Genomic DNA, 144,179 nt, shown 5'->3' on the forward strand with positions numbered 1-144,179 from the left:
TCGTCCAATACCACACTTACAAAAGCAAGATTCAAACCCAGATCTTTTGACTTGAGAGTAAATGAGATAAAACTTGTAAAGCACTTAGAATAATGCTTACAAGACAGATACAACAGCTCAGATCTTGGACTCTTTCCATGGTGTCTTTTGTCCACACAAAATCTCAAGAAATAAAATGTGATCTTTCCAATGGAACCAGGCACAGCTGGCTCTGTGGCCCTTGAAGAGAGTGGCCAGCTTTGGCCAGCACTGAAGGACAAAACCAAGTTGTCGCAATATCTTGACTGGACAGAGCAGCACAGGGAGATCAGGAAACCTGGCTTTGAGGCTCTGCTGTGAGTCAGCCACACAGTGTTGGTCAAGTCATAGCTATTCTCTGGGCCTCAGTTTCTCTATCTGTGAATTAAAGATAAGAATGTCTGTCCTATCCACTGGACAGGGGTGCTATATAGGAGAAGTAAATAAATGTGTGAATGCTGCATTTTGAAAAATGTCTAGAGGGTATAACTCTAAGTTTTAAGGGAAACTCAGTTGCTAGACTTGTAGTAATCTATGTTTAAGGTGCTGTGTTAGTGGAAGGTACAATAAGGTGCTGTCCAAGCATTGTAGGGTGCATCGAAGCACTGTACTAGTACTGTATGATATTACGAGGAATTCTACTAGGGTATTCCTCCCCATCTGGACCACCAGCCTGCATACCAGACTTGGGACTTGGGCTTTCCCTGAATCCAGGCATCAGATGAGAGGGGGCTGAGTGTGGACAAAAAGTCCCCCCTCTACTGATGGTTTCTGACATCATCCACTCCCCTATCATCCCCTTGCCCACAGGTCACCTCACCCCATAGCTGCTGTCATCCCTATTAAAATGTCAACTTCTTGAGGGCAGGAACTGTCTCTTCGTTTGTGAATATTTCTATTTTCTGCATGTTACATGTTCATGGACCATTGGCCCATGGTAAGCATTTAATAAAGATTATTTTTCTTCATTCCTCAAATGCAAGTTCTAACTAAGAATCATCTAGCCATCGTTCCAAAAAACCGAGGCACCATGATGGCATTCTAGAATATGACAAGTTCTACTCAGTTATCATTTCAAGAGACAAAAAAGAGCCGGGCTGAGTTGTCAGTAAGGCAAGGGCTGTATTTGTCTCATAAGGCACATGATGGTGATCTATGTTAAAGACTGTTGTGCATGGGAGCACTCTAAATTATCTTCACCTGGTGAACTTGAGCACCAGAGTCTTGTTTTACTAAGTGCCATGGGAGTAGGAGTGGATTAGAGACCAGGGAGGTATTTACGCACTGGCATTTGGTTCAGTAAATGGAGACCTTGGAGACCTTGGTGTAAAGGAAGAACTTGTCTTCCTTGTCTCCCATCCCACCAGAGCTCCCCTGGGGAAGACTGAAGGGAGTCCAGAAACGGACTCAACATATGATGTCCAAACTGGGACTCAACAGATCTACAAATGCGAAGAGTGCCGTGTAAGTGTGGGAAGGTGGGTAAGTGTGGGAAGGGCTTCACAAGGGCTATACAGACACTTCCAAATAGGAAAGTGCTATCCTGGAATTAGGAATGGATACAGGAGTTTCCACAGGGCCAGTATTTCTATACACACACACACACACACACACACACACACACATGCACCCTCTCACTTGCATGCTCACACAAACTCACACTCACACATACACACACACATGCACACATACTCATGCAAACTCATGTACATATACTCACATGCATGTGTACACACTCATACTCACATGCTCGTGTTTGCACACTCATACACACTCATACACACACACACACACACACACACCCTATTGGCCCCCTGTAGACAGACCAGGACCAGACAAGAATAACAGAATGTGTCAGTTCCCAGTCTTGGTTGCCCGTTGAAGGGTACCCAGTCAGTTGGATGACTCTCCAGGTGTTAGTTTTTCTTCCTTCCAGTCTTTGAATGGAAATGCGCTCATATGTGCCCATACAATGGATCACTAGGGTCCACATCCTGTTGGGGTTTTTGTTTGCTTTGTCTTTTGGGAACAATGGGATTAAGTCATTTGCCCAAAGCCAATCAACTAGTAAGTATCAAGTAGCTGAGGTCAAATTTGAACCCAGGTCCCCCTGGCTCCAGGGTCAGTGAGCTATCCACTGGTCACCTATCTGCCTAGTTCATATCCTCTGAGGACACCCTATTGGATTTCCTAGCACTGATGGAGCCAAATAGGAACATACTTCCAAGCTACCATGACATTCAAGCTGAGAGTTCAGGGAGATGTTCCCTGGCCCATGGAGGTTGCAGAGTCTGTCCAGACTCAGCCAACACTACGCAATGCCCACTTCCCAAAGGCCCAGACATCAGAAAGGAGAGGGAGAGGAGCACATTCTGGCCCCATTAACCCAAGGCAGAGAACATGCAGCCAAGACTGGCCTTGCCTTTCTAGCCAATGATGATGGGACTTGTTTTAAGTGTCCTCTTGCCTCTGAGAGGGACCAGAGCAGAGTCTGAGGGAATCCACAGGGCCCAAAAATGTCAAAGAAAATGGAGCTCGCCACTTTGGGGAATGCTGAAAGCCGCGTGTAGCTTGGCTCCCAGGGATCACCCAGCTAATGAAGAAGAATGCTGTCAGGGACAGAAAGAGAGTCTAAATAAATTAGCCGTGTCCAGAAGCCGATGGAACATGGGATTAGGCCTCACAAAGGCCAGGGCTGTATTCAGCCGCCCTTATCGGAATGCCTAATAGCCTCCATCGGCTCTGCTCACCTCAGGCCAAGAGGCCCCAAACTCCCTCCACTGAATGGGCTCCGGTACGGCCCCCATTGCCGACAGTATGCCGAGGATTTGGTATAAACTGGAGTCCAAAGCAGCCTGGGCCAGGGGAGATGGGGAGGGGAGTGAGGGAGCTGGGACACGGCTGAGCCAAATAGAGGCAGAGCCGGCCAGCTCAGGCTCCAGAACATAAGCTTGGCAGCCAACTAGCTAGAAACCAAAGGGTTCCTCGATTAGGATTAGGGAGAGGGAGAATAATGGCCAGGCTAGCTCATTTCACATAGCTAGAAATAGAATGGCAATGGAATGATCACCAGGTTTACAGTGGAGGACCTGAATTCAAATCCTACCTCTGGGAAGTACCACTTGTGTGACCAGGAGCAAGTTACTCAACCTCAAGGATCTTCAGTTTGTCATCTGTGAAATGGGGGCAACAGGGAAGGGTTTGTACACTTAGATGCCCTCTGAGTTCTCTGATCCTACTACCATTTGCTGCTCACTACCCTGAGAGGCAGAAGGTGTTAGTAGTATCTTCCCTGTTGTGCAAATGAAGAAACCAAGGAGATCATAGAGTCAGAGATCAATGACAAGAAGGGCCCAGGGAGACAGCGAACCTTGACTTCTATAGAAGAGGAAGAAGCCAAAAGAGGGGTCACAGCAAAGAAAAAGTAGAGCCAGACCCTCTCATTCTTCAGTGACCCAGGCCTGAGGAAGGGCTCAGGCTAATTCTTATGGCCTGCTGACCAATATACCCCAGGGAAGGATTTCATTGGTGTTCTCTTTCCGTGACTAGAAGGATCTTCACAAGCATTCATGGAGTTTGACTGAGATGAGTATCATCCCAAAAGATCTACAGCTGACCCCAAACCAACATGGGGAAGGAGCTAGCGTTCCCTGCTCCCGCCGGCTCTCCTGGGCCCATGGGAGCAGCCTGAGGATCGGCAGAGACGCTCTCCTGTATCCCAGCTCCAACACTGACTAAGCTGCCCAAGTCCCCATGCAAGCTAACCAGCCTGCTATGGACCAAGAACTTTGTTAAGCGCAGAGACACAAAAAAGGCAAAAGCAGGTTCTGCCCCCTAGGAGCTCGGTCCTAATTGGGGGGAGAGCCTGAACCTATCACAACATTGGTGCCACAAAACCCTGAGAGGGTAGATACTTGCCCAATTTCCCTCTCTGTTGAGGGAGAATGGGAAGAACAACACTTTCGCTGCATCCTCCACAGGTTGTGGGGAAACAAGTGCTCCTGAAGCGTTACTTGGTTGTGGGGGGATCGTGGGGGACTCTCTAGGTCCAGAGAGGTTGGAGTTTCCATCTTACCTCTGACACTGCCTAACTGAGGTCCCTTCCAGAGCCATAATCCTATCATCCCATGATTGACATTCAAGGCCCTTCATGATGCAGATCCAACCACCTTCTCCAGACTGGGTTCTTTGTCTCAGTTTTCCCTCCCTCCCCATTCTCATCCTGCCCTCACTCACTCTGCCACCCCCCAGTCTGGAATGGACTCTCCTCTGTTCAGATCTCACCACTACTGTCTACTGGCTATGTGACCCTGGGCAAGTCATTTCTCCCTGAGCCTCAACTGTCTCATCTGTAAAATTTTTTACCTAACTTGTCAAAGATTGTTGATGAGGAGGAAAACAAATTCGGAGCTTCCTGATCTTCTTGGGGAAGGAGAGAGGAGAGAGGTGTATCCCAAGGAGACAAGGAGATAAGGTGAGGTAGGCATATGATTTTCTCCACCCATTTTTTATTTTGATTCTCAATCCTTCCTTCTTACATGAAAAACTCTTAAAAATAAGAATGTTTTTAGTCCTGCAGCCAGATAGCCTTCCCAGCTCCCAGAGAGGACAAACCCACTTTGAAAGAGTTAGTAGGCTAAGGTTTATCTGGGCTGGACCTGAATGGGACCACCTCGGACCGATCCGGGGCCTTGGAGAGGCCTGCTGCCAGGACCATGTCCTTGGGCGGCAAAGAGGCCAAGAATAGCATAAAGGAATTCACAGGCCTGGGAGCCTTTTCTTCCTTAGCAGAAAGGAGGGAGAGGGTTGGGAGGGGGGAGTTGGGAGAGACACTTGCAGCAGAGAGCTCTGGGGAGGAAGTGATGGGGCCATAAGTCTAAAGAGGAATGGCAGGATACTGGAGAGAGACACAAATGGGGCTTTTGGGGGGGAAGGCAATGACTTCATGATATAAAGGGACATTGATCTCAGCCTCCCAAATGAAGGGGCAGAGGCAGGCTTCTCTGCAGAAGGGAGAGCAGGGCTGCCGGGTCCTACCAGTCCATGGTCGATGGTGCCAGCCAGGAGAAAGGCAGGGGGGATGTGAGCAGCTACATCCCCCTACTCCAAAGAGCCCATGCTCCAGAAATAGTGCTTGAGAAGAAATGGCTTCTTCAGGACAGACCTTGAGCAAGCCTTTTCCCCTCCCTAAGACCTCAGTTGACTTCAATGAGATTAGATGGGTTCTGAGGTCCATGTTACCCTGATGATCCTTGATCAGTAATTTGGAATCACTCCATGAGGGAATTTGGATAGGCCACTTCCTTCTCGGCCTCAGTTTCCAATTCTGTCACATGAGGTAGTAGATCTAGGTGAGATGTAAGATCGCTGTACTCCCTGATTTGTCACCCTTCCTGGGAAGACCCTCAGCCCTTCTCCACTATAGGTCTGTTTCCGCCCTGGAGCATGAAGGGGTCTGACAACATAATTCCTAAGGGTCAAGCTTGAAGGTCCTAGAACTGATTTCCAAGGTCACCTGAGCAGAGGAGCAATAAACCTGTAGGACCAATCTTGGATTTGGAGGCAGAAGGGACAGACTCAAAAACTTCAGCTCACAAGTCCCCAACTTAGCAAAATATAGTTGACAGAAAACTAAAAATGGAACCCAGGAGGACCTCGGTTCAAATCTCATCTCTGACAGTTACCAGCTGTGTATGTCACTTCTCTGAGCCTCAAGTTCCTCATCTGGAAAATGGGGGAAACACCGAGAGCTCCTATTTCCCAGAGATACAAATGAGCATTTTCTAAACCCAAAAGTCACATTCCGCCATTCCTCTGTAATTACCTGTGTGACCTTGGTCAAGTCATTTTCATCAAATTACAGATTTAGAGTTGGAAGGGACCTTGGGGTTCAGCTGATCCTTCATTTTGCAGCTATAAGCTAAAAACCATGGTACGTTAATGACTGCCTGGTCCTGACTTTCCATAGCTCTCAGTAGGAAGAGCAGACATAGGTCATCCCAGGAGAGAGGGAGTCCTTGGAGGTCAAAAGGAAGCTCATAGCCATGGTCTCCTAGCCTCCCCTGCAGACATCCTCCGAGCTATTCTGAGCTCCTTCCATGCAGATGTATCCTGGAGGTGTGCTCAGTCCACGACATCCTGGAGAAACCCTGCCCCACACCCACTCACTTCCAGCTCCCCCTGGGGCCGGCCCTCTTCAGTGACCCTCCTCAGAAGCCCCTGCCTAGGCAGAACAAGCAAGAACACAACACCAGCGAGCATTCCTCATTTCGTAGAGCAAAACCCTCCCATAAGCTATGGCTCCTTTGGGCATCACAATGATGCTCTGAGATTGGCAAAGCAAAGTAGACAGGTATGATCACCCTCCTCCTACATACAAGGAAAGAGAAACTGAGGAAGAGCCTAAGATTCTAGATTTAAAATTGTCAAGTCTCTCAGAAGAACCTCGTCTAATTCCTTCATTGTCCAAATAAGTAAACAGAGTTCAGGGTATATGACTTACCCATTCATTCATGTAGCAATAGACAGAGGTGGGATTTGAACCCAGGTCCAGACTCAAGTTTCAGAGTCAAGCCTCTTGCCACTTTCCTAAGGTCACAAAGCTAGGAATGACAGAATTCAAAAGAGGACTCCAGGCCTTTTGACTGGCAGCTCGAGACCTGGAGTCCTCTTTTTGGCCACAAAGGGCTCATGCTGCCCACTGTCAGATAATTCTCATTCACTAAGATGAAACAGGATGGACCCTGTCCTCCAGGGAGTTGAAGACTTTGGAATGGCCATTGCTGGCAACAATCCAACTATGACCACATCCACTCTTGTGGGTGACAACTCTCCTCTAAGCGTGCCTGAGAGTGGGGGCTGCCCACCTGCTAACTCACTTGTTCTCACATTTCTGAAAAGCAAGTCACTTGAAATGAGCAGTCAATGAGGCTTTGCCCAGTGGGTCCCCACTGCAGGGAATGGCCCCCATTCTATGGCTGGCAGAGCAATTGGCCTGCAGAAGGTCGAGGGGACAGTGGTTCTCACTGTTAGGAAATGAGCTTATTGAGTCATAATCAAGAGACAATGAGATGTGTGGGCCTTCCGGCTCACAAAAACCTCTTTGGGGTTTTTGTATTCTGAGATTTGTTTCTGCTGAGGGAGGGGAAGGAGAGGGAGCAGAAAAGGAAACTAGGGATTAAGATAAATCCTGAAAGGTCAGCCCTTCGCCTCTCAGCCAGCCCTGCCTCAGGAGATTTCCTGTTTCCAAAGGTCTGGGCTCCTTGGGGCTATCTAAGCCAAGCAACAGCTCTGATTGTTCCTCACCCCCCAATTAGGCAGGGCCTTTGATCTGAGTGCAAGTGCTTCCAAAGAAAGGTGAAAAGAGATTGTATGGGAGCTGATCGTCATTGTTTGTGGGCTTCCTCCTCTGCCACTTTCTCTCCAGTCCTATCCCCATCCTACCTCAAGGGTGGGATCCTAACTCTGGAGACCTCTGAGGCCCTCTTACCTACCCTTCACTTTTTGAAGATAAGGAAACTGAGGCTCCAAGAGGTTGAGTCCAAGATCACATAGGCAATAAGTAACAGAGATGGAATTTCTACCTAGTTCCTCTGATTCCAAGATCTTTGCCAAGCACACCATAAAAAGGGGTGATGGAGAGTCAGATGTGACTGAAAAAACAAATTCTACCTCCAGTCTCATTACCTACCACCTGGACCAGAGCATTCATCTTAGGCTTGGTCTCTGTGTCTTTCTGTCTGTAGATCTCTGTCTCCATTTCCAACTTTGCCTCTGTCTCTCTCTCTACCTCTGTCTCTTTTCTCTCTCTCATCTCACCGTCCTCTCCCCTTTCTCTTCTCTATTTTACTCAAATGGCCTTTCTTCAAAAGGGTTCAGGGCTGGGACCTTTAGTGACCACGGACTCCCACAATGCAGGGCTGGGGCAAATGGAAAAGCAAAGGAAGGGAGAGGACAGCCAGGTGAGGAAAGGACCTCTACAAGGCTTTGCCTCCCATCTTACCCCAGGAAGATGCAAACTTCAGAGGGATCTTGACCTTGAAAAGGCCAAGGAACTCACAGAGGAGATTCTCCAGGGGCAGTCAGTCCACAACAGGAGAGTATCAACTCAATGAGCATTTATTAAACACCAGCTGTGCTCTTTTGCTTGGAGACAAAAACCAAAACAATCCCTGGCCTCCAGGAGTTTACAGGTCATGCATATAAGTCAGTATAAAATGTATGCAAATACTACCTGGGTGAGGTATGATAGATCTCTTACCCTCTCTGTGCCTCTGTTTCTTTCTTTTTTTTTGAAAGATTTTATTTATTTTGAATTTTACAATTCCCCCCCATTCTTGCTTCCATCCCCCACCCCCACACAAGGCAGTCTGATAGTCTTTACATTATTTCCATGTTGTACATTGATCTCAGTTGAGTGTGATGAGAGAGAAATCAGATCCTTAAGGAAGAAAAATAAAGTAGAAGATATAGCAGAATTATATAATAAGAGAACTTTTTTTTTCTAAATTAAAGGTAACAGTCCTTGAATCAAACTCCTCAATTCTTTCACTGGGTACAGATGGCATTCTCCATCGCAGACAGCCCCAAATTGTCCCTGGTTGTTGCAATGAAGGGATGAGCGAGTCCATCAAGGTTGATCATCACCTCCATGTTGCTGTTAGGGTGGTCAATGTAAAATGAAAGATGCTAAATGCTACATGCTAAATCTATGATCTTAGCACTAGGTCGTTTCAGAATGGCAAAACAGAAATAACCAGGGGCCAGGAAGTCAAGGAGAAGGTGACACCGAAGCTAAGCCTAGAAGGGAGCCAGTGGTGTTAGGAAACAGAGAAGAGTGAGGGCATCCTAGACATGAGGGAGAGAGAATGTGTGCAAAGGCATGGAGGCAAGAGGGAGCTGCATCACGTTGGATGATTTGGAATTTCAATGGATTCAGTATGAAAAATGAGACTGGAACCAAGAAGCAAAGGCTCGGAAAAGTCAGTGGAGTTTGTACTAAAGGATGAAATCTGAAGGCAGAAAGAGAAAATTTCAGGGCCTGGGAAAGGGAAGGTTGTCCAAAGAGGTTGATGCAGACGCCTAGGGAGCTCACTGAGCAGCTTAGTTCTTTTTCACAATAGGTAAAGAAGATGGAAGAAAGAACAGAAAGAATGGAAGATGAATGTACTGTAAAAGAGTAGGGTGTCATCATAGAGAAAGAACTGGCCCCAGATGCCCAAAGACCTGGTTTCGAATCATGCCTCTGACACAAACTGGCTTGTATGATTACAAAAGACATTTCAGGTCTTAGTGGCATAAGCAATTTTTTCTAAGAGCTGAGCTGCATCAGACATTTCCTCACCTGGGAGCCCCCAATATCAAAGGGGTCATGGTTCCAGTTTCTATCCTATGGTCTTCTGAGAAGACTCTCAGGAGTGTTAATGGTCTGTCTAAGCTAGAGTGGGGGAAGGAAGGGAGGAAGGGAGGAAGGAAGGAAGGAAGGAAGGAAGGAAGGAAGGAAGGAAGGAAGGAAGGAAGGAAGGAAGGAAGGAAGGAAGGAAGGATGGAAGGGAGGGAGGGAGGAAGGAAGGAAGGAAGGAAGGAAGGAAGGAAGGAAGGAAGGAAGGATGGAAGGGAGGGAGGGAGGGAGGGAGGGAGGGAGGAAGGAAGGAAGGAAGGAAGGAAGGAAGGAAGGAAGGAAGGAAGGAAGGAAGGAAGGAAGGAAGGATGGGAGGGAAGGAGGAAGGAAAGGTGGGAGGGAGGCAGGGAGGAAGACAGAAAAGAAGGAAGGAGGAAATGAAGGATGGAAGGAGGAAGGAAAGAAAGGAGAGAAAGAAAGAAGGAAAAAGGAAGGAAGGGAGGAGGGAGGGAGGGAGGAAGGAAGGAAGGAAGAGGAGGGAAGAAGGAAAGAGAGAGGGAGAAAGAAACAAAAGTTAAACTCTTTGTCAAGAGTGACTGAAGTGATGCTAATACATGATGAAGAAAGAGCAGAATCATTCTTCCCTTTGATTCTGTTTTCTTCACCACAGAGAATGACCTTTGGACTAGAAATCACAGGGAGAAAATATCTAACAGGGAGACAAAACACATGATAAGAAGGAAGAGGGTAAGAAAGAACCTCTAGCTACCCTAAAGGAATTCAAGTCATCTGGGCCAGATGGAACACATCCTCCAAGATTGAACAGATCAGACAGATGTGCCTGCTGAGTCACCTCCACTGATCTTTAAAGGAAAAGACAAGAGGCCCTGTTGTTGTCTCTTTTTCTGAAGAGGAAGGAGGATGAATCTGAACAATGCAAGTCAGAGATCTGGACAGCAATTCCCATCCAAATTCTAGAATGTACTTAGAGCATTAGTCAAATTCTGGAAAAGGAAGTGAGCAATGGCCAAAAGCCACCACGGCCTCAGCCAGGACAGCTCATGACCAGGGAAACCCACACCCTTTTCTAATAGGGCTACTAGTTTGGTAGATCAGCCGGATCAAAGCTGGAGCCACAGTAGAACTGGGTTTTAGGAAATCGTCTGCTAAAGGGCCAGATAGCTACATGTGGGTTTGACAATAATTGTGCCATTCTTTAGGCAGATTCAGATGGAATGGAATGGCCACAATGGCCCGAGCCAAAGAGGTAACAGTACTTTGTCAACTTAAAAGAGCTCCTGGTGGAGACCTCCCAAGGGATTGTGCTTCTTCCTTCCTTATTAAGGAGCTAGGTGAAGGGCAAGTCAGAAAACTGGGGAAGATGACTAACACACCAGATGACAGAGTCAGGAGTCAATATGGTCAAACTGAAAGCTGGGGAGGGGAACCTGGAGAATGAACTGGGATATTTGACTAAATTAAAATTAATCTCAAAAGGGGGGAGGGGAATGTCAGTGGACTTGAAGCTCAGTGAATCAGTAGTGGAATGGGGAAGACAATCCATCAGTCAATCACTGAGCATTAAACACTTACTGTGTACTAGTGCTAGATGTTAAAGGTAGAATACACAGACAAAAGCTAAAGACTTCCTGCCCTCAAAGAGCTTACATTCTACCTTCATTAACCAAGAAGAAAATGCTCTCCTGGTCTACACTAAAAAAGACAAAGTCTGAGGCCCTAGAATATTAGAGCCATACCATCCTCAGCTTAGGTCAGAGTACATGGTCAGTTCTGAGCACACCATTTTTTTTTACAAAATCTTTATATTCTTCTGAACTTGCCAGATATCCACAAACACGAATAGCTTTACATATTAAGAACAAAAAATGAGGATTGTCCATGAAGGCACCATGACTCTTGATAGGTTTCTAAAAAGTCTATTATTACAAATACATCCCTGTAGAGTTCTAGCTTGTTTAGAAGGCTCCTCTAACATCACTCTGTTCTCTTTTGTGATTTTGATGCCATTTTTATAAATATGCTTGATGAGCTGGATATCATCCAGAGTGGTGAAGGGCCCTCAAAGTTACATTCTCCATTCTTAATTATCTGCCAAGCCAATGTCCACTAGAGAGGTGGGTCATTACATGGTCACCAGAGAGATAGGTCACTGTGTGGCCACCAGAGAAGTAGGTCATTGCAAGGCCACCAGAGAGGTATGTCATTTTGTAGTCACCAAAGGGGTAGGTCATTGAGTGGCCATCAGAGAGGTGGGTCATTACGTGGTCACTAGAGAGGCAGATCATTGCATAACTACCTGAGTGGTGGGTTATTGTATAGCCACCAGAGGGGTGGGTCACTGCAAGTTCAACAGAGAAGTGGGCTGAGAATTCCCTGAGAATGGGAGCTGGCTCTTTCTGAGCCCATCCTCTTGTAGCCCACACCCCTGGATGGTGAACCTTATTCATACTCAGACAACACTGGGAACTTCCTTGTGATCCCAGCACCTATTCAGAGCAGTTCTTTGGTCCGCAGGCATTGTTGATGATGTGATAAGTTAATTGTCATATTGAGGCATTCATTCAAATATTAGTGCTCAGCGCTGTTCTAGGTCATGGGATTATAAAGGCAAAGACAAAACAATCCCTGCCCTCAAAAAGTGTAGAGGTAACCTGAATCTTTTTTAAGTACCTAAATGATGGCACAGCTGTTCTATAGAGGCAGCTAGGAAATGCCATAGAGGATAGATCACAGGGCCTGGAGAAAAGAAGACTGGAGTTCAAATCTGGCATCAGAGATTACTAGCTTTGGGATCCTGGGCAAGAATCTTTGTCTCAGTTTCCTCATCTATAAAATAGGAATCATAAAAGACCCTACTTCCCAAGGCTGTTGTGAAGATCATAAGAGAGAATAATAAGTCCCATCTATTTAAATGCTAGCTAAAATAATATCACTGTTTCTTAGTATTTTCAACTAGGTGGATACTGTTTAGCTTTCCCAAACTATCACATCCCACCCAAACAGCAAAGTAGTCACACTATTAAATCCATCGATTGTGAAAAGAGATGAGAATTCATCTCTGTTCTTTTCGTGTTCTTTTGTGTTTTTGAAGGTGGGGAAAGAGATGTGTAAACTATATAAAATGTCTCTGGGATTTTTTGTCTTTTTTTATTCTGTGGGGCAAGGGAGGGATATATTGGGGGAAAGTAGGTGACACAAAGGCAGAATGTATTAATTTTTGCAACTGGTTAGATGGCTAAACTCCAAGAATAGTTATTAAAGGTCCAATGTGAATGTGGCAAGAGGTCTCCAGTGGAGTGCCCCAGTGATTTGTATTTGATCCTGTAACATGGTTTTTTAGATTTTGCAAGGCAATGGGGTTAAGCAACTTGCCCAAGGCCACACAGCTAGGTCATTATTAAATGTCTGAGGCCAGATTTGAACTCAGGGACTCCTGACTCCAGGGCCAGTGCTCCATCCACTGTACCACCTAGCTGCCCCAGGTCCTGTAACATATAACATTTTTTACCAGTGACTTGAAAAAAGGTAAAAATGGCACACTTACCAGAACTGACATATCACCCAAGGCTAGTAAGAAGAACTAACTTGCTGGATGAAACATGCTGAGGTTTATGAAAATGGAGTCAATACCAGTCCTCGAGTCAGGAGGACCTGGGTTCAAATCTGACCTCAAACACTTGATACTAACTTGGGCAAGTCACTTCACCGTATTGCCTTGCAAAAACTGAAAAGAAGAAAGAAAAGAAGATGAAACCAAATAGGGATGAATGCAGTATCTTACACTTGGTTTCAAAAATCACCTTCACAAGTTTAAAATGGAAAGGCATAGTAGATAGCAATTTTTTCTTAAAAAAAAAAAGATTGAGGATGGGGGTGGTTTTAGTTAATCACGAGATCAATATGAGACATCATTGTAGTGAGCTAATGCGATCTCGGACTTCCTTAAGAGAACCAGGCATTCAGAAATAAGGAGGTGATGGAGACTCTAGATACTGGTCAAGTCAGGTCAACAAGAATTTATTAAGCACCTACTGGGTGTCAAGTATCAGGCCAGTATTGGGGTCCAGAAAAAGGGAGGGAAGTCAACCTGAAGGAGTTCACAGCCAAAGGGAGGAGAGAACACTCAAGCCCCTATGTAGAGATAAGGTATATACTGAATAGGGTGGCCATACTCTACAGAGGGAGGGCTCCAGAATTAAGAGGGGGTGAGAAAAGTTTCCTGTAGAAGGTGGGATTTTAGCAGAGACTTGAAGGAAGCCAGGGAAGCTGGGAGGTAGAAATGAGAAGGGAGAGCATTCCAGACAAAGGGAGAACACAGACAGAGAAAACACCTAGAGCCAAGAAAAGGGAGATCTTTGTAAGTAGAATAGCCAGGAGGCTGATGACCAGGATCACAAGAAATGTGGTTGGAGATAGGTGGGAGAAGACTGTAAAGGGGGGGAAGGGACAACTTGAGGAGGACTGTGAAAGCCCAAGCTGTCACTTCTTACCTGAGTACTCTTGTCATCATTTAAGAAAAATGTTAATAAGGCAGAGTTTCCAGGGAAGGTTTCTAGGAGAGAGAAGTTCAGAATATGGAGGATTGGTTAAAAGGACTGGAGAAGAAAAAATTCATAAGAAGCAAGCAAACTGTTCTCAGTTATATAAAGAATCTACCTGTTCTCTTCGGCCCCAGAGAGAAAAACCAGGAATAACCAGTGGGTAGAAGGTTTAGATTTGAAATTAGAAAATATTTTTAATGATCAAAGCTACTGAAAAAGGAAAAGGGCTGCTCCATGAGGCAGTGAGCCTTCTCCTGTGAGATTTTCCATAAGAGGTTTGACACACCTTTGTTGCATAGAAATTTTTGACACGTTTAGGCTGACCCAGACAGCCAATGAGGTCTTCCCACTCTCTAATTCTGTGATTCTATAATGGGCTGCGAATTCCCTGAGGAATGTGGTTGGAGATAGGAGCTATCAACTGGCTTCAAATGAATTTTGCTTTTTCAATCCATCACAAGCAGCAAACATTTCTTAAATGCCCATTATGTGCTCCAGGCTCTGGAGCTATAGAGACAAAAAACCGAAATGGTGTTTGGCCTTCAAAGAGCTTATGTTCTGGAGGTTGGAAGGGAGAGGGAAGGGCTGCATCAGTTTCTCTAGATGATGATAAATCTCAATACATCTGTGCATGAAGTATGCTATTTATTCAGTCTGCAGAAGGGACGTTGGATTATTCATGACTTTGCCTCTGACTTCCCAGACCCTGTGCAATTCCTCTGACTGGCCCCTATGTCTCCAAGCATTGGTCAGCAGGATGTTATTGCCCCCCAAATCCCTTCCCAAATTCCCAATCTCATCCAACTCAAAAGGCTTTTTTAAGTGTGCCCCACAGGACACAGAACAGAAAAGGTTCCTATGAAACATGCATCCTTTTGTACTATATACTTCATCCTTACCATGAAGTCCCATGGAAAGAGACACTTGCAAGATTTGGAGGTGGGGATCTGAGTTTAAATCCTGGCCTTGCCTATATGACCTTGAGTAAGTCTCTTTCTCTTTTCTGGGCTTCAAGGTCCTCCTTTATAAAATGAGAGGGTTGGACCAGGCAAATGATCTCAGGCTAGCCCAGAGCAGGGTACCTGACCCTGAAGAATGGCAGTTCCCTGAGGGCAGGACCATCTTTGAATCTCCAATGCTCAGTACTTGGCAGGTGTTCACGAATTCTTGATGATGAATCATCTCTGCCACCTCAGAGGAATATGGTAGGGAGTGAGAATTGTGTGGACTAGATCTGTGATTCCTCCACAAAAGAAACTGAGGTAAATGGAGCCGCCTGCTCCCAAGGCTCATAAAGGGTCATTAAGAACTCCAAGACCCAGCTTAAGGAAGATGTGAGTATGAGAGACCAACCATAGTCCTCATGTAGGCATCTACCTCAGTGGGAATGATGAAGATCCCTAGCCTTGGTCTCAGGAGAACTGGGTGTGAATCTCAGTTCTGCCATTTGTGAGCATCTCAATTTCCTCAGATGTAAAATGGGGGTAGAAATAACACCTCTTAGAGAGTTACGAGGGACATGGAGACATTCAGTGACTTAGCTAGGACCAAATGGTCAAAATGTGATGGGGGCAGGATTTGAACCCAAACTGGAATTCCAGAATCCTAGAATGAGAGAGCTAGAGGGGTCCCAGTAGCCTATGGTACCCCAACAGAAGTCCCCTGAACACATGCTCTAGGAATGACCAACCAGCCTTGGAAGGAGAAGCTGCTCACTCCATCTCTGGACAGCTCCGGCACAGGGCTTCCCTACTCTGATTGCATCTAACACATAGCCCTGTTTTTCAATGAGTCATAATGATGACATAACAAAAGCTCGCCATCTTTGGTAGACTTAAAGATGAAAAATCCTCATCCTCCAGTCAAAGTATCTTTGATAATTTAGCCAGGAAAATGATTGAACCATGGAATTCTCACAGCAAAAACTGTAATGCCCAGACAGAAGGATAATCCCCAAATAATTATGATCATTTTTCTCAATGTTTCTCAATATTAGCACACCAAAGTCACATGATCTTCAGGTAGTATGAAATGAGAAACTTTCCAAAGATAGAGATCAGTAGAAATCAAAATCAAAATCTCTGCAAAGTGAGGATGATGTTTGAAGTTTCCAACCAAATAACCAAAAGCAATCATTTTTATTAGCCCATGGGATGGTTCTCTGAAATATTCAACAGAGGGGGCTGATAACTTGTCCCAAGGCCATTTCTATCTGAATGATGTTGAAAAGAATGGGAGAAACAAGATCAACAGCAAAAATAATAAATGAACAGTCCTATGAGCCTTATATTGGTGTAGTGGGGAGGGCAAGGAGTCAAGAGAAACTGAGCAAAAGGATTGTCTCTGATATTTTTTATATGCATGACCTCTGACAAGTCCCTTAACCAATCAATCTGTGTCTATCAAAACTGAGGGTGTATATTATCTTCAAAGCCAATCTATGATCCTAATAAAGGAATCCAGACTTGTTGGGGTAGAAGAATATATAGATATATATTCCATAGGTATAAGAATCAGAAAAGAGTGCTGGAGTGTCTAAGTCCTCTTCCTTTCCTCCATCTGAGCCTCAGTTTCCTCTTCTGTCAAATGGGAGGGGGGGATTGGCAGTCTCTTCTGGCTCTAATTCTTTGATCCTGTGACCAAGGACACAATACTCCTTGTGCTCCTGGTCTGATGGGTGGCTCCAAGGAAAGCATTTTGCCAATCTGAAAGCTCCTGGAAATGGGAACTATGGGTCTTATCAGAAACTTGACCCCAGCCCAAAGAAAGCAGGGCCTTGCACTTGACACCCGCCTCAGCCCCCAGGGTGCCTGGGCTGACCCGCCCTCTCTCCAAGGCGGTGACAAGGACACATTCAGCTCTGACAAGAGAGCGGAAGCCCCAGAGCCCTTTGATCTCCTCTGGGACCGGCCCCTGTGCCAACCTGGGGCATTGCAATTCATTAGATCACTTCCTAAAAGCCTTTGTTCTTGGCCCAAGGTGGCAGACAGAGGCCCTGGAGCTCCAGGCCAGACCCTTCCTCCTGAACAAGGGTTCTCCTCACTTGGATCATTATCAGGGGCCCGTGGTGGCTAAGTGAAGCCCAGGTTTCTTCCACAGAGCCCTGAATGCCAGGTCGTAGGGACGCTATTGTGTCCATTTCAATGAATGGGTTCACCGAGGCCACTGGAGCTCATCAGCAGCCAGAACAATCTGTCCCTGGGTTTGGAGTCAGGCCATCTGGATTTGAACCCTGACCCTGACCTCTTTCCAGCTAGGTGACCTTGGACTGCCTCCACATACCTCCCCCTCTGACAAATGAGGATGGCCATGCTCCTGGGGAAATGCTGACAAGGTCCATCTCCCCCCCCCCCCCCCAGGCTGCACTTGTCCTGCTCCTCCTCTGCTCCCTGCCCGTCACTGGACTGATAAGAAGTAATTGGCTTCCCAGTTCAGTCATTAGCTCAGTAATCAAGGCTTCCTGCACCATCAAACAGCCTCAATCACAGAGAATCTCCGCACACCCCGGAGAGATAGGCATCGCCACCCCCCATAATTCACAGGCCAGAGTGGTCTCCCTGCCTGGAGGCCCATTAATCAGACCTGGGCTTCATCCTGTTCTCCAACTCCAGATCTGAGCCATCCATCATCACTTACTCCCCCCCCCCCCCTTCTCCCAAGCTCTCCCCACAAGGATTCAGAAAGTCTACAAGACCTAAAAGAAAATACAAATTTGTGAACAAGTCATTTACTTCTAGCGGTGGCTCTCTCTGGGCCTCAGTTTCCTCCTCTATAAAGGGGGAAGGGGAGAGGAGTGGATGAGATGACCTCTAAGCTTCTTTCCTTTCATAAATCTATGATCTTCTGAGTTACCAATATAATTATGTGTCCATTTTAGAACAATTCCCATGAGTTGGGGGAGTGAGTCGGAGGGCAGATAGCTTGGTGGACTATGGAAATTTCAAGCCAAGTCTGGAAGGAAGCCGCAGACACGGATGGTCAAAGAGGAGGGGAGAGTGGAAGTGGCTAATAAGAACTGGAGGGTGATGGAGAACAAAAGAGCTGGACAGGGGTACAAAGAAGGATGGGGTTGGAGAGGTCTGAGACCTTGAATGCCAATTTAAAAATTGGACTTTGGTGATGTGCTGATGGACAGGTGTCTTCTCAGGGGAAGAAGGACTTGAAGCCCCTGCATGGCCCTTCCCACTCTGGCCTCCACCCACTTTTCCAGGCTTAAGGCATGATATTCCCTTAGAGTTTTCACTGCGCCAGCCAAAGTGACCTCCTCGCTGCTTCTCAGACTTTTGCTCTGGCCTGGAAGACTCTCCATCCTCACTGAGACCTCTTCTGTCCCCTGGCTTCTTTCAAGAAAGCTCCTACCCAAGGCCTCTCCTGGTCCCCGACTCCCACCCCCAATTAGATGAGTTCTCTCTCTAACCTGAAGTCACTTTAAGTCTTTTTTGTAGTATATCCAGGTCCATAGTAGGCATTTAATAAACAATTTTATTGTTTATTGTATTTTTATTGTAATTTTATTGTTTATTGTAAATTAAATTAAACACTTATTAAATGAACTTCGAATGCTAGAAAGAGCCTGACTCTGTTGAGGAGCGCGGACTGGAAGAGTGTGGGCCATGGCCACTTCATTGTGATGGGTGGGGGTTAGACCACTGGGCTGCTGAACACTAGTAGCTTTGATTCGGCAGCTTGTGTGGACACAGCTCAAGACTGGAGAAAATAGAAGTCACTGAATAGTAGGAAAGAGTGGACCCAGCCCCAGGCGGATTGCTGGTCCGACCACAGGACCAGAGGCAGCGGACAGGGAGGGGGTGGGGACGGGGAGGTGCAGGGAGGCAAGTGGCTGTCCATTCTTAGGCTCAAGGGTCTCCTATTGGGAGCACACAGGGTCAAAGCCACAACAGGGGCCACCAGCTAGGAAGACTGTGGGAAACTCTCCCCCATGGAGCACTTTCAGGTTGATGACACTAGAAGAGGAGGGGCATTGCTGAATGTCAGAGCTGGGACATCAGAGCTGGGAGGGACCTTAGAACATGAGAGTCAGAGTTGGGAGAGAACTTAGAACATGGAACTGAGAGGGACCTTGGAACATGGAACTGGGAGTCCAAGCTGGGAAGGACCTTACTACATGGGATATCAGAGCCTTTGAGATTTATAACCTAAGCCTCTCATTTTAGAGATGAGGAAAGAGATCCAGAAAAAGCAAATGACCTTCCCAAGGTCATTCATCTGATAAAAGATGGAGCCTGAACTAGACCAGTCTGGAGATCTTTCCGGCCCCAGACTAGAGTCCCTCATGGTGCAATCCCTCCAAGGGAGTCACACAAACAAATCTAATTCAAATTGGGAGCAAAAGCAGAAATAAGAGAATCTCCTTGCTTTCTAAGGAAAGCAGCCAGGGGACTCTCAGGTTGGGTAAGAAGTGCCTGGAGCCCCAGGGGCAGGAGGAGCTGAGCACCCAGACTTCCCTTCCCAGCCCCCCAACCTGCCATTGTCTGACCAGGTAGGCACCAGGGCACCTCCCCATGAAGCAGGGCTCCCAGTCTCCCTTCCTGCCTCTTTCCCCACACTGGGGCTTCCCTTGGGGTCATGGATCTGGAACCAGGAGTCAGATCTCACCTAATCCAATGGCCTCATTTGACAGATGAGGAAACTGAGACCCACAGAGGTTCTGTAACTTGCCCAAGTGGCCTTCTCAAGCCAGAATATTCCTCCACAAGGTCAGTACTTGGAGGATTATCTGCCGCATTTGAAAACTGCTTCCTTTCCTCCTTCCTCCCTTCCTGTCTCCCTTACCTCAGGTAAACAGCCAGGCAACAACCTTTTGGTCAGGCCTCGGGGCACCAACCTTTATAAGAAGCGTTGTGATTTGAACCCAGGGCTCCCAACCAAACTGTTCCAGCTATCTATTCCAACCCCCCCATTTCACAGATGGGAGACATGAGGCCCAGAGGGAAGGGGGGAGGGGGAAATCCCCAAGGCCTCCCAACGTGTCAGTAGTCTTGCTAGGCCTGAACCCAGGAAGGCTGAGTTCTTCCCCAGTGGCAGTCCTGGTCCAGGAGAAGCCAAGGTCAAGGAGGGAAGGGGATGGAGGCAGGGGTCCTGAAGTCTGCCCTGGGAATGGTCAGGAGCCAGGGCCTTGGGGCACCCACTGAGGAGCCCAGCTCCCCCCTCCCCAGAGCAGGAATGGCAGGCGTTAGCATTCTGGACACATGGTTGGGCAGGCAATGGGAAAGGGGTCCTGGTGCCCAGTGGAGCCCGAGGAGCTGGCGCCAGAGAGAACGGAGCCCGGCCCAGGAAAGCAAGATTTACAGTGAGGGGGAGGAACTGGGTCCTGAATGTGGAGCCCCATGGGTGGGGGGGAGGGGGCTGAGGCAGCCCACTGAGCATGGCCTTTCCCAGCAGGCCCCGGGAAGCCTGGCACAACAGCTGCAAAGCTGGCCCTGCCCAGGGAGACAAAGGGTGCCCGGCCAAGAGGGAGCAGCCAGGGTGGAGCTAGCCCTGGGAATAGCGGAGGTGCCAGGCCAGGGGGAGAAGAGGAGAAGGCTGGTGGTGGGGAGACAGAAGGAGACAGAGAGAACAAGGGAGAGAGACAAAGAGACAGGGAGACAGAGACAGAGACAGAGAGTGAAAGGGGGGACACCAAGAAATGAAGAGAAGAGACGAGAGAGAAGAGGGAAGGAGAGGGGAGAAAAAGAGCAGGAGGAGAAGAGGAGAGACAGAGACAGAGAAAGAGAGAGAGAGAGAGAAAGTGAGAGAGAGACAGAGACAGACACAGACAGAGACAGACATAAAGAGAGAGACAGAGAGAGAAAAAGAGAGAGGGAGAGAGACGAGAGAGAGCCGAGGTTTCGAAGAGCAGGCAAGACAGACAGAGAGGGACAGAGGGGGAGGAAAGAGGGGAGGGGGGAGGATCTGAAAAGACTTCCTCCATCCGGCTGCTCTGGGAGGGGGAGAAAATCCCGGGGCTGTGGTTGCTGCCAAGCTGAATTAGTCCATCATCTCATCTGAATCTGCTGGGGACCCAGACTGGGCCCCATTGTCTGAGGAGGCCCATTAATGAGGCGAGTCCCAGGAGTCTGGGTGAAGCCTGGTCTGGCCTGAGCCCCCAGGACCGGCCGCTTGGCTTTCACATCCTCCCCCCCCCATTTCTCTGGACCAGATAGAAGTTGGGACCTTCTCCCCGGGGTCTGCGGGACCCCTGCCAGCCGCAACTCCCCTCCCTCCAGAGGCAAGAATAGCCAGGGACCCTCAGGTAGCTCCTGGAGCGGCCAGAGGCCTCCCTTCCGGCTCTGATGCCCGATGCCCTGCGGAGACAAACAAGGCCAGGGCTTGGCCCTTCATCCCCTTCCCTTCTCTGTCTCCCTTCCCATTGCTGCTTCATTCATAGATCCAGTTTGGGAAAGGACCTCGCAGACAATTCCCCTTCACCGACAGACAAGGAAACTGAGGCCTATTAGGGTAGCGAGGCCATAGAGGATAAACAGAGATAGATTTGAACCCAGAGTCAGTGTTCTCCTTCAATAGGTATCTATTAAGTGTCTACTGTATACCAGTCCCTAGGACAGCACCGCCAGCCTTCCCTGGTGAACCTTTCCTCAGTATGGCCTTCAATACCCCTGATGAGAGGTCAGAACTGTGCAGAATACATCTGAGCCCAGTCAGGTTCCTCCTGGTATCAGTGCCCCCCTCCCCCGGCAGCTCTGGGCATCTGTGTGGGCCCTACCTGGTAGATGCCAGGCTGCCAAGGCCCCCAGGGAAGAAGACAGGAGAGGACTGAGGAGAATGGAGGCTGGCAAGGGTACAGCCCTCAGTGGGTCAGTCGGTCAACATGCCCTGGGAATGCCAGGCCCTGCGGAGCCCCACTGGCCAAAGAGAAGGCAGGAAGACAGGGCTCGCAGCAAGGCCCACGTGCTGACCCAGGAGGCCAGGCTGGGGGGCAGGAGCCCGGGGCAGCTGGGAGCTAGAAGCCCAGATACTGGTGTGGAGAAGTCTCCATCTAGGGGCCAAATCTCTCCAGAAACCTCTTTGGGGCTGCTGGCCTCTCCCTGTTCTTGCTCCAGTGGGGTCTGAACTCCCACAGACTCCTTCCGGCCCCCTGCCCCTCCGCTTGTTGGTCTGAGGAAGTTCAGGGGCCAGCGGGACCAGGGGTAGGGGACCCAAGTGGGCTCACTATGGAGCCCTATCCCAGCAGGGGCTCTCCGAGGTGGGCCTCTGCTGGGCCAAGGGATCAGAGTTCTCAGCACTGTCCTCCGGAACCTCTTTCCCATGCCCATGGGCAGTAATCTGGTCATCCCTGGACCAACTGGATATTTCTGTGGCAAAACATGCCAACAGTTGGGCCATAGAGGAGAGATGGAAGAGCTCATCCTCTAGAAACTGAGAAACTGAGGGGAGGGCAACTGCCAGAAGCCTGTGGAAAGAGCCTGGCCCTGGAGACTGAGGACCAGGGTTCAAATCTCACCTCTGATCTATTGCCTCCATTTGCCTCAGTTTCTGCAGCTGTAGAAGCAGGAATGATAGCATCTCTCCCCACCTTGCAGGGTTGTTGTGAGGAGCAAATAGGATAATATTTGGCCCATAGTAGGCAGTATATAAACGCTTATTCTCTTCCCTGAGGCAGCACCCGCACCCCCCCCCCCGAGCCTCAGCTTCCTCCTCTGTAAAACAGGTCACGGGAGTAGACAATAACCGAGACATCAATATGACAAAAATAAGCAACATTCTTTCCTGGTCTCACCTTGCCTTAGGGATGGCCCAAGTCCCTGAGGCTGGGGGGGATGTGGATGGGATGATGGTCCAACTACTCAACACCATGGTCCCCATACTTATGGCCCTACCAGCCCCTGCCCCTGCAAAGCAGATGGAGGATGGCTCCATGGGTCTACGTGTGGATAGAGCCCACCACATCGGTGGTGAGCCATGGGGTCTTTATATACAGTATGGGAATACCGGAAGGAGGTCCCCACTGCCCATAGCTCCACTCTGCCTCCCCCCAGAGCTATCAGGATGTTCAGAGCATCACACTGGAAAAAATCTCTAGCTGAGGACCAGCCCAAAGCCCCATAGGAAGGGGTAGAACCAAGGTTCGGCACCTGGGGGTTGATTTCTAGTCCCCTCGGCCGCCCAGCTCCCCTTTCACTGGAAGAGTCAGAAGACATGGAGGCGTCTGCTCCAAGGACTTCATTTGATGGAGAAGGGAGGCTTTGGGATCTGCCTAGATTCCAACCCAGGTCTCTGGCTCTGACCAGACACTGGTGCCTTACTCTTAAATTCCCTCTGGGCCTCAGTTTTAGCCCCTGCAAGATTAACTGGCCCCTTTCACCATGTGCCCTGGTCTGAAATGAAAGGGTTCCCAGGGGCCCCTGCAGCTAGCTGGTCCGGCTCTTTGTCCCTCTCTCTTCCTCCGGATGACTGGGGCTGTAGTGAACTAAGGTTTGCCCGGTTCTTTCCTGGAGGCAGTGCCATCCAACCCTTATTCCCGCTGGCTGCCTTGCCCAAAGCTGCCCTTTGCCCTCACTCTCTGTGTTCTCAGTTCGCCGGCCCATGAGCTGGGGAGATCCATGCAAAGGTTGCCCTTGTGAGACACCACTTTAATTTTTCAAATAGCAATGCAATTACCGAGCAAATTGGCACATGGACCTGGTTACACAGGGACTTGGCAGCGACCACGGGCGCTCTGAGCTCCCACTCTCCCTGCTGGCAATGATAAATGTGCTCCCCTCAGCCCTCCTCCTCAAGCCGATGCCAGTGACCACAGAAGGAGCGGGCCTGGCAGCTGCCCACTCCGGGTGCCAAGAGGCACATCACATTTGTGCTAGCAGCAGGATCTGGGGCTGGATGGGCTTCCTGGCCAGGCCTTTGTTGGACACAGTGCCCAGCCTGCCCCCTGTCATGAGTGGCCAAAACTCTAGAGAGGCCCATGGGCTGCTAGGAAGTGAGGTAAGGGGTGGTGAAGACTCAGTCAAGGGTTAAATTATCTTTAAGGCTCCTTATCTTTCTGTTTTTACCCCGGGGTCAAGGGGACCCTTCTGCAGCAGGGGTTGGGTCCAGGAGTGTTTGGTCAACAAAGACCACCTAGGAAGGAGTCTTCTTGAAGACCATGGAAAGAGGAGGGATGAGGATTCCCTACCCTTCAGGGGAAAAAAAAACCCTCATTCTGTTTCTTTCAAGGTGTTTGGCCTTAAGACAAGATATCAGAAGTTGGAAGCAAAGAGAATGTCAAAGTTGATCAGGAACTTAGGACTTTGGACAAGAAGGCTTCTGGGAGAAGTGGGAGGGACTTTGTACCCTAAGATACTGGACATCAGGAAGAGTAGGAATGTCAGCACCTGGAGGGATGTTGGGATATTCAATGTCAGAGACGCATGGGACCTTCAGACTTAGAATATTGCCTCTCAGAGAGAAGAGACAGCTTCGAACCCCAAACTTGAGGCATCGGAGTTGGAAGAGACCTTTAGAAAGCAAAAACATTGGATGTGAGAGCCGGAAGGCTCTTGGCCTAAACTAAGACTGTCAGACCTGGGAGGGAGCTAGAAATAGAAAAAGTCCCACCTGGGGAGACTGGTGAGTCCAGCCTCTTCCATCAGGTGGGGAAATTAAGGACATGAACAAGATGGAAAGTGCCTAGATGGGGCAATGGTAGCCAAGATGGCAAAGGGATTTGAGACCATGACATAGAGAACCAGTTGAAGGAACAAAGGAAGTGAAGACTCAGGAGATACAGGGATATAGTGATTGTATTCAAGTCTTTGAAGAGCTGCATTTAAGGGGGAGAGGTCAAGCAGGAGCTGAAAGGCCACTTGCTGGGTGGTCATGATGAAATGCAATGAGAACTAGATGCCACAAAGGCCCCATCTAGGGAAGGATTCAGAGATGTAGATGAAAGGAGCAATTGGAGTAATGGAAAGGACCCAAAAATTGATTCATAAGACCCAGGTTCAAATTTAGCTCTGCTACTTACCAGGGTAACCTTAGCTAGGTCCCTATCTTGGTCTTAAGACCAGCATCAATAAAAGGAGGACTGTGGACCAGATGACCCTAACCCTAAATCCCAGCGGTTCCTAAAGGAATGTGAAGACAAGTGGCAAAAGGGAGGAAGGAAGGAATGGATCTCCAGGCACTGGAATCTTGCTTCAGGAATCATTCCGAGACTGGAGATGAAGGAATGTGATAGAAGCTTTAGGAAGGAGGAAGACTAAAGGAGGACTGGTTTATCATTTGCTTGGGAAGAAAAATGTAGATAAAAATGGCTATTGGATGAATTTTGTGGGAATTGAGCTCAGTAGGCCAAGCATAAGCGTGTTTTCCAGGTCATTTAGAAATGCTCTGGTCACTCTGAGAGAGTTGTTTTTGATGCCATTAGGATGCTTTGAAGGGCAGAGACATATTTGGTGAGCTGAAAGGGGCTTCATCTGATCCAGTCTCCCCATTTCATATGGGGAAAGCCTGGACCAGGAAGATGATGGAATAAGTCTAAAATAACAGTCAGGAGGAGAATCCAGGACTTCGGAAGCTAAATGGAGTCCATTCCACTCTACCTTGATACCTCACTCAATAGTGTCCTGAGGTCGATGAGGAAGAAAGGTGCCAGGGAAATCCAGATTGGGGTGGAGAAAGCTTCAAGGGAGGCAACATCACCTGAAGGGGTGTGGAGAACAGGAACAGATGGCACACGCCTACTGTGCTCTGGGCTAACTCAGAGGCACCATTGGGTGCTGGGTCAAGTCTGACCTCAGGCACTTGCTAGCTATGGGACCCTGGACAAGTCACTTCTGCCTGCCTCAGTTTCTTCAACTATAAAATTGGGACAATGGCAGCCCGCACATCCCAAGGTTACTATGAAGATAAAATGAGATACTATTTGTAAAGGGCAGAGCACAGCACCTGGTCCTTGCATGGTAAATCCTTGTTTCCTTTCTTCTTTCCTTCTTTCTTCCCTCTTTCCTTCTTCAGGACCACGGGGAAGAAAAGCTGCCCAAACTCAGGGAGGACTACCACTTTTTTAAAAAAATTTATTTATGGCATTGGGGTTAAGTGATTTGTCCAAGGTCACACAGCTAGGTAATTACTGTCTGAGGCCGGATTTGAACTCAGGGACTCCTGACTCCAGGATCAGTGCTGTATCCACTGCGCCACCTAGCTGCCCTGAGGACTAGCACTTTGGGTTCATTATCTGAAAAGGTCTCCCTTGTTACCTTCAGCTCTTATAAGGGAAAACTTGTTCTCTCTCAGAAATAGCCCAAAGTAGTCTGAGCTGCCTTAAAGGGTAGTGAGCTCCCTGTCCCTGGAGATCTCCAAGCAGAGACCCACTCATTGGACGGTGCTATAGAGGTAGGAGTTCTTGTTCAGGTGAGAGTTGGGTGAGGAGCCCCTAAGCCCCACACCTACTCTGAGATCTTGTTCTCACAATAACTCACAATGGAGAGGCTGCTGGTTCTTGTCCCCATTTCACAGACTGAACATTCACCAGTGTTATTCAAGGCCTGCTGTGGGATGGGCACTGGAGACAGGAGGATCAGAATTGGTCCTTGCCTGGAGGGGGAGCATCTTCCAGAGAAGTCTCCAGGACAGAATGCCTTCCTTCTCCCCAGACTCCTAGAATAACAACCAAATGACATTTCCTCTCTTCTCCACAGCTGGCCAGCTGTTAAGTGGTCAATGAACCTTCCCTCATACAATTCAGCTGTCAATCCACATTGCAGCAGAAGAAGTTTCCTCTAGAAAACCCTTGGGAAGCCAGCCTCCATCTGTATTGTCCACTTCTCAAGATTAGAGCCAATCGGGATGTTAGGGAAGATCTTAACCAACTTCCTCATTTTACAGCAGAGGAAACTGAGGCAGAGTGACTTGCCCATGGTCAGATAGCTAGTTTGACCAGAGTGTCCTGTCCATTATTCATACTGTCTTCCTCACCGCCAGCTTTTAACCCCTGAACCCCTGATTGTCCTGCCTTCCTAGATGCTTGAGTTCAAGTGTTTTTCCTCTGAGATTTTCTCCTTATACCGTCTCTGGGTGTGAGAATGTATCATGTTTGCATGTTGTCTCTCCCACTAGACTGGTAATCCTTGAGGACAGGGATGGAGGAGGGATTTCTCCCTTTCTTTGGATCCCCAGAACTTGGCCACCATGGTAGGTGTGCTTGTGGATGACCTTGATTAAACAAGGAGCTAGAGGGGTGGTTTGTCCTTCATTCTCAAAGAAGCCCAAGACTTCAGGGAGGGGATGCCAGGACATGCAAGAGAACTGGATTTGAGTTTTTGGGGGTGCTAAGTCACCAGGCTCACTTTCTCCTCTGGAGCCATTGGGATCTAATGGCCAGATATGGATCAGGATGCCTGGAGGCGGCCCTGGGTGCAGTGGGAGGCATCGGCCTTTTTAAACTAAGGTAGATGCAGCAACTGGCCATCCATCTACTGTGGGCCAGGCTCCGGAGATAGAGTCAAAAATGGAACAGTCCTTGTTCTCAAAAAGTCTACATCCTTAGTAGATACAGTGTAGACTCAGCTCAGCGACTAGAAAGGGGCACCCCATCCATCAGACTTGACTCCTTCCTGCCCTGGAGAGGAGAGGGAGAGAGAAGCCAGGCGGGCAAACTCCCCAGTTGGGAACTTGAGAGTCTCCAAAGGAAGGTGATCGACGGGGCCACGAGTAGCCATGAGATTGGCAGTGGTGAGAGAAGAGGGTCCAGGGTGGAGCTCAGGTGGTGGCACAGGGGAGAGGGGCGAGGGGGAGGAGATGGCGAACCAGGAGAGAACAGCACCAGGGGAACAGAGGATGGGAGAGCACTGTGGTCCAGACCCACAGAGAGGTCACTTGCCTATCCTGCTGTCTGAAGGAATCTAAGAAATCTGGCTGGGGTCCTTCAGTCCAAGGCCAGGGAGGGCGGCTTTGGGGTAGACATTGTGATGAACAAGGGAGATGCAGAGAGAAAAAGGGGGGATCTGCTTGTCTCTAACAGAAAAAAATATAAAAAGAAAAACTTTCCTCCTGATGTGAATGTCACCTGTCAGCAGAGAGGGGAGCAAAGCCCCAGTGGATGCCAAGTCATCTGAAGGGCACAATCCTAACGGGAGATCAGGGAGGGCTCCAAAGAGGAGGAGGCACTTGGAGTAAAAGGAGCTGGGAACCCTCCCTTCCTTACTTTCTTCCTTACCTCCCTTACCTCCTTCCTCCCCTCCTTCCTTTCTCCTTTCCTTCCTCCTTTTCCTTTCCTTCCTTCTTTTCTTTCCCTTCCTTCTTTCCCTTCTTTCTAATCCTTCCTCCTTTGTCTTCTTTTTCCTTCCTCCTTTCTTTTCTTCCTTTCCTCCCTCAGTCCTTTCCTCCTCCCTTCCTCCTTCTTTCCTTTCCTTCCTTTCTTCCTTCCCTCATTCCTTCCCTTCTTTCTCTCCTTTCTCTTTCCCTTCTTCCTTCCTCCTTTCTTGTCTTCCTTTCTTCCCTCATTCTTCCCTGCTCCGTTCTTTCCTTTCTCCTTTCCATTTTTCTTCCTCCTTTGCCTTCTTCCTTCCTTCCTTTCTCCTTGCCCTTCCTTCCTTTTCACTTTCCTCCTTTCCTTCCTTCTTTCCATTCTCCTTTCCCTCCCTCCTTCCTTCTCCCTCATCTTCCTCTCTGGGACGCTGGGCCCCAGAGTCTCCCCAGCCCCCAGGCCTTTGGCCAGCTCTGTGTTTGGGCTGCTCTCAATTTTCCTTTGTTTGTCATCCCATTCTCCAGTCACTTTCTCCTTCCTCCCTCTCTTTCTCTGGGCTCATTCCAGTTTCTCTGGGGGTCCCCAGCAACCCTTCCTGTGAGGCCAGGGCGGCCGGCAGGCCGGAGCTCTCCCTGCTGAAAGGTCTCCCCTGCTTTTCCCCGGGCTGCCGGCTTGGTATTCAGCCCCTTCCTCTCTGCCTGCACCAACATTCCTGTGCTCCCTCCTTCCAGGCCTGGGCTGATTGGGCTCATATTGTTTCCATCCTTCCGGGCTTTTTGTAGCCTCTCCCCCCGATCCCGGACATCCTGGCCGGGGCGCTGGGCTGCTCCTGTTTTCATCATCTCTCTCCCTCCTGCCTTGGCCTCATCCGGCTGAAGAGGAAGTTGAGTCAGCGCTCAATGCAGGGCCTTCCCGGCCTCGCCAGTGCTCCCAGTTCAATCCGTTCTTTCACAGCATAGGATCTGGGAAGTTCTACTTTGTATTCCGAGTTCAACAGACTTTGCTGCAAAGAGAAGGCTATGGGGCCCTGTGGAGGGCCTGCTCTCCAGCAGGTGGATGGAGACGGGCAGGACCTAGGAGTCAGAGCTCCAAATCCAGTCCTCATTCCTTCCCTCCTTCTGTCCTTCCTCTTTCCTTTCTTCCTTAACTCCTTCTTTCCCTGGGAGCGCCTGGGCAAGGCCCCACCTCTCATCTAGAAAATGAGGACCTTAGTTGCTGAGGTCCCGACCTCAGGGGTCCTCATGAGGCTTCAGGGAGATGACTTATAGAAACCACTGAGTCAAGAGGACAGGGCTGGAGGAAGGCCAGTGGGAGTCGCTAACATTCATGGTTTACTGTTGTTTTGCAGGAATAAAATCCACCCCCAGAACTCACCTCTTCCTGTGGGGGCTCCTGGGCACTTTCTCTCATTTGAACAGATCAAAGATCTTTCCAGGGCATCCCTAAGGTCCACTGTGGGAGATGGGAGGAAAGAAGGCAGGGAAAGGAGGATTATTCCCATTTCACAAAGAAGGAAACTGAGGCTGATACCAGGAAAAGGGGACTTGGGCAATCACAAATGGAAGAAGCAGGATTTGAACTCGGGTCTTGAGATTCCAAGGACAGATTGTCTTTCTGCTGGATTCCAATCCCCGACCAGCCACTTGCATTAGGAACCTGAGTGTGTCATCACACTTGTCTCTGGGTTTCAATTTCCCTATTGGTAAGAGGAAGGGCTCAGAATCGATGGTCTTTAGTCAATGCCAGAGCCATACTGGATAGAAGGAGGACCCTGAGGTAGAGTCCTGCCTCTGATACAGGTAGCAGCACCTATGGGAAGTCAGGCTGATATAACTGGTCATCACTGTCCTGGGCAGCTTTCTGACCCTCTCTGTAAGACAGCATATGCTGATCTCTCTTGGGGGAGGTACGATCCGACCTGGAAGTTCCCCACACTGAAGAAACCCAGGTTTGGACGCCCAAATGATGCAGGCACTCAGCGTTGCCAAGGACCGAACCGTCTCTCCCTGGGGCCCCGGGGCCCCCTGGCTGTCAAGGTCGGGAGGAGACATGGCACAAGGAGGAAGATGAGAATCCCCTGCCCTGGAGGAGTACCCAGCCTCAGGGGGCTGCAGGAAGCCAGGATGGGCTCGAGGCCTTGAATACAGAAGCAAAAGCCCCCCCAAAAGCTTCCAGCCTCTGCCCTCCAAGGGCTTCCAGTGGAAATGACTTGAATGACTTTGTACCAAATAAAGGCAGAGAATCTGGGAAGTGCTAACAGAGCTAACTTCTTATCGGATCCTCACAGTGCTTGGGGGCGGAGACTCTCCGAGTGACCTTTACAGATGAGGAAACTGAGGCCCACAGAGGGGTCTTCAATGACCGCGAGACCCTAAACGAGCAGAGCTCATCTCCCTGCTGAGGGGCAGTCTGGAGGCTCGGGGAAGGGAAGAGGAGGGGCAGAGCCAGGAGGGGGCCCTGGAAGGGGGAGCCGGGGAAACATGACTTCACCACTATGCCCAGGGACTGCCCCCTGGGCAGAGGAGAGCCCAGGACCCACTGCTGCTGCCAGGCAGCATCACGTGAAGCCGAGGTGCCAGGCCAGGGAGCGGTCCCCTGGCAGGCCTTGGCACGGGGCCCCTACAGCAAGGCCTCCTCGGCTGGGGCCAGCAGTCTCCTGAAGCTGTCATGTGCCCGGGCTGAAGAGAGCTCCGGAGCTGTGTCCTCCAGGCCCCGTTCTCCTTGACACACCTCTGATTCAGAGGAATGTGTGTGTGTGAGCTGTTATTCCCCAGACAAGGGGCGGGGGGAAGGCCTGGACCTAAATTCTCCCAGAGACCCCGGGCAGAGGGGCAGGAAGTTTTGGCCCCTGGCTCTGGAGGGCTGGCTCCACTCTCCCTCTCCAAAAGACCTGGACCTGAGTGGGAGCCCCCCCTCACCCAGGACCAGGGATACTCCCACTTCCATTCTCCAGCCCTCAACTTTCCGGGCCTCTAAGAGGACGCTGAAATGGGCCCTTCCCTTGAGCCCTGCCAGTGACCCACAGATGTTTGAGATGGATGAAAGTGGGAGAGGCTTTCCAGTCCACCTCTGCAGTAATGATTCCGGATGGGTCAATATTCCATTTGAAGTGACTTCCAAGGGGAGGAGCCATCAGCAGGACTTGACAAGGACCAGTGGGGAGGGGGACGGAGGGCAGAGTGAGCCAGGGACCCAGGGGCCCAAAGGCCAGATCTCCAGAGGGAGAGGAGCCAGGCTTCCAGATAAGAAGGCATCTGTCCAAGGTCACGGACGTAGGCTCCATCTCCGGCTAGGGAGGACCTCCGCTGCCTCACTTGACTGGGACAGAAACCTGAGGCCTGGGGAGGATGAGGGACCACCCCAAGGTCACCAAGGTAACAAGTGGCCCAGCTGGAATCTTAAATCAGAGCCTCCACCTCCAAACTCAGTGACCAGAGCCCCCCACCCCCCCACCCCTTGTCCTATGGATCCTAATGAGGGAGAGAACGCCCTGCAGAAGGCTGGAGTCAAACTCAGCTTCCTCCCCACCCCCTTTTGCCCCTTGCCAGCCCCACCCTCTGCTTGAACCCTGTCTCTGTGATCTTAGGGCCTGAGCGCCATCTGCCAGCCCCCTCCCCCCCAGGGCAGGTGATAGCCAGCCCTCTCCTTGGAGACCTCAAGAGCAGGCAGGGGCGTGTCTGGAGCCCATCTGGTGCTTTCTCCACCTGACACTGGGCCCGGGCAGAGCTCCGGGAGGACTCCACCTGGGAGCCCTGGTCCCAACCCAAGAAATCACTTCAAATCCGGTCGGACCATCCAGGTCCCAGGTCTGAAACAGACTGCAGACCTGTCCTCGGGCTGAAAGGTTCAACCAGGGGAACCTTGGAGATGATCAGGTCCTTGCGCTCTTCCCTCCCCCTTCCTCACGCCTCAGTTTCCTCAGCTCTAAAACGAAAGGGTTGATCGCTGATTCAATTCAACAAATATTAAGCAGGCACGGGGGGAGGCCATGAGGATATAGAGACTATTAGCCGGGCATGGTGCCACCCACCTGTGGCACCTTCTGCTACCCGGAAGGATCTTTGGAGCACAGGAGTTCGGAGAGGCAATGGACTAAGGGGCCCATATCACCACACCAAGTTTAGTGTTGATATGGTGACACCCCAGAAACTAGGCAGGGAGGAGGGTGTGGGCATCAGGTCCCTAAGGAAGGGCAAACCAGCCTAGGGCAGGAAAAAAAAAGCAGGTCAAAACTCTTGTGCCAGTGAGGAGTGAGATCAAGCCCTGAGATACCCTTGCACTTTCAACCCAGAAGGAAATAGGGACACCTAGGCTTCACACACACACACACACACACACACACACACACACACACAGATACACACATACACACATACACAAACATACACACAGATACACACATACACACAGATACACACACATACACACATACACACATATACACACACACACATATACACACATACACACATACACACAGATACACACATACACACATACACATACACACACATACACACAGATACACACACACACACACACACACACACACACACACACACACACACACACCCCACCCCTCATTCTCAAGGATGCGTCCATCTAAAGAGATACAACTCACACAAAGATAAGTAAATATATGGGGCGGCTAGGTGGCGCAGTGGATAAAGCACCGGCCCTGGAGTCAGGAGTACCTGAGTTCAAATCCGGTCTCAGACACTTAATAATGACCTAGCTGTGTGGCCTTGGGCAAGCTACTTAACCCCATTTGCCTTGCAAAAAAAAGCTAAAAAAAAAAAGCTAAATAAACATAAAGCTTATGTAAAATAATGCACATTTCAAGAGGAAAAGGTGCTTGCCCACTTCAAAGTTCTAATTTCACATTTAGGGAAACTGAGTCTAGGAGAGGGGAAGTGACTTGTCCAAGGTCACACAGTGACAGCATGAGAACCCAGATCTCCAGACTAGGGGGGCAGATTCTTTTCCAATACCATGGGGGCACAGGCCCATCCAGCCTCAGGAGCCTCAGGTCCAGGATCTGATCCTTTTTCTCTCTCCCAGTGATTCCCACCCTCACTTTGGTTCATCATTAGAGGGCATTTGGGGCATGCCAGTCTCTACTTCCTCAGAGGGGAGTTTGGTCTTTCTTAGCCCAAGTCAAGCCAAGGGTTTAACCCAAACACCAGGCCCCTGGCCCAGCGGAAATCTGGGCTTCAGTGAAAGGGTGGACTAGCCCATGTGGCTGCTCCAGGAGGGAATGGGGTGCAAATCTTGTGCTGCTGAATGACCTTGGGGAGGTCAGCCAACTTGGCTGGGGTCTCTTCACTTAAAACGTTTGATTCAACTAGATAAAAATCACTTGAGTTCACTTTTAAAACCTAGAACTTAAGCCAGCCTCGGTCACTAATAATTGCTTGTGTGACCTTGGGCAAGTCACTTAACTCCATTACTTTAAATAAATAAAATTTACATATATATAATATATATATATATATATGAAACCTAGCACTTTTCTTCCCCCTAACATACCACTTGAACTAAGGAAAATGAGATCTTTTCCACTTTTCTCCTCATTCATTCAGCATCTTGGTCTCTGATAGTGCTCCAGCTGCTTAGAGGAAAGGGACTCAACCTGGCATTCGAGGCTTTTTATGAAGAAGAAACCCTGTGATTCTCAGTTCATTTTCCAGTGCACGCCTGCCTCCAGAAAGGCAGCATAGAATTACAGCTAGAGACCATAAAGTCCAATCCCCTCATTTTTCAGGGCAGGAAACTGAGGCCTGGAGAGGTTGAGCTGCCAAAGCCAAAGAGCTGGAATTTGAACCCAGGTGTCCTTAGTTTCCATAACTGGGAGCTCTTCAGTTCATCTCCCCATTCAGTCCTTTGCTTCTTCTGTCCAAAGCCCTGGCTTAGATTCTATGGCAAAGACACAGCGATGGACAAGATGCAGCCTTCCCCGGAGGAGAGTGATGGTCCTTGTACCTTCTCCCCAGGAAGATTCTGGGGGACAAGGAGCATCTAGGGAAGGGCCAGCACCAGATGGAAGCTTGCATCACCTCTGTGGAGGGGAGGGTTGCCATCTTGAGGGGAGAGGCCAAGGCAAAGGGGACCCCTTCTGTGGGACTTGGGATGGATCTAAAATCTCCAAGTCAGATGGTGAAGCACCCAACCCCCACCCTCCATCAGTATGCAGGAATTGACCCTGACTGGGTGTTTGGTATGCAGTAGGTGCTTAACAAAGGCATACTGGTTGATTGATGGACCTGCCTTTCCTTCCCAGGAGTCCTCAGGAGGATTTGAGTCCCACCAAACCAAATCAGATCCTCTTTAACGTGAGATGATGCTCCCTAGGATAGCTTTCGAGATCTTGCCAACATGGTGGAAATATCAGCTCTCTTTACAGAATCCAGCCTGCTCATTTTGCAGAGTAGACTTCAAACTTGGGTCCAGGGAGTGAGAGTGGGGGGCTGGGGCAGGCTGGGGTTCATGGAGCAGGGATGGGGGGGTTGATCCTTTCTTCAGACAAGGAAATGGTAAGAGAATGGTATAGATCACCTCTGCCATCTTCTGATTGTGTAACCTTAGACAAGTCACTTCACCTCCCTAGGTCTCTGTTTTCATATCTGAAAAGTGACCAACCATTCCAGATCTGTCTTCAAATTCTGCCTTAGCACGGTCATTCCTGCTCCCTGGACCTCAGGTTCCCCATCTGGGTAAGATGGGGTTGGATTTTCTGGATATGATTATTCTCCAACATCGTTTGCCACCTCCCTCTCACTGGCCCCCACCCCAGGTCTGTGTTCTACATGCAGAAGGAGTTTTGTTTTTTTTTTTTGGAGAAGAATAGCAATGACCTGAACCCCAGAAACTCTGCGTGGAAGGGAGCCCAGAAACATGCAGATGGGCTTGCTGACTGCAGTCCCATGCCTTGTCCTGAACCTGATACCTCGAGGACAGGATTGGAATGTCACACTTGGCAAACGGTTAATAATCAACCAACTGCCCCAATCCAAAAGAAATAGAATTAATAGGGCTATAAAATTTGTTTAAAAAAAAAGTCTGTCCCTTTCACTCAGAGCAGATATGACAACAAAGAGGAAAAGACTCCAGCTTTCTCCTCTTTGTGACCTTGTCCCACCAAGGAGACGACTTGGCGGAGCGGGGCGGGGGGAGCCCTCCCCAACTCTGTCCATGGCTGTGCTCCCCAGGACCACTTCCACCAAGCCACCCCCATCTGGGCATGGCCCTGCTCCCCTCCTACCTTATCTCAGGCCTCTCTCCTTACTAACATAGCTGAGCAAATAAAATACCTTTCCCCTGGTTATCTTTCTCAGGGTGGCTAGCATTTTTCCCCTTGGCCACTGGCAGGAGCAGGGTTCCCTTACCTGGGTCCAGGCCCAGTGTTGGCCAGGTAAGAGCTTGGCGATGGGCTGTGATAACCTGTCTGACTCACACAGCTCTGGACGTCCAGGCATCATGGGCACGCCTGGCTAACTCAAGCTAGCAATGGTTAGGAGACTGGCTCCAGCCAATTTCTATGCTAATGGAAGAAGTGATTCACCCCCATGAGTGAAAGCAAAGCTGGGGAATGTTTCAAAGGTCTGCCCAGGCTATGCCATGAGCGGGCACTCAGACAGCCTCCAGGAGATTGGGGAGGGGGCACGGGGGCAGGGAGACACCTTCGCCTAAGCCAGGCTCACGTGCTCCAGCAGCTGACTGGCCAAAAGAAAATTCCTTTCAAGTCAAAAGCCTCCCTCGTGCCCATCTTGACCCTGAGCCCGCTGCCTTTTGGACTGACCTAGAGAATGGGGAGACCACAGCCTGGCATTTCTGGGATGCCCGAGAGCATTCCTCAGGAGAAAAATCCTACCTATTTAAAATGTATGCTCACAAAATAGCACAAAAGAGAATTCACAAACTTCATCGGTTACTTTAAAAACAAGAAATTCCGATTTACTTCTTGGAGAAGGCCCCAAAGCAGCAATCATAACCGACAGGTGGGGAGGCCCTCGGGACCCAAACGGACCTCCCCTCCAGGTCTGGTCTCACCCTCTGTGAATGATGGGGGAAGAGAGGTACAAAGCCAGCTCCAGAATGCCAACTCATACAAGAAGCTGATTCGAATCCAAAGCCCTGGACTCCCCGTCCATCTCCGTGTGAACCAGCCAGACCATCTCACGTCCTCAACTTCAGTTTCCTTCTCTCTCAAATGAGGAGGGTCAGACTCAATGGCCTCTGAGGTCCTGTGACTTGGCTGGTGATGAAGAAGACGGATCTGAACGGGGGCCCTACTAGAAGGAAAAGATCTTTAGATGAAGACATAGAGCTGGGAGGGACCTTTGAGATCCTCTTCCTGAAGCTGCTCATTTCACACAAACTAAGCCCCCGAAAGGAGACGGGACATGAAGAAGAAGGGTAACAACGAAACAACAATAACATTTCGATGAAACTTTTGAAAAAGATGATCCCATTTGATCCTTACAACAAACCGGGGAGGCAGATATTCATGCTCTCCCCATCTTATAGATAAGGAAACTGAGGCAGACAAAGGTTATGTGACTTTCCCAGGATCACCTCTGAGATCAGATTCAAACTCAGGTCTCCTTGACTCCAGGTCCTAGAGCTCCATCCATCACCCCATCTACTGTAAAACAAGGGTTTGTATTGGGTGACCAAGATGGTCCCTTCTGGTTTGAGGCGCTATATCACCCCACTCTGGGCTGGTGGGAGGGCACATTCACGGCAGGCAGGGACAGAGCGAATGGCTTAGAGAAGCCCCTCAGGAGGTGGGCCATTTTCTAGCCATTGCTGCGGAGCTGGAAGGTTTCCCTGGGCCCTGGGAAAGACCCTCCTGGCTCAGCCTCATGCTGGGTTTCCCCCAAAATTCCAAGCAGGAGCTCTTGCCAGTAACAAAATGTGTGTTCCCCACCCCCCCACCCCCAGTGGAAATCTTTTTCTGGCATCAAAAAGATGTATTAAGTTTGAGTTGACTAAGCCAATTCAACAAACATTATTTCCTTTGTGGTAGGCATACTGGATGAGATTCTGAAGCTACAAGGATAGAATAAGAAGAATAAATGAAATGGCTCCTGCCCTCAAGGAGTGGACATTGTACCAGGGGGCTGAGATCAATGAGCCATCAAGCAAGGATTAAGCACCTACTGTATGCTAGACAGACACAGAACCAAGATGGTCCTGCCCTCCAGGAGTCTCCTTTCATTCATTTGCTCTAATGGAGGAAGCCAAGGGCATCGAGTGCCAGACTCTTCATCCTAAAGTCCCTGATTGGAAGATCCTTGAGGGCAGAGACTGACTATTGCCTCTTTTTTGGATCTCCAGTATCTCTAAAAAAATCCATGTTTCCTGATCAATTTGGTTGATCTTTTGGGACAGTAACACCAGTCGGACTAAGGATCCTGTGTGGGTTGGAGACCTTGTCAAAGAAGGGATCCGTTTCTCCCACTTTGCTTTGCTTCCCATGTTTGGGGGCCCAGGCCCCTCCAGACAATGGATGATAGGGTCACTCCACCTCCAGGCTACAACAGGGGAAAGCAGAAAGGCCCATAGAAGCCATAGGGTCCAGAGGTCATTTGTGGAAGGATGTTCTGGGGAGCAGGTAGTTCCCATTTTGGCCCAGGGAAAGTCTCATTTCTGGGATGGCCTCCCCTTGAGGGGTCCTAGGATGGCATCAGGTGGAGCCTGGCCAATTTCCCCTGTTTCCAGACATATGCTTCATGTCATCAACTGAGGATGAGAATTCCTAGTGGTTTGACAGTTAATGACCAGGGAGATGTAGAGCCTCATACCCACGATCTCAGCTACCATGGGGCTATTAGAAGCCAGAGAAACACACACGACCCTGCAATTGGGTAAACCAGGGGAGCAGTCAACTCCTTTTCAGGGTTAAAAGGAAAAGAAACTTTGGAAACTACATGGGCATTCAAGGTGAGAGCCCAGGGGTGTGCCAGGGAGCTGCTTCTAAGCTCCGCAGTGGCTGCCAAGGGATGGCCCTGGGCTGTGTTCTCAAGGGATGATCAAAGGCTTGGGAGGAAGCATTTCCCTGAAGATTCAACAGGGGAATGTTGAACCAGGAGGAATACGTCTCCAATATGGAGAGTCTCTAACAAAGGGAGAAAAGATTTCATTAGTAATAGTCATTTTTTTCTGAGTTTATGATTTAATCCTCCCAGGGTGGAGCAACCCCCACTGGGAGGTTGTGGCTCCTCCATCACCATAAAACTGTGATGTGTCAGAGGCAGGATTTGAACCCAGCTTTTCCTGGTTCAGAGGCCAGCTCTCTATCGACTGTGCCATGCCATGCTGCCTCTCTCATTATTATTAATATAGCCCCTAAATGGGCAGGCAGTTATTTCCAGCCAACACAGGGAGACTGATGTGGTTGCGTCATTGCCTTTCATCCTGGAAGGGAACCCCAAGGACACCATCACGTTGGGGTCTAGGTGCGGCGTGTCCAACTGTGGCTGCTCAGACAGATACGAGCTCAGAAGGTTCTACCATAGAGTGGGCACCAAGAGGCCAAAGCAACTCCCTTACACAGGCCTGACTCCAACACGCCCTCCTATGCAGGATCAGAAAAGATACCCAAGGTGAAAACCAGCCACATCACGGTTAACCAGCTGGTCCCCAGCAAGTCAGCCTTGATTTCTCTATTTGTGAAATGAGGAGGTTGGACTAGATGAATGCTGAGGGCCCTTCCTGCTCTCAGGAAGCCCCAAATCCCACTAGGACTGCCGAGGTATTCACACCCATCATTCTCCCAGATGCTGGGGGCCAGTCCCAGGGTTCCATCAAGGCTCCACTCTGTCGCCACTTCCTAGGAGCAGCTTTTCCTGAATCATTCATTCATTTGTGCACTAATTAAGCCCCTACTGCATTCTAGAAGCAATAACGCAAAGCCAAAAATGAAGCCACACACACACACGCACACACACACACACACACACACACACACTCACCCAAGCACACACGTCACCCCCTTAACCTTAGTTACCTGATCTATAAAATGAAGTCAATCATCGCTATGGTGCTTGTCCCTCGGGACCAGGAAAGTCACGTCATTTCTTGATGTGATCCTCTCCCTGCCCTGACTATAAGCACCTTGAGGGTAGGGGCGACTCGGGCTCTGTGCTATCCCCAGAGCAAGGGTGATATTTGGTCCCCAATAAGGACTCAAGAAATCCATGCGGTTCTTTTTTTTACATTGAGTTCAATGAACACTAAGCTATTCCCACAGAGCTCTCCCCCTCCCTCCTCCTCCCCTGGCCCGGCCATTTCATTGGGTGGGGGAGCTCGGACTGTCTCTTGGGCTCAGCCCTTTTCTGATGTTTTCCCAATTCATGTCAGAACCACTCTATCCTCAGGAAGCTATTCCGACCCAGAAATGATGGCCCTGGGCAACATCAAAAGATGCCATTTTGCTCCTTGACAGGGCTTGCAATGGTTATGTTGCCCCAGAGCCGGACACTCCAGGCGGTGGCCAGACCCAACCACAGTTCAGAGGAGGGGGGAGAGGGGAGAGGAGAGTTGAGACCCAGTCAGAGGATCAAGAGGGAATCCTGCCTCGGTCAGAAGGTCAGGAACCAAGAAGAATGGGCCCGGAGACCCCCAGACTCCCTTCAGAAGAGTGGGTCAAAGAGCCAGACAGACTCAAGGCAGCCCTAAAGGGACTCGCCAGCAGCCCACCCCTCCTCCCTAGATGTCCCCAGGGCCACCAGGGCGACTGGGCCATTGGGTTTTGCCTATGAATCTTGTCGAACTGGAAACGGAAAGGAGAGCACACCGTGCATCCATCTACCCGGGCAAACTGGAAGGACTTCAAAGCACCCATCACGAGCAGGAGCCAGGCTGCCCATTCACACGGCCACCGCCAAGCCCGGGGCTCGGCCCACAGTCACTCCCAAGATCAGGCTCTGCCGGAACGGGGGAGGTCGCTCTGTCCCCTCCGCACCCTCAGTGGCTCCAAACACACACACACACACACACACACACACACACACACACACACACGCACGCACACACACACAGCCTCTCCATCCCCAAGATATTAATCAAAGGGTCCTGATCATGATCAATGATGGGGACTTGGCAGCCCCTCCCTGGCCAGCCTCCAAATTTACCTTCAGACGACAGGAACGATGCGGACAAGTGCATGTGATCTTTGGCAAAGCCAAGGATATTGTCTCCTTGCTGTGGGAAAATACTTAATGGGCAAACATTTCCTTCAAAGGAGCGTACAAGGAAACGTTCGAGGTCGCCACACTGAAGAGAATCAGCCTCATTTACTAAATGGGGGTGGGGAGGCCAAAACCCACTTCCAGCCTCGATTTGGAGGCCCAGGCAAGGGTTTGGGGTGCCCCGGGTCTGCTGATGGAGGAGACCCCCAAAACGAGCTCTTGAGGGGTTTGGCTCAACTCAGGTTCCTTGGGAAAGTTGCCCTACTAGCTGGTGGTAGTTTTCTGACTTGCCTCAACCCCCAATTAAAATGACAATGGGGGAATGAGGGCCTTAAGCTGTGCCAAGGGCCCCCCCTTTTACAGGGGTCTGAGACCAAGGAGGGAAACTGAGCCCTGGGGCCCACCCGTCAGATGGCAGAGGCTGCCACCGAAGAATGTGGAGATTTGGCATCGGTCCTGGCCGACATGCCATATGTCTCCGGGGCCCGCTCTGCTCCAGTTTGCCCCAGACCGCTAGCAACCGAAAAGTCCTGGGGCTGAGCCTGCCTGGGCCTTCCCAACCCAGCCTGGGTGAGGGGGAGGCGCCCCACAGGACCATTTTTCAATGCATTTCTCTGGGCATTTTTCTTGAGGGCTTGCCCTTTCAGAGTTTGATTTGGTCCCCAGCCAGACAGGAAAGTCTGGGGGCCCTTGGCAAGAGGATGCCATCCCAGGAGATCAAAAGTTTCTTTCTTGGAGTACACTGCTTATCTGTGTGAGGTGAAGGGGGCTGCCAGGTCACAGCCGCCTGCTTCACACACACCGGAGGAGGGCACATGGGCATACGGGCAGATGGAGACTGGCACACAACAGAAGGGAAGGATCCGACCCAGGACATCACAGGTGTGCCTCCCTCCAGTGGGAAATCTGGGGCTCACTCGCACCCCAAGTGGATCCTTGCTCGGGACCAGCCCTCCTGGTGGGCAGGGTCCTCCGAAGCAGCTCTGCCCTGTTCTAGGGCCATGTTTGTTTAGTGATCAGGAGCTGTTTCTCAGAGAGGCCAGGGCAAGGAAACTTCCAGCTCCAGTGTTAGGACCTCTGCCAGTGGGCAGGAGAACACACAGCTCTCTGAAGTCAGTCTCGGAGCCGAGGGGAACCTCAGGCTAGCCCCCCAAACTATGTTTCACCCCATATTTCAAGGAGGGGAGTGACCTAAAGAAGAATTCTAACTTGGATTTCTACAAAGTTTCAAAAGAATGCGTTCATTTTCCCATTTTACAGATGGGAAAACTGAGGCAAATAGAGGTTCAGTGTCTTGTCCAAGGCTACACAGTGTGTGAGATTAGATTCGATCCCAAGTCTTTAGACTTTAGGTCCAGTGCTCTAGAAATAATGAGATCTTGCGGAGGGGAGTGGAAGCCAGGGAAGGGAAGGTGCCCAGCAGAGGGGGGACGGTGAGGACACCAGCAGAGCGTCAGGGCAGAAAATAGCAGAAGAGGGGTGGGGGGAAGGTGACATTGCAGGATCCCAGGTCATATGTTAGCCTGGGATGACATCTGGGACTGCATCAGGAGGGGAAAAGCTTCTAGGGAGTGGGGGGTGAGAGACCCCTGGACATCCCCTGAACACTTAGAGGAGGGTCTTCATTTCTGGGGTCTCAGTTTAAGAAGGGCATAAACTGAGGGGTGTCCAGAGGAGATTGGCCAGACAGGGAAGGGCTAAGGGAGCCGAATCAAAGGAAGCTGAAGAGAAGACCCAGGGCATCCGGATGGCTTCTCCAAGTATCTCGAGGTTGTCTGAGAGGAAAGGGGATGAGAATGGTCCTTTGGGATCTGAGGAGTCAAGCATGGGGGCTGCGAAGAGGCAGAGGCAGGCTTGACACCGAGAAAACCTTCTCCATTGGGATTGTCCCAGTGTGGAACGGGCTAACTCTGGATAAGGCGAGTTCCCCCTTCTGGGAGGGCTACAAACAGCTGGATGGCATCTGGACAAGACTGTTGTGGAGGAGGTCCTGCTCAGATACGTTGCTTCTGTTCCAGCTCTGAGACTCTGAGTTCTGGGTTCTACTCCAGCTCCCAGATTCTGAATTCTGTTCCAGCTCTAAGATTCTGGGCTCTGGGTTCTACTCCATTTCTGAGATTCTGGGCTCTGGGTTCTACTCCATTTCTGAGATTCTGGGCTCTGGGTTCTACTCCATTTCTGAGATTCTGGGCTCTGGTTCTACTCCATTTCTGAGATTCTGGGCTCTGGGTTCTACTCCATTTCTGAGATTCTGGGCTCTGGGTTCTACTCCATTTCTGAGATTCTGGGCTCTGGGTTCTACTCCAGCTCTCAGATTCTGAGCTCTGGGTTCTATTCAATCTTTGAGATTCTGAATTCTGTTTCAGCTCTAAGATTCTGAGCCCTGGGTTCTACTCCAAATTTGAGATTCTGAGGTCTGAGCTCTGCGTTCCGTTCCAGCCCTAAAATCCTGTCATTCAAGGCCCTCTCCAGCCACGCTTCCACTGACCATTGCAGCACAGCTCATACTCTCACCCTTCGTGAATTCTGCATTCTGACAGACCAGGCTGCTCACGGTTCTGCATCTCCACCCGCCATCTCCCACCTTCAGCTTTTGCACCGGCCATCCCCCATTCCTGGAGCACCCTCCTTCCTTATCTTCACTCTTAGGGGCCTTGATTTCCTTCCAGTTGACCTCGGGTGTCAGATCTTGCATGCCAGGCCCCCAGTCTTCTGGCTCATTAGCCGCTCCACCATCCCTCTCTGCTTTGGTCTGTTTATCCAGACACTTCCCGATGGATGTCAGCTCTTTGAAGGAAACAGGCCCTACTTTTTTTGTCTGTGTGTCCCCCACACCCAGAGCCTCTTCAACTATGAAATAAGGGTTTAGCCCAGTGCCTTCTGAGGGTCCTTCCGGCTCTCCATATGGGATGTGGTGATGGCCCCTTGAGTTTTCCACCTTTGCTTGGGCCTTCATGGCTCTCCATCTGGGCAAGCCCCTTAACCCCAAGAGATGGGCCTTCACCTTAATGAAACAAGGGAGTTGGTGTTCATCCTGGGCCACCTCGGCTCCAGCAGCTGCAGGGTCAGGAGTTCTGTCCTGTGAGTTGACCCAGATGGCATTGACCCCCGGGGAGTAGACAAAGTCTCAAGAAATGGGATCATGGCGCAAGATTCTCAACTCCACCACAGAGAACACGGAGGCCAACATCAGTCTTCTCTCCCCTGCCTCCCATCTTACAGAGGGGGAAATTTGGGTCCCAAGAGGAAAAGAAGTCACTCAGGGTCACATAGCTTGTAAACACCATAGTGTAGAATTTGAACCCAGGGCTTCCCTAATGGTGAGAACTCTGCCTAGTCTGATGCTGTGGGCAGATCCATGCCAAGATACAATTCCTACTGAGGAGGCTGCTTGGAATCAAAACAAGGGAAGGCAGTTATTTGTACAGCGGTCCAGGCATGGGGAGCTGGGGGGGGGCACCTTCTCCTTTGTCTTTCACAAGCTAGATGGGGGTGCACAAACCATCTTGGCCAAACTCAGCATGATCCAGTAGTTATCTACAACCCACTGGATCAAGTCAGTCAGCCTCCACTTCCCCATTCCCTTTCGCTTCCTCCCCTTGGCAGCTCCTCCCCTCCCCTTTACTCCTGTCTGCCCACCAGAGTCAAGAAGACTGAGACTAGTCCCTTTTCTGGAGGCCTTCCAGTCCCTTCCAGACACACGGGCAGGGCAGCCTCCTGGCCAGAGTTAGAGACCAGGGGGTTGAAGTATAGAGTTGTACAAATAGCATTATCTCCATTTTAAAGATAAGAGGACTGGAAAGGGCAGGTGACTTGCCCAGCCAGCATCACCCAGTCAGGATGGGCTCAAACCCTGTCACCAGAACTAGTTCTCTTTTCACTGAACCATGATGCTTGTCCAGTTGGCTCTCTGCTACCACACCAAGGAAGTGGGATTGTTCCCATAGTCATAGAGAGTCACTTAGGTCAAATTGCCCCCTCCCAAGATTGGGGTGGGGAAAGATCTGGAGAAGGTCTCAGAGCTCAAGGTGACATCGTGTGGGGTATGCAGAGATGCCAGGACAAGTTGGCAAAGCTGCTGGCAGAGGAGCCACCTCCAGGAACCAGGGCAAGGTTTATCTGGGAGGAAAAGGGGCTTCTGCAAACTTCCTATTTAGATGCATTACTCTTACTGATTGGGTGATGACTCAATTGTTTTTATACTATTGAAAGGGAATAAATCAGAAGCTTCTACATTTCAGCTCCCTGAGGCAAAGCCCCATCACCATGCCTTAGTTACTTCCTACATAGAGCACATTCATTGTTCTATTGCCCAGTGAGACCCTGAAGCCTTCTCAGAGGCTTTCAGATGTTTTGTCTCCCCAGCCAGGCAGGACTCTCACCCCAGAAAGAAAATGTCTCTCCTCCTTCTCCTGCCTCTCAGCACACATCATGAGCATCCGACTGGTGTGTGGATAGATGGGCAGAACCTGCATCGTCCAGATAGAATGAACACCACCTACTAAACCTATTGACTGGAATCCTCAGATCAAGCCAGCCCCTTTCTGGGCTCAGGGAGTTCTGACTCTGAAGCGTTCTGAGGCCTCGGAGCAGAGAGGGCTGCCTCCCACTCAGGAGGGGCCAGAATGGAGGCTTTAGAGTCTTCTCCAAGACATCTGATAGGCCCAAAGGGCACTGCGTCCCAACCTTGCTGGCAGGGAGCCCTCCGCAGCTGTCCAGGGAAATCACAGAATTAGGGTGGGGGTGTCCTCCAAGGAGGTCAAGAAAGACCCTGTGGGCGGCCAACTATTCAGAGCAGCCCTTTCCATGGGAGCGAAGAGCTGAAGAAATAAGAAGAAAAAGAGCTAAGATTTCCAGAGCACACTAAAATTTCCTCAAACCTATGAAGGCAGAACCATAGTGGTTTTCAGGCCCTTTTGATAGAAATAAGAACAGAGAAAAGTTCCCTAAGTGTCACAGACAAGATTTGAACCCAGGTCATCCTGAATTTATTCTAGTATTTTGTTCACTCTTCTTTCTCTTTCTCTGTCTCTCTGTCTCTCTCTCTCTCTTTCTCTCTGTCTCTCTCTGTATCTCCTTTCTCTTTCTCTGTCTCTCTGTCTCTCTGTCTCTCTCTGTCTCTGTCTCTGTCTCTCTCTCTCTCTCTCTCACACACACACACACACACACACACACACACACACACTTCCCTCCTACTTCTCTGACTGCTCATTATACCAATGAACTATCTTGCATTTACCCCCAAACTCTCTCCTGGACCCTCTTCTTTCTCATTTGGTGGTTCCATCTGCTCCAATGAGTTCAATGACCATCTCCAGGCAGGTGGCAGCCAGATCTCTACACTGGCCTCAGTCTCTCTCACATTACAAGCTGCCCAGCAGACATTTCAAACTGGATTTCTCCCAGACATCTCAAACCTGGCATGTCCCCCATAGAATTCATTCTCTGTCCCCCCAACCTGAAAGAATGAATGAAAAGTCATTTACCAAATGCTTGCTAAACACTACACTGAGCTTTGGGGACACACACACACACACACACACACACACACACACAAACACACACACACAGTTTCTGCCCTCCAGGAGCTTACATTCTACTTATAAAGCATCTCCTATAGGGGAATGGTGTCTCAGGAAGGGAATCTGGAGTATTCAGTAGCCAAAGCATGGTTGGTTGTTCTATCCTTGCGGAAACAATGGAATAATTGCAGAGAAAGAGGGAGACAGTGGGGGAGAGGGTGGCACCAAAGTGGTGAACAGGCATCTGTCAAGATATCCAGGGAGCATCTTGACTGGGATAGCCCGAAACCTGGGCTCTAAGACCATGGAGAAAATAAACTCCTTGAAGGCAGGGTTTATATATATTTTATATGTAACCCAACATGCCACACAGTGCCTGCCTGGCCCATGGAGGGTTTGATAATCACTTATTGAATCCAAATTGGCAGTATAAACTCCATTTGGTATATTTGTATGGAGCATCTGGGTTGGGGCAGTTGGGTAGTGCAGTGGATAGAGCACTGGCCTTGGAGTCAGGAGGACTGGAGTCCACATCCAGCCTCAGGCACTTGACTCTTCCGAGCTATGTGATCTTGGAGATGTCACTCCACCCTGACTGCCTCCCACCCAGGGCTATCTCCAGTCATCCTGATCCACTTCTGGCCACGAGACTCTGGAGATGACTCTGGAGGAGACAGAGAGGCAGTGACTTAGCACAGCCCCCCTCACTCAAACCCAATTCACATGCTTGTCAAGTCATCACCTCCCCGCTGATGTCACGGGCTTCTAGAGTGAAGGACAAATATCACCAGTGTAGAATAAATAGACCAGCCTCTATATTCCAACACCAGGCTCTGATACCAAAAGCTTTGACATGCCCTGACGGGAGATCTCACCAAAGCCCAGGTCAGAGCCTAGAAGACACTTGTGCCACCTGAGAACTTCGAGGCTCTTTGAGACATGATGCCAGCATCCTGGGTGGGATGACTATGTGACTGGGAGTCTGAGGAAAAAACCAGGAGAGAAACTATAACTCAGGTAGATAGAGGAAAGACTTTCATCTCTACCCTCCTTGATGATCTCCAATCTCTCCCCATCAGTCAGAGGGCACCGTGGCACCAGGATTGGCCATAGGGCTCCAGCCAAGATGAAGACAATTTTCTAACTTAGCAATGCCCTCCTGGGCTCCAAAGCTCCTTCTAGGGACTTCCCAAAGGACCCTCTTGGTTAGAACTGGGTGGAACCTTAGAAAGAAGGAATCCAAATGGAATGGCAGGTACTCTGTCTCCATTCAATGACAGCGTGTTTGCCACTGTTCAAGGCTGGAGAGATTGCAGTCCCCAGAGAGAGGGCTAGCTGGTCATTCAGAGCCAAGTTGGATAATCCATTCTGATCATCCATCCTGCCTCTGCCACTATTTATCAGTCTGACCCTTGACATGTGTCTCTGGGACTCAGCTTCCTCCTCTAAACCCTCTGAGATCCCTTCCTCCCTTTGGGAGCTCACACCTGTGTCAAATACATTCAACTTTTTTCTCCCAGACACTAGAAGCGTAATAGAGACTTTACCAGCCAGGACAATTCAATCGTGGCTGGGGAGTGGGGTAGAATACAATCCAGTGGGAGGAGAGAGACCCTGAAACATAGGGAGTCAATGCAGGGAAATGGAGGCTAGACATGAATGTGCTCACCTGGGCCATGGAGCTGCGCAGAAGGCTGGCAAGTCTTTTCAGCATCCTATACCTTTCTGTGCCCTGGGGTAATAGTCTCATTGCCCCACCCTAGTTCTGGCTCCACTAAAGATCCCTGGCTTAGGCAGATAGTGATAATGAATGTGCTCCCCCTGAGCCATAGCAACTGCTTCTGGGGATGAAGAGGGAGGCAAGGGGAGCTGAATTTAGATTCCAAATTGTCCCTGCCTAATCCAGGTGAAAATAACTGGGAGGTGACTGTTTTCTGTAAATATTTACAAACTAGAGGCAAAGGATCCTTCAAGGCCTGGAGATCACCCCTGAGCCATCCCTCCCTGCCTCAAAGTAGAACGAAGACATCCAAGCAGAACTGAAGGCATGCATGGCTTCACCTGGCTGCAAGAAGGCCCGAGCACACTTGGAAATCCAGAGATGAGGGCCCGGCCACCCAGGGGACCTTGCGTCACTGGAACCTGCTCTCCAGGAGAGGGAGGCATATTCTGTGTTGTCTGTGCAAGAAGCAAAGGGACTAAAGAAGAAAAAAATAAGATGATCTGGGGTCAGTGGGGGCTGGCCAGCAGTGACTTAGATGAGGGAGCCCCCTCCCCTCAGGTCAGAACCGGATCTCCTCCAGTTTTTCCAGCTGGGTGACCAACAGGCAAGGTGACCTCTCCAGAGAGTGGACACAGCGGCCACAGAGCCGACCTTGAAAGCTGATATAAAAGGCCTGACCAAACTTAGATTGCTATAGGCCCATCAGTTGTCATCGCCACCCCCATCCTCCTCATCCTCAGCCTTAGCGGGGCCCAGGAAAGCTTGAAACTCTCCCAGTCACTGCTTTATGAAACTAGACTGAGATGATTTATGTCAATGAGAAAAATGGGGTGTCTTGATCATCTGTCGGAAAATATAGAGCTACAGAGCAAAGGCCTCCCCTTTCCCCCACCCCTCTGCCCCTCTTCCCCTCCCCCAGATCTCCTTCCTCTCCCCACATCAACCCACTCCCCCTCCCTCCCATCACCCCCACCCTCCTGCATCTTTTCCCCCACTTGGCTTTTCTTGTACCCTTTCATGATAATAGTCGTGGGAGAAGAGAAGCAGACCGGGAATCAGGAGAGCCTCAGTTTCGAACTCTGCTAAAAGGGTGACGAGCAGTGGATCCCATGATCCCCAAGGTGGCTATCTCTGTGACCTTGGGCAAATCACACCCCCTCCACCTCCTCCTGGGTAAAATTACAGAACTGGACGAGATCCCTGAGGTGCTTTGGAATCACTCTTATTCATACTGGCAACTTGAATTTCAATCTAAATGGGGCCTTGGAGGCCATCTGAGTTCTTTCTTTTACAGAGAGGGAAACTGAGACCCAGAAAGGAGAAAGGCCTTCACAGAGGTGCTATAGAAGGTGAGGAGAGCTGGATTTGAACCCAGGTCCTCTACTTCAAAGCCAACCTACTTCCCACTGCACCACACTACCCAAGCCTATGGCCTTGGACTGGAGCTGAGAGTGAACTCCCACTCCCATCCATCAGCCTCCAGCACACTCCAATGAAGACCCCCTACTCCCCTCACTCAGGCAGCAGGCCTGCGTTGGTCATTGGGCAAGGATGGCACTTTGCTGCCATCTCCTGGCCACCACTGAATACTGCCGGCCAGCTTCTCGGCCTTTCCAAACTTTCCATTTCAGGGAAATGTTACTCCCTCCCTCCAAAGATTCAGGAATGGGATGGGATGGGATGGGATGGGATGGGATGGGATGGGATGGGATGGGATGGGATGGGATGGGATGGATTGGATGAGATGGGATAGAATAGGATATGAAGGTGACGGGGTAGGATGGGATAGAATGGAACAAGCCAAAATGGAAAAGAGTGACAAGGGATGTTGGAACTTTGTCTCACCTGTAAGCCAATGCTTCCCACTGAAGTATCCCTGGTCAGGCAATATTTAGTCCCAAGCTTTAGATTTACACTTATTCACAAATCTTTGCCAGTCAGGCTTCTGATCCTGGCAGTCTTTCTTCCACCCAATTGTGAACCAGAGCTCTGATTCAAGAATGTTGATCTCAAGTATTCTAGACACCCTAACCCCACCCCCATCTTTTGGTGCTTTCTCCAAGTCCCTCAGAAAACCCAACTTTGCAGGATCTCTGAGTTGAAGGGTCTTCAGTATGATCCAGTGCCACTCAGAGCTGAAGAAGAGTTCCTTCCGGCCAGTTGTCATTTTTAGAAATTTTGTCCTGATGTTTAAACATTCCTCTCCACCTATTGCTCCTAGTTTGGCCCTCTGAGGTCAAAAAGAAATAGCTAATCCCTTCCCAAGACATCCCTTCAAATACTTGAAGATAACCATCATGGCCCTATATGCCCATGCACACAAACATGCTCATACATGCATACCCACCCTCTTCTCCAGGCTAAATAAGCCTTGTTCCTTCAACACATCCTCACATGACATGGACTGACTATCCTCGCCCTTCAGTTGTCTTCTGGATGTTCTCAATGGCCTTCCTAAAATGCCCAGACCTTGACACAGTAGTCCATATATAGTCTGAATAGGGTCAAAGACAGAGGGAGTAGCACCTCCTTATTCTTAAAGGTTCAGCCCCTCTTTAATGCAGGCTTCAGTGAATTGCCTTAAGGTCGTAGTCCATTCAGACCCTCAGATCTTTCTTAAACAAACTACTATCTAACCAGTCTCCTCCAAATTATATTTATGAACATCTGGAGCCCAAGCCCAAGACTTAGTTAACATTTTGGAATTTCATCCTAATAAGTATTATTAGTACGGATGATTAATATTGAGCTACTAATAACTATTATTAGCCAGGAGAGCTCTTTGCAATCACTAGATGTTCACCAACCATCTCTTGAATTCTATTCTAGAATTCTCCCATTTATTATAGTCAAGCTGACTTGCCTAAAGCTTGCAGATTCCATTCTCGTCCCTTTTCAGAAAACTGAGGCGATATTTGCTTTTCTCCTCTCAGGTTCTCTGGGATCTTCCAAATATTGCTGGTGGTGATTCAGCAATCATATTCCGTCTTTTTTCTTTTCAAACTTAAGGGCATAATTCATCTGGATTCAGTGATTTGAATTGCTCAAGGTGCTTTCATTGTCTCCTTACTCATTTATCTTGAGTATGAACTCCCATGAGCCATTTTGATTGTATTCTCTCTGCAGGTCATTTTTCTTGTCAGAGAAAGCAAAATCCATACTGAGCATTTCCTCAGTTATTGTCACTCCTTCCATCTCAAGACAAGGCACCACCCAATCCAATTCCTTCTTTTCCTTAATAGACTCCTTTTTGTGGTCTTTTCATCACCTTACAGCTGTGGTTGGTCCTTCTGAAATTCTTCTACAATTATCAGAACACAATTTGCATTCATCCCATTCCCTTCCCTTACTTCTCTCTTCTATACATGTCTTTGTCTTGTACATGACTTTCTTTTAAGATTTTTTTTTTGCAAGGCAAATGGGGTTAAGTGGCTTGCCCAAGGTCACACTGCTAGACAATTATTAAGTGTCTGAGGTCGGATTTGAACTCAGGTACTCCTGACCCCAGGGCCAGTGCTCTATCCACTGTACCACCTAGCTGCCCTGTACATGACTTTAATATATTTATTTATTTATTTATTTATTTATTTATTTATTTAAGACAATGGGGTTAAGTGACTTGCCCAAGGTCATACAACTAGGCAGCACATGTCTTTTTAAAAGCTTGGCTGATTGGTGAGTTCCCCATAAAGCCAGCTCAATCTCTTCAAACTCCCATTTTGTTCCTCACTGGAATTGTTTTCCTCAGGGTCTTCAAAATTTGATTATTTGTTTTCCATTCTTCCTCAGCTGCCTTCTCCTGTAGAATGTTAATTCTTACTTCCTCCAAATCATCTGAAGTATCCTTTCCTAAAATCTAGGGCATGGATGGAGTCTGGCTTTCCTGTTCTCCATCACAAACTCTAGGAAGGAACGCTCATTCACCCCTACACTTCTCCCAAGTAATTCTTTCCTTGTTTGGTGGTAAGCAGATCCAGAAGAGAATCTTCTTGAAATTCCTCTAATAATATGAAATTACCATAAAAACATGGCAAGAGATCGTTGTTGTTCTGCTTTTTTTCCTCCAGAAAGCTCTAAAAATGTCCACATAAGTGAAATCTTCCACAACTACAGCCTGCTAATGTTTCAGGATGTGATAGAATGAGGAAAGAAAGAAAGAAAGAAAGAAAGAAAGAAAGAAAGAAAGAAAGAAAGAAAGAAAGAAAGAAAGAAAGAAAGAAAGAAAGAAAAGGAGGAGGAGTATTTATAGAGTATTTTAAGGTTGTGAAGCACTTTACAGACATCTCACTTGATCCTCACAATAATCCTGGAAGGTAGGCGTTATTATTATCATTCTCATCCTACGATGAGAAATGAGATAAATAGGAATTAAGTGACTTACCCACTGTTGCACAGCTAGTAAGTGTCTGAATAAGGATTTGAACTCAGATCTTCCTGTCTCTGGCGCTCGAGCCATTGAACTCTGCCTCTCTTTCCTCTTTCCATCCAGGTGGTCTAGTGTATATGCTGATGACAACATTGTTTCCGTGTCCCCCTACTGAACTTCACTCAGATGTTCCAAACCTTTGCCTTGGAAGTTCCTGGCTTGCCCGCCTTCTCAGTAGGAAGAGCCAACCCACCCACTCCTTTCACTGTTCCTCATGCCATCCCAGGACAATATTCCAGGCCAGGGGCACATTCTTCTCGGGCTCATAATGCTTTTGAGCATAATCAGCCTTCCAGACTTGGGACCTCTTGCTTCTTGCCTAAGCTTTGCAAAATTCTAGAGGGACATTTGAAGCCAAACATTCTCCTACTGGCTCCCTTCTTGGATTTTGTCTTTGTAGGCTCCTGGGTATCCCAGTGGCCATTCTTCCTTTCAAAGGGCCTTTCACTCTCCTCTTCAATGCTCAAGGATCCCTCTGCAACTACCTTCAGTTAACTCTATAGGTTTCTTGTTTGTGTATTGATGGTTTGCAAAGTGTCTCCCCAATTAGAATGTAAACTTTTTGAGGGCAGGGACTGTGCTTTTTTTTCCTTTTCTGTATATCTCCAAAGCTTACACATAGTAAGCATGCAAAAAATTTTTATTCATTGATTATATCTATCCTCAGTGCTTGGAGCAGACTCTTGGTAAGCAGCTAATAAATATTTGTTGACTTTGAGTAATTGTAACTTCTCTCTATGGTATCCTCTCTAACTCTTCTGTATATTTTTGTATTCTTGGCTTTCACTTGAAAAGACTGTCTTCCAGGCTTACTTTGACTGGGTTGGGATGCAAGACATTGTTTTTAAGGTATTTTTTGTCTCTGAAAAACTATAGAGAAGTGTTCCTTGAGCTCCTTTACCTTCTTTTCTAAGATAGAGACTCTCCTAGGCTTCAAGCATAAATCCTGGTCACTTGACCATTGCTCTGATTCCAGCTATCCACATACCCCTGTCGGTATGTTTACTTTTACTAGTCTGCCAGAGGACACAATGAGTTCAAAACAAAGGCATTTGGTGAAATAGTAGAGGTCTCATATGTACAAAAATATTTCTAGAAGCTCTGTTTTCAGTGGGAAAGAATTGGAAATTAAAGGAGGTACCTATTATTTGGGGAATGACTGAATAAATTATGATACATCACTGTGGTAGACTACTATCATGTATAGAAAGTGTTAAAGGGAACAGTTTCAGAGAAACCTGAGAAGACTTGTATGAACTGATTCAGAAAGAAGTGAATTGAACTACAGTGATAATGAAAGTAAGAAGATAAACAACTTTGAAAGACTTAGATAACCAGATAAAATTCCACAAGACTCTTGATCAAACATGACCCCCATTTCCTGACAGAGAGGTAAAAGATTCAGAGAGCAGATTGAAATTTTTCAGGGGTGAACATGACCAAAGAATATGTCTTGCTTGACTATACTTGTGTAGAACAAATTTTTTTTTGTCTAGTGGGGGGGGGGGGTTGTATTTTAGACAGAGAGATCTTTCATTTGGGAAAAAATATTTTCATCAAAAAATAACCTAGTACTGTGTGGCCTTGGGCAAGCCACTTAACCCCGTTTGCCTTACAAAAAAAAAAAAAACTAAAAAAATAACCTAGTAGGGGGCAGCTAGGTGGCAGTGGATAGAGCACTGGCCCTGGAGTCAGGAGTACCTGAGTTCAAATCCGGCCTCAGATACTTAATAATTACCTAGCTGTGTGGCCTTGGGTGAGCCACTTAACCCCATTTGCCTTGCAAAAACCTAAAAAAAAAAAAATAGCCTATTTCTGACCATATCACTTACCCAGCTCACAAAATTCCAGCAGTTTCCTTTTGTATATAAGATAAAATAAGGCCCCATGCTCTCTAGTATTAAACACCTTTATAACTTAATAAAGCCTGTATTTCCAAAACCATTATGTATTCCCCCCCCCACCTACTCTAGACATCCTCCACACCTATCTGTTTGCTGATCTTTAAACACAATTTTCTGTCTCTTTTGCTCCATAACTTCTGTCTTCCATTGGAGTACTCAGTCAAGATGCTCACTCTTACCCTAAAGGGGAGAATGGCCTCTACTATTTCTTTCTTAGCTGAGACTTCAGTTGTTTTAGTGAGAGATACGGGTCCTTTGTCTTCCTAATCCATGACTGGGGAGAAATCTTTTTTATTATTATTTTTATTTTTATTGAGTTTTACAATTTTCCCCCAATCTCTCTTCCCTCCCCCCACCCCCCACAGAAGGCAGTCTGCTAGTGTTTCCATGTTGTACATTGATCTAAGTTGAATGTGATGAGAGAGAAATCAGATCCTTAAGGAAGAAACATAAAGTATAAGAGACAGCAAAATTACATAATAAGATAACTTTTTTTTGATTAAAGGTAATAGTCTTTGGTCTTTGTTTAAACTCCACAATTCTTTCTCTGTATACAGATGACATTCTCCATCACAGATACCCTAAAATTGTCGCTGATTATTGCATTGAGGAAATGAGCAAGTCCATTAAGATTGATCATCACCCCATGTTGCTATTAAGGTGGACAATGTTTTTTCTGGTTCTTCTCATCTCACTCAGTATCAGTTCATTTAAATCCTTTCAGGTTTCCCTGAATTCCTGTCCCTCCTGGTTTCTAGTAGAACCATAGTGTTCCATGACATACATAGACCACAGTTTTCTAAGCCATTCCCCAACTGATGGACATTCACTCAATTTCCAATTCTTTGCCACCACAAAGGTGCTGTGAATATTTTTGTACAAGTGATGTTTTTACCCTTTTTCATGATCTCTTCAGGCTACAGACCCAGTAGTTGTATTGCTGGATCAAAGGGGATTCACATTTTTATTGCCCTTTGGGCATAATTCCAAATTGCTCTCCAGAAAGGTTGAATGGGTTCACAGCTCCACCAACAATGCATTAGTGTTAGGGGAAAATCTTTAGCCATTTTTCTCTTCATAAGAAATCTGACAATCCTAGAGTCTTAGCTATGTATGACTTTTTTTTCACCCAAAAGAGATTTGGGGAGTACTGATTTCAAAAGGTTTTGAGAACCCTGAGGTTCTCTTCAAATACAGCACAGAAAGTCAGCTAAGCTGGAATCAGATAACTGACCTGTCTTTTAACCTCCTGAGTCTGGGACTAAATTACAGTCCAAAGAAAGAAAAAACGAATGAATGAATGAATGAATGAATGAAATATTTATTAAGAATGTATCATGTACAAACCAGGATAGAACTAGAAAATAAGGCAATGCCTGCCTTCAAGGGCCTCCCCTTCTAATGGGAAGAAATTACATAGGGAACATTTCAGCTACGCATCAGATGGAAGAGTCCCATGGTCTTTAGGAGGCAACAGCAAAGCAGATGGTCAGGTCTCTTATTTAAGGTCATTTCCACTGATTAAGTCACATTAACTCCTGATATTGAACCATGGGAAAGGGTTCAGGACTTGAGTACACAGAACCTTCCTTTCTGGGTCTTCAGTTGCAGGTTCAGGTGGTAACTTTCTGAGTAAAGGGAAGATTTGAACTGAGCCTTAAAGGAATTCAGGAAAGCTAAAAAGTAGAGGAGAGACATCTGAACATTCTTAACATGAAGAATGGCTCATGGAGATGGGAGATAAGAGTATATGTTTGAAGAGCTAGGATCAGAGTTGTAAGATTGTACAGTCATTGTGTAGGGAAAGAGTTGGAAGGAGACAGATTATCAAGAGTTTTAGATACCAAACCAAAGACTTTATATTTGAACATAGAAGTTATAAGAAGTCATTGGAGCTAACTGAGCAAAGGAGTAACATGGTCAGACCCACACTTAAGGAAAGTCACCACAGGATTTAGACATGAAGGATGACATCATAGATAAATTAATAGATCAAAAAATACTCTATCAGATCTATGGAAAGGGGATAAATTTATGACCAAACAAGAAAGAGAGCACATTATAAACTGAAAAATGAATTATTTTGACTATATTAAATTAAAAAGATTTAGCACTTATAAAATCAATGCTGTCAAAATTAGAAGGAAAAACAGAAAGCTGGGAAATAATCTTCACAACTAGGAGTTCTGATAAGTCTCATTTCTAAAATATATAGAGAATTGCAAAAATTTGTAAGGTAACAAGTCATTCCTCAATTGATAAATGGTCAAAGGATATGGAATAGACAATTTTTAAATGAAGAAATTAAAGCTATATATAATCATATAAAAAAATCCCAAATTATTATTAATTAAAGAAATGCATACTGAAACAACAATGAGGGATCACCTCATATCTATCAGATTAGCCAAGATGAGAAAAAGGGAAAATGATCAATGTTGGAAGGTTGTGGGAGGATTGGGACACTGATGCATTGCTGGTGGAGTTGTGAAGGGATCCAACCTTTCTGGAGAGCAATAGGGAACTGTGTCCAAAGAGCAATAAAACTGTTCATACCCTTTGACCCAGCAATTCCAATTCTAGGTCTATATCCAGAAGAAATTATAAAAAAAATGGGAAAAGTCCCACATGTTCCAAAATATTCATAGCAGCTCTTTTTTGTAGGGGCAAAGAATTGGAAGTTGAGGGGATGCCCATCCATTGGGAAAAGGCTAAACAAGTTATAGTACATGAATACTATGGAACCATAAATGGTTGGACTCTGGAGAAGCATGGAATGACTTGCAGTATCTGATGCTGAGTGAAAGGAGCAGAATCAACAGAACAGTGTACACATTAACAACAACATTGTGAGATAATCAATTTTTCTTTCTTTCTTTCTTTCATTTATTTATTTATTTGGTCATCTATTTATTTATTTATTTTGTTTGTTTGTTTGTTTTTATGGCAATGAGGTTAAGTGACTTGCCCAAGATCACACCGCTAGGCAATTATGAAGCATCTGGGGTCAGATTTGAACTCAGGTCCTCCTGACTCCAGGGCTAGTGCTCTATCTACTGCACCACCTAGCTGCCCTCCAGATGATCAGCCTTAAAGGAAGCAGCTCCTTTCAGCAGTTCAGAGAGCTAAGACAACCCTATTAGACTGCCTATGGACAATGTTATTCCCATCTAAAGAAAGAAAAAAAATCAAAATAAAACAAAAAAAAAGAAAGGAAACCCAACCCTTCAGAATCTGATGACCACTTTATAAAAATTGTCTCTTATGTATCTCTCTCCCTTAATAGTAATTCCTCATACCAAAAATGACTAATCTGTAAACATGTTTATACAAAATATGTATGTACCTGACCATTTGCTGCTGAGGGAAGGGGGAGGGGAAGGTGAAGGAAATTTTTTAACTTAAAAATGTACATGGAGGGCAGCTAGGTGGCATAGTGGATAGAGCACTCTGGAGTCAGGAGGACCTGAGTTCAAATCTGACCCCAGATGCTTCATAATTGCCTAGCTGTGTGACCTTGGACAAGTCACTTCACCCCACTGCCTAAAATAAAAAAAAATTTAAATACACATGTGCATATGGATGAAAACAAATAAATTTAGAAATTTTTTTTAAAAAAGAAAAGTCACCTTGTCAGCTAGCTAGACGATGGTTTGGGAGAGAGTGACTTGATACAGGAGACTGGTTAGGAGAGGTGATGGTGTGTCAAGGGTCTGGATGATGGTTGTGGCTGTGGGATGTAGAGGATGAAAACAAGACTTGCTATGAAGATATGAATGAAAGGTTTGGGAATACATTAGATGCATGAGGTGAGTGAGAGCAAGGATGGCTTGAAAATGCTGAGTCTGAGTGAGTAGAAAGCTGGTGGTGCCTTTGACAGTGATAGGAAAATTGGGAAGGAGAGAGAGTTTGGGAGGAAATAGATAATGAGCACCATTTCCAATGCCCTATGTTTGAGAGGTCTATGAGACATCCAGTCCAAGATGTCTAAAAATCAATTGATGACATGGGACTAGTGCTCAAGAGAAAGACTAGAGTTGGGTAGTTGGATCTGGGAATCATCTACATAGAATCCACAGGAGTTGAGGAAATCAGCAAGTGAAATAATTTAGAAGGAAAAGAGAAAAGGGCCCAGGATAGAGCCTTGGGGACACCAAGAACATGTGGCCCAGATGACTGGGAAGGACCATTAAGACACAAAAGAAGAGAAAAAAGGAGAGAACAGAATCACAAAAAAGCCCAGAGAGGAGAGTATGTCCAGAAGGAGGTGATCAATAGATCACCTTGGAGAATGCTTCCAAGGCCAAGAAAGATAAGGGCTGAGAAAAGGTCATCACATTTGCACTGGGCTGCTGAATGATGTAGTAAAAAACCAGTTTGCAGAGGGTTTAGGTTCTTTTCTCTCTAGAAAAGAAATCAGAGGAATCAAGTGCAGAAAGGGCTTCTTAAGGAGTCTAGTCAACCAAGACAGAATCTACAACAATGGCAAGTGGAGGTGGTATGCTCAAGGGAGGCTCTTTTAAGGATGAGGGAAGAAGTATGGCCGTCTTTGTGGCCAGAAAATAGAGGAAGATAGAAGATAAGAGAAAAACAGAGATAAGTTCCTGGAGAAGTCAGAAGTCTGCTCATCATCTTTCTCTTAGACCTTTAGTTTCAGAACTTTTCAATCCAAAAATGATTTCCACTTGGCAGTTTATAGAATAGAGCCAAGATAAATGAGCAGCTGTTTTAGAATCCTCCAGCCATAGTGTCTCATCTTCCATGGCCACTGGTCCTAGCTCTTCTTGGATCCTCCTCTTTTTCACAGTAGTCAAAAAAGCAAAGGAAGAAAAGACTTTCTTCAACATATTCAACTCATCCTTCACTTTAACAATTTCAAAAGAATGTAAGTTCTGTGGACAGGGACCATTGCAGTTTTGGTTTTTATATCTCTAGTTTTATATCTGATATATTCAGGTTTTATATCTTTAGTTTGTTGGTCAATCCTACTGGCCTTTTCTAACACAAGGCTTCTCTGTCCCCTCCTCCTTCCCCACTGTCTTTTCCCTAGTCTGATTCTTCTGGAAAATGGTTGCACTTTGAAAGCCACATTCCAGGAATGGATATTCACTCCACCAAATATCAATGATACCTCTGAGGTCAAATTTGCTTGCTTATGTTAAGACCTCTGGTTTACTTTGCTTATTTGCCTTATTGATTTTTATGTTTGTTTTTTTTTCTTTGTCCAAATCTGCGATTTATTTTTAAAATAAATTTTGTTTTCAATTAGCCAAAATTTGTCTTCTCTTTCTCTGAGCTCTCTCATATGAGAAAAAAAAAAAAAGAACTTGTTTCAAACTTTTAATCAAGCAAAACAAATTCCTTAGTCTATGTCCACAAAAGAAAAATATGTCTTGGGGTGCACTTTGAATCCTTCACCTCTCTATCAAGAGGTAGGTAATATGTCTTCATTAGTCCTCTGGAATCACAGCAAATCATTGATTTCCTAATTCTTTCAAGGTTGTTTATCTTTATCATATTGTTTTCACTGTATAAATTTTTTTTTTCCTGCATCTACTCACTTCCCTCTGCATCAGTCCATACAAGTTTCCCCAGGTTTCTCTGAAATCATCTCCTTCATCAATTTTTCCCCCTTCATCATTAGTATTCCATTAAAGCACATTTATACCATTCCCCAATTTTTTACTTTTACTCCTTTGCCACTTCAAAAAGCTGCTATAAAATTTTGTACATCCTTAGGTAAGTGTGCTTTATTAATCCCCTTCTTAACATACCCTGCTTCTTATTCTCTTCTCTCTTCTCTTTTTTTCTATTCTGTGTGTCCTGTTTAGTGAAATGTAATTATATATATTCAACTATTTATGTGTGTATTTTACCCTCCTTTGATCAATTTTTTCTTAGAAGAAATTTTGATTTACTATAATGAGAATTAGGTTCAACTGTCATCCACTCCCACAACCCCTTCCTCCTTGTATGTATAGGCTTCTATTTCCACATCCTGATTCTGTGAGATGATTTTTCCCATTTTTCTCTTTTTTGTTCTTTTCTATTTTTGTTCTTTCTATTCTTCTTTAAGATAATCAAGACATAACAAAAACACTCCCAGACCCTCTCATTAAACTCCTTCTATGACCCATGATGATGATAGAATCTTGTGGAGTCACATGTATTATCTCCCCATATTAGAATAGCTTATTCTTGTTTCGTCACTTTGGGGTTCACATGTGTTTAGCTTTACATGTTTCTCTAGACTCTGAAATTTGTACTTCAAAGTTACAAAAAAGTTCTGGTCTTCTTACTAAGAAAGCTTGGAAGTTTTCCATTTCATCAAATATCCATTTTTCCCCCTTGCAGGATTATATTCAGATTCACTAAGTAAGTTATTCTTGGTCAATCAATAAATTATCATTCAAGAAGCACCTATGATGTGTCTGGCCCTGGGCTAAGGAATGATTGTAGGTTATATTTTTGACCTTCTAAAATCTCATATTCCAGTCTTTCCATTCATTTATAGTGATGGCTGCTAAAACATGTGTGATCCTGACTGTTGTTCCTCTATTCTTTCTTTCTCGATGCTTGCAGTACTTTTTCTTTGCCTTAGAAATTCTGGATTTGGGTTATAAAGTTCCTGGGAATTTTCAAATTAGTGTTTCTTTCAGGAAGTGAGGGTCAATTCCATTTTCACTTTACCCTCTAATTCTAAAAGATCTGGACAATTTTCTTTTAGGATTTTTTGAAATATATTGACTAGGTTCTTTTTTTTTTTTTAATCCTGGCTTTCAGGTATTCTTAAAGTGTTTCTCTTCAAAGATTTTTCAAGATCAGTTGTTTTTTGCTATATCTTAACATTCTATTTTTTTAGTTTGTCATTTTTTAATATTTCCATTTATCTCATGGAACAATTATCTTCTATTTGGTATATTATAATTCATAGTAATTTATTCTTTGGGCAAGGTTTTATATCTACTGTGTCAAATTGTTAGTTCCCTTTCCCATTCTTTATTCAATAACTTTTATTTCTTCTCTCTCCCTTTCCCTTTTTTTGGCTCTAACATTCCAATTCCATTTTTTATTTTAATTTAAACTTTTAATTTATCAAGGATCTCATAGGAGATTTGTAACCTATAACCTTAGAAGATTTCTTAAAACGTTGAAAGGTTAAAACCCAGCAAGTCAGAAGTCAGGCTTCACCTGTCAGATCTTCCTGGCTCCAGGACCAGTTCTCTATCCAATAAATCATGGAACTCTCACTCTGAAAATCAGTCAACAAACATTTTTTGAGTATTAACTATATGCCAGCTCCTTTACTAGACACTAAGATATTTAAGAAATGTTTAATTGAATTGTAAAGGATAATAAAAATGCATTATTTTATGAGCTAGCATTGTTATGCATCAGGATGAAACTGGTACTCAGAGGAAGACAGGTCCATCACCAGCTATGAAGGTGAGGAAGTGAGTTACTCCCCATCCTTGCTGACCCTCAACTTCCTCAATTTCAGTGGAAATCTTTAAAAGCCTTCATGTCAGCCCCAGTCATCTACCTGATGTGAACTCCATCTCCTCTGGGACCTGGGGACCTGCCAACAAATGTTTGATCTTTCTGAATGAGCACAGATCAATGTCAATGCTCATGTCAAGGGGCAGGGACACCGTTGGTGTTTATAGACACACACAGTCCAGCGAAGGGCCAACTGCCCTACAGAGTAAACAAGATGTATGCCCAGGATTTCTGGATATGGCTGGAGAGAGAAAAGGAAAAGCCTGACAAGGTCAGAGAAAACTGTGGGAGTGGAGAGCATGGTGCATTGCCAATCCATACACACATGCTCACATATGAACATATAACTTCACATCCTTGTGCATACATACACATAGCAGCATAGAAATTTTCCATCCTTCCTTTCTTCCTTTTTCCTTCTTTTTTTTCCCTTCCTTCCCCAGATTCTTGCCTTTTTAAGGTCAGCAGACATGGGCTATCCCCCTCCAATACCCACCTTGTTCTGCTACTAAATGGAACATAATTTTTTCTTTTTTTTTTGTCTTAACATGTTTCAAGAACAAGATTACTCAACATAGTATATAGTTCATCAATAAGAATGTATTCTAGCCATATGTCACATTCTTCCCCTTTTTATTCTCCATCAAAACCAAGCTTACCAACTAAATTTCATTAGTAGGAATTTCCAATCTTGACATCCTCCATTGGACTCTTCCAGTAGAATGGAAGTTCCTTGAGGGGAGAGAGTATTTTGTCTTATTTTCTTTTCCTCAGTCCCTTGCACAATGACTGGCTCTTCATAAATGTTTCCTGAACTATAAGTCATTTGGTCTCCCTGGGCCTACTTCCTTCTCTAAAAGGAAGAGTTGAGAGTAAGACCCCTTTAAATTCTAAACTTCTCCTCCTGAAATCTTATGAAATGAAGGGAATTCCATGACCTGAGATTTTGTACAAACTATCCCTCAAGTCTGAAATGCATTGTGGAATTAGGATCTGGAAGCTTCATCAAAGCTTGTTGATTGGTCAACTGATTGAAAACTTGATCTCTTAGCAAAGGACCATGGAGAAGACCGACATTTCCCAGACTTAAACTGTGAAGGCCTATGGGAACTATCCTTTCCCACTGGAAACTTTGCAGGATGGAAATCCCACCGCTAATTTGCAGTGCTCATTACCAGAATATTTGATCTCAGCCTCAAGGACTCACTGGCAATGGCTTCACCAGTCTCCTACATTTGTAGTTTCCTCTCTCAACCTACTATCCCTCATTCATCTCCTAAATTTATCATCCTTCTCTTAATAGTTCTGTACACTCAACAGGAGGGGATGACTACAGCCCCCATGAGTTTATATATGAACCAGTTCTTCCCTTGTAACAACAAGTAATGAAAGTGATATAGCTAAATCAGAAAATTCAAAATACTTGGTCAGTTCCTCAACTGAAAACCATCCTCACCTCTGCTTTTCATATTCTCATCTTTCTTGAAACTTCAGCTCAAGGAAACTTCCCTTCTTCCCCCCAAACTGCAGAGAAACTTTGAAGTGAAAACTTGGGAATCAGAAAAACCCATAAAAAGATAAACATACAGGAACAATCAGAAGCAATTAATCAAGGGTTAAAGTTTATATTATTACATGATATGTGTGACTCCCTCAGTCCTCTCATGGGTCAGAAGGAAAGTCTAACAAACCTTACATTAACACACACACACACAAACACACACACACACACACACACACACATACACACACACACACACACATACACACACTAGCCCATGATCCCCATAATCAGATTTCAAAGACAAGTTTCCCAAAGGTCATATGGGTACAGATTATCTCAAATTTACTACCAGGAATGTGAGGACAAATACAAATGAGGTGGAGTTGGGGAAGAGAGATAGCAAAAGGTAAGCAAATAAAAGGTCTTCTCTAAAACACTATTGCATATCAAAAAAAGTTGACCTGGAAAACAGATCAAGGAGAGATAATGTAAGTATTATAGAAAGATCTATCTATTAAATCTAAGATAAAAAAAATCATTTTCTGGATATCATTTTCTAGGCATCATTAAAGAAAATTGTCCCAGAATATTAGAACAAGAGGCCAAATCTTCCTGAGTCTCAGTTTCTTAAACTGTAGGATGAGATTTGATGGCCTCTGTGGTCCCTTCTACCCCTGGAGTTCATATACATAAATGTTTGTGTGTGTGTGTGTGTGTGTGTGTGTGTGTGTGTACCTAATATACACCCATACATATGTCTATATACAAGCATATGTATCTGTGATTTGGTGCTAAAGAAATAATTATCCCTATTTTGCATATGAAGGAACAGAGGGTGACTGATCCAGGACCATTTAGTCAGTAGGCTCTACAAAGGAAGCAAAAATTCAGGTCACCTGAGTCCAGGTCCAAGACCCTATCAGCTCTCCCATACTGTCTCTCACTAGATCAATGCAGGGATAAAAATACTTGCCCAAAATAAAACAATTAATAAATATCCAAGTACTGAGGTCCTTACTCCAGAGCCAGGGGGTCCTTCCCAGTGTCCCACAACACTCCTGTCCTCAATTTGTGATTAATTTTAAAAAGAGTCAACAATGTGGTTTCCCTCCACACTATCTGTGAAGGGAGAGAAGCTGGGTTGTGGAGCTATCTCAAAGTCAAGCTGAAGAATGTGTATTCTTTCCTGGAAACAATTAAGGGAAAGTTCATTAAGCAGGGGAATGACTTGGTCAGACCCAAAGAGTAGAAAGATAACTTTGGTGCTCACTTTGGCAGCACATATACTAAAATTGGAATGATACAGAGAAGATTAGCGTGGCCTCTGTGCAAGGATGACACACAAATTTGTGAAGAAAGATAACTGGTAGATGATTTAAGCATGGACTCTTGACTGGTAGGGGAAGCCCTCCTCAGAAATATGTTTTGACCTGCATAAAATATAGACAGTGCATCCCATAGAAAAGCAAATCCATGGAAATGGAGTGATCCAAATGTTTAAGAAGCAAAGTCATCAACCCCTGGATTAGAAAGGACTAGATATAGGAAAACCACCAAGAAGGCTGTTTTCTGCTAAGTGGAAAGGAAAGGAGCAATCCCAGAGAGAAGGCAAAGAAGCTGTATAGGGAAGACTTGGAAACCCACTGGAAGGGGGTTGAGGAAGATGAAGGTATTCAAGCTCTCTCTGCAAGTCCCCAGGCTGGTCCATAACTGTCCACATCACCAAGAATAAATGACTTCATTTGAGAAATGTTGGTGGTAAAATGGTGCCCACACAGCAAAATCCTTCAGCTGGTGGGCAAAGCCATCCATATGACCAGAAGCCATCCCCCAAGCTCTTCCACCCACCCCTCACCCAAAGGCACCATCTTGGCTATTGGCTGCCAAAGACAACAACTGATGAGTCACTGAAAACAGCCATTGTTGGGTATGTTCCTGCCAAGGTTTGCATGTAAGCCTCCAGACCACCAGGTGGCCATTCCCTAAGCCCAAGGTGGGCCCCAATTGTGGGACAATGAGGGGCAGAGGGGGTCAGGGGAATCAAAAGATAAGGGCCTTCTCTCCATGGGCCCTGGCCTTTCCCCCAGGATCCTACCAGACACGGGAGCAGAGAAACTGTTAGATAATGGGACTTTGGGGAGCGTTGTTGAGTCAAATGTCACAAGTGGCCAGAGCGCGGACAGCATCATTCAGTGAATAGTTTGGAATAACAGTAGGACAACCCATTCAAAGAGCATAGAGGACCTCAGAAGTCACTGAGAACAAAGTCCTTCTTGTAAGGAAGGAAACTGAGGCACAGGGAGGAAAGGTCATGCAAGTAAGAAGTATCAGAGGAAGGTTTCCCCCAGGCTGGCTTCAGAGCCAATGGTCCCCCCACACCTCACTGTCTCCCATCTCAAGCTATCCTTATAGGTCTTTTCATCTATGACTTACAATGTTAACAAAAGGGCAATTTGCTGCCTTCTTCAGTTCCGTAACTGGAGTCAAATTTGTCTCCCTAAGAATGTCTCTCTTATCATGGCAGAAATCATTCCCTATGACCAATCTTTCCATAGTCATTTCTTAAGCCCTTCCTCTATTGTCAGGCCCTGTTCCTAGAAAACAATACACAGAAAATGACTTTCCAAGGCACTCAGCACCTGCTGCCTTGCCTCTGTGTTTGGGTGTCTGTGGATGGGGGGGGTGAGCCTCAGTGGTCACCTTGGGCAGCAAAGTTGAATTCAACAATGCAGGCACCCTCAACACACTGAAGAGTCTCGGAGCTCCAACCCCAGGCCCCCCCAAGGGGCAGAACGTCTCCCCCCAGGATGCAGTGGGAGACACAGGACAGCGGGCCTGTCCGGAGAGCCCAGGGCCTGGCTTGTGTCTCCAGGGCCAACATGAAAGAAGGACTCCGGGCCTCTGACAAAGAATGTCAGCTCTGGGAAGGAGCCTTGGAGCAGAGAATGTCAGAGATGGGAAGGGACCTTAGAACAAAGAACATCAAAACTAGAAGGGCCCTTGGAGCAGAGAATATCAGAGATGGGAAGGGACCCTAGAACAGAGAATGTCAGAGATGGGAAGGGATCTTAGAAAGAGAATGTCAGAGCCAGAAGGAGCCTTGGAACAGAGAATATCAAAGCTGGGGAGGAATCTTAGCCCAAAGAACACAGAATGCTGGGTCTCAGGGGTTTTAGAACAGAGCATGTCAGAGGTCTCCTTTTTCAGAGAGGTAGCAGGGCCTATTCAGGATGGGAGGAACAAGGCATCATCAGAGACCCCTGCCTCTCCTGAATCCATCCTCAGCCACCGCCCAACCACAATCCCAAGCCAGATGCTTCTGGGCTGGCTCTTCCATCCCCATGCCAGTCTTTGCTCACCACGGCCACTTTCTTTTGCTCATGATTTTTTTTTTTCCCTTTAAGACAAGCCCGCAGTATCAGTCCCACTTGAGATGGCAATAAAGTGACAAGCTCACCTGGTTGACAGGTGTTGCTGGGGCCTGGCCGAGCCTTGGATTAGCCAACTGCTGCCGGAACCTGAGCATTCCACCAACAGCAGAGCTCGGCTGGCAGGTGTGCTCATCCCCACCCTGCCCAGGGCCCCCTGATCGAATTTCCTGCCGACAGAAGAGCCCCATTTTCTTGAAATCTGATGAGGGAGAGAGCGAGTGAGGTGGTACATCCCAGAAGGTGGCCAAGCACAGAGGCCAATCTGCCGGGCGGCTGGACCGTCTGGTGGCCACTTTGATCTGAGGGCCATTGTCTGAGACACACACCTCCGCCTTTCAGTCCTGAGTTCTGTGGCTTGGGCTTTTCTTCCCATGCCCCCCAACCCCCTTTTCATTTTTTCAGCCTGGGATTGTTCTAGTCTCTTACTGGAACCAATAATTATCATCCATGAAGGAAACCAAATACAGGTGAAAGAGAAGATTATTCTCGGCTGCATCCGAAGGGTCACAGGCCACATGAAAGACTCCTAATGACCTCCTGGAGCCAGGACGGAGACCACCACCACCAGCTGGGTGCCAACAGCTGGGCTGAACGAAGGACAGAGGTTCAGACCACCCTGAGGCCAGCCCTGGGAGCTAGCCTTGGTCCTGTGATGACCCACAGCCCTCAAAAAAACCCACCCCTGCCAGGACCCCTGGAGGCTGCTTCTAGTTCTTGGAGAACACCGGAGATTCCGGAAGACCAAGGGGGACAGCCTAGGCCCACTCTCCATGACTGTCATCCCCCCATCATCCTGGAGATTTCCCTCCCCAACAGCCAGGGAGTAGAGCTCCCTTCAGGGTACCCATCCCAGGGCTGGCATTTCCCTCTTGGGAAAGGGAGCATATTATCTCAGTTAAAAGGCTCCCCAAAACTCCTCTCCCTGACCCAAAGCCAATCTCCCTCCTCAGAAGAGGGGGTTGAAAGAGAAGGCCCAGGGGGCAGCTAGGTGGTGCAGTGGATAAAGCACCGGCCCTGGAGTCAGGAATACCTGGGTTCAAATCCAGTCTCAGACACTTGATAATGACCTAGCTGTGTGGCCTTGGGCAAGCCACTTAACCCTGTTTGCCTTGCAAAAACCTAAAAAAGAAAGAGAAGGCCCAGAAATGTCCCCAAAGGGAAGCTTTAAATTGTTCCGGCATATCTAGTGACAGGAAGTTAGGGTCTATTTAGACTTGAAACTTAGCCCACCTCTTCCTTCCTCTTTATTGTTCATAAAACCCTTTACAAATATTCTCTTCTATTGTCATTATGTCCCTGAGAAGCCGGTGCTATTATCTCCATGGCATTGATGAAGAAATTGAGGCAGACAGAGGCAATGACTTCCCCAGAGTCACCCAAATGTCTGAGGCAGGATTTGAACTCGGATCTCCCTGATTTCAGGACTGTTGGATGGATGGATGGATGGATTAGACTGTCTCAATGGGACCTTCCATCTCTGATACCATGAACTTAGAAGTCATTTCACCCCCTTTGGGTTTCAACTTCCTCATGTGGAAAAGAAAGTAGCTGAATAAAATTTGAGGGTTTTTTTTTAACATTTTTCTGGGTCCTGAATAAGTCTGGTGAAACCAGGGTTTCCTTCTCAGAATCATGTTTTTAAAAAGAAGCCGGATTCTTCTGACGGCCAATTACCAGAATTTTTTTTTAAATCATGGACCCATCCAAATCTGAGGCTGGGACTCTGTACATGCCTTCATTGGCCTGGGAGTTGAAGCCGAGTGGTCAGTGGGATCTGACAAGGGTTCCAGGCTTGGAGGTCCCCTTGCTGCTGTTGGCCAGACTGGATGTGGGGGTGAAGAGATGGCATGGTCTTGGACTGGCTCAGATCTGATCCACAGATAGTGAAGCCACCTCAGAGAGTCGAGTGCAGTCCCAGGTATCTCTTAGAACCTACCGGGGGGGCAGCTAGGTGATAAATGCAGTCAGGCCCTGGAGTCAGGAGGACCTGAATTCAAATGTGACCTCAGACTCCTAATAATGACCTAGCTGTGTGACCTTGGCCAAGTCACTTAACCCCGTTGCCTTCCAAAAACTAAAAAAAAAAAAAAAAAGCCTGCCAGGGCTCCAGGCTCTTATTTCTACAGTTTCCCAAGAGGGTCAGAATAACCCAGACTCCCAGACCAAGCAGAGCAAGACACAGGCCAGCAAAACTCCAAAGATATTGGGACCCAGGTGGGGAGCAGGATGCAGAGGAATCACACATCAAGGTTTCCAATTGTGGAGGGAATAAAAAGTAGGAGAAAGGCCAGGCTTGCAGTTCAAATCCAGTCTCAGCCACATGAGCCACATGAGCCAGGATAGGTCTCATGAACCATACAGCACCAGATGACCCATACAAAGGGTCAGTAAACCTTAAAGTGACATATAAATGGGAGCCATTGGCATGTTGTTGCTGAGGGGAGTCTGGCTCCACCTGACCTAGACCCAAGGCCCTCCAGGTCCCTTCCAGCTCAGAGATCCTGGGTCTCTGGGGGAAGGGGACTTCAACTCAAAGCCCCAGGTTATTTTCAGCTTTGAAAATTGAGGCAGAAGATAAAGAGAAGTTGCACCCCCCTGCCCCAGCCTGCTCCCCACAACTGGGCTTGCTGGGCTCAGAGGGAAGGAGCTGCCTCCTCTTCCCATTTCATCTGTTAGCACTAAGTAGACTGCTTGTCTGGCTGGGTTGGCCACCAGAGGGACAAGGAGATGCCAGAGGCCTGGACACCATCCCTACCCTCCAGGAGTTTCAAGGGCATCGTCCAAAGCAGCCAGGACACCCCAGGACCACTGCCCAACAGCCCCAGGACCACTGCCCAACAGCCCAAACTCTAACTGAGCACACCCACCAAGGACATAGTCAACCAATCTCTCTCTCTCTCTCTCTCTCTCTCCTCTAGAAAAGACAATATGGACAATGAGCTGAGCCCAGAATTAAGTAGCAGAGGAGACTGGACCACAGAATCACAGACATTTGAGTATTATTTTTTCCCATTTAATCAAAATGGACGCAGTTCAACATTGAGGGTTCTAGGTGGGAGACATGGTCCACATTGGGTTTGTTAGGATTTGTGGTGAATGTTGGAATGTTGATTCTCTTTTATATCCTTTTTTAAAAATCCATGTCAAGTCTCTGTCCCCCAGGGAGCAGTTTGAAAGTGGGGGTGGTCCCTTTGACACGACGAGAAGCCCCCCACCTGCTGCAGAGGAGTGGACAAATGCTGAGGTGAAGAGCCGGGGACCTCATACCAGCAATGACTCAATTCCCTTATAGATTTGCTCCCTGATGACTTCTCCTTCTACCCTCCACCATCATTCTCCCCTCCCTCTCTTCTACTTCCTCCCTGCTGCTGCCACTACCCAACACTCAACATTCCTCAGGTCACATAAAGGAGAACGGCTGGGGTCACAGAGAAATAAAAGCACAACAGGTTTGACACCAAAAGAACTCAAATGCATCCGGCTCCTCCACCTGCATTTTGCTGAGGAGGCGAGGGGCTACGGATGCTGAATGGGAGGCACCAGGGAACAAAATGACCACACTAACTGATTTCCCTTAAGTGTTCTTCCTTGTTACAAAGGCGTGTTTGCTGGGGACGAGGGGGCATTGCCAAGAGGCAGAAGGAATGGGTGGCCCCTTTTGAGTGGCAGGAGGGAGGGTTTCCAAAGCAGATAATGACCACTTTTCCCTTTCTTTTCTTTCTCATGATTTTTTTCCCTTAGATCTAATTCTTCTTTCACAATATGACTAATATGGAAATATCTTAACCACGATTGTGTCCAGATTGTTTGCTACCATGGGGGTAGGGAGGGAGGAAGAAAAACGTGGTCAAAAACTGGGGAAAGGGTGCATGGCATTGAAAAAATAAAATAAAATGGAGCAGGGGAAAGGATATGGCTCCATGGGGACAAGGAAGGAATGGTTTTCCTATGAGTCCTTCACTAGAGGTGTTTAACTCCTGCCCCTTCAGGTCCTAGGAGCCAAGGGGCCAAGGATCTCTGGGTTCCTCACACCTCCCAACCCCATGGATTGTTTCCAAGAAGGAAAAAGGCTCAGGACAGACAGGGAGGGGTCCATAAGAGCCACCCGAGAAAACACAACCAACACATCAGACTTACTTTGACATCAGATTTGATCTCACTTAGCACACAGTAGGGCAGGAAAGCAAGGGGAGGGAAGAGCATCAATTCCAATCCATGGTCACATTGACCCATGTGGAATCCCCATGAAATTCCCTGCTGCCATCTAGGATGCCAAGTAGCTAATCAGCACAGGCAGGGCCATGCCCAGCTCCCAAGCACAGCTACCATGGCAGCAAGCTAAGGAGAGATGTGGAAGAAGCCTTCCATGGGAGGGTCCAAGAGAGAAACCCCCGCCAACATGTCCCCAGAGTCCCCATCCTTTGACTGGCCCTTTCCTCGAGTCACCATTGTTTTAAAATAGGCACAACATGACTGGCATCATCATTCAGGTTAAAAAAAAATCTGGTTCATCTGCATAGAAAATGCCCAGGACCCCCCCAGAGCCCCCCAAGGCACTGTCAAAGATCACCCATGGATGCAGCATCTCCCCCATTGCACTCCTAAAGGCTTGAGAAGTAAAAAACAACAGGGTTATCTTAATGGCCTAGACACCCACCAGCAGCAGAGGACATGGGGCTCCTGGTCAATGGGCATCCAGAGCCAAAGTCCACACAAACGTTATGTTGTCAGCAGTCTGAGCAGCACAGGGCAGTGATTCCTCCTTCCACAGATGGGCGCGAGTGGTTTGCGAAATGAAGATAATTCTAATGTAGAGAACCCTGTCCTCTTTCTCCTTCCCAAGACCCCACAGAAGGCATCAGAGACCATGACGCCCCTCCACAGGTCATCCGGTAGGTCCATACCCGGGCTGAGGACGTGGGCAGGGGACACCTCTGTCACCTGCAGAGGTGGAGGTGGGGATGCTGTATCAACTTCTCCACCAACTCTTCTTCCGTTGGCTCTTCCAAGACATCCCTGCAGAAGAGACAGCGAGAGATAGACACCGGTCCCCAGAAGGCAAGGCCATCTGCAAGATGGAGAACCAGTCGAGCCATCATCAAATGATCCCGGCCTGGGTTGGGGGCTGGGACTAGAGAGACATCAGGGTGATGGTTCCTAACCCCAAAGAGTTCTTCAACAGACTGTTGGGCAAGTTTGGCCCAAGGGTCCCCACAGAAGAACCTCTGGCTGCAGATGAGCAGGGAGAGACTGAGTTACTCAATAATCCCATGGAAGCTAAGCCCCCTGAGGGCCGGCTCTAGAAGAGGGGTTTCTGCCACCCCAGAGACCTTGACCGATCATTCTCCAATGCCCAGCACATAGTAGGCATTTTATAAATGTTGAATGATCCCCTGGCCAGCCAAAGGGAAGGACAATTCCCACTTTCCCTCAGAACAAGCTAGTTCTTGAGCTTCCTCTACCCTTGCACTCTTGACTCCAAAGGAGATCAGAGTCAGAGGCAAAGAAAGATGGTAAGTTCAGTGGTCAGAGACCCACCAGGTTTGTGGTGAGAGACTTTCCATTTGGGTGCCCACCACCCAAAGAAAGGCATCTCTCCCTACCCCACAGGTGTGTGTTGGCTGCCTGATCTCTTGGCTTTCCAAAGAGATCAGGCAGCCAACACACAAGCCCCCACCCCCCCCAGTCCCCATCCCACCTACCTAAACATAAGCTCCACCGTCATCTGGTATGAAGTCTGGCTTGCCCCGGCGACAGGCTGCTGCTGGCCTCGGCGGTCCCACTTGTGAATGAAATTCTACAGGAGGGGAGAGAAGGAGGAGGGGTCTATACCTGACCCAAGGTGAACAGGGACCAGCCTTCCTGTCTGACTCATCCTCCCACACCGCCCTTCAGGACTACTGACTTTCACCCTGGCTGGTGAAAAGGAGCTGCAGATGTCCATTTGGAATTGGAAAAGACTGAAAGGTCTTCTAGTCTAACCGTCCTCCCCCCATTACAGATGAGGAAACTGAGGCCCTTTCTTCCCCTTCTCTCCCAGGTGTTATCCTAAGGCTCCCGCTTGGGCTTGGAGGAAGCAGATGGAAGACCCAGTGAGGGGTTTTCCCTCCCCCCATCCTCCACCTGGCAACAGCCAGCATAGATTCATGTCATACGTCACGCCTCTGTCCCCCTCCCCAAGATTCTTCCAAGCCTCAGACTGCAGGGACTCACTTGAAACTGTGAAAGGGTTTCCCAGGGTCACAAAGCTCAAATATGTCAGAGGCAGGATTGGAACCCAGAGCTCTGGATGCCAATGCAAAACCATGTGCACAAAACCATGCCATTACATACATGTACAAGTGTGCCCATAGACACATGAAAAAATATGGGTTTTTTAACATTTCTTTTCATTCCTTTATTGTCCCAGCTCTTCTCCATTCCCCATTTTGATTGTTCCCCGATCATTACTACGAGGCAGTTTGGGGGATACTGAAGGGGAGACGGGGGGCCAATATTGGGTTCAAAACAGTAAATAGCAAGGGGAGAGCACCAGCAGAGTACTGAGTTTAAGGGGCCATGGTGTGGTAAGGAAAAGTGCAAAATGTATAGAGCTGAGGGAAGCAGGGCAGCGCAGTGGGCAGAGCTGCCCCAGGTTTTGGACATCTTCTGGTGAGGAGGCCCTGGCTGGTCCCTTCACTTCTCAGTGCCCTGTCAGAGATTCTCTAAGGTGAGTTATCTCCAGGGAGGGGTTCCTCCACAGAAACTCCCCACTCCAAGGCAATCCCAGGACAGATGCTCCCAAGAAGGACCTTGAGGCACACTGAGAATCAGTAATGGTGGGTTACAAGGGTCAGACATGGAGGAAAGAGAGTGCTCGGAGTGATCGGTAACAAGGGTGAAGTGGGAATCAGAGGTGGCTGTCACCGCCCCTACCTCCAGAATCAGAGCCACAAAGAGGTTCATCCAGATGACCGAGGACACCAGCCACCAGGCCACGAAGTAAAGCTTCGACCACCTGTGGGTAAGAGGATGCCACACTTGCTGGGACCCCACCCACAATCTCACAAGCACAGACCGGTCACCCTTCACCCGGCAGCATGTCCATGTCCTCAGTCATGCCCCTGCCTCCGCAGAGTCAATTCTAGCCTAGATGTCCTGACTCCAGGCTAGCAGGGTCCTCTGGGATGTTGGGTCCATCCCCTACCTCCAGAGACAGGGAGCTCACCACCTGCTCTGAGGATCGAGAGTTCTTCCAGTTTCCACACCTCTTCTTGACTATCATTCCCCACCCCACCCCACCCCTGTTAGGAGCTAAGCAGAACAAAGCTAATCCCCCACCCAGGTCCCTCTGGGGGGTCCACAGTCCCCTCCTCCAGTCTCATTTCCTTCTGCTCACTCTGACAGTCCCTGGTCCCCTTCCCCATCTCAGGATCCCTTCCAACTTGCCATCTTTCCCCAAATATGGCCTCCAGACTGCTCTGATGGGGTTCAAATCCAACTCTAACACCAAGCTCCCTCTTTAAAAAGATGACAAGGAAGAAAATGGGCCAAGTGGGAACTCAAACCAAGGGGGGGAACAGGGAGCAGCATGGGTGGCCCCTCCCTTGCCTCTTCCCCAAGCCCCGAACCCTCCACTTACGGGCTGGAGTACCGCGTGTACGCGTCCAAGAAGACCTGCCAGTTGTTGACGACCATCACATCCCAGAGAGTGACCAGAGCAGCCTAGGGACAGATGGTGGCAGGGGCGGTGAAGAGGAGGATGGGGGGGCAGGGCACAAGGGGACGGGGCGGGGCGGGATGGGACTCACCGCAAAGTCATCAAAGTTATTGGGCCAGTACTCCAGCTGCTCAAAGGAACCACATGGCATGGTGCTGTTGGGATAGGCGAGGCTGAGGAAACACAGACAGTGAACACCAAGACCAGCGTGGAGTTCAGGGGGTATCACCAGGAGCAAGAAAGACCTGGATTCAAATTCTGCCCCTGGTCCTTGCCGACTGTGTGACCTGGCCCACAGACTCATCACAGTCCTAACTCGCAGCGTCTGCGCCTCCTTTCAAGGGCTGTCAAAGTCATTGTTGAGCTTGTGGACCCCTGAGGTCCGTCTCTGCCAGAAATGCTTCACAAGCTCCAGGCCGCCTCCCCTCCCCGAGGCCACTGCAGACTGCTGGACCAGCCTGGGTCCTGGTTCTCCTCTGGGGTCAAAGGGAACAAGGCCAACAGGCTAGCCCGTCAGGTACCTCAAAGAGAAGGGTCAGGCCTCACCCCAGCTCCTCACTTCCCCAAGGACGTCAACCCTTCCATGACAGAATGAACCGGCTGCTCTGCTCCAGAGCCCTCCCAGGTGATCTGGGGGTCCTCAGGCCCTGGACTACACCCTCTGCAGGATGCTTTCCTACTACCTTTCCCTCCCATGACACTACACATTTGCCATGTTGTTTCCTTCATGAGAATGGAAGCCATCTCAGAAGGGCAGCAGCCAGCACATGCGCAGGAAACAGAACGCTGGACCATCACCTCCTAGGCGGGAGAAGATCTCCCCCAAGGCAGCCCCAAGATCAAGTGCAAAACGGTGGAGGCCACAAATGGCCAAGGGGGATGTGAAAGCGCCAAGAAAGGCCCAGCACCAGGGACAGGGACAAGTGCAGAGGCCAGGGTGAACACACACACACACACACACACACACACACACACATACACACACCCCATATACACACAATACATATACACACACTACACACAGACACACACTACACACACATACTCACAGTAAACACACACTATACACACAGATACACTCACACACACATGAAATCACACACACATACCCACACACCCACACACACACGCATGCACACACACCATACACACACTACATATACACACTACACACAGACACATACTACACACATACTCACAGTAAACACACACTATACACACAGATACACTCACACACACATGAAATCACACACATACCCACACCCCCCACACACACCATAACACACTACATATACACACACTACACACAGACACATACTACACACACATACTCACAGTAAACACACACTATACACACAGATACACTCACACACACATGAAATCACACACATACCCACACCCCCCACACACACCATAACACACTACATATACACACACTACACACAGACACATACTACACACACATACTCACAGTAAACACACACTATACACACAGATACACTCACACACACATGAAATCACACACACATACCCACACCCTACATACACACACGCGCACGCACACACACACACACACACACACACACACACACACACACACCAAATCCCCAAACCCTCCCCCTCCCTCCCCATGGTGGGCTAACCTGTTGTTTCCTGGGGGAGCTCTAATGGCTCCTTGGAACAGGCCGATCCCAATAATGGCAAAGACATAGTAAACCACCTAGATGGGAAAACGCCAGAAGGGTTTTCAGGCAGCTTTTACAGAAATACATTTTAAAGAGGACAGTGATCAGAGGCTCAGAGCTGACAGGGGCCTTTTCCAACCCTGACTTTTTATCGACTGGGAAACTGAGACCCTGGGATATTAAGAGGGTCCAAGGACAGGTTTTCTGACTCCAAAGTCAGGGCAGCCCTTGAATAGATGAGTTTTCTGCCCAGTTGATTTTATCCCTGCCCAAGAGTTAAATATGAGGCACAGATTTAGGGAAGGCTGCTGGGCTCTGTGGTGGAAGGGAGGGGATGAGGAAAGTCTCAAGCTTTCGCTCCACGTTGGATCCCAGGACATCCCATGTCCCTCCAGAAAGGGAACTTTGCTCATCCTGATTGAGCCTTTCAGTCAGTGGCCACCAGGTGGCATCAGATGAGAGACAAAAGAGGCCTGAGCCAGGGGGAGCCCAAGCTGCCCCTGGCCCCACCGTCTCTTCCAGGCCCACCCACTGCAACACCAGGAGCCACTGTTTCATCAGTATAAAAATGTCTCCATCTCTGAGATGCCTATAATGTGGGGAAAGGAGTCAGGATCTGGGTTCAAATCTCATCTCTGTGTAACCCGGGGCAAAGTACTTGAAATGGGCCTCAGTTTCCTCCTTTGAAAGAGTAAATACTGGTCTGAAGAGTCTCTGAGGTCCCTTCCCAGTCTGGAACAATGAACCTATGATCTCGAGATGGCAGTCGTAAATGCCCCCCCAAAATGGCCATGACCTGGGAGTGTTTAGACCAAAGTGGGCTTCCATCATTGGATTTTTTAAAAATGAAACAAGTGCTGCCAAAGGAGCAAAGTCAAAAGGAGTCCTAGAGGGCTAGGCTGGAGGAAGGCAGATCCTCCCCCATTCAGCCAGTTGACCTTCCTTGGAGCCTGCAAAGGAGCCGATGTGGTTTCTGTCCCGGCTTTGAAACATCCCCCACACGTACCCCCCCATGCCCCCAGGGAGCCTCTCCACAACCAAAGTCACGGACACCCAGGGGACAAGCTCAAGGGAACAGGAAGGGCCTGACTCACCACCAGGATCCCCGCAAAGGCTCTCATGTTTCTGACCAAGTCCAAGAGAGTCCCGGCCACCAAGGACATCAGCTAAAAAAAGAGAACCCAGTCCATTTGCCTTCAGAGACACAGCCGCCTCCTCTGAGCTGCAACAGCTAGGAAGGCTGGAGCCTGTCGCTGCTGAGCAGGAGGGCCCTGCTGGCCTTGGGATCTGGCCTGTCTGTTCAGCAGCCCCCACAGCACCTGCCCACCTGCCCTCAGGGGAGGGTCCCCCTCGGCCAGGGGCTTTCTGTGCCCTGGGACTATGGGACCTGGCATCCCCAGGGAGACAGGGCTGGGGCAACTGGTCTTTCTTAACTGTTTTTCTTTCTCACAAAAGAAGTTGGATGGGGGGGGGGGGGGGATAGAGAAGCCAAAAACGAGATATGAAAATGATTGCTATTCACAGCAAAGGACGCTGATGACACCTTCACAAAAACTACTAATGGCAGCGCCCCTCCTTGACAGCTCTCCCCAAGTATAAGATGAACGAAGGCTGAATTGGACAGGGTCCCCTCAAGAGGCCGAGGCTGGGCTAGCCGAGGGGGTTCCCATGAGCCTTCAGGGCCCGTTTCTAGAATCAATCCAACTTCATGTCCGTGCTCCTCCCAGTATGTCTACTTAACCCAGGGATACCCCATGAGTCAGCCCAGCCCAGGGACACTACCATTAGTCTGCCTGGCCCCGGACAGGGCTCCCCATGTTACTTCGGGCAGAGGAGCCAAAATGCAGACAAACCACCCCACACACACCCTGCCCCACCCACTGACCTTCATGTTTGGGATGATCCTTAAGAACCGAAACACAATGAACATATTCACCAGCCTGGCCATGTCCCACAGAGACAAGAGGCCCAGCATCTCAGGCTTCCTATGAGACACAGTGGGGAGAGAGAGAGAGAGAGAGAGAGAGGCTGAAGAGGCCGGGCTCAGGAACTTGGGAGCTATTTGGCAGACCTAGAGAGAGGGAGGGGCAGAGCCAGACCAGGAAGAAGCTTAGGCATGAGAACTCCCAAGAGAGTGGGATCCTTGGTCAGTCAGAGCCAGTCCTCAGGCCCAGACCTCCACTCAAGGCAGCCCCTCCAACAGATCTACCATGGTGAGGCTGCCTCAGCTTAATCCTCTCCAGAAAGAAATGTTTCTAAAACTGGATCAGACAGAAGTGGAAATGTCACCACCATGATAACTTCCAAGCCACTTACTTAAATTCTGCATTAGACCATAAGCTCTCCAAGGGCAGTGACTGGTTTGTTGCCTTTGTGTCCCCAGAACATTGTCTGATGCTGGTCTAGCTCCAACATGAATAAGCCCCCACAGTATCCCCAATAATGAGCCATCTAGCATCCTCCCCAGGGATGGGGAGCTCACCACCATCAGAGGGAGGCCTGTTCTACTTTTAGACAACCCGAATTCTCAGGAAGTTTGGGGGGTTTTTTGACATCAGGAAATGCCACGTGTCTATCACTTCCTCCCAAGTGCTGACCTCTGGGAGAAACAGAACAATACATCCTTGAAGCACCTTGCTCGCCCACCCACCCACCCATCCCTTCTCCATTTCCCTTCTTCATTCAACCGTGGCACAAGCTTGAGGCTTCTGACTAGCCTGGGTTCACCCTCTAGGCTTCAGCCAGTTTCCCCTTCCTAGAAGGTGGTGCCCGACCTTGGACACAGGCCTTGGGCCAGGGTCTGACTGAGGCGGAGGATCAGCTGACCACCTCATGCCCTTATGCCTCCCTCAAACACAGTTTATACTGGCTGCTCCCAGGTCAGTCTGGTGACCTTGAGCCAAGGACAGAATATTCACTCACTGCCTGCCGTGGACCTTACGATGCCAAGCCACTCTTGTTTTGTCCGGCCAAGGCCATTAGATAAGAGGAATGGTCACTCTGAGCGGGGCATCTAGCAGAATCAGCCTTCAAATGATTGAGAAGTTCAAGGCTGGGCCAGTGGGCCCCCCTTCCCACTGTTCACAGGCCAAGCTTAGCAAGATGATAGCCGACATGGTGGCAGAAGCCACAAGCACCAGACCGAAGGTGGTAGGCCGTTCACCAGGCAGTGGGGCCACTCATGCATCAGGGCGCGCTAAGGGAGAGTCCGGGTCAGACAACTGCTGGGCTCCTCCAGACCACAAAGGCTGGGAGACTCTGAAAACGCTTCCTGTTGGAATCCACTATATTCTTCCTACAAAGAGCATAAAACAGGAGCCAGACACAGGTAGGAGGAAAGAAGCTGTCTGGCTCAGGCAGAAGGACCCGAGTTCAAATCTAGGCTCAAATCCTCACTGGCTGTGTGACCCTAAGCCAGTCACCTACCCTCCTGTTGCTTCAGTTTCTTCCTCTGAGGAGCTTTCAAGTTCTTTGAACCCAAGATCATCGATAAGACTTGTAATCAGACACAAAAATGAAGCATCTCTTATGACCCCTCACCCACTGAGGCAGAGAAGCCAGAATGGCAGGAAGAACTGGGTTCAAATCCTGACTCAGGCACTTATTTTCTTTGTGATGCTGGGCAAATCATTTTAAACTCTGAGCCTCAGTTCCCTCATCTATAAAATGAGGATGGCAAGAGCCCCAGGGGCAGAGAAGTCATCCAAAGGGCACTCAACACACAGGCTCCTACAATCATTGTTAATGTTGGTATTCTTTGTCCGTGGATTCTTCTCACCTTGTTCAATGAAGTTCAAACCCAGAGTCCTGAGACAAAGGTTTTTCCTGCCAAGTCTTTATGTTATTTTATTCTTTCACTATTTTTTGCTAGGCAATGGGGTTAAGTGAATTGTCCAAGGCCACACAGCTAGGCAATGATTAAGTGTCTGAGGCTGGATTTGAACTCAGGTCCTCCTGACTCCAGGGCTGGTGCTCTATCCACTGTGCCACCTAGCCGCCCCTATTCTTTCATTTTTAATGTTCTGCAAACAATAATGCTGGGAGATTTAGACCAGAGCTTTTGTTGTTAGATAATTATCATTTTCGTTATTGTTATTATTACTATTACTATCTTTATTATCCTCTTTCCATTCAAATGTAATCAATCCCCAGGAGCTCATCTTAGAGAGGAAGAAACTGAGGCACAGTGGTAGGAGAGATCTGAGATCCCAGAGCTGGAACCTAGGCAGCAAATAACCCTCCTAGTCTAAGGGGAGCCCGTGCTACCCAAAGCAGTTTATCCAAGCCGGTAGCAGAATCATTCTTTCTAGCCACACGCGTAAACACGGCAAGACTTCAAGTCCTCAGTGGGAGGACGATGAGCTGCCAACAACACCTGATGGGGAGCCAGTCCATCTTACCTTGGCTCTGCAAAGCCAGCTCCACGCCCATAGCTCTGAGGACCCTACTCTGAACAAGTTGGGGGAGAGGGAGCCCCCATCTTAACAGGGCTCAGGCACCAGCTCAACCCCATATCATCTGTAGGACCCAAGCAAGCAGGATCCTGGAGAGGGCCAGGGAAGAAGGGGGCACCCTCTGCCAATCTAGTACCATCCTACTCAGGTCACCTACCAGCCCGGATGAGGAAATCGGTACACAGCAAGAGTGGAGATCTCCAAAACCTTTAATTACAAAAGAGAAGAAGGCATTGCTACAATATGCTAAGCTGGGTCTGGAGAATGAAAAAACTCACAGCATCCAATCAACTGCCCCAAAGAAGGGCCTCCTTGGAAGGCTTCTGTCTCTAAAAGGCTCCCTCTACTAGGAGAAAGAGGGCTCTAATCCTGGAAAGGGGCTATTAAGGAACCAGGGGAATAGAGAACAAGGAGGGAACCCCAGGAAGTAAGGACACAGTCCGAGGTATGCCCACTTCCTAGTGACCATAAGAAGATATTCCAATGACAGCGCAACCTTTGGCTCAATGAATCAATGGTCACTCAGGTCAAGGCATGGCAGTGTTAAAGCCTTTATCAATGGAAGCTAGGAATGGCACTTTCCCTCTGGAGAAAAGGCTGACAAGTCTTCCTGGGCCAGCCAAGGCTGTTGTACCCACTCCCAGGTCAAGAAGGCAGAGTCGAGTCAAATTAGGAGTCAGCTTTGGGAGGGTGGGGCCAGCACCATGCAAGGACCAAGATAAAAAGATGGCATACTCTCAGCTTGCCACTGCTGGGGGATGCCCAGCCTGCCCACCTGCCTATCGCACCACTTCTTTGGAAAAGGAGCTCCCAATCTCTGCCAGATGTGCCTTCCCTCCCCTGGTTCAGCCACAAGCTTCTTGGATCACCAAGGGGGCAATCAATGGGGAACCTCACTAGCTGTAGTGTCCATCTTTGGTCCTTTGGGGAAGACTGAGGCCAACCACCAGGAGGCTATGACCCACAGATGCTCAGGTCTGCCTCCCTCCCTCCCTATCCCTATGTCGATAACTGTTACCAGCAGGATCAAGGTGAGGATTCCATCAAAGATGTTGCTGAAGAAGGAGATATAACCTTTCAGACCCAATGCAAACACCTTCAGTAGCATCTCCAACATGTAGTAGAGTATGAAGAAGCAATTCAGGACCTTGGAGACACAAAATGGGAAAATCCCAGTCAGTGAAGCCACTAGGAGACATCCTGAGGTGCCTCAAATAGATGGACAGATGGTCAAACTGGGCCCAAGGACTCCAGGGGACCAGGGAAAGGGGGGGGGTGCCTGGTGACCACATGGGCCTCAGTGTTTTTAAAGATGAGGACCCAGATCTGCTATCAAGAAGCCTCTAAGTAAGAGTCAGTGCATGATTAGCATCCATCAATCTCCAATAATACTCAATAAAGAGTATTAGTCTAGAGTCAGAAAATGGGAATTCTAATCTCAACCTTGACTTATTGCCTGTGTCTCCTTGGCTAAGTCACATAACCTGCCTCCATAGGTCCAAGTTTCCTCAACTTTAAAATTAAATGCCAGATGATCCCTGACTTCTCTTTCAGCCCCTAGACAAAAGCTATATGAGTCCATTAAGCACTTTTGGATGATATTGAATCTCAAATAGCAAACGAAAGGATCCCATGTCATTCCCCAGGTACTCCCTTCCCCCACCCCCCCAAAAAATTCCCTCCTAGGATGCTGCAAATGAAGCCTGGGACATGTAAACAGTCAAAAACCACACCATTATTCACGACATGTGCTTTGTTGGTCCACATGACAAGACCTAAGACGGCATCTTGCGAAAAATCAATAGCAGGGGAAGCAACGATCCAGATCGCAGATGAACGACTCAAATGCAATTAGCAACATCCTACAGGATATTACTTGTCCTTATTTTGCCAACGTAAGGGTCTCAGGATTATCACCATGAATTAACTCTCACAGCAATGAAAACTTAGCCCTTGAGAAGATAAGTGAGCCAAGGGTTTAGTTAAGAGAATGACAGAAAAGAAAAATATCATATCATTTCTCTACACAAAAAAAATATTGCCTTTTCCTTCTAGGTCATGAGACCTAAAGAGTTCAAATAGACAATGAGCCACACACAGGCATCAAGCATTTCCCATTTGACCTAGGAAGAGAGGTGGACAAATGACCAAATCACTGGACCATCACTAGCCAACAGGCATAGAAGTAGAAGAGATAACCCCAAAACTCACCCCCAAAATGAAATCATCCCGCTCACTGGGCAACTTTTCTGCATCTATCACCAAGAAAACCTGAGAGATAAAGGCAGAGAACGTATCACCTGGTGCCACCGTGAATCATATCTACAAAAAGGTCAACCCATAAGCTCCTCCCATCCCAACCCTTGACTAAAAAAAAAAAAATCCAGGAAAGTCAACAAGACCACGCTGAAGGCCAGATGGAGAAAGAAGTAAGATGGCGGCCACGTGTCAAGAAACAATGCTCACACAAATGGAAATAATGTTTCCAAAGGCAACCAAGTTCCCCAAGTAGTCAAAATAGCGATGGCCAAAGACAGACTGTGCGCGTTGCAGGACAGTGGAATGGTACTCAGGTCGAGGAGGATGCTGGGGGGAAAAAAACAAAAACAGAGAAATAAATAGTACTTCAGAAGGGCTGGAACCAGCCTTTTTATGCCTCAGTTTTATCTATCTATTTATTTATTTGTTTGTTTGTTTGTTTATTTGTTTTGTTTTTTAGGTTTTTGCAAGGCAATGGGGTTAAGTGGCTTGCCCAAGGCCACACGGCTAGGTAATTATTAAGTGTCTGAGACTGGATTTGAACCCAGGTACTCCTGACTCCAGGGCCGGTGCTTTATCCACTGCGCCACCTAGCTGCCCCTCAGTTTTATTTTTAAATGGGAAGAAGAGCCTTCCACCAATGAGACAAGAGCAAAACAGAAAATTTAAAACAAAATGAAACAATCTACCCACCCAAGGTCCTATCCAGTGATGACAAGGACAGCCCCCTCCATCCTCAAACACTTCTCAAAAGGAACTTCACATAGTACTGGCTCTCTTGCATCAACCAAGGACTCCACTGAGGACCCAAGACTAGGGTCACAACAGCAGGCATTTGCCAGGCATAAAACCTGATTCCTCTCTGCCTAAGAGTCTAAGGACCAATTCAGTTTATTAAGGACAGTGGTTGAGCTTGGAAGCTCCAGGATGGACTGGAGCTGCTTGGGCTACTTAGGGGTATCTGTCTTTGTCAGCAGAGACCAGACAGAGTCAACTATTGACGTAAAAGAAATCCCTCCCCAGATGCCAACCGCCCAGGGTGTCACTGGGTGACATACCTCCTTAATCGCATCTTTGTCCAGTTCATCAAAGACGCTCTGGAATTGATCAGCTGACATCAATCCGCCAGTGTGGGATCCAATGGTCTTCAAAGGAGAGAAAAGTCTGGGTGAAAATCCCTATTAAGACCCTCCTCAGGAAGCCCAGGGTGATGGCAGAGAATGGCAAAAATGGAAAGCGAAGGTCCATTATCTACCCCATGTGATGACCCGAGAAGGGATGAGTCAACCCACTGGGCAGAGGATGCAACTCTCAGCCTCATTTTAAGAGCCACACCAGATACCACACGATGGAGGCCTATTTCTCCCGTGATGGGAAGGAAAATATCTTGGCTTATTTTTATCACTGATGTTCAACTGAAGCAGCTGCCATGGTCCAAGGACAGCTTCTGCCCTGGGAGATCTCAGTCCCCAGAAAGATTACCCAAGACCATGAGCTCTTCCTGTGGCTCCCCAGGAAGAATATGGGTCACAACTGCCATAGAGTAGAGGCAAGGGGGCGGCTAGGTGGCACAGTGGATAAAGCACCGGCCTTGGAGTCAGGAGTACCTGGGTTCAAATCCAGTCTCAAACACTTAATAATTACCTAGCTGTGTGGCCTTGGGCAAGCCACTTAACCCCATTTGCCTTACAAAAAAAAAAAAAAAACCTAGAGTAGAGGCAAGAGAGTTGCCCCATTGACTCAAGAGACTGGCATGGGCATGTACCAGCGACCCCTTACCTGGATAATGGCCTCCTTGCAGTAAAGGTTCATTTTCACTTTCTGGATCACCTGGAGGAATGTTTCTGGCTTAACACCAACTCTGTAAGGAGACCAAGGTCAGAAACCTCAGTGAGAAGCACCTGGTCAAGCTCATTGGGAGCACACCTCTAGGGTTTCTGACCCAATCCATCCCTCAGCTGGGAGCTCCTCCACAGCATCCCCAGTGAGTGGGCATCCAACTTTAGCCTGGAGATCCCACCAGAGATGGGGAACTCACTCCCTCCAGAGGCCCCAGGTCACTGTAGAGGCTGAACTCTGAGCCTGGGTTCTTAGTTAATTTTTTCTTGACAAGTCTACACCTGCGGCCATGTTGGCTCCAGGTTCTGTCTGTCCTTTCACCTCCCCAAAGTCAAACAAAACAAATGTAATCCCCTTTCAGAAGGTCCTAGAAATTCTAGAAGACAGTTCTCTTTTGGGCCTCCATCAGTCCCCCAAAGACTCTCCATTAAGGTTGGCCCTTTCACTACTTGCCCTTCAGGGCCCCACCCAAAGGCCCCCTCCTCCACAAAGCTGGGGCTGGCAGGGACTTCCCTCAGCTGATCTCAAAGCACCTGGAACACAGCCATTCTATTTCATAGGCTCACAGACTCAGAATTCTTAACCAGGGTCCCCAAACATTTTGTTTCTTTTTTTTTTCCTGAAAATTACATTTCCTGGTTTCCTTTGTAATTCTTTATATTTTATTTTATGTGTTTCTGAGAAGGAAGCCACAAGCTTCCCCAGTTGGACTGCCAGAGGCAGAGTCTGGTGGGGGGACCCTAAGGACCCTTGGTCTGGTACCTAATGGAATCTCAAAAGTCTCATCATTTTACAAATTAGGAAGCAGGGGCAGAAAGATGAAGTGAGTGGCCCAGGTGGCATTACTGCCCTATTTATATGTTCACACAGAGTAGAAGGACAGGCCAGGTCTCACTGATTTGGGGGTCTTCCTGCCCAGCCTGGCCCAGGATCCCTTAGGAAGTTGGAACAACTTCACTGAATGAAGGAACTCAGAATGAGCCAAAAGGAGAAAGTGTCATTTAAGCCATTGCCAATGGGACCGGAGATGGGCACCACCTGTACTCTGCCCACCCAGCCTCCCCCAGGAACCACCAGCTTTGCCCACACTCACACCAGAGGATGGATTTCTGCTCCTTCCAGTGAGCAGAGGACTTCGAAGGCTGCTCGGATTCCCAATCGCCTCCTAAAGAGTGAGGACTGGATCGCTTCCTGCCAAGAGAAATGACCGTGTCCAGCCTCCAGTCCAGAGGATTTGACCCTAGGGCCCCACCCTACACATGCACAAGCACACATATGTATACGCCTGGCAACGCACACCATGGCTTCCCAAGAGTACAAGGACAAAGGCGGGAAGCCCAGGAGGCAGAGAAGGCCCCAGTGGGGAAAGACCTGGAACAGATGAGTAAGAATGGGGGGAGAAAGGGAAAAGGAGGCCCCCAGGTCCATTGTGAAGCTGGTGAACCCAGAAGTCACAGACAGGGCCTTGGGACCCTCCTGTCCATCCCACACACAAGGGCATCAGTCATCCGGTCTTTACCTGAACCTCCATCAGGAGGAGGAGGGAGCCTCTGCTCCTGGAGCTAACTCATTTCCCCCATATCCCCCCCAACAACCACCAGTCATCTCTCTTCCTCACAGCTGACCCGGAGTCTGGGCCTGGGTGACCAGGGGAAGGGAGGTGCCAACCCCAGAAATGGGACACAGGGTGCAACCATCAATGAAAATGGGACATCTCTACTGGGTGACCCTGGAAGATGGCTTAACTTCTCAGTGGCCCAAGGCAGTCTCAGACCTTAAACTGCAGAGCAGCCAGCCCTAGGAGACAACTGGTTCCTCAGGGGCCAGAGATCAAGGTCTGGACTCCAAAGGACTTGAGTTCAAATCTATCCTCAGACCCTCTGACCCGAAGCAAGTTTGCCTCAGTTTCTTCTTTAATCCGGGAATCATGATAACCCTTCTCCCAGTCCCAGTTGTTGTGAGAATGAGATATTTATAAAATGGGTAGGTCCTTGTACACAGGTGCTTAATAAATGCTTCCTTCCTTCTAATGTGTGCTGGCTACAAGGGGCTTCTTTACCAGGAGAGCCCCTATCCAATGAAAGCATCTACCCATCCACAAAGCACACACCATCCAGAGCAGGTCTGGGAAACCCCCTCAATTGCCCCCTCTTGCCTCGATTTCCATAGGACATCAAAGACCACCCCTGGGATCAAGGACACTCAGAGAAGGAAGGGATTCTAGAGACCATCCCCCCCATACAAAGAGGGAAACCGAGGCCCAGGGAAGGTGACAAGCCCTCATACTGCAGAGTCTATCCTGGCTTCCAAGCCATTGGTCAGTCTGGTGCTCTTTGACCAAGCTGTAAGGGGGCAAGGCCTTCTCCACAGGACACTGTCACCACCACATTAGACCGGCTCGAGCATCCAGAGGAAGGTGCCAGCCCGACTCACCATGAGGTAGCCCCTGAACTGGTTGTAGATGATGGCGGTCAGTAGGTTCATCAGAAACAAGCTTCCTGCAAGGGAGAAAGCAGGGCTGCGGCGGTCAGGGTCAACTGGCTCCGCCCTGCCCACCACAGCCATTCTGCAGACGGATGGCTTCAGAAGTATCCCAGGAAGCTCTGGGAACCCCCCCATACTCAGAGCCACCAAGAAAGCCAGACCCTTGCCAGGGGCCCCTGCTCAGGGTACACGGACCAGGTGCCAGCCTGGCCTTGGCCCAATCCAACTAACATTTCTGCTTCCCCTGCTGGAGTGGAAGCTTCGTGAGCACAATTCACTTTTCTTTCTTTCTTTTTTTCTTTTAGGTTTTTGCAAGGCCACAAGGCCACACAGATAGGCAATTATTAAGTGTCTGAGTCCCAACTCCAGGGCTGGAGCTCTATCCAGTGTGCTACCTAGCCACCCCACAATTCACTTTTGCCTCTGTACCCCTAGCAGGGAGGCCAGGGCCGGGCCCAAGGCAAGTGCTCCATAAAGGCTTGGTGGTTATGTGGAACTAAGTGCCTCAGTTAACTTTTCTTTCAAATGAGGCCACTGGATGGGCCCCATCCAGCTCTGGGTCTCTGATTCTAGGAGGATCCCAAGACTGGGGAGGAGGTTGGGGGGCAGCCTTGTGACTCCGCCAGCTTCAGAAACGTCCAGTGGGGACACTCTCTCCACCATCACAGACTGGGGGGGCCTCTAACTCACAGTCTCAAGGAGCTCATCTTCCTGCCTTGGGGGCCAGGGCTCTAACCATTGCCAGGCTTCACAATAAATCCACAATGGTGAAGCTGAAGTCTGAGGGGAGTAACTGGGGACACATGGCCCACCCAAGGGCCACATCAGAGGCAGGTGACCCCAGTGCTCTTCTACTCTCAGGGTCAAGGTCAGGAAGACCCCTTGGTTGACCGACTTTATCTAAGAAGTTGACTTACCTATCACAGTGAAGACGATGAAGAAGATGGAGTAGGCCCGGTTCTTGGAATATGCCGGAATCATTACTACAGGGGTGGGGGGAGGAATTCAATTAGGATTAAAATCATTCAAAAGAAAAATCCCCCAAGAGGTAAGAGGGAGGGGGAGGGGAGGGGAGACTGAGGTACTAGGGAGCCCAAGCACTGTGGACAGGACAGGGAGGTGGATTTGGGAGACGAGCTGCTTTTTGGGGACGGGCAGTCATAGGGGCAATGAGCTCTGCCTCTCTGGACAGCCTTTGTTGGAGGCGATGAGGCGGGGTCTAGGCTGTCCTCGAGCCCCTTCCAGTGCTAGAGCTCGGGGATGGGTAGAGCCACACAGGAAGAAACCCAAGAAGGGCCGTGAAGTGCACCAGGCCCTTCACATGCGTCAGGATGGCGGCCACCTCGCTCACCATCAGGGTTGTTGGCCGTGGTCAGCAGCACCAGGAGGGATGTCAGCGACTCGGGTAAGTTCCGAAAATACAGCCGCCGCTCCTGGTCCTTCTGGTCATCCTGGGTATGGAGAGATGGGCTTTAGAGGGCTGCCTGAGGGCAGGGACAAGCTTCTGCCCCTCTGGGAATCCCCAAGGCTCAGCCTAGTCCTGGTTCACAGCAGGCAATTCATAAAAGCTCACTGACATGACATGACATGACTTGACCTTGGGCTCAGAACATCTCCCGGCTGTGTGACCTTGGGGAGTTTCCTGACCTCTCTGGGCCCAGGGATCCCCCCAGGAGGGGAGGGCATTAATACCCCACTGGGCCCCTTCCTCCCTTACCTTCTCCCTCATAAACAGCAACATCCCAAGCATCGTAAAGAGACACAGGTGGACGACCAGCAGCAGGGCGACACTGTTGGGGAGAGGCCCAAGGGGACACCCATTGGCCGGCGGGGAGACAAACATACTCACCCTGCCTGGCCCAGATCCCTGCTCCAAATGAGCTCAGTCCTTGTGGCAGAGATAGCCAAAGGGACCATGCCCCTCTGCCCTGCCCCACCACTGCAATCCATCCTTGGAGGACCCCCCCAGGACGAAGCAAAACTACACTGCCAGAAAGGGAGAGGGGACCTAGGAAGCGGCTGCTAGCCTTGGAGCCAGGGAGCCCTGAGTTCAAAACCGGCCTCAGACACTTCCTAGCTGGGTGACCCTGGGCAAGTCATATCACTGCTGCCTGCCTCAGTTTCCTCAACTGTAAGATGGAGATAATAAGAACACTTCCCTCCCCCCAGGAGGTGCTGCATAAATGCTTTTCTTCCTCACTCCTCTGTTGGGAGTCACAGAAGCCTTCATTTTCTCTAAGGACCCAATGACCATCTATGGAATGCAACCTCCTGGAGGGCAGGAAGCCTTTCTCCGTTTGGTTGGGCAGCACCAATATCTATTTCAAAAAGGGGTTCAGCCCCCCCAGACTCTGAGGTCCCTTCTGCTCTGCATCCATGGGTGCTCTCAAGGGACTTAGGGGGACCGTCACCCAGATAGAGGGGTCCTCATGGGGCATGATGCTCAGGTAGCATCCCAGCACCACCAGCCCCCGAGGTGGCGAGGCAGAGCCAGGGGATAGCTAGAAAGAGGCTGTGATCACTGGGAGCTTTAGGAAAGGGACTCTCCATGGCTGAAGACATGATGGGGGGGGGGGGGGGCCCAGCTCCAGGCTTTTGGGTTCCCAAGCTTCCCAAGCACAGAAGGTGATGCTCCCACCCCATTCTGGTCCCCAGATAGAGAACAGCAGCCATCATTTATATGACACTTCTTTATCAGCCTGACTTCACTTGGAGCTTGTAACAACCCAGGGTGGGGGAGGGGGGTTCCAGTACTATCTCCATTTACAGGTAGAACAACTGAGGCAAACAGAGGTTCAGTGACTTGCCCAGAGTCACCTGACTAGGAAGTGTCAGGTTGAATTGGAACCCAGGTCTCTCTGACTCCGGTGGCACACCCCACCCCACCACCCCTGTTCAAAAGTACCCAACCCCCCTACCCAGCCCCTCCTGCAGACCTGGCCATCTCAGGCAGCGTCCGTTTGATGCACTTCAGCGTCTTCTTCATCATGGAAGAGTTCTGGAGGAGGAAGAAGGGCCGTAGGAGCCGTCGGACTCGCACCATCTAAAAGAGAGGAGGGTCCTGTTCCAGAGCTCCTTGGGAGACAGGCAGATGGGAGACAGAGAGAGGGGCTGCCAACTGGAACAGGGACGTGTCCCCCAGGGAGGACCCAGCATCCACAGAGGGAAGTTATGGAGGAGAGCTCCATCCTGTAGAGCCGATCGCGTCGAGAGGGAGTGAGCCCCCCAGTTCCAGAGGAATCCCAGCAGAAGCCAGATGACTATTTGCCTGGACTGGGGCAGGAGGGATTCTTTGACCCAGAATGGGCCAGGTCTCTAATGTGAAGGAGGCCCACCCCCTCTAAATCATTCACTGCATCCAATGGTTTTAGTGGGTCGTGTGGGAGCGAGACACCCATCTGAGGCCCCTTCCTGATCCAGGACGGCTGCCAGAAAGGGCTGGAAGGCCAGCCCAGACCACTGCCTCCTCAGGGTTCATACAGAAGAGCAGAAGCCCCAGAGGCCAGGAAACTACTGTGAGTACAGTATCTGGCGCAGAGTAGGGACTTAACAAATGCTGCTGAATGAATGAATGAATGAATGAATGAATGACAGCCCTGGAGGGCAAAGATATCTCTACAGGGGGAGCACAGGCTGAATTAACTTCCTCCTTGGGTACTCTCCCCTGGTCCCAGCATCATTCATTCAATTCTAATCAGTAGAACAAACATCTATAAAGCGCCTACTGTGGTCCTCGGCCTAGGTCAAGCCCTAGGAAATAGAGACAACAGTGCAGCAGCCCAGCCCTCAAAGAGCTTAGGGTCCAGTGACGGTCAGCTTCCAGCTCGGCACTCCGCACACAGTAGGTGCTTTGTCAATGAAAATTTGAGTTGAATCGTGAAGAGTCAAATAAACAAAAGGACCACTGAGTCAAAGTCCCTAGTATGGGCCAGGCCCCGGGTCAGTGATATACTGGGGGTCACACAACCAGGAGCAGCCAAAGGTAGGACTGGCACCCAGGACTTCTAGCCTCTCCAGTAAGGCAACAGTCAGCTTAGGGGGTGGCCAAGGCCTCCTCCCTGAAAGGCACTGGGAGCCCCCCATTCTCACCTCCTCACCGCAGAAGGTGGCTCATTCTCCAGCCTCCAGAGGGGCCCTGGTGGCCCCCGCTCCTCCCCCTGCCCCCAGCCCCTCCCTCCCCCCATCCTCAGGGGCCTTGCACACAGTAGGTGTGCGTGCACACCCAGCCCCTCCCCCTGAGGTCATCTCCATCTCAGAGCATGTCCTCTGCAGCCCCCAGACCCCTCACCTCCCGGCAGGAGAAGCTCAAGGACACGGTCCAGTCGGCCAGAGACACCACCAGAGCCACGATGTACGCCAACAGCCAGGGGTTCTTCAGAAATTCTTTCCATCCAATCAAATAGCTCTACAAGACCGAGGCGCACACTGAGACTCACGTTCTCCAGGGAAATTGGGACCCAGGGGACCCCGAGGCTCACAGCCCCCAGTTTATGGATGAGGAGACTAAAGCCAAAGACATGACAAGTGGGAGGAGGGGAAGGAAAGGGGAGGGGGAGGGGGGAGAGAGAAGAAAGGGAGAGAAAGGACGAAGAGAGGGAGGCGGGGAGGGAGGCAGAGAGAAGAGAGATGGGGAGAGAGAGGGCATCTCTCTTTTTGGCAGATGCTGCAGGGGCAGAACAGTGCATACTGTTGAGTGGAGTGTTGGAGTGGAGTCAGGAGGACTCGAGTTCAAATCCTGTCTCAGACACATAATAAATGCCTAGCTGTGTGGCCTTGGGCAAGCCACTGAACCCCACTGCCTTCAATAAATAAAAAATTTTAAATTTAAAAAATGGGATGGAGAAGATAAGGATGGAAGCAAAAGAGATCTCACTCAGCATGGATTTGAAGGGAGGACATGAGCACATCTGCCCGTGATTGCCCGAGCCCACCCCACCCCAGACACAGCAGCACTGCAGATGGCGAGGGACAGCAGCTGGGGATAGCGAGAGCCCTGGCACAGCCCCTCCCCCATTCCCCCACCTCCCATTCTCACCTTCATAGACAAGTCCGCTAAGAACACTAGGAAGCAGAGCATCTCGATGCTCTCTGTCAGGCCGCACGGGGGCTCCCAGGGTGCCTGGCGGTAGCGGACATCCGAGGTGACCGCAAGGGAAGACGGGATCTCGAAGAAGGCCAAAGACAGGATCAGGAAAATGGTGAAGCTCAAAACCCTTGGAAAGAAGCCAAAGTTCCATTAAAAACTTGACTGTGCCTCCACCAGCCCCTCTAGGAGGGCACCCCAGCCGCCACCAACCACCACACAGACTGGAACCCAGGGCTCGGCTGCCAATCCTCCTCTACAAGTCCCTGGATGGGAGACCCTGGGCAAGTCCCTCACCCTCTCAGGGCCTCAGCGGTTTCAGTTATAAAGGAGGACCAGTTTGTGCCAGCTGGGCATCAGCGGCCCTGCAGGACTCTCCGAGGCCTGGCCTAGAGTTCATGGGCAATCAAGAGTGAAGTGGTAGAATTCTCACCCTTGGCAGATGCGTGAGTAATACCATCGATACAGCGCCAGCGACGTGGTGTCCATGCGGTGATTAATGGAGCGGTACTAGGAGAAGGCAGACACGGTGAGGGGACGCCCCATGCCGGGACACACCAGGGCTCAGAGGAACAGGGAGAAGGGCGGGGGACACGGGGTTGTCTATGCCCCCCCTTCAGAACTAGGCCACCTGCAAGAGGTGGGTGGGTGCCAGGTGCACCGGCTCAGCTCCAGCGGCCTCATGCTAATCCTCCAAGGACAAAATGCCAGACTGTCCACGAGGAGCAAAGACACAGGGACAGCAGGGGACAGACAAGAGACAGACAAGCCGGGCGCCAGGTTACAGCCTGGCCTGGGCAGGGCAGGACCACAGCTGACCGTCGCTACTCAGGAGAGCAGAATTAAGGAATTTTCCTTTTTTTTCCATTTTATTTAAGACAAAGGGGGTTAAGTGGCTTGCCCAAGGCCACACAGCTAGGTCATTATTAAGTGTCTGAAGCTGGATTTGAACCCAGGTACTCCTGACTCCAGGGCTGGTGCTCTCTTGGCTGCACTAATAGCTGCCTCCAGACTCATTTTGGAAGCCATTGCCCCCATTCCACAGGCAGCTGTTCAGCCAGGCCCCCATGCCAGCAAGTGCCCTCTTCTGGGGGCTTGGACTTTGGACCCTCCTTCTGATGGAGAGCCAGAGCAAACATGGGGTGGGGGCTCCCCAAGACCTGGAAGAAGTCAGAGGAGCAGCCCTGGTCCTACCTGGATGGCATCTTCGATAAATACCACCGCTTGGTCGATGCAGAGATCTCGGCGGGCATCGGCACCTGGACAGAGGAGAGAAACTGAGTCACAGAATATCAAAGCTGGAGGACACCTGAGGGAGGGGTCTTCTAATCCACTCCCATCAATTTTTACAGCTAGGCAAACTCAGGCCATGAGATGGTAAAGGGTTGTCATGGAGAGAACGCTGGAAATGGAGCCCAGAGGGCTGAGTCCGAGTCCTATTAGCCGGGTGACCAGGGACAATGCTCCCCCTTTCTGGGCTGTTTCCCTCTCTGTAAATTGGGATGAACAGTACCTGCTCTGTCTATCTCCCAGGCATTTGGGGGGCAGGGGCTTTCCCAAGGATCACAGACCTACAGATCTGGAGCTGGGGAGACCCGGGGGCCATATGGTCCAATCTCCCCTTTTTTTACAGATGAAGAAACTGAGGCCTCAGAGAGGGGAAAGGTCATAGAATCAGAGATGTAGAGCCAGCAGCAACCTACAACTCCATCAGGCTCTCAGTCCAGAGATGAGGGCCCTGCCGGGTCCAAGAGGTCCAGGCACCCACCCAAGATCATTCTAACAGTCAGGATTTGAATCTGGGTCCTTTGACTGCACTGCAATTCAAGCCGCTGTTGCTGTGTGATGCAAGTGTTAAGAGGGAGAGCCGAGACTTGAACTCAGGCCTCCTTCTAAAGATCCGCATTGCCCAAGCTGACTTGGGATTTTTTCATAGGAACTAAATCAAAAATAAAGACCAGTCAGGGCATAGAGGCCTTGGCTTTTTTAGGGAGCCTCTTGGCTCGGCCCAGCGTGCCAGGCACCCTTGCCCAGGAGCCACCTCACCCAGGAGGGGTCAATCAAGGGCAGCATCAACTTTACTGGATGATCTGGCAGAGCCCCCTTTGGGGGGCAAGACCCCCAGACACTGCCCCTTATTGTGGCCAATTTGGGGGCCCAGGGGAGAAATGCTGCTCATCACCTGGGGGACCCCTGTAGACAATGATGGGGGCAGTCTAGAGCATAGCTGGCCAACATTCAGCCAGGGGACCCTCGACACCCCAAGTGCTTCCCAGGCCAGATCACGAGGTCATCAGGACCACGGTGCATCTCTCCCTGGATGGAGAGGGCAGATCGTGAGGGAGGACAGAGGTCCCAGGGCTGGGCCCTGGGGGAGAAGCGGGGAAGAAGTCTCCTGCCCAGCATGAGACTTTCAGACACAGTGAAAGAAGGGTCTGCCGTCCTGCTCGTGGCAGCGTGCTGAGGCAAAGCCACGCCATCCTGTGCGGAGACGGCTTGGCCAGGTTCTAGGACAAAGATACAAAATTCTAGATACAATTCCAGGTCCAAATACAAATATCAGGCCCTTCAAAAATAAAAGAATGAGGAGTAGCTAGGTGATGAAGGGGATAGAGCACTGGCCCTGGAGTCAGAAGGACCTGAGTTCAAATTTAGACTCAGACACAATAATTGCCTAGCAGTGTGACCTTGGGCAAGTCACAACCCCATTGTCTTAAAAATAAAGAAAGAATAAAAAATTAAAGAATAAAAGAATGAGAAGAGGGAGAGGTTTAAGCAAGAGAATGAATCAAGGCACCCAGGGGAGGGAGGGTCAGCACCAGACAGCTGAGGCAGAACTGAGAATAGCCCAAGGCTTCACTTTGCCACATTGGACCATAGGACATAATAGACTGCAGTTCTTGGGAAGATGGGGCCCTCCAGTCCCCCCAAAGGCTCACAGGACTGGGGGGCCCAAAAACTTGAATCCCAGGCTCCCAGTCAGGTTTCCTCACTACGGCTAAGGTAGCAGCAGCTGGTCCGGCCTAAGAGGGAAGCTCTGGAGTGGGGTGATCTGGAACCCCAGCATGCACAAAGGAAACTCAGGTGGCTGGGAGCCCCCCCATCTACCTCCCAGGGTCATCCCTGGGATTGTCTCTCCCTTAACCCACAGTGCTGCTCTGTCCAAAAATGTCATCCCCTGTAGCTGTGGAACGTCCATCCCGGGTTCAGATTGGAAGCCTTGACAAGGCACCCCCTTCCCAATGAGCTCTAAGGGTTGAGCAACCAGGAATAGGGGTTCAGGTTGGACTCCCAAGGGATGAGCCACCTGTCCTCTCTCTGAAGTAGAGGAGAGACATGGGCACCTGGGGGAGGATGGATGAGGTGGGAGGCTCAGTCAGCATTGCAAGAGTCAGATGGAAAGCAGAGGGACCAAAGAGGGGGGGAAGGCTGTGAACAGAGTGATGGGGATGCCAGTGGAGATGGCCACGCCAGACCACGCTGAGGGGCCAGCCCAAGGTGCCTGCAGGGAAAGAAAAGGTCCCAGAGGAGAAAAAGGACTGATTTCCCCATCAACCCTCTCTGCCTTGGACCTTAGGGACTCTGTCTGTCTTTCAAAGTAGACGTCCCCCAAAGGAGGTCGTCCTGTTGTTTCCAGTCTGGGGCTCCCCCCGAAAGAGGCTTGAAATCTTTTGGGCCCCTTTGCTTCCTTCACAGACTGCACAAAAGAGAACAGGTATGTTCTAGCCATTGATGAAACAGTGAAAGAACAGAGACCCGGGGGATGGAAATGGGGGGAAATACTAAAGAAAAGGGGATGAACACAGCTGCCTGCCATCCATCTCTTCTCTAGCCTTCCCCTCTCCTTCCATTCCTCCCTCCTTTCTCTCCTCCCTCCCTCCCTCCCTTGCTTCTTCTCTTCCTTTCTGCCTCTCCCTCTATCCCCCAGGCTGGAGGCACAGTAGTCTCTCCCGCACTTGAACCCAGCACCAAACTGACCCAGAAGTTTGACCTGGGCTGCTTCTTCCCTCCACTCCAAGAGGCCTCACCTTAGTGGTGCCATCTTGTGTGTGATTGCCCCACTAGCACCCAGACCAACTGAGCCTCCCTCACAGCATGGACTCAGGTGGGCATCCCCATACCCAGAAAAGAAACACAGTTCAAAGGAAAAAATCCAAGACTTGTATCCTGGTTTGTTTAAAAAATAAAAAAAGTTCCCAGGGGCATCTAGGTGGTGCAGTGAATAGAGCACCAGCCCTGGAGTCAGGAGGACCTGAGTTCAAATCTAATCTCAAATACTTGATAATGACCTAGCCTGTGTGACCTTGGGCAAGTCACTTAACCCCATTGCCTTGCAAAAACCTAAAAAAAACCCAAACAGTTCCCAAACTCTCCTAATTAGAGAAGTGAAAATTAAAGCAACTTTGAGGCTCTACCTCCCATCCAGAAGATTGCCAAGAGAACAAAGAAGGAAAATGCTAAGGGTGGAGGGGCTGAGGGAAGACAGGCCAGGGGGGTTGTCCCTGTGGAGTTCCAGCCAGGTCCGGGCATTCTGGAAAACCCTTCAGAATTCACTCTCACACATACTCACACATACAGACTGTCCTCTCTGACTCAGTGAGCCCACTCTCGAGCCCAAGAAGCCCCAAGAAGGAAGCAAAGGGGCCCAAAAGATTTCAAGCCTCTTTTGGGGGGAGCCCCAGACTGGAAACAACAGGATGACCTCCTTTGGGGGTGATGGCCAAAGAAACCCACCCCCAGGAACAGAGAGGAATGTTATTATGCCAGAAGACATGATGAAATGTTGCGTGGTCAGGAAAAACAGAGAAGTTCAGAGGGAGAGGAGTGCGCCCCATGTCCAAGGCATCCTAGGGAGAATGCTTCTAGGCTGGTGGCTTGATGGCGGGCTCAACCCCAGGCTGAGGAGACGGGGGCCAGGCTCCAGCCCCTTCAGGCCTGGTCCCCTTGGGGTCTGTTTGGCAGCACATGGCTACTGGCTGAGGGGTTGTTTGGGGGAGGGGGGGAGAGAACAAGACCCACGGTCAATAGAGCATCTTCTTTTCTTAGTTCCCTTGGAGTCTCCAATTCCTAGGGTCCACGGCCTGTGCCCTCCCACCCTGTACTTAATCCCACCCTCTCCCCTTGCACCCCAGCTTCCCATCTAGATCTTGCCATCTCATTGCGAGGGCCCTAAGGAGAGGTGCAGTCTTCTGCCACAGCCCCTAGACTGAGGTTAGCCTGTGAAGCGGAAGCCCCTTTGTCACCATCCCCCTGAGGGAGGGAGAATGTGCTTTCCCCTTGAAGCCACGAGGGGAGTGGGACCTGGAGCTGGGCATCCCCCAGACCAAGGATGGGCACCCATCAGCAGCCAAGACTAGGAGGGGGGATGGGTTCAGGGTTGGGTCTTCAGGCAGAGGATGGAGAGGCTGGGCTTGGCATGGTGCCCCTGCTGGCCTGGCATCGGCTCTAGGGTATAGACCGTATCATCAGAAACCCAACCAGCAAAGCGTACCTTCCTCACTGCGAGTCCCTGAGAATGACAAACAAGGAAGGTCAGAGAGCTGGTGTGCCAGGGGACTGGGCTGGCCGCTGGGCAGGCAATTACTGAGACACTGAGACAGGCAGAGGTGAAATGGCCTATCCAAGGTCACTCAGCCTGGATGTGCCTGAGGCCCCATTTGAAGTCGGGACTTGCAAGAGAGCGTGCTTCCATTTTTTAATAGAAAGCCCTTGTGTTTTTCCATGAGCTGAGCGTGATTCTTGGGCCAGTCTGAGCATGTAATGGCATTTACCCAGAAGGCAACCGTCCCCTGGCACACTGCAAGGGGGGATCTCCTGGCCCATCCTGTCTGCTGCCCAGCACCCAAGCATGCAGTCACCTGAGGGCCCCCAACTGCAGCCATGTAGGGAGCACCTCCCTATGGGCTGGGGACCAGAAAATGAGTAAGGACCCCCGAGCCCTGGCTCACCACGGCCTGGCCAGGCGCGGACGGGGCTCACTGCCATCGCACACATGAGGAAACTGAGGCTGTCTGAGCTAGCTGGGGTTGAAGCCCCGGTTTCTGCACATGGACAAGGGGAGGCAGCCCCGGTGGGGGGCTCCGGCACCGGCTGCCAAAGGATCACGGGGTCCTGCTATGGCCCGAAGGGTCGGGGGCGCCACAGGGCCCCAGATCCGAGCCTGAGGTCAGCACCCGGTGGTCAGCGCAGAGAGCGGCGGCCCTGGCCCTGGCCCCGGGGTCCGGAGGACCTGGGTTCAGATCTGGCCTCAGGCACTTCACAATGACCTAGCTGGGTGACCCCACTGCCCCGCACAGAGTGAAAAGAAGGGGAGAAGGGTGGGGCCTCGGGCGGAGGAGAAGCCCCCGGGGCCACCAGGGTCGGCCTGGGGGGTCCAGGCGTGGGGGGGGCTGCCGGGGGGAGGGGCGGCCCCGCCTCTCCCCGGAATGGGGGCCCGGGGCGGCAGGCCGGGAGGGCAGCGGCCCGGGGGTGCGGGGGGGCCCCGCCCCGCAGAGCTGCGCCCCAGCCCCGGCCTCCCTCCTGCCGCGCCCGGAGACCCCCGGCCCCGCCCCGCGGCAGCACCCCGGGACTGCGGGGGGCACAGAGAAAGGGGGCCCCGCCCGCCCCGCCCGCCGCGGCCGGCCCCGGGCCCGATCGCGCCCCCCGGGCCGCTCACCTGGCTCGGGCCGGGCTCCGGGGCCGCAGGGGCGCCGGGCCCCGGCCAGCAGGGGCCGACTCTCCTCCATGGGGGGCTCCGCGCCGCGGCCGTGCCGGCGCCGCCCCCTCCCGGCCGGCGGGGCGGGGCTCCCTCCCGGCCGCCCAATGAGCGCGCGCCGGGTCCCGTGACCGGGGGCCCGGCCCCGCCCCTCCGCGGCTCCGGAGCCCGAGGCCCCGCCCCGCCGCTCCGGAGCCGGAAACTCAGCGGCTGGTGGATTTCTGCCGGGCGGGGGGCGGGGCGCGGCCGCGGGGGCGGGGCCTCGGGGCGGGGCCTCGGGCGGGGCCTCGGGGGGGCGGGGCCTCGGGCGGGGCCTCGGGCGGGGGGGGCGGGGGGCCTGTCGGAGCCCGGAGCCGCCCCACCTGGGCTGCGCCCCGCCCTGGTTTCCCGGGGTGACACACAGGGCCAGACCTCGTTACGGGGGGCCGGGGGCGCCCCAGACCACCCCCCGGGTCCTCCTGGGGGAGGGGGAAGAAGAAAGACAAGAACAGCGAGCCCCCCCGGACCGCGCTTCGGCCCGCTGCCAGCCTGTCCTCCCCGGCTCCAGCCGCACCCCGAGAGCTCCGGTCCCCCCGGCCCCCTCGTCTGTGTTAGAGAGCGGGGTCACAGGGAGCCCCCCGGGGGCTGTCTGCACAACGCGTCTGTATAAAGGATGTTTAGAGTCTGAGCCTAACTCCCATTATTTTACAGATGAGGAAACTGAGGCAGACAAGTTCTAGGACACTGCTTGACTATGTCTGAAATGGGATTTGAACTCAGTTCTTCCTGATTCCTGGTTTGGTGCTCTATCCACTATCTAGCAGCCTTCTTCCTATGAACTACAGGCCTCAATTCAGCAAATATTTAATAAATGACTATTTTCTGCAAAGCACCATGCTGAGCCCAGCTATAGAAAATCATGGTCCTTTCCAAGTTTTCCTCAGCCTCTATGGACTCGCCATTGGGCCGCTCCCCATCTGCTGACATTTATATTTGATTTTACTTACTTTCCTGTGTCTATGTTGTGTTCCCAATAGAATGGAAGGTCCCTGGGGGCAGCATGTTTCATTATTGGTTTTATACTTCAAGCTATAGTATAGTGACTGAAATATAACTTAGAAAATGTTTTTTGAACCAAAATGAAATGAAGACAATTGAATTTTATCAAGCCTACCCTGAATGCATGTGTAAATCATTCTTGTGAAGATTTCATAGAGAGAAGGAAGTGAGTGTATTAGTCAGTAGTTGCTAATGCCGTCTTCATTGCACTCTTTTTGGGGAGAAGAGAGTAAAATTAGCATCTGGGACCTTTTCTATTCTTTTTGAATCTTCCCCCATCACTCTACTTTTGAGTTAATAAATGATCCCTGAACACCTTTAAAACTGGGTAACCTTCAGCCACGAATATCTTCTACACACAGATAATACATGAGATCACGGATAATAATGAGAGTCAAATGGTCAGAGTTGCAAGAGGACATAGCCAAGAGTCACACAGGACAAGGGGCCATCAGGAAGCTTGGCAATGACATCACCAGTCCCTTGGAATGTTTAGCAGCCATGCTCTGAATTGGACCTGGCAGCTTCCTTAGAGCTTTTCCATCTCACGCTCCACAGCAACTGTTCCAGACCTTCTCTTCTGTCCTCAAACTTCCCACATTCTCCCCTTGCTTCACCTCTGCTGAGTCCCTCCCTTCATACTTGAATGAGGAAACAGAACCCACTCACTGTGGACAGCTCCCACTTTTCCTCTTCTCCACACTTCAAAGTCCCTGGAAGTCATTCTCTGTTTTCTCTTCATTTACTCCAGTTTCTGATAAGGATTCAAAGTTATCTAACATTTATTAAGTACCTACTATAGGACAGGCAAGGTGCTAAGTGCTGGGGATACAAAAAGAAAAAACAAATCTCTCACCTTGAGGAGCTCATTAGCTAACAGAGGGGTGGTCCTTTTCCTCCACAAAATTACCACTTCTATATGTGTCCTTAATCTCATTACCTCCTCATTTACTTTTTAATCTATTCTTTTCTACCAGTTCCTCCCCAACTGATTAAAGACCCACCCATTAGTTGGGGAATGGATCAAAAAATGAATGTGATGGAAAATTATTGGACTGAAGGAAATGATGAAGGGGATGGATTCAGAGAAACCTAAGAGGATTTATAGGAACTGATGCAGTGAGGTAAGTAGCAATGGGAGAACGATTTTTACAGTATAATTTTTACAGTAACAGAAACATTGTAAAGACAAACAACTTTGGAAGATGTAGGCATTCTGAGCAATGTGACAATCACAATTTCAGAGGACCAGGGATGCAACAAGCTACCCACCTCCTTCCAGATGAACTTGGAATGCAAAATGAAATCATTTCAGCTACGGCCAATGCTGACTGGTTGGATCGACTCACAACTCCTCCAATAATGCATGTGTCCCAGTTTTCCCACATTTGTTTTAACATTGATTGTTTTCCTTTCTTATCATTTTAACCAATTTAATTTGCATTTTTCTATTGGAGCATTTATTCATATGTCTATTTATTCATCTGAAAATTGCTTGTTCATATCCTTTATCAGTTGGAGAATGACATGAACTATACTTATATGTTACAAGGATTTTGTAAGGTGTTTTGTTATATGGGTGGGGAAGGACAGAAGCAGAGAAAATAGATTTTTATTCATTGAAAAAATGATTTTTAAAAAGTGATCCATGCTCACTTGTTGCTAATCTAATGGACTTTGCTTAATTCCCCCTTCTTGACATTCCTGCCTCGAGACCCTCTCAGCAGGTTAGTTGTTCCTCTTTTAACCTTAGCCTTCTGGCTCTCCCACTTGAATCCCTTCTCTGTTTAACAGCAAAAGAGATCTTCCTAAAACCATAGAGAAGTTAGGTGGAGCTATCTGACCCTGGGCAAATCATTTAATCTGTTTGCTTCAGTTTCCTTATCTGTAAAAATGGGAATAATAATAGCACAAACCTTTCAGGGTTGTTATAAGGATCAAATGAGATATTCCTAAAGTATGAAGCAAACCTTAATTGGTTCTTGTCCTTCTTATCAAAGATCAGAAAGACATCACTATGTTTGAGACAAATGAGTGTGTCCTACTGTGGCTCATGAGACCAACAGAAGCTGGAAATGCTCCACCACAGGTTGGGCAGCCTTTGAGCTGCCTCCATTCTGCCACACTCATGGAGCGCAGCCCCCTCCCTGATAAGGGCACTTCATCCTGGGTGGTCCTGGGCCAGGGTCTCCCAAGCTGTACAATCAGTTCTAAAGTTCTCCAATGAGACCTTCAGAGGGTCTTGGTCTTGCTTCTTCTGACCCCCACCCCCACCCCGGTAAACACTTGCCCTTTGGGAGTTTTCCATAAAATAGTTTTTTTGGCAAGTGTTTGTCTGGCATTCTAACTATGTGCCCAGCCCATCATGGTTGCCCTCTCTATAGTCATGTTGGAATGCTCAGCAGTTTAGTTGAGAAAAGCCCTCAGTGTCTGGGATCTGCTCCTGCCAAGGGATCTTCAGAATCTTCCTAAGACAATTTAAATGGAAGCGATTCAGTTTCCTGACATGGTACTGGTGGACTGTACAGGTTTGCATAGCATACAGCAATGAGGTCAGCACCATGGCTCTGTAGCCCCTCAGTTTGGTAGTCAATCTAATCCCTCTCCTCTCCCATTACTTTCTTTCAGAGCCTCTCAAATACTGAACTAGCTCTGGCAATGAGAGCATCAACCTTATTGTCGATGTGGACCTCCTGGGAAAGAGCACTGCCAAAGGAAGTGAACTTGTCCATGCAAAACTTCTCCATTTGCTGGTTCCACATATGGATGATGTGGTGTTGGCTTGGTGTTCATTGTTACCAAAATTTGCCCAAGCAGCAGAGAATCGATTCATATTTTGTTGCACCTCATTCCAGAGGCTGCATTGAGGGCACCATCATCTGCAAGCACAAGATCACACATCAATCCTCCCTCCACTTGGGTCATGGCTTGGAGCCTTTTTTTAAATTTTTTTTTACTTTGAGTTTTACAATTTTTTTTCCTAATCTTGCTTCCCTCCCCCCACCCCACAGAAGGCAGTCTGTTAGTCTTCACAATGTTTCCATGATATATACTGATCTAAGTTGAATGTGATGAGAAAGAAATCATATCCTTCAGTAAGAAAAATAAAGTATAAGAGATAGCAGAATTACATAGCTTATTTTTTCTAAATTAAAGGGAATAATCTTTGGTCTTGGTTCAAACCCCACAGTTCTTTCTCTGGATACAGATGGTATTCTCCATTGCAGAGAGCACCAAATGTCCCTGATTATTGCACTGATGGAATGAACAAGTCCATCAAGGTTGATCATCGCCCCCATGTTGCTGTTAGGGTGTACAGTGTTTTTTCTGGTTCTGCTCATCTCACTCAGCATCAGTTCATGCAAATCCCTCCAGGCTTCCCTGAATTCCCATCCCTCCTGGTTTCTAATAGAACAATAGTGTTCCAGGACATACATACACCATGGTTTGCTAAGCCATTCCCCAACTGAAGGACATTTACTTGATTTCCAATTCTTTGCCACCACAAACAGGGCTGCTAGGAATATTTTTGTACAAGTCATGTTTTTACCCTTTTCCATCATCTCTTCAGGGTATAGACCCAGTAGTGGTATTGCTGGGTCAAAGGGTATGCACATTTTTGTTGCCCTTTGGGCATAGTTCCAAATTGCTCTTAGAGCCTTTTTCAAAGTGAAGAATTTGCCATCAGTGCAGTAGCTGACCTTGAGGTCATGTTCACCCTTACTGAAGAAGTATGATAACATGGCTGAAAGCATCATGCTAAAAAGTATGGGACACATCCTTGTTTTACTCCATTGGTGCCTGAGAAATCACTATCCAGAACCTAGGCATGCATACCATCATGGAACTGATGTATGATGCTGATGAACTTCTCCAGGCAACCAAATTTTGACATAATTTTCTATAAATCCTCACAACTGATGGTATCAAAGGCCTTGGTCAGATCTACAGATGTTGTATACAGCCCTCTGCTCTGTTCCTGGCATTTTTCCTGGAGTTGTCAGGCAGCAAACACCATACTGACTGTTCCTCTACCCTTTCTAAAGCCACACTGGCTCTCGGAGAAGTGACCAACTTCCAGGTGAAGGATCAGCCTATTGAAAAGGACTCTGGCAAGAATCTTAGCAGTGATGACTAAAAGAAAAATACCCCTGTGATTGTCACAGGACAAACTAGGCCCTTTACCTTTATAGAGATGGACAATGGAGGCATCCTTGAATTCTTGAGGGATAATTCTTCATGCCATATAAGCTGGAAAATTTCAGTCAGTTTTTAGATGAGCAATGGACCCCCCCACCTTGCAGATCTCTGCTGGAATAGAATTAGCACCAGGCAGGTGCTTTGCCACTTGAAAGGAGTCTAATGGCATTCAAAACCTCTTCTTCAGTTGGCACTTCAACCAGGGATTGATTGACTTCAACTTGAGGTAAATAGCCTCATGGCTGTTTAGTCAATGGCTAGGCTATACTTAGGCTATTTAAGACAAAGAGATATCTTTGTTTTTCTTAAAAGACTTAAAGAAAGTAAATGAATATTCTATATGTTTCCTTGATTTTTGCTATGGGATCTCTCATCCAGGAGTCACAGAATCAAGTCACATCAAGTAGCATTTTTTTTAGTCTTAGACTTTATTTATTTTAAGTTTTACAATTTCCCCCCAATCTTGTTTCTCCCCCCCCCAGGCAGTCTGTTAGTCTTTGCATTGCTTCCATGCTATACATTGATCTAAGTTGAATGGGATGAGAGAGAAATCAGATCCTTAAGGAAAAAACAAAGCATAAGAGAGAGCAAAATTTCATAATAAGATAACAATCAACTAGCATTTTTAATTCATTTATTTAATTAACATTTTAATTTTCTCCCTACTATATGTAACAAATTTTAACATTCACTTTTTAGTTTTTAAATTCCAAATTCTCTTCCTCCCATTGAGAAGATAAGCAATTTTATAGAGATGACCCATGTGCAATCAACACCTATGTGGTGTTCTAGGTGGCACGGTGCTAGGAACTGGGAAAAAAAGGTAAAACACAGTTCTCGTTCCCCCAGAACTCACAATCTAATGGAGCAGACCACTTGCACGCAACTTTATACTAAAAAAATACAGAAGGGAGAAACTAAGATAATCTCAGAGGAAGCCACTAGCATTAAGGCAGATAGGGAAAGAATCCTTGCAGATTTAACCTTGGAATTTAAAGGCCATTCTGTTGAATGTCAAACAAGAAGGTGGTTCCACTTTTCCTGTCTTGACTTTTGACTGAAGATCTCAAGTGATAAAGGACTCTCACAACCTCCTAAGGAGGCCCCTTCTACTTTTCAAATAGCTTCTTATTTTTCTCAAAGCAAGTCTAAATCTGCAACCCTATATATAACTTCTACTCATTATTCCTCCTCCTGCTCTTTGGGGCCAAGCAGAATTAGTCTGATCTTTTTTCCACATTGAAATCCTTCAGATAGTAAAGACAGTTTTATGTTCCTCCCCCCTGCCCTCCTCTTTGATCTATTCTTCTCCAGACTAAACACTGCCATGGTCTTTAGCTAATCCTCATATGACACTTTCTCTTAGTTATCCTGATCATCAGCCTTCTGATGGTCTCTAGCTTAGCAACTATCATGGACATTTGTCAACTCTTCCATTCTTCCCTCCACATTCCATGTCTTTTACCTTATTCTGCACAAGTAAACAATTTCCAGGGGCGGCTAGGTGGCCCAATGGATAGAGCACCAGCCCTGGAGTCAGGAGGACCTGAGTTCAGGTCCAGCCTCAGATACTTAATAATTACCTAGTTGTGTGGCCTTGGGCAAGCCACTTAACCCCATTGCCTTGCAAAATAAAAAAAAAACCAAGTAAATAATTTTACATGAAAAAGATCAGAGGTGCCCCCAAAGCAAACCATAAAGTGCCATTGTAGGCATCACCACCACTCCCACTCAATAAACTTCAGTGGCTCCCTATTACCTCCATGGTCAAATGTAAAATCTGCTTGACTTTTAAAGCCCTTCTTAACATGTTCCCTACTTATCTTTCTGTTTTTCTTATACCTTTCTCCACTCCAAATTGTGATGATAATTTTGATACCCCTACTCAAATTAATCAGCATTTATTCAGTTAATTGTGATTTGTTGTGATTGCATTTGTCAATTAAGCAGAAGGAATTGTGTGAGGCAATTATGTTAGTTGATGCTGTTAGAATAAGAGTGATTGATTAATCCACTGCTTAGGTTGATTACATTTGATTTACCAACTAGATTCATATTATTAAACATAGAATGAGAATGCTGTACTATCCACCCCCCCCACTCTGTAACATGCTCTAATGAGGTTCATAAGCTGATGTAATACCCATCACCCCTATGAATCACTACCATCCACTCCCTAGTGACCTTTGCTTCAAACCCACAACTTCCTTGGACCTTCATTTACTGTTGGTGAAACACTAAGGTCTTATGACTTGTAAGTTGTTGAAAAGGTCTCAGGACCTGTGGAAAGCCCCTCCTGAGATGACCTAAAGATCATAACCTGTGGAAGGCCTGCTGACAAAGTGAATCTGTGATGGAAATTGCCCTTAGCCAGTCATGAGATTTTCCACTTCTGGAGTTGACCAATCATGGAATTGTCCCCCTCATTCTATTTGTGGTTCTCCCTCAATGACCATAAAAAAGGCAGAGAGGTTCCTGATCATGCAGAAGAACTTAGACCCAATGAATTAGGGACTCCCTCAGAAGCTGATTAAAAATCCTTGGAGTTCTCAGTGACTTTCCTTGGAATATATACTATGCAGTACAGTGGCACTAGCCTTGATGTTTCCCAACCAAAACATTCCATCTTCCAGCTCCTTCTCTTCTTATTGTCTGTCCCCCCAGCTGGTATGCTCTTCCTCTTCTCCTCCAAGCCTCAGTAAAATCCCACCTTCTACAAGAAGCCTTTCCCTTGTCCTCAAAATCAATGCCTTTCCCATGAGACTGTCTTCAATTTAAAATATTCAAAACCAAATTCATGAACTTTCTTCCTAGATTCACCCTTCTTCCACTGTCCCTGTCTTTGCCAACTTCACCACCATCCTTCCAGTGATTCCCCCCCCCAACCTTCACACACTTGAAGTCATACTGAATGCCTTTCTCATCCTATATATTACAACAGACGGCTAGATGATGCAATGGGTAGAGTACCAACCCTGAAATCAGGGAGACCTGAATTCAAACACTTACCAGCTGTGTGTCCTTGGGCAAGTCACTTCATCATGACTGCCTCACATCCAGGGCCATCTCCAGCATCCTGTTTCATATCTGGCCACTGGACCCAGATGGCTCTGGTGATTTAGCATAGCACTTCTTCAGTCCAATCCAATTCATGTGTATGTCATGGTCTCTCCTCTCTGAGGTCATGGTCTTCTTCAGAAGTGAATGACAAACATCATCATTTCAGCAGGAGCCAGTATTTGTCAATTTTACACCCACAAATCATCACCCAAGGTTGAACCTTAATCATCTCTCCACTAAACTATGCTATAACCTCTTAATTGGTATGAATGAATGAATGAATGAATGAATGAATGAATGAAAATCTCTATGGTTGGCAAGGGTGGTATCATAAACCAATAGCATCTTTCCTTTACAGAGCAGTCTTGTAATATAGGCAACAGCTTCTTTCTCATCTTCTCCCATAAATGTCCCCTGAGACATTTCCTTCACTCAGAAGTGTTTGAAAGGTCAGTGGATAGAGAGCAGTTAGCTCAGTTAACTCATTGTCTCTGAGGGCAGAGTCCAAGAAGGCTCTTGCCAAGCCTCCTTCCGCCACTCAAATCTATTTATTCATGGCTCAGATAAGGTCAATTGCTGGAATTTATGTGGGTGACTCTTTCCCCTGTAGTGGGCCCACAAATGAAATAATCCTTAGCAATGCCTCTCATCAGGGCCTCTGCCAATGAAAACTGCAACCAATGGAGAAGAATCATCTCTGGTCCCCAAATCCAGCTTCCATCCCCTCTGTCCCACTCTATGTTCCACATCTTGTTTCTGAGAGTATCTCTCCATCTCTCCTTGAATCAAGTGCTCAAAGCATCCTTCTCTGACCCGGGTGTCTCAGGCCCCAGGTTCTCCTGGCAGCAGGCCCAAAGATGTTCTATTCTGTGTGGCGGACCTTCACTCTCCAGGGTGTCATTGCTCTAAAGTCCACATGGAAGTGTTTTTGCTCATTCGCTATTAGCTACTTACTATCTACTCCTAGAACATTAATTTTAGCCCATGGCCAATATGGTGTCAAATTCAACATTTATTAAATGTTCACTGTTTATAGAGCACTTTGATAGACCCAAAGGCACACACACACACACACACACACACACAATCCAAGGAACAGTATCATGGATTTGCAATTAATAAATCAGTAAATGTTTATTAAGCAACTACTGCATCTCAGTACTGACTATATTAGTTGCTGAGGATGCAAAGACAACAAATGAACAATACCTGTCTACAAGGAACTTACTTTTTGATGGGGGACACAGCATGTGTGGATGCATCTATGTATGTATGTCTACACCTGCATGAGTATGGATGAAGACATATAGACCTGTATCTCTATATAAAATATTTGCAAAAAGAACTTTAAGTCGTTTGGGGAGCAGAGCCCTAGGAAATAAAGGGGGAAGGCTTTCTCTAGAGCTGAGTCTTGATCAGGATTCCAAGAAGTAGAAGTAGAACCCAGTACTGGCACACTGTAGGAGTTTAATGATATTTGTCCTTCATTTTTTGAATAAATATTTTGTTTTCCATTTATATACAATAGTAGTTTCTACCAATTATTTTTAGCATTTGAGTTTTATAATTTTCACCCCTCCCTCCTCCAACCAACAGAAAGCAATCTGATGATAATCTATACATTTGTTTGTTTCAAAACTGAATGTGTTGAGAGAAAGGAAGAAAATATTCAAGATAGCAAATAATGTGATACATAAGACAACTTTTTTTTTAAGAATTGAAGATAATAATCTTTGGTCTTTGTTTAAACTCCACAGTTCTTTCTCTGGATATAGATGGCATTCTCCATTACAGATCCCCCAAAATTGTCCCTGATTATTGCACTGATGGAGAGAGCAAGTCCATCCAGCTTGATCATCACCCCCATATTGCTGTTAGGGTGTTTAGGTTCTTCTGGTTCTGCTCATCTCACTCAGCATCAGTTCATGCAAGTTTTTACAGATTTCTCTGAAATCCCATCCCTCCTGATTTCTGGTAGAACAATAGAGTTCCATAACATCCATATACCACAATTTGTTCAGCCATTCCCCAACTGATGGGCATCCCCTCAATTTCTAGTTCTTTGCCACTACAAACAGAACTGCTATGAATATTTTTGTACAAGTGATGTTTTTACCCTTTTTCAGGATCTCTTCTGGGCATAAACCCAGTAATGGTATTGCTGGATCAAAGGGTATGCGCATTTTTATTGCCCTTTTGGCATAATTCCAAATTGCTTCCTAGAAAGGTTGGATCAGTTCAAAGTTCACCAACAATGCATTAGTGTCCCAGATTACCCACATCCCTCCCAACAATGATCGTTGTCCTTTCTGGCCATATTGGCCAGTCTGAGAGGTGTGAGGTGGTACCTCAGAAATGTTTTAATTTGCATTTCTCTAATCAGTAATGATTTAAAGCAATTTTTCATATGACTATGAATAGCTTTGATTACCTCTTCTGCAAATTGCCCTTTCATAACCTTTGACCATTTGTCAATTGGGGAATGGCTTGTGGTTTTTTTTTATAAATTTGACGCAGTTCTCTATATATTTTACAAATGAGTCCTTCATCAGAAACATTAGTTGTAAAAACTGTTTCCCAATTTACTCATTTCTTTTGATCTTGGTTAGAGTGGTTTTGTTTTGCAAAAACTTTTTAATTTAATGTATTCAAAATTATCCAATTTGTGTTTTATAATATTCTCTATCTCTTCCCTAGTCATACACTGCTCCCCTGTCCATAGATCTGACAGGTAAACTACTCCTTGATCTTCTAGTTTGCTTATAATATTGCTTTTTATGTCTAAATCCTGTATCCATTTGGATTTTATCTTGGTATAGGGTGTGAGATGTTGGTCTAATCCAAGTTTCCATCATGCTATCTTCCAGTTTTCCTGGCAGTTTTTATTTTTATTTATTTTTATTTTTTTAGGTTTTTTTGCAAGGCAAATGGGGTAAGCAGCTTGCCCAAGGCCACACAGTTAGGTAATTATTATTAAGTGTCTGAGGCTGAATTTGAACTCAAATACTCCTGACTCCAGGGCCTGTGTTCTATCCACTGCATAACCTAGCCACCCCTCCTGGTAGTTTTTATCAAAGAGTGAGTTCTGATCCCAGAAGCTGGACTCAAACAGCAGATTACCATAAGCATTTCCTGCTGTATCTTTTGCACCTAACCTATTCCAATGGTCCACCACTCCATTTCTTAGCCAGTACCAGACAGTTTTGATGACTGATGCTTTATAATATAATTTTAAATCTGGTAAGATTAAGCTCCCTTCTTTTGCATTTTTTCCCCATTAAATCCCTTGATATTCTTGACTTTTTGTTTATCCATGTGAATTTAGTTTTATTTTTTCCTAGTTCACTAAAGTAATTTTTTTGGAGTTTGATGTGGCACTAAATAAATACATAGTTTAATTTAGGTAGAATTGTCATTTTTATTATATTTGCTTGGCCTATCCATGAGCAACTGATATTTGCCCAAATATTTAGATCTTATTTTATTTGTGTGAAAAATGTTTTATAGTTGTTTTCATAGAATTTCTAAGTTGACCTTGGCAAATAGACTCCCAAGTATTATATGTTGTCTGATGTTATTTTAGGGTTTTTTTGCAAGGCAATGGGGTTAAGTGACTTGCCCAAGGTCACACAGATAGGTAGTAAGTGTCTGGGGTTGAATCTGAACTCAGGACTCTCCTGACTCCAGGGCCAGTGCTCTATTCACTGCACCATCTAGCTTCCCCTCGATGTTATTTTAAATGGGATTTCACTTTCTAACTCTTGCTGCTGTATCTTGTTGGTGATATATAGAAATGCTGAAGATTTACATGGGTTCATTTTAAATCCTGCAACTTTGCTAAAATTGTTAATTGTTTCTGGTAGTTTTTTAGATGATTTTTTCAGGATTCTCTTGGTATACTATCATATCATCTGCAAAGAGGGAGAATTTTGTTTCTTCCTTCCCAGTTCTAATTCCTTTGATTTCTTTTTCTTCTCTTATCACTGAAGCTAACATTTCTAGTAAGGTATTGAATAGTAGTGGTGATAACAGGAATCTTTATTTCACCCCTGATCTTATTGGGAATGCTTCTAGCTTATCCCCATGGCATATAATGCTTGCTGATGGTTTCAGTCAGATACTGCTTATCATTCCTATTCTTTCTTGAATTAATAGCATGAATGGGTGCTGTATTTTGCCAAAGACTTTTTTCAGCATCTATTTAGATAATCATATGATTTCTGTTAGGTTTGCTATGGAAATGGTCAATTATGCTGACAATTTTCCTAATATTGAACCAACCCTGCATTCCTGGAATAAACCCTGCTCGGTCATAGTGTATTATCCTAGTGATAAGTTGCTGCAATTGCTTTTCTAATATTTTATTTAAGATTTTTGCATTCATATTCATTAGGGAAATTGGTCTATAATTTTCCTTCTCTGTTTTGATTCTTCCTGGTTTAGGTATTAGCACCTTATTGTTGTCATAGAAGGAATTAGGCACTTATTTTTCTAAATAGCTTCTATAGAATTGGAACCAATTGTTCTTTGAATGTTTGATAGTGAATCCATCTGGCCCTGGAGATTTTTTTCTTAGGGAGTTCATTAATTGCTTGTTGAATTTTTTTTTCTGAGATAGGATTATTAAGGTAGTTAATTTCCTCTTCATTTAAACTGGGCAATTTATATGTTTGCAAATATTCATCCATTTCACCTAGATCATTAAATTTATTGTCATACAGTTGGACAAAAATACTTCTGAATTATAACTTTAATATCCTCCTCATTGGTGGTAAATTCACCTTTTTTATTTTTGATACTAATAATTCAGTTCTCTTCTTTCTTTTTTTAATCAAATTAACCAAAGGTTTACCTATTTTATTTTTTTTATAAAACCAACTCTTGGTTTTATCTATTAATTCAATAGTTTTGTTGTTTTCGATTTTACTAATCTCTCCTTTAACTTTTAGAATTTCTAATTTGGTATTTAATGGGGGGTTAATTTGTTCTTTCTCTAACTTTTTTAGTTGCACACTCAGTTCATTGATCTCCTTTTTTCTCTATTTTATTCACATAAACATTTAGGGATATAAAATATTCCCTAATAACTGTTTTGGTTGTATCCCATAAGTTTTGGTATATTGTGTCATTATTATCATTGTCTTGGATGAAATCACTCTTTCTATAATTTGTTTCCAATTAGGTTTAGGTTTATCTCTCCATGGCCCATTATTGCAAGTGATTTTTACTGCATCATGGTCAGAAAAAGGATGCATTTAATATGTCTGCCTTTCTACATTTGATTATGAGACTTTTATACCCCAGCTTTAAGGAGGATATAGTTTCCTTCCTTATCTTTTAATAAGATCTATTTTTGAAGTTGCTTTGTCTGAGTTAAGGACTGCTACCTCTGTTTTTTTCACTTCAGCTGAAGCATAATATATTCTTTTCCAGCCTTTTACCTTTACTCTGTATGTATCTCTCTGCTTCAAATATGTTTCTTGTTAGCAGCATATTGTAGGATTCTTCTTTTGAATCCACTCTGCTATCCAGTCCATTTTATGAGAGTTCATCCCATTCACATTCAATTATAATTACTCTTTATTGCCTTCCATGCTATCTTCCCTCAGTTTGTAGTTTTCCCTTTTTCTCCATTCTCCAGTATTTTGCTTCTGAATATCACCTCCTTCTGTGTGTTTGTGCCCTTCTATCCAACCCCTCCCTTTTCTTTCGCCTTTCCCTTTGCCCCTTCTTTCTTCCCTTCCTTCTGTCAGTCCATCCTTTCCTACCCCTCCCCCTTTCCCCTCTTAATACTTAAAAAGTAAGATAACTTTCGAAACTCAATTGAGTGTGTGTGTGTGTGTGTGTGTGTGTGTGTGTGTGTGTCTGTCTGTCTATGTTAACCCCTCTTTGAGTTAAATCTGATGTGAGTAAGATTCAGGTGGTTCTCACCTCCTCTTTCCCTCTATTGCAATAGGTCCTTTGAATCTCTTCATGTGATATAATTTATCCCATTTACTCTTCTTTCCACCTGTCTCTTTACTGTCCCCCCTTTTTTAAGGAGATATTATTTTTAACTCATTCCATCAGAGTCACAGATGAGTCATGACTGTCCATTACTTCTGCATAAGTATATTCTATCTAATAGAGTTACAATCTTCAAGAGTTATGAGAATCTTTTTCCCAAGTGGGGATATAGCCAGTTTCATATTATTGAATAATAGTGGGGATTTTTTCTTTTCCCCTCTCTACCTTTTCATGTATCTCTTGAGTCTCCTGTTTAAAGGTTATATTTTCTGTTTATCTCTTGTCTTTTTCATCAGGAAAAGTTGAAAGTCTCCTATTTTGTTAAATATCCATCTTTTCCCTGGGAAGAGAAGACTCAGTTTTGCTGGATAGTGAATTCTTGGCTGCATTCCAAACTCTCTTGCTCTCTGGAATATCATGTTCCAGGCCCTTTAATCACTTAATGTTGATGTAGTCAGGTCCTGTGTAGTCCTGACTGTGGCTCCTAGGTATTTAAGTTGTTTCTTTTGGGCCGCTTGCAGGATTTTCAACTTGATCTGATAGTTCTGAAGTTTGGGCAAAATATTCCTTGGTGTTTTCATTTTAGGATCCCTTTCAGGAGGGGAATTGATGTATTCCTTCAGTGATTATTTTTACCCTCTAGTTCCAGGATAGCAGAGCAGTTTGCTTCACTATATCATAAAGTATGGAATACAAGCTTTTTTTCTCTTCAAAGTGTTCAGAAAGACCTATAATTCTTAAATTATCTCTCCTGGATCTATTTTCCAGGTCTGTTGTTTTGCCAATAAGGTATTTTACAATCTCTTCTATTTGGGGTTTTGGGTTTTTTTTTTTTAGTTCTGTTTAATGGATTCTTGTGTCTCATGAAGGCATTAGTTTCCACAGATTCCAAATCCTTTTCTAATTGGTCAATTTTATATTTGAAGGAGTTTTCCATTTGCTCAATTGTGTTTTTGAGAATTATTTTCTTTTTTCACTTGTCAAATTGTATTTTCAAAGGATTTGTTTTCTTGTTGTAAAATGTTAATTTTCTCTTGCATTTCCTTTCTCAATTTTTCTATTTGATTTTTTAACTCTTTTCTGATCTCTTCTAAGAAATCATTCTGGGCTGAAGACCAATGCATAATCTCCTCTGAAGCTCTATTCCTCTCTGAGTTAGGATCCTTGTCTTCAAGGTAACATTCAGTGGACCTCCCTTTATGCTGACCTTTCTTCATTTTGGGTCCTTTCCCTTAGGACTTGTGCTGGAGGAGAGGCTGTTTCACAAATCTTCCATGTTGAGATCCCTAGAGGCTTTGCCCACTACAGGGGCTACTACTCTGTGAGCTGGCCTGTAGGGAATGCTAGAAGTTTTCTCTGGCTTATCTGTGATTATTGACCCACTCCCTGGGCCTGGGTGTAGGGGTGGGGGCATGGCAGGGTCTGAGCTGTCCTCCAACAAAGCCACCCACACCTAAGCCTCAGGATAAGGTGCAGACATCAGGGAGGGAAGGGAGGGGATTTAGCTGGAAGCACAGCAGGGCCAGGGAGGCCTTGGGGCCTGTATCTTCCAGAACAACTGAGATGACCAGATAGATGTCTAGGTCACTGTCCTGGAGTTCTTCCACCAGCCACACACACACAATAAATGCTTCTGCTGCTATTCTCAGGTCAGTCCCCCAGTCTCACCCGCCACCCCTGCACCTTGTCTGCAGTCTCTGCTCTCTGTCTCTGGCTTGCCCACACTCCCCTGTGACAGATTTTGTTGGTAGATGTTCTTCTCTGGATTCTGCAGTTCCAAAATCTGTTAAGAGGCTTGGTTCATGTTAGTTCTGAAGGAAAACCAGGAGAGCTTAAAATAGTGCCTGGCTTCTCTCCCCCATCTCGGCTGGAAGTCTGTCCTTCATTTTTGAAGAAGACCATGACATCAGGGAGATAGTGCCATGGCAAGCAAGTGAATTGGATTAGGGTGAAAGAGTACTGGCTGTTAACACCTCACTTTCTCCTCTGGAGTAATCTGAGTCCAGTGGCCAGATATGAATCAGGATCCCTGGAGATGGTCCTAGATGCAAGGTAATCAGAGTTAAGTGACTTGCCCAAGAACAGACAGCAAATAAGTTTCTGAGGTTGGATTTGAACTCAGGTCCTCCTGACTTCAGGGCTGGCATTCTACTCACTGCACTATTGTGCTGCCAAATGCTTGTTTACTAACTAACTCATGGAGGTGAAGAAGGAATGTGTTGGTGGAAAAGGTTCATTCCCTAAATTGGGGAACAGCCAGTGCAAATTCTGGAAGCCAAGAGATAGAAGGTCATGCAGAAGAAACAATAATTGGATAACTGTGAGTAGAACTAATGTTTAGGGTACAAGAAGACCACACAGGCATGAAGGGGTTTGTCTGTGAAGGACTTTCATTGAATTCTGGAACTCTTAGGAGCCAATATTATTATCAGGTAAGTAAGTTGGGGTGACCTGGTCAGAGCTGGGCTTTAAGCAAATCTCTCTGGTGGCTGCCTGGAGGATGGGGTGAATTGGGGAGAGCTTGAGGCAGGAAGGCCAACCTGTAGGTTATTTCCAAATGTCCAATGGAAGGATGTTGAGGGACTGAGCTGGGGCCCAGGGGACTGGGTTGGAGAGAAAGTAATGTCAGACTTGATGACTGATTGGGTTGGGGTATGAGTGAAACAGGGAGGAGTAGGGCACCTTCCATGTTCTCAGTGTCCTTGTGGGAGCTGTCCATGACCTACCCCCACCCCCAACTCTTCACAATTCAAGCTTTTTGCCTTTATTTGTGGCTGAGGTGGTTCTCACAACACCTGGCTATATTCTCAGGTTCCTTTCTCTTCTTCCCTTCCTCTCATACACTCAGGTATTGGCAGTATAACATCATCATATGCCAGAAAAGGCCCTCTCCAAAGTTCCCACTGATCTCTTCTCATTGTCAAATCTCATTGCCCTCTTCCCAATCTCTCTGGTTCTTGTCCTTCATTATCAAAGAAGATCAAAATGACAACACTATGTTAGAGTATGGGCTCGGAATGTTCTACCACAGGGTGGGCACAGACAGTCCATATGAAACCTGGGCTCAGTACACTAAACATCTTGTGTTTCCTTTGAGTTCCTTCCATTCTGCCATGCTCATAGAACTCAACATCCTCTCTGATGAGGGCCCACCTTGCTGGGCCGTCCTGAGACAGGGTACAATCAATTCCAAAGTTCTTAAGAGAGACCTTCAAGGTGTCCTTGTATCCCTTCTTCTGATGTTCCCTGTAGGTTTTGTAAGATATTCTTTTTGGCAAGCATACATTTGGCACTTGAAGAGCATGGCAGCCCTTCATAGCTGCTCATGTCCTCTGATCCCATGGGTTTAACTATTGACTCTATGCAGATCTTTACTGTAAACCCCAGTCTCCTCACTCCCATCCCTCAGTCTCAGTCCCTTATCACCAGCCACCTATAGAACATTTCACAGTGAAGGTCCTAGAGACATCTTAAGTTCACTATGTCCAAAATTAGACTCATTGTCTTCCCACCAAGCCTTCCCCTCTTCTAACTTCCCTATTTCTTTCTGAGGCACCACAGTTCTTCCAGTCTCCCACATTCATGTTGTTGAGTCATTTCAGTTATAACTGACTCTCTATTACCCTATTTAGTTTTCTTCATAAAGACTCAAGAGTGATTTTGTCATTTCCTTCCCTAGTTCACTTTACAGATGAGGAAACCAAGGTCAATAGAGTTCAGTGATTTGTTCAAAGTCACAGAACTAGTAAGTGTCTGAGGCCAGAATCGAACTCGGGTGTTCCTGACCCCCCCAAACCAGTGCTCTATGCAATGGGTCACCTAGCTGCCACAGGTTCATAAACTTCTCATTTTCCCTGACTTCTCATCAAGTTACATGTTGAATTGGTCACCAAGTCTTGCCCTTTCTATCTTCCCAACAGCAAGCATCCTACCCACAGGCTAATAGGTCCTCATCCCTGTGGCTTAAACTTTTGCAAATGGCAGTCAAAGCAAGTTTTCTTTTTTTGTATTTTTTGAGGGGGAGTGGAAGGGGATGTTGCCAAGTGATGTAGTTAAGTGACTTGCCCAAGGTCTCACAGCTAAGTAAATATTAAGTGTCTATAACCAAATTTGAACTCAGGTTCCAAGGTCAGTGCTCTAACCACCCCACCACCTAACTGCCACTAAAGTAGGTTTTCTTTAAGCACAGTCCTGACCATGTCACACACCCCTCTCCAAACAACCTTATTGTTCTTTTGCCTCTGGGCTAAAATGTAAACTACTCTATTTTCCTACTGAAATCAAACAGACTATCTAGTCTAATGGACGTTCTTCCCCTTTCCATAGTCTGGGATGCCATTAATTGGATTTGTTCCTTCTCATTTCCCACTGCCATGCCTTTGCCCTAACCATCTTCCATTCCTAGAACACATTCCTTCCTTACCTTCACTCTCTCCCTCTCTTTAAGATGCAGCTCAGGCACAATCTTCAGGATAAAAATTCTCCTGAATCCTTCAACTACTCGTGCCCCTACAGACTAAAAAAGATAATAATAGCTAATATTTATATAGCACTTATGAGCCAGACATTGTGCTAATCATTTTATAATTATTGGACCCTTTTTATTATTCCCATTTGACAGATGAGGAAACTGAGGTAGTCAGAGGTGAAGAGTCTTTTCCAGGTACACACAGCTAGGAAATGGCTGAGGCAAAATCTGAACCCAGTATTTTCTGACTCCAGGCCTGGTGCTCTATCTACCACAGCACTACCTCATTGCCCTTGTATTTAATTACTTTATATTATATTTCTTTTATTCACTTCTTCCTGCATGTATTTTTGCATTTACTCATCACCTGAGAGTGAAGATTGTTCCATTCTTTATACTTATATCTCCAGAAGCCAGTCCAATGCTAGGTGCTTAATAAAGACTCATTGGGTCAATTCCCCAACAATCACCAAAGAGCCCCACGTTCAGGGCTCCTCAGTTTGGTTTTGTTAACTCTTTGGCATTACCTGGGAGTCCTTGCAAATATAAGGACCTGGGGCAGCTAGGTGGTGCAGTGCATAGAGTACCAGCCCCAGAGTCAGGAGGACTTGAGTTCAAATCCAGACACTTAATAATTCCTAGCTGTGTGGCCTTGGGCAAGTCACTTAACCAACCCCATTGCCTTGCAAAAAGCCCTCAAAACAAAACCAAAAAAAAGTAAATATGAAGACCAGGAAAATGTAGCTTCACTCTGGGGGCAAGTGTATTGGCTTTACACGAAGTGAAAGAAACTATTATCCCTTTCCCAGGTACAAATGTATTCCGAGTGCCCCACCCCCTGCAAATCATTATCTCTGTTTCCTACTCCATACATCCTAAAAATGTATCAGACCCTAAGAGTATGTGAAAGAGGATTCAGTTCTTTTTATTTGGATAAAAGACAGCTAAAAACAGAAAATTCCACTGTCCATGGTACAAGATTAAAGATTTTACAAAAAACAGTCATAGTATGTGAAAATAAAGACTAGGAGTTTAGTATGCATATGACAACGACCTAGAGGTAAAATTGGCGGGGGGGCAGCTAGGAGGCACAGTGGTGGAGCACTGGCCCTGGAGTCAGGAGGATCTAAGTTCAAATCCAGACTCAGACACTTAATAATTACTTAACTGTGTGACCTTGGGCAAGTCACTTAACCCCATTATCTTGAAACCCCCCCCGCCAAAAAAAAAGAGGTAAAATCGGGTTCATGATTTCAAGAGAGTAAAAAGTGCTGGGACGAGAGATGCAGGAGTCACAGAAATGGTTGCATTATTCATGTGGTCCCACTACCAAACCTGGTCCATGGTACAGCTTGGCTGGCAGGCAAAGGAAAGTGAGAGCAGAAGAGGGGCAGAAAAAAAAGGTGGGGAAGGAGGGGGAGAAACCAGAGCATGATTAGCATTAGAGAAATACAAATTAAAAAGTCCAGGTTTCCCTTCAAACCTCTTAACTTGGGAAAAATAATTTTTAAAAAATAGTCAATGGTGGCAAAACTGCAGAGAACTGGCAAACTCCTACACTGCTGGTGGAGCCACAAATAGGTCCAAGCATTCTGAAAAACACTCAGTCATGTGAGAAAAGTCACTGAATAGTTTATACCCTTTAACTCACAATTGCCATACACTCCCAAGGAGGTGACAGACAATGAAAAACATCCTTTTCATATATAAAAAAGTTGTGGTTATAATTTATGGGGGCAAAAAGACTGGAAATAAGGTGGGTTTCCATAGACCGGGTAACAATTATGCAAATTATTGTATATTAATATAATGGAATATAGATTAGATAGATCAATAAATATCTTGCCTTTCCTTGTAGCCTCAGCACTTAAGAAAAACGCTGAGAATACAGTTGGCACTTAATAAGTCCTTATGATAAAGGAAGATGTTGATATATGAGAGAGAAATGCAGAATTTAGAGAGACATGAAAAGACTCAAGCCAATAAAAAGAAAAGAAAATGAATAAAGCAGTTGACCCTAGAGTCAGGAGGACTTGAGTTAAAATATGGTACTTACTAGCTGTGTGGCCCTGAGAAGCCTCTTAACCCCAATTGTGTCCAAAATGGGGGGAGGGAGCAGGAGGAGAAGGAGAAAAGAATTCAAAGGTGAGAGAAGAAAGAAGGAGAAGGAGAAGAGAAAAAAAAGGAAGTGGAGGGAGAAAAGAAGAAGGAGGAGGAGAAGAAGGAGAAGAAGAAGAAAAGAAAAGAAGAGAAAGAAGAAGAGAAGAAGAGGAAGACGAAGGAGAAGGAAGAGGAAGAAGCTGAGAGAACAGAATACCCAAGGACTACAATTATGTAAATGAAAACAGTCCATCCATAAACACTTACTAACAATCTACTTAGCAAAGTACCTGCACTAAGCTCTGGATAAAAGAATTAAAAATAACAGGAAATGGCAGTCACAGTCTGATAGATTATAATGGCCACTCTTGGTTCTATGGGAAAGAGAAAAAGATGGGACTTTGCTAGCATCTGAATTTGTGCAGAATGGTCCAGGTTCTCACTGACTGACATGGCCTTGGTTTCATGAGAATTCAGAGGTGTTGAGTAGGAGAGCATATAGTAGAGAACAGTGATGTGAATGATGAGACTTCAATCATTTTTTCTAAGGAAGGAGTAAGAAATATGAAATATAAAGGGGAGAAATGGGAAGGGGAGCCTCTTGGAGAACAGAGAGGAAGGAAGAGAGAAGAGGATGGTGGGTGAGGAATTAGTTCCTCCAAAATCCAGGCAGAGAAACCTTGAAAAGATATTTTAAGAAACCAGAAGCCTTGGGTTTCACTGTCAATTTTGCTGTGTGATCTTAGACATGCTGTTTTCTTTCCCTGGGCCTCATTTTCCTTACTTGTAAAATTGGGGGATTAGATTAGATGATCCCTTAGAGCCCTTTCAACTCCTCCCATCTGTGTTCTGGGAAGTGGGATTCTCCAGGTGCATTCCCAGTGGGTTAATGAACAGAGCACCCCAAGAGTTTTTCCTTTTGGTGGGGCCAACAAGCCCCCAAGACCTATATACCCCTGGAAGCTGAAAAAAATCCCTCTTAAGGGAGTTCCCTAAAAGGGCAGCAGATGGCAGCAGAGGACACGTTTAGCTCCCTCTATCGGGAGGATGCTGGGCTTCTAGTTCTTTGGATTCCAGTACAATGACTTAGAAAAGGTCACTCAAGGTAGTTCCTCTAGAAAGGAGAAATGAAAACTATTGAGAGTCCCTCGGCAAAACTGGCCAGACTCCATAAAAATCAGATAAAATGCATCATAGCAAGCTACCGAGCCCAAAGGGTAGAAGGGGGCTTGGGGTCAGGACTGGAACCCTGACTCAGATACTTACCATCAGTCATGAAACACTCAGCCTCAGTTTCCCTCTCTGTAAAGTAGGAATAATATTAGCCCCTCCCAAGGCTGCTGTGAAGCTCCAATGAGATAATAAAGCATTTGAAGCACTTTGCCAAGCTCCACGTGTTAGTTATTATTACATATTAGAATCCAGGACTAGGGGTGTTCCTCCTGTCCCTTGCCCGGCTCCAAGCACCTGTGGAGGGCGGTGTTCAGGTCTGGATACCACATTTTAGGAAGACCATTCATGACCTGAAAGGCACTGAGAACAGCTGTTCTTCACCTTGTGCCTCCACAACCAGGCCCTGAGACAAATCTTTAATTTCCTATATTTCAAACAGAAATTTAGCTTTTCTTCCAATTATTCAAAAATCTCATTCTGAGAAGGGAGTCAGAGCTGCCCCAGACACAGTGCCCAAGGAGTTCACCTCACACACACATGCACACACAATCACTTACATACATGCACACTTACACACACATTCATAATGACACACAATACACACATACATACATTCACACATGCACACTCACACACATGCACACTCATACAATCACTCTCACACATGCACACACACACATTTACACAGACACACTCATGACATACAATCCACACACACATTCCCATAATAATTCACGCACATGTACACTCACACACATACTCACCAACATACATACTCAATAACTCACACTTACATACGTGAACACACATACATGCATACAAGAGCTGGCAAATGAGCCACAGAGTGTAATGATCACACATCCATTCCAGGTATGTTGGAGTTGAGCTGGCTATATGAAAGGCTCCTCTTTCATGTAACTGCCAACAGTGAAGATGATGGAGACCCAGCAGCTAGTCCAAAATGTATCTTCCCATACTAAACATTCCTCCCTGGTTCCTGGGGCAGGGCAATCTCTTCTACTGTGGTAGTGACTGGCATCAGCCTGGAAACATAGAATTTTGTCTTTGATTGCATTAACTCCCAAATGGATATAGAGTGCTCATGGAAGACTAGCACCTCTGGTGGGAGGACTGCTTATCCACCCTGGTGTCTAACCAGTCACCCGATTCTCACCTGTGGCTCCAAGAAGCTGTAGCAGGTGAAGTTGTCACACTCTGACAAACCACCTTGGCAGATGGGCTAAACCAGGTCAATGGGAATCAATGGGCCTCAAACCTTTCAGTGACTTGGGGGTGTCTTACCCCAAGTATGTGAAGACTTCCCCTCACATAGGCAAAGGAGAACAATTTGCTCCAGTGGCCATGACAATGGCTAAAGCAAGTGCTTAGGGACATCTAAAGCTTGATCAAATATGAAAAACACCAAGTTCCCATCCACTGCATCCCAGACCATCACCAGTCTTTTTGACTCTGGCCTGCCACTGAACTTTGATAGCTCTGGAAGTAAGTGAGGCTGATGACTTCCCAAATCTGCCTCAATTAAATCCAGTTTATGCGTGAGTCAAAAGACATCATCCATACCATTTTATCGACTTCATTGACTCATGGTGACAGTCAAGTAACAAAGCAACTGATGCAAATACACTGAAAGCTGTAGTCACAACCCTGCATTCAGATGACCCAGACCATTAGGGTGGTCTTCTCACTGGAAGCAGCAGTGAGATTCAGCAGTCCCCTGGGTGCCTGCTCACCCAGGAAAGGTCTAGAAAAGATGCCCTAAAATCATCTGCTTACCCAACCCTGGTCTGATTACCACAGAAGAAGGGGATACTACATTGCAATTGAAACACCAAAGAAATATACAAAAACTTTTGCAAAGATGATTCCGCTCACCATTGGTAGAAGGAATGAAGGTTAAGAATAACGTGAATTCCAGTAGACCAGAAGACAAGCAGCTCTTGTTAGGAGAGAACCCAGCATCACATCTGAGTTAGACAAGGCTGGTAGATGAAAACCAACTTACTGACATTGAAGCTGGATGTACATATTTCTGGCATGGTACTGTGATGGGAAGCACTGTGAAGCTGGTGCAGGTTTTATAATCAAAATTAGTCTAGTCAACAAGCTTGTATGCCTTCCAAAAGGAGTGAACAACAGACTGAAGACAATGCACACCACCATCATTAATGCATATGCTCCCACTGTGATGAAGCCAGTTGAGGTAAAAAAAATTATGAAGACCTGGAGACCTTCATCATCAATGTGCTGAAAGAGAAAAAACTCATAATTCTAAGTCACCTTAATGCAAGAGTAGACATAGACTATCAGACATCAAAGGGAGGAATGGAGTTAGAAATAGCAACAGCAACAGTTACTTACTCCTGAAATCTTGTGCATCTCATGACCTCATCACAAACATTGTTTTCTAAATGCAATAAAACTTCAAAGTAGCATTAGCATTTAATAGACTAAGTGATTGTGATATGCATTTACTCATCTGGGTCAGAACACTCAAAAACATCAAGAATGTTTTGATGAACATGATGGGGAAATTCAGAGGCTGCCAAATGGGAAACAAGAACTCCATGGAGTTCACAGATGTAAAATAAAAATAAAGCTTAGAGAGATGCAGGTTTCTTGGCTCAGTTAGGAGGCAGATGAAATTCAGTTTTACCCTGATAGTAACAATCCAAAATGCCTTTATGATGCCATGAAGGTATTTATGGACCAAGACCTTCCGTGTTTCTCAATTATTTAGTGCTAATGAAGCCACATTCATCAATGATAAGGACATGATCCTGGAAAGATGAACTACACACTTCCATAGTGTTCTCAACAGACCATCATCAACCAATGCTAAAGTCATCAGCCATTTTCCTTGGTAACAAACTTCAAACCGAATAAGTGGCTCCTCCTGTGTGGCATAATATCTTGTATTGATTCTATTACAGTTGAGATTTATAAGGTAGGGTGTCTTCTGCTCAAACAAAAATTGATGAAAGTCTTTTGGGTTATATAGCAAGATGAAGTTATCTCCCAGGAGTTCAAATATGTCTCCATTGTCCATTTCTATAAAGGAAAAGGAAATCTATTGTCTGGTGACAATTGTAGGTAGAGTCTCTCTTTTAGTCATTGCTGGCAAGATTCTTACCAGAATCCTCCTTTGAAGTCTGATGCTTCACCTGGAAGAGCCAGTATAGCTTCAGAAAGGGTCAAAGAAAGGGTGTTTACTGCACAACAGCTCTAGGAGAAATGCTAGGAGTAGACCAGAGGATTATACAACATTCATCAATTTGAATGAGGCCCTTGATAATGTCAGTCATGAAAGCTTATGGAAAATCATGTCAAAATTAGGTTGCACAGAGAATTCCATCAGTGTTATAGGCCACTTCCAGATGGCATATTTACACAGGTTCTGGATAGTGGATAATGCTCTCACATATTTCCAGTCACCAATGGAGTGTAGATTGTGGACTTGCTCCCATGCTTTTTAGTGTGATGTTTCCAACAATGTTGTCAGATACCTTCAATAATGATGAAAAAGCATCAGGGTCAGCTATTGTACCCATAGCAAACTATATAAACATGAAAAGACAACAGGCCAAGATTAAAGTGGAGGAAGAGTTGGTGTGTGGCTTTTTTGTTTGTTTGTTTTAATTTTTACAAGTCAGTGGGGTGAAGTGGCTTGCCCAAGGCCACACAGCTAGGTAATTATTAAGTGTCTGAGTCCATATTTGAATTCAGGTCCTCCTGACTCCAGGGCTGGTGCTCTATCCACTGTGCCACCTAGCTGCCCTCATGTGTGACTTTTTGTTCAAAGGTAATTGCACAATCAGTAAACCCTCTGAGGCTTAGAGGCAACAAGGTATGTATTGATTCTCTGCCACTTGTGCTAACTTTGACCTGACAACACCAAGAACACAGAAGTTCTCCACCAGTCAATACCATACCATCCATCCATGGAACCATTAGTTACAACAAATGGAAAAGTTCTTTTTATGCTATGAATAAGTTTGTTTCCCTTGGCAGAATACTTTTGGGGGGGGGTGATCATTTTGATAATGAAGTTGACACTTGTATTGCCAGAACCAACTCAATATTTGGGAGGCTCTGAAGGAAAGTATGGGAGAGAAGAGGGATTAGGCCGCCTACCAAAGTGGAGCTCTACAGAGTTGTTGTGCCCTTCTTTTTGTTATATGCCTGTGAAACCTGGATAGTCCACCAGTGCTGTACCAGGAAACTGAATCATTCCATTTGAATTGTCTCAGGAAGATTCTGCAGATAAACAGGGAGGAGAAGATGCCAGACACTGAAATTCTTTCTTGAGTTAATAACGTGGATTTAAACGCTACTGTGTAGAGCGCAACGCCAATGGACCACCTCATTGTTTAACAGCAAATGTACGCAACTAAAAAACTATTTTATGGAGAACTCACACAGGGCAAGGGCTCCCATAGAGGTCAAAAGAAGTGATTCAAAGACACTGTCAAGGTCTTTCTGAAGAACTTTGGGATCACTTGTGAAACTGGCACAAGATACCCCACATACATACCCTGACATGCTTTCAACAAAGAAGCAGAATGACAGTCGCTCAAAAGAAACATGAGGATGCCAAACTGAGACATCTCCATTCTAAATGTTCATGTGGACAAATGTTATTTGTGTCTGACCTGTGGCAGAGCCTTATTGTTCTAACCTGCCACTGCTAGTCATTTTGGTGACATCTCTGAGAATGAAGGACAGCAACCAATCAACTTCCAAACACCCAAGTTTAGAATAACTAACAGACTAGGTTGCTACCGTCCCATTGTAATCCTTTGGAGTGTTGTTGCTTTGTATCCTAGCTAGCTGTAACCTTATTGCTTTGGTGGTGAATGCTATCAAGTTGTTCAATAGGCTGAGCACCATGGAACATGCTAGTCTCTGAAGATCCAAAGGGCCATTATGGAGTACAGGGCAAGAAACAAGGGATTGGTGCAGGAAGCACTTGAGGAAAACCCTGTGAAAGATATGCAATGGGGAGAGCGGATGAGCCAGGAAGGCAGAGAGGGCCAAGGACAAGCTGATAACAGCCTGAATGGTCCATTGGAGTACCCAGGAGGTCAGAGAACTCAAGGAAGGTCTCCCCTGCACCTATGAGCAGCCCCACAGCATGGGGTGAGAGTCCCCTAGGTTGGCAAACAAGCATGGGTAGAGATAAGGGAGCCAGAGAGCTTGTTGCTCGGGGTCCTCAGCTTTGAAGTCATCAAGGCCAATTTCCTTATTTTTCAGAGATATGAAATGACACGCCAAATGGCAATAGGTGGCCGAGCCACAGGTCAGGGTCCATGTCTCCTCCATTTGAGAGCACCATCTTTGGCCTGTGATTTCTCTGGTCACTTCTCTTAGCAGAAAGACATGAAGGAGAATAGAGACCTCTGAAAGGCAGGAGAGGAGACAATGTAGGGAAGGTGAAGTGGGTAATTTAAAGGCTTGGGATTTAACCATTAAGAACAAACTCAGCTGATTGGTTCACCAAGAATATACAGGCCAACTTGAGGAAGGAAGAAGCCTTAGAGTTTGGGCTGCGCTCAGAAGCAGCACCTCCCCCTCTGCCATCACATCACCACCCTCTGTCACTACCTCCCACCCCCACCTTCATCCTCAGATGCTTTTCTAACCCACTGCCCATTGAAATATAGTAGTGGGCAAGGGCAGAGGCCTCCAGCTCTAAGCAGGTTGACTTGAATCAAGGTTCAACTGAATCAGTCTAGGGACGGGGCATTTGGGAGCTGTTCTTGACTTGGTGGACCCAGCTGGTGCTGGGCCTCAGTCCCACAATGGAGGAGGGGAGAGTTCCGAGCACTCTAGAAGTTATCTCTATCAGATGAGAGAACAGACTGTGTAGAGGTCATATAGCAAACAGGATGCCCCCATCTGAAGGAACATGTGATCCTAGAACCAGGGCCAACATTGCTTGATGGGGTCTACCCAGGAAGTCACAGGGAGCACGGAGTACAGTGATAACCTTCAATGAATCACCAGTCAGAGCCTTTCAGAACTCTTTTGCTGCCCTGGGCTTCTGACTGCCCTCCCCAGGTCCTTAACCAAAGAGCTCTGCCCAGCCTTGCCCTACCCTGGCCCGGTCTCCACAGAGTGACCCAAGCTGTCGACCTGGCCACCAGACAACCAGACGGGGAAAAAGGTGAGCCAAGCTTGGGAAAAGAGTGAATGGGAAGGGTGGTAGAGAGAAAGGGAAGAACCTTCTCCAATTCTGCTTCCTAGGTGTCTTCCTTTTATTTTGTCCTCCCTTCCAGGGGCCTCAGTTGCCTCAGTATAGGGCTTCTCTGTCTCCGTCTCCATCTCTGTCTCTGTCTCGGTCTCTCTGTCTTTCTGTGTGTATCTCTCTCTGTGTGTATCTCTCTGTCTCTCGTGTGTGTGTGTGTGTGTGTGTGTGTGTGTGTGTGTGTGTGTGTGTGTGTCTCCCTCCCTCTCTGTCTCCCTCCCTCTCTCTCTGTCTCTCTCTGTCTCTGTCTCTCTTTGCCTCTCTCTCTCTCTCTCTCTCTCTAGTCTTTCCTGTTTCTGTTTATCTTTTGGTCTGTGTTTCTCTCAATCTCTCCTCTCTATCTCTGTCAATCTGTGTTTTCACTCCTTTTATCTCTTTCTCAATCTCTTTATCATTCTGTCTCTGCCATTCTGTTTCAATTTCTCTCTTCTCTTTGACTTTGGTTTTATCTTTCTGGGTTCTCTGTGTGCCTCTCAATCTTTCCTCTATCTTTCTTCTCTCTTGACTGTCTGTTTATCTCTTTCCTCCCTCCCTCCCTTGCTCTCTCTCTCTGTGTGTGTCTCTTTGTCCATTTTCTCTCTTTATCTCTCATTCTCAATCTCTCTTTCTCTTATCTATATCTCTCTGTGTGTTTCTCAATGTTTCTGTCTTTCTATTAGTCTTTCCCTTCTGTGTATCTCTCTCTCTGTCTCTCTCTGTCTCTCTCTCCCTGTCTATCTCTCTTTCTCTGTCTCTCTCCGTGTCTGTGTGTCTGTCTCTCCCCCTCTCTCTGTCCTCCATGTTTCTCTGTGTCTGCCTCTCCCTCCCTCCCCTCCAACTCCCACCGATCTGTGTCTGTCTCCTTCTTCCCCCCTCTTTCTCTGTTTCTGACCATTCCGTGCCTAAGAGATGGAACATACTGGACTTCACTCAAGACTGATTTCATTTTTCTGCTGACAACATTGATGAGATAACATTTCCATAGCCCTTTTTGCTTAACAAATGGATACAGAAGGATCTCAGTTAATCCTTCCTATAGCCTCATAGTATAGTATTAATGCCTCCCTTTTAAAGAGGAGCAAACTAAGTCTCATGACTTGTCCAGCATCCCACAACTAATGCGGTGAGAGGCTGTATTAATAATTAATAACCCATGCAGCTAGGTGGCAGCACAGAAGATAGGATGCTGGGGAGCTTCCTCTTCCTAAATTCAAAAATGAGCTCAAATAATAAAATGTAGCTGAGTGACCCTGGACAAGTCACTTCATTCTGTTTACCTCAACTTCCTCATCTCTAAAAGAAGTTGGTGAAGGAAGTGGTGAATTTGTCTAGTATCTTTGCCCCCAAAACCCACCTCAACTGCATGAATGAACAACAGCAGAGAGAAGAGCCCCAGGGCTAGTGGCATTAAGTATTTTGCACCCCAGAAACCATTATGAGACAATTATACTTCTTCAAGATGCCTTTTAGGAGACAAACATACCACAACCAACAAATCGATCAATTAACAAACATTAAGGGCCTTATTATATTCCGGCACTATGCTAAGGACAAGGAGCCAGGCCTACAAACTCTCATTCCAGGCTCTTCCCCACTCCTTTTCACCCATCTCTTTCTGATTTCTTGAGTGGGAACTCCCAGAGTGGATACTTCCTCCTCAGATCCAGAAGGGTAACTTCTGCCACCCCTGCCAGCCCTTGGGAGCTACCTCTGGGATCCATCTCTTTCCTTTCTCTAGGGGAGTCCAGGGTCTGAGCTCATGTCCCCGGGCTCTTTCAGGTTCTATGCAAGCATGGCCTCCTCTCCTCTTTCTCACCTGTCTCCACAAGCTAAAATCTATAACTAACAGGATTTTCTTGCTTGTTTTGTTTTGTTTTCAATAAATCTAGAAATCCTGCTCCTCAACTCCAAGACTCAGGGCAAGAAAAATGTTAGGAGGAGAAAGGAGAGCAGTGCTACCAAGGGTGTCCCTGGTTAGGTTTGGGGGCAGGGCAGGAAGATCCTGGTCGGTTCGGGATATGTTGAATGTGACATGTCTAGAGGACATCCAGCTTGAGATGTCTAACAGACAGCTAGAATGGAGAGACTATGAGTTACAACTAGATATGAAATTCTGAGAATCATTAGGAGAAAGATTTTACTCGGTCTGATGGGATCACCAAGTAATGTAGTGTAGAGGGAGAGGAGAAGAGGACAGGTGATTGATTCACCAAGAGGTCAAGGAAGGGGATGGAGGAGACAGAGGGCAGCCAGTACAGGGGAAAGAACTGTACGATGGAGTTAGGGAGAGGGAAGCAGAGGGAATGGTGGGATGACAAGACGCTATGATCCAAAAAGGAATCTCAGAGTTTGTAAACATGGAAGTAGAAAACTGGTGGGTGATGGAAGATTAAGGATACAGCCCTCTCTATGAGACTGGAATGGGATGGAGCAGGAGGTCATGGGAAATGAGTGAGAAATTGGAAGGTTTGGGTGTTTGAGGGAGGGTCATTATATATGTTCAAATTGCTCAGTATGAGGGCAGGAGTTGGGAAAGAGAGCCCGGCACTGAACTCATTGAGGAAGGAGTAAGAATGTCCCAGAGGTCAGCAGTGACAACAGCCACCAGAATCTTGAATCTAACACCCTCTTGACATGGCACAGTCTACCCTCTATATACTCACTCAGTACCTACAGATAATGAACTCAAATTCAAATTGATTATGAAATATCCTTCTCCAGTCCCAGAACGCATCACTTCTGAGCCTTCGATAGCCAATGGGTGAATGGTTGCGTGACTTGCCACCCAAGCATCTTGCTGCTGGGTCAGTTCGCTGTTGGACTATATAAGCGCATTAAGCGGATCACTCCTCAAAGTTGGCTCTTCATTGGGTTTGGTTGCTGTCGCTACTTGCATTGCTGTTGATACTGCTGTTCATCCTTCATCTTCAAAGCAAACCAATGGCATCATGGATACTATCATGACCTGTACATAGACTGAATAGAAATGGCAGACTCAGGGATGGATGCCAATTGCTGTGCCACTGCTGGCTCTTCTGATCTTGCTTTTTCTTAGCCTGCATCCTACTTGAAATCTCAGCTTCATTCAACCCTGTTGATACCCTCTTCTCCTCCCAGGGTTTTCATGGCATTGCTTTCTCCTCATTCTCCTCCTAGCTGTCTAAACATTCCTCCTTTAACTCTTTAGGGGATCTGTGCCACATTGCCTATGACTGTGCCCCAAGGTTCTGTCCTTGATCCCTTTCTCTATTCACTCTCTGTTTTCTGTCTCTTGGTTATCTCATCAACGTACATGAAATTAATTCCACTGCTATGCAGATGACTTCCAGATTTATATATCTGGTCCCAGACTCTCCCTTGAGCTTCAGTTCTGCATCAGGAATGAGCTATTGAACATTTCAAAATGGATGTCCTAGAAATATCGCAAATCCACTTGGAAAAAAACCAATTCATTACCTACCAATAAAATTACAGGAGGTTATTCTATCGAGCTTGGTAAAACAATAACAAAATTCACTTAGAAAAATGAAATATCTAGATTATCATTGGCGACGATGAAAAATAGGGAAGGAGGAATGGCAGTTCTAGAACCCAGGCTAGATTACAAAACAGCAATCATCCAAAACATTGGCAAAAAAAGTCAATGCAACTGGCTAAACAAGAGAGAATCAGAAAGAATGGAACTCAATAATCAGTGTTGAAAAAGTAGAAAACAAATTACCTAGGAAATATAATTCTATTTGATAAAAACTTCAGGGAAAACTGGAAAACAGTCTGGTAGAAATTCTACTCAGGCCAACACTTACACAATGCATTCTAAATGAATAGGTATCAATGATATTAAAGACTGTACAATGAAAAAATTAAAGGAGGAACAGATCATGTGCTTTTCAAAGCTATGGGCAGAAGATGTATTCTTAACCAAATAAGATAGAGAACCAATTACAAAAGATGAAATCGATAACTTTGATGACGTAAAATGGAAAAGTTTCAGCACAGGCAGCATTAATGCATTTGGGTCTAGAAGGGAAATGATCAAATTGGGAGGAGAGATTTTGTATTTGAGTTCTCTGATAAGAGTTTGGTATCCAAAAGCTATAAGCTATTATATATGTGTGCATGAATATGCATGCCTCCTTATACACATATAAATTTATGACTATTAGTCATTACCTTATAGATAGACAAACCTTATGAGTAAGCAGTTCTCAAAAGAATTTCAAAATTTGCCACCATATGAAAGAATGTTCCAGATTACTAATAATATGAGAAATATTATTTCCTTGAAATAACCTTGAGGTTTTCCATCATACCCTGCAAATTGCTGGAGTTGACCAAAAATGACAACAGACAATGTTGGGGGAGTTATGGAATGATAAGCTCACTGATCTATTGTCGGTGGATCTATGAGCTGGCACAAACATTTTGGAAAGCAATTTATGCAAATGAAGTAAATCTGAGACTATATTACTAAGTCTTTACCTCAAGGAAGCTATCAAAATTCTCCACATGAACCAAAATGTTTATATCAGGACTTTTTTGTGATAGCCAAGAATTGTAAGCAAAGAAGATGCCCATTAATTGGGGAATGGCTACACAAATTGGGATCCATGAATGGCATTGATTATTCCTGTGCTGTAAGATAATGTATAAAATGTATATAATGTATAAAATATGCTGCAATGATAAATGTAATGAATCCAGAGAAGCCTAGATGATCTATATGAACCGATGCAGAGTGAAATGCAACGTGAAAAGAAATAGCAATCTTGTAGGATGATCAGCTGTGAATCACAGCTTTTCTTAGCAATACTATGACCCAAGAAAACTCTGAATTACTTAGATTAAAGAATACTATCTATTCCCCAAAACAGAACTGAGAGTGTCTGAATACAGATTGAAGCATGCTTTTATTTTAACTTTATTTTTCTTGAGATGACTTTGGGGGGGGATCTTTTTCTTTTATAACATAACGTATTATGGAAATGCTTTGCATGACCACATTTATAACCTCTATCAAATTGTTTGCTTTCTCAATGAGGTGGGGTAGGACAAGATGAAGAATTCAGAATTTCAAAAATGAATGTTAAAAATTGTTATAACATGGAATGGGGGAAAATAAAATAAATATTTTTAAAAAGAACTAGAGCCTGTGGCTTTAGGATAAAATATGGACAAGTTGCTTAATCTGCATTGGCCAAGGGAATCTTAGCAGGAATTCCCTCTTCTCAGGAACCCCACCCAAAAACGTGTAAGCCATTTTGCCAGACACAAAGGATGTATAAAAAAAACAATTTCCAGGAAATGAGTCCCTGCCATCATGAAGCTTACATTTTGTTGGAGCAATAAAATGTGTTCATAAAGGCAGTAAAAAGGAAATGCATTAGATGTGGGCTCAAACTGTGAATGACACAAGTGACTACCCAAAACAAACCACAGCAAAAAGGTAGCAAGGGTCCCAGAGGATGTGGGGGAGGTGGAGCTGGAGGGGGACACCTATAATTGATTTAATTAACAAATCCTCAGATCTGTGCAGAGGGAAGATAAGTAGAGTAGAAATCTAAAAGTCATATGCAATTCAAGGCAATTCCTCCTATTCCTCCTCCCCCCTCTCCCCCCAGATTCAGAGCAGATTGAGAAACAGGGTTTAATTATGTTTGCTGATGGAGATTTTTTAAGGAAAAACAATTATGTTTGTAAGAAAAATTCCTGAGCAAAGTCTAGAAAAGTGAAGCAAAGGAATCTGGGACAATCCCAGCCCTCCATATTCTGTGTCTGAGTACATACTTTGAAGAAAGAATTATAGTTTTATTTAATGCCTTCAAAAAATGGGGAGGGGAGAATAAGAAGCTCTAACATGCACATGCTCACACCCCCCCTTAGGATGAACCCCAGAAGCAGCTCTCGCAGACAGGACCACTGTTCCCCAATGTCTTCCTCATTCTGTGCTGGCTGGCATGAAAAGGGCAGTGGATTCGAGTTCGATATTGCCATTCACTAGCTGTGGGACCTCAGGCTGATCACTTCCTCCTTCTGGGCCTCAACTCCCTCATCCATCTAATGGGAAATTATGTCTGCACCACCTGCCTCTTTGGGTGTGATGGCTTCTAAATTGTACAGTGTTACAAAAGTCTAAGTTCTTGTGATTAGAGGAATGAAAGAGAAGAGAGAAAGAATGAGAGAGGAGAAAAAGAAAGAGAGAAGACAGAGAGAGGTAAGAGAGAAAGAGAATGACAGAGAGAAGAGAAAGAAAGAGAAGAGACAGAGAATGAGAGATAATGAAAGGGGAGAGAGAAAATGAGAGAAAGGAGAGAGAAGAGACAGAATGAGAGAGAAAGAGAGAGACAGAGAGACAGAGAGACAAAGAGACAGAGAGACAGAGACAGAGAGAGAGAACAAATGAAAAGGAAGCCAGTTCCTAACACGCATATAAAAGATTCTTAGAGGTGAAGTCAGTAAGCCAACAAGAAGTTACTAAATGTTGTGTTGTGCCAAGCAGCATAGAGCAAGGTGCCCAGTGCGGTCAGGACAGAGCCAGAAGCAAGGATTTATCAGAGAATGTTCAGATAAGGGGAGGCCGATTTGTGACACTAAATCCTGGGCACATCTCTCAATGTGGGTCCTTCATTTTTGAAGAAGCCCATGACATCAGGGAGATGATGCCATGACAAGGCATGGGAATTAGATTTGTGCTAAGTCCCCAGCCTCACTTTCTCCTCCAGAGTCACCTGGACCCAGTGGCCAGATAGGAATCAGGATGAGTGGAGATGGCCCTGGATGCCAGGCAATCAGGGTGAAGTGAGTCACACAGCTGGTACGTAGCAAGTGTCTGAGACTGGATTCGAACTCCTGTCCTCCTGAATCCAAGGCCAGTGCTCTATCTACTTTATCACCTAAACCCAGAGGTGAATTTCTCTTAGGGCAAATCCTGAACTCAAAGCCAGTTAGCCTTGCTCACTATGGATCCCAAATGGGAATTAGCCTCTAGTGAACAGCAAGTGAGAATCCAATCTCCATCTTCTATCATCCCTGCCTCAGAGTCCTGGGAGCCTTGGAACTGAAGCCAGTCTTCCTTCAACCCTAATGGAGGGAGGTGATCTTAGATTCAGGATTCTGCTTGGAACCCTGGCTTGGCTGGTTACTCTCTGGGATCTTATCACTGGCCCCTAAGCTCCAGAGTCAAGCTGGATAAGCTGGCTGCCATGCTCCCTTCTGCCTGGAACTAGGAAAGATGTTGCCTACAACCCATGCCCAGCAAATGGATTCATTCCCTGCCAGGACATTGGGGCTTTTAAATGATTTCTTTTTTAAAAAATTATGTCATAATGATATCCCCCTTCCTATCCTCACCTACCCCTCTTGAACTTGTCACTGTTCTCACAGTCAGGAAGGTGAGTTCAGATCTTTCTTCAAATACACAGGCAAGTCACTTGACCTCTGCCTGCCTCAGTTTCCTCCTACATAAAATGAGGAGAATAATAGCACTGACCTTCCCAGGTTTTTGTGAGGATAAAATGAGATAATATTGGCAAAGTGCTATTATTATTAACAAAGAAAACTCTTTATGTAAAACAGTCATGGTGACCAAAAGTGAGAGCATCTGTCCCATCCCATACTCACAGTTTCCCACCTCAGTATGAGTTCACTGGATCTGAGATTGGACAGGAGAGGAAGCTTGATTATTTAAAGGTTGTTTCCATGACTATCACTGGATTAAAATGGGTCGGTGAGGAGGGTTGTTTAGTTCCCCCTTGTTAGCAGCCCTTCCTCGCCCTCCTTCTGACTCATTCATTGCTCAATGGACTTCCTAGGAGAAATATTCCTTCATATTCTAGTACATTGTGTCAAAAGATCATAATTCTTCATCTTTTTCTAGCTAAGCCTAAATGCTTCGCCCTCAATTGTTTCCTCTTCATCTCATTCTCAAAGTATATCCAGACTAGTGAAGGCCTGTGGTTAATACTGTTTATGAAGAGAAAGTAAATGTTTAAAATGAAGAAAGTAAACAGACTTTGTGTCCAAGGAGATAAGGAGAAACAGAAATAACACCTAAGGGTGTGTGGTGGGGGTAGGGGAAATTTCAGCAGCACAACTTATCCTTGGCACCCAAGCTACCCACAGTCCTAGTTTTGTCCTGGCTCCTTGCAGCATCTGCCTCTGCCCACCCTTCATACAGCTCCACATGACTTCTCACTGGGCACCTTGCTCTATGTTGCTTGGCATAGAACAAACATTTAGTCATTTCTTGTTGACTGACTTACTGACTCTACCTCTAAGAATCTTTTATATGTGTGTTAGGGACTGGCTTCCTCTTCATTTGTTCTCTCTCTGTCTCTGTCTTCTCTCTCCTTTCTCTCCTTTTCTTTTTTTTTTAGGTTTTTTTTTTTGCAAGGCAAATGGGGTTAAGTGGCTTGCCCAAGGCCACACAACTAGGTAATTATTAAGTGTCTGAGACCGGATTTGAACCCAGGTACTCCTGACTCCAAGGCCGGTGCTTTATCCACTACGCCACCTAGCTGCCCCCTTTCTCTCATTTTCTCTCTCCCCTCTCATTATCTCTCATTCTCTGTCTCTTCTCTTTCATTCTCGTCTCTCTGTCATTGCCTCTCTCCCTCAATAACTGTAGAATATAGCACTTAACTTCTAGCTAAAACATTAAAAAAGCATAGACATGCAAGGTCCCTTCTTCATGAACTGGTTCATATGTCTAAAAGGACCAGGCCTTCTTATTTCCATGATGAAACACTGGAAGCTTTCTCAGTAAGTAGAGGGATAAAACAAGACGAACCTTCTTCCCCCTCCTTTTGAACATAATTCTGGAAATGAAAATTCAAGTGAATTCATGAAGAAACTAATTGAGCTGATTCATAGCATCTGTGATGCAGAACAATACAAAATAAGCAAAATCATGAGCTTCATGAATTCTCTTGAATTTCCAAAAGTTAAACCATCAGGTTATCTCCTACAAAACAGAATAGTGTGTCCTCCTCTTTAGTGAGGTTTCCATCATTTGTTTCATCACTGCCATAGCATTTCCAGAGGCAAAGAGCATGGTGGGTAAAGGTCTGGCATGAAGCCAAGGACCGAATTCAACTCTTGATTCTTATACATACTGGCTGTGGGACCCTAAGAAAGGCACGTAGCTCCCCTCTGCCCCTAGACAATGCTCTAAGACTGGGTAGTTGCTGACCAGTATTGGTAGAGGGAGCTGAGGACTATCTGGAGCACCCAATGCCAATGAAATCACAGATCTATTTTTTTTTAAAAAGTTACAGTCTCCATGTTTTGTTACTTTGTTGCTTACATCAGGGCAGTCCAAAATGCAGCCTGCCGGGAACATGCAGCCTACAATGCAATTTTATACAGGTTCCCTGTGGGTTTACTCTATGCTATAGTAAATGAAGCCGGGCTACCACAGAGCTCTCGCTAAAATGGCAAATCAAAATATATTGCCTTTTGTTTCAATAAAAACTTTTAAAAGTAAGGTTGGACAGCCCTGGTTTACAAGAACAATTGCATAAATTGAACTTGGTTATTATGTATATGTCTAACAAATATATTGCTAAGATCTTTTGCTATAACTTTGTTTTAAATTCTTGCATCCATATTTCTTACTGAGAGTGTGGTTATAAAATAGTTCTCCTTTTACTCCTGTATCACTGGAATCCATTAGCTTGTGAACTCCTTGAACTGAATTGCTTCCTTTAGATTTCCCTGGACTTGAGCCTGACTCATGGGATCTTCATAATAAATATTTATGGATTGATATCAAAACTAAACTACCAGGGAGTTGACAGGTTCAGCCCAGTTGAGGTTTAGGGTGCTCAAACAAGTCCCTGGAGTGTCAATGCTCCCCTAAGTGACCTTTAAAAATTGATCTTATCAGTCCAGGTGGAAGTCAAGTTCAAGGAACAAGTCAACTGCAGTGAATAGAGCACTAGCCCTGGAGTCCGGAGGAGCTGAGTTCAAATCTGACCCTCAGACACTTGGCACTCAATATATCTGTGGCTTTGACAAAGAGAAAGTTGCTCTAGTTTATCTATGCCTGGTTTGAGTCCACTACCATTTTTCTGGTAGATTGTAGCCTCAACCTCAGGGTCATCAGCTCACATCTCTCTTCTCATTTTTAGCAGGTATATGAGAAAGATCCAGAAAATCCTTATTCTATCCTACTACCTCCAGACAAGGCAAATCCTGTATCACAGAATTACAAGATTTGAGAATTAGGAGGAACCTCAGAGATCATAGTATCCAACGCACATACAAAAGGTCTCCATTGTAACCTACCCAAGTGGTCATTCAGCATCCATCTGAAGACTTCTGAGGAGTGGGACGCTACCTCTTGAGGCAGCACATTTACTTTTTCACAAATTGATAATCCCTACCTATTTAAAGATGAACTGCAATGATTCCAGTAATGAAAGTCAGAAAATGAATACTTGCTTCCCCCAAAATGATCCTAGTACAGAATTCTCCATTGTAGTCTTCTTTAATTTGATCATTTGCTTGTGTGGCCTGCTGGGAAATGGCATTGTTCTCTGGTTTCTCAGTTTTTACATTAAGAAAAATCACTTTACCATCTATATCCTCAATCTGACGGTTGCTGACTTCAGTTTCCTCCTGGGACGAGTAGTTTGGTACCTTGCCAAGATTCTTTATGTATATTCGAGCAAGCTTACCAAGTGCTCCATGTTTTATATATGTCATGGAACCCTTCTTTTCAACATATTTTTGTATAATACAGGGTTGGGCTTCCTGACGGTCATCAGTTTAGAGAGGTGTTTGTCCATGCTGTATCCTCTCTGGTACAGATACCACCATTTGAAAAAGAAATCTCCTTTCATCTGTGCTTTCATTTGGTTCCTCTCAGTCTTCATGACATTCTTGGAGTTTTACTTTGAGATCTACATGGGGTACACCTATAAGACCTGGAGATACGGCATTAGTATCTTTTGCTGTGTCCTCAACTTCTTGGTATTTACCCCCCTGATGGTGATATCTAGCCTGATTCTCTTCCTGAAGTCCTGGAAGCGATCCCAACATCACCATCCTGCCAGGCTCCACATCATCATTTTGGTAACCATCCTCGTGTTCCTTGTCTTTGGCCTTCCCCAAAAGGTTTGGTTTGCTCTCCATTTTGGCTTCCAAGTGACTTTCCTCGAGTCTGTCTCTTTTATCATTCAGCTTTTCTCCTGCATAAATAGCAGTGCCAACCCTGCCATTTACTTTTTTGTTGGCAACCTCTGGAAGAATAAGAAAAGAAAGTCCCTGAAGGTGTCTCTCTTGAAAGTCTTCAAGGAGGACTTCCAAGGGAGAGGAACTAGAACGACCCTCCATGACATCAACTCAGAAACCATAAGGAAGAGGGACCCACAGAAGTAGCCCTAAAACCACGTGAGTGTGAAGGCTTTCTCATCAAGGATCCTTTGCAGCTTTCCAAACTGTCGACAAAAGATGTGACTCCCCTCCCCGCAACGCTTCCACATTTTTCCCCTGGGAAACCAAGGCTAGAATAACTTTGAATTTACGATCTGGGGACAGAGGAAAACAATAATCATACCAGCTGAAACTCACAGAACTCTTCCAAGCTTTCAGAGCGCTTCTTCAAATCTCCTTAGGGCCTCTCAACAACTCTGTAAGGTCAGGGCCACAGCGATGATTCGTATTTACCAGATGACAAGGCACCACAGACTCAAAGGCTTGACCAGGGTCCTATAACCCACAAACGCTAGAGAAGACATCAAGTTCGGGTCTTTCTGACTCCAAGTCCAGGGTTCTATCCACAATGCCACATTGTCCCTGTGTGCGGGTGTTCCGGCATATCCCGGAAAGTCTTGATTCTAGTAAAAAAAAAATTGTTATTTGTTTCTCCTCCTCCTAGACTGTAAGCAAGAACTGTGGTCTTTATATATGTGTTAAATCTACTAGTCAGTAAATCTCAGAGGATGAGCTTGAGCTCAGAGGGTTCATAGAGATAACTGCTATACAGTAGGCACTCCATAAATGTTTGTGGAAGGAGGAGAACCACTGGTTGGAGGCTGGAAGGGACATCAGAAACCATCTAACCTCCTCACTTTACAGATGAGGAAATAGAGGCACAATGAAGAGAAGTATATTGTTCCTTAAACCTTCTTTCCCCCAAACTTGGCCTAAGACTAGACCAATCCCAGGACCTAAAGATATGCCCAAGATAGCCCATGACATGCCTGGGGTCAAAGAGCAGTCCTAGAAGAGGTAGGTAGGAAACCCAAATGGAAAGTCCGGAAACCAGAGAAGTCTTCCCAGGAAATACTCAGTTGGAGGCTGAGCCAGGCAGATGTCCGGGAGGTGGAGGGGGAAGGGGGAGGAGGATTTCCTCTTCCCATCCTCTATACTAAAGTTTTCCAGAACAATCTGGTGCCCAGACCAGAAAGATGGGGGATAAATCTGCCATATTCACGCAAAGGACAAGAAAGCCAAAGAAGGAATTAATAGAAAATTGGGAAAGACCCAAGAGAAATTCAGCCAGTTTGAGCCTGGAAGTGTGATCAGTCCTGAGAGGACAATCAATCTTTTCCTGAGCTTGACACAGACTCAGGGGACACCCAAATAGACCAGATGCAGCATCACCATTATCACAGTTTCCAGGAACACAGAAGGAGCGCAGATTCACAACTTGAAACCCCAGGAAAGACTGGACCAGGATGAAAAGTGGGATGGGATTTTTCACTTGAGCAAAGGGTAACAGAAGGCAGAATTAGATGAAAGCATGAGTTCTATCCAAATGGAAATGGGGCCTTGTATCCACTCCAGACATATGTGGACCATGACCCATTCCAGGTCCTTCAAAGACCTTGAGCACCTCAGGAAAGAGGAATGAGCAAATGATTACAAAAAGTAATGGGCTGAAACATGGTAAAATGGAAGTTCCTTGAGGGCAGAGGCTATTTCCTTCTTATCTCCAGTACCTACCACTTTTCCTTCAGTATCAAAGTGGACCACACCAACCAATCAAGTGATTGATGACATAAGTTGCACCATTATGTTTATTATAGTAAGAGGCATGTTGGGCAAAGCATCCTTCTCACTTGCCTTTACCAGAATTGTTCCACCCCATGACCTGATAAATTGGAAACAGGCCTACTGGGGATGGTCTGGTTGCAGTATTGCCAGATGTCACACGCTAGTGCTCACCTGATGTTGGGGGTATTCTGTGTTGTCTGGCTGTCTCCTAGAGGAAGAGAACACAAGGAAAGTCTGGGAGGAAAGGTCAAACTAACAATTAGTCCATCAAGAAACAAGTTGATTCAGAGCATTCAGTCACCAAATATCACATTCTGGTGCTTGCCTGTCATTGTTGATGATCTGTGGTGTCATGCTAATAGTGCTTGGCACAGGTAGCAATCATCTGGATTGACAAGGCAGTGTGGTCCAGGGGTTGAATCAGTGAACCCAGCACCAGAAATTCTAGGCTCCATTGACTTCAGCTCCCACACTTCCTGGATATGTGTCTGTGGCCAAGTTGCTGGATTTCTATGCTTATTTCGTCATGTGTAAAATGGGGTAATGGTTCCCTCACTATGTTCCAAAGTTATTCAAAACAAAGTTTTGAAGCTTTGTTTACTTTGTAAAGTTGCCTTTGAGAATCAGCCTAGCATGGTGGTTGGAGAGTGGTTTGAAATCAGAAAAAAGAGGTTCAAATACAACCTCTAAACTGTGTGACTGGGCAAACACTTCACCTCCTCTGAGGAGCCTTTAGCAGTTTCCAGAGCTCTCAGCACACAAAGGGTAAGGGGATTGGACAATGGGTTAGAAGGAGATTTACAGAATACTTTTTGCTGGTACCAGGAGTAGGTCTCTGTTGCATTGCCTGTACTTGAATCTGGCTCACAGTACTGGGTCTTGGTCACAGTGTGAGCAGGAACACTACTAGCACAGCAGAGCTTGTGGTCATAGAGGAACAGGAATACTGGTCACAATTCCAAGGTTGAAAGGAATACTTGTGGTCCCTCACAAAACAGTTAACAGTACAGAGTAGTAAACACTCTTCTCCCTAGATCATACCATTTTAAGAGAGTCAAAAAACTTACAGATCCTCAGAATTACCTCTGAAAACCTCTTCACAAAAATCCTGTTCCCCTTGGAAAAGTGTCCCACTTTGCATAGACTTAAAAGTCAAGAAAGAGGCTGGAAAATGAGCAAAAAACAGGAAAAAAAATTCTGACCATAGAAAGTTATTGTAATGACAAGTAAGATCAAAATATACACACTCAGAAGATCACAAAGTGAAAATTATTACATCCAAGGACTCAAAGAAAAATATGAATTGGTCTCAGGCCATGAAAGAATTTAAGAAGTAAGTAAGAAAGTAAGAAAGGTAGGGAAGAAATTGGGGGGGGGGGAATGAGACTGATCCAAGAAAATCGTGAAAAAAGAGTCAATAACTTGGTAAAGGAGGAACCAAAAATTACTGCAGGAAATAACACTTTACAAAGCAGAATAAGTCAAATGGTAAAAGAGACACAAAAATCCAATGAAGTGAATAATGCCTGGAAAAGCAGGATTGGCCAAATGAAAAACTATATACAAAAATCCAATGAAGAGAAGAACTCTTTAAAAAGGAGAATTTCTCAAATGGAAAAGGAAATACAAAAGCTCACTGAAGAAAATAATTTCTTAAAAATTAAAATGAAAGTGGAAGCTAGTGACTTTATGAGACATCAAGAAACAATCAATAAAATAAAAAGTAAAAAGATAGAAAACTAATCTGGAAAATAGATGCGGGAAAAATAATTTAAGAATTATTGGACTACCTGAAAATCAAAATCAAAAAATCATGTTTCAAGAAATTATCAAGGAAAACTACCTTGCTATTCTAGAACCAGAGGGTAAAATAGAAATTGAAAGAATCCACTGGTGATCACCTGAAAGAGAACCCAAAAAAGAAAACTCCCAGGAATATTATAGTCAAATTCCAGATCTCCCAGATCAAAGAGAAAATACTACAAGTAGTCAAAAAGAAACAATTCTTATTTCATGGAATCACAGTCAGGATAGCACAAGATTTAGCAGCTTCTACATTAAGGGATTGGAGGACTTGGAATAAGATATTCCAGAGGTCAAAAGAGCTAGAATTACAAACAAAAATCTTCCACCCAGCACAACTGAGTATAATCCTTCAGGTGAAAAAAATAAATATTCAGTGAAAAAAGAGGACTTCCAAGAATTCCTGATGAAAAGAATGGAAAATTTGACTTTCAAATACAAGATGCAAATGTAGCATAAAAAGGTAAACAGAAAAAGAGATTGCAAAGAATTCAATAAGGTTAAACTGCTTAAATTCCTAAAATAACATCTATAACTCCTAAAATTTTTCTCATTATTCGTACAGTTAGAAGGAATATATGTAGACATAAAGCAGAGATATAAGTAGAATGTGATGGCAGGATTATCTTTAAAAAATTTAAATTAAGGGATAAGAAAGAAAAATATACTGGGAGAAAAGAAAAGGGAGAGATAGAATAGGATAAATCATCTGACATAAACAAGACCTGAAAGAGATTTTACAGAGGAGGAGGAAATGGGTGGGGGAGAGGGATAGAGCACATGAATCTTATTCTCTTCAGAACTGACTCAAAGGAAGAATAATATATATACACTCAGTTGGGGGTAAAAAAATCTCTTTTACCTTACAGGAAAGTAGGAAGGGAAGGGGATAAGAGAAGGTGGGGGAACTGATAGAAGGGAGTGCATTTTGGGGAGAGGTAAACATTAGAAGCAAGATCCTTTTGATAATGGACATGATGAACAGGGGGGAAATAGGATGGAGGAAAATATATAGTTAGTAATCATTACTGTGAAAAAAATTTCATAGTAAGTTTCTCTGATAAAGATTTCATTTCTCAAACATATGGGAGATTGAGTCAAATTTATAGAAATAAGAACCATTACTCAGCTGCTAAATTGTCAAAGGATATGAAGAGGTAGTTTTCAAAGTAATGAAAGCTAAGTCATATAAAAATATTTTAAATCACTCTTGATGAAAAAATGCAAATTAAAACACCTCTGAGGTACTACTTCATACTCATCAGATCAACTAAAATCACAAAAAAAAGAACATGATTGAAGTTGGAGAGGATGTGGAAAAACTGGGACACTAATGCATTGCTAGTGGAGTTGTGAACTGATCCAACTTTTCTGGAGAGCAATCTGGAATTATGACCAGAAGGCAATAAAACTGTGCACACCCTTTGACCCAGCAATACCTCTACTAGGTATATATTCCAAAGAGAGCAGAAAAGGTGGGGGGAAGAGCATCCACATGTACAAAAATATTTGTAGCAACTCTTTTTGTAGCAGCAAAGAATTGGAGATTGAGGAGATACCCATCAATTGGGGAATGACTGAACAAATTATGGCATATGAATGTGATGGAGTACTATTGTTCTGTAAGAAATCATGAGTGGCCGGACTTCAGAAAAGCCTTGGAAGACTTGCATGAATTGCTGCAATATGAGCAGAACCAGGAGAACATTGTATACACTAACAATGAGCAACTTTGATGAACTTAGCTCCTCTTAACAGTTCAGGGATCAAGAACAATCCTAAATGATCTATTATGGAGAATGCCATCCACCTCCAGAGAGAGAGAGAGAGAGAGAGAGAGAGAGAGAGAGAGAGAGAGAGAGAGAGAGTCTGAATTCAGAGCAAAGCATACTATGTCCACTTTTTGAAACATGTTTTTTCTTTCCTTCTCATGGATTTCCCCCTCCCCCCCCCCCTTATTCTGGTTTTCATAATATGGAGATAAGTTAAACATGACTGTACAGGTAGAAACTGCATCAGACTACTCATTGACATGGGAAATGGGAAGGGAAGAGATGATGGTAGAAAAATGTGGAACTCAAAAACTTGCAAAAGGATGAATGTTGCAAACTATCTTTGCATATCATTGGAAAAAAGAAAAAAGAAAAAGAGATGAGCACAATGCTCTAAAAAAAAACATGGAATGCTTCACATAGACTGATGCAAAGTGAAATGAGCAGAACCAAAACATTGTACACAGTAACAGCAATAATTTGATGATCTACCAAGAATAACTTACCTCTTCTCAGCAATACAATGATCTAAGACAATTCTGTAGGAATTATGTTGAAAGGTGCTGTCCATCTCCAGAGAAAGAGCTATAGAGCCTGAATGCAAATTTTAAAAAATGTTTTCTTTATTTTTTTTATTTTTCTTGGGAATTTTTTAGTCTGTGTGCCCTTTACAGAATGACTTATATGGAAATGTGTCTTGCATGACTGCACATGTGTAATCTATGCCAAATTGTTTTCCTTCTCAGTGTGGGGGAGGGATGGGGAAAGGAAGAAGGAAGAGAGGGAGAGAATTTGATACTCAAACTGTTT

The 144,179-nt window shown here is 46.7% G+C and overlaps 2 protein-coding genes and 1 non-coding gene across 3 annotated transcripts; 2 read left to right on the top strand and 1 right to left on the bottom strand.

Annotated features, from left to right (window-relative positions):
• The first annotated feature begins 64,137 nt into the window (after window positions 1–64,137).
• On the top strand, window positions 64,138–64,244 carry LOC141519830 (U6 spliceosomal RNA). The gene has a single exon (XR_012477461.1). It is a non-coding gene; the product is annotated as a U6 spliceosomal RNA (small nuclear RNA).
• Window positions 64,245–69,147: 4,903 nt separating this feature from the next.
• Window positions 69,148–98,572, bottom strand: TPCN2 (two pore segment channel 2). The gene is made up of 25 exons (XM_074230880.1): window positions 98,465–98,572; window positions 93,004–93,068; window positions 92,243–92,319; window positions 91,762–91,939; window positions 91,015–91,131; window positions 89,663–89,769; window positions 88,444–88,516; window positions 88,078–88,177; window positions 87,644–87,709; window positions 86,676–86,740; window positions 85,336–85,433; window positions 84,183–84,264; window positions 83,462–83,548; window positions 82,611–82,730; window positions 82,356–82,415; window positions 81,163–81,291; window positions 80,302–80,351; window positions 77,576–77,675; window positions 76,785–76,856; window positions 75,649–75,725; window positions 74,097–74,178; window positions 73,928–74,010; window positions 73,222–73,303; window positions 72,009–72,103; window positions 69,148–71,322 (listed from the first exon to the last, which is right to left on the bottom strand). The coding sequence occupies exons 1-25, from the start codon at window positions 98,532–98,534 to the stop codon at window positions 71,244–71,246; spliced, it is 2,214 nt and encodes a 737-aa protein (XP_074086981.1). The 5' UTR covers window positions 98,535–98,572; the 3' UTR covers window positions 69,148–71,243.
• Window positions 98,573–137,187: 38,615 nt separating this feature from the next.
• LOC141516609 (proto-oncogene Mas-like) lies at window positions 137,188–138,207 on the top strand. The gene has a single exon (XM_074227620.1). The coding sequence runs from the start codon at window positions 137,188–137,190 to the stop codon at window positions 138,172–138,174; it is 987 nt and encodes a 328-aa protein (XP_074083721.1). The 3' UTR covers window positions 138,175–138,207.
• Window positions 138,208–144,179: the final 5,972 nt, after the last annotated feature.

The sequence above is a fragment of the Macrotis lagotis genome, chromosome 3 (assembly GCF_037893015.1).
Source record: "Macrotis lagotis isolate mMagLag1 chromosome 3, bilby.v1.9.chrom.fasta, whole genome shotgun sequence".
Lineage (NCBI taxonomy): Eukaryota > Metazoa > Chordata > Mammalia > Peramelemorphia > Peramelidae > Macrotis > Macrotis lagotis.

Bases quoted from the DNA above. Each gene is read 5' to 3' on its own strand.
- LOC141516609 (XM_074227620.1), top strand. From the start codon at position 137,188: ATGAACTGCAATGATTCCAGTAATGAAAGTCAGAAAATGAATACTTGC.
- TPCN2 (XM_074230880.1), bottom strand. From the start codon at position 98,534: ATGGAGGAGAGTCGGCCCCTGCTGGCCGGGGCCCGGCGCCCCTGCGGC. The intron at 88,517-89,662 runs GTCTGCAGGAGG...TCTCCCCAACAG, and splicing joins ACGCTGCCTGAGATGGCCAG to TGTCGCCCTGCTGCTGGTCG. The intron at 84,265-85,335 runs GTGAGTGTGGGC...GTCTCCTTACAG, and splicing joins GCAGAAATCCATCCTCTGGT to AGTTGGTGTTAAGCCAGAAA.